At 47.1% G+C, this 144,179-nt stretch overlaps 1 protein-coding gene across 2 annotated transcripts; it reads right to left on the minus strand.

The window, feature by feature from the left end:
• Nucleotides 1-1,573: 1,573 nt before the first annotated feature.
• Nucleotides 1,574-51,096, minus strand: SPACA1 (sperm acrosome associated 1). Of its 2 annotated transcripts, XM_048508377.1 has the most exons (7): nucleotides 50,916-51,096; nucleotides 47,721-47,777; nucleotides 43,065-43,166; nucleotides 41,596-41,702; nucleotides 40,355-40,490; nucleotides 5,424-5,544; nucleotides 1,574-2,057 (listed from the first exon to the last, which is right to left on the minus strand). In XM_048508377.1, the coding sequence occupies exons 1-7, from the start codon at nucleotides 51,061-51,063 to the stop codon at nucleotides 1,856-1,858; spliced, it is 873 nt and encodes a 290-aa protein (XP_048364334.1). In that variant the 5' UTR covers nucleotides 51,064-51,096; the 3' UTR covers nucleotides 1,574-1,855. The 2 variants fall into 2 exon arrangements, with proteins under 2 accessions (XP_048364334.1, XP_048364343.1); XM_048508386.1 differs by lacking the exon at nucleotides 5,424-5,544 and having other exon boundaries at nucleotides 1,967-2,057.
• Nucleotides 51,097-144,179: the final 93,083 nt, after the last annotated feature.

The raw sequence follows: 144,179 nt of genomic DNA on the forward strand, positions 1-144,179 counted from the left end.
TGAGACACCTCCTTGTGGGCTAATGGCCTTCCCCCCACAAACTAGGCCAAGTCTAATGCATGGCAGAAGGACTATATCCACCCTGCTTGAGTTCTATACAGTGTGGTGGAAGTGACACTCAAGCCCATATGAGGTAAGGCAAGGTGGTGCCTGGATCACTCCATCCCCATGTGATGGAAGGAGTGAGAATGCCTGGCTTGCCCAAACCCCATGTAAAGTGAGGCAAGGAAGATGCCCGGCCCAGTCAAGCTCTGCACAAAGCTAAAGTGAGATGAGGAAGGCATCCAGACCACCCAAGCCCTGCGAGAGGTGAGGTGCCTGGCCCAGTCCTATGCAAGATGAGGTGGTACCTGGCCTGAGCTCATCCAAGGTGAGGTAGCTGGATCACCCTGACTTCATCATAGGTGAGGGAAGTGGCACCTGGCATGGGCAGGAAAACTGCTTTTATCTCCCCCTCTGTCTTTTTGGGGAGTTGGGACTGGACTGGGATGGGACCCTTTTTCAGGGACATTTTTCAATCCCAGTTTACCCCCGCCTCCTCCCTCACAGCCAAAACAGCACTGGAAGGGCCCTGCCCCCTTCCTTTACAGAAACCAGGGCTGGAAGGGTGGCTGGCAATACTGCATGATTGGCTAGCCATGGCTACTGAGGGGACTTGTTTCTAAAGCTACGGGTACCGCTTTATTTGGGGGGAGTTTACCCATAATGTATGTTTGGCTTTTGTTAGTTTTGTAGAAAGATTTGTCCTGTCTATTCATGATCCACCCACCAGATTTAATTATCCACAGATCTGAGCGTGTTGAGAATTAGATAAGCGGATAAGTTCTTTGGATTTCTTTTTTTAAAAAAATACACAAACACTTAATGATGAATGTTTATGGCTACTGAGAAACAAGTTTAGCCACACTTTTGTTAATTTGGCATGAGGTTTTTTTTAAAATAAAATTTTCTAATAAATCTGTTAATGCTAGCATTACTTCAAATCCCTTTCATCTTTAATAGCTCCTACTTTTACAGCCTAACGTTTTTCAAATGTTCTGCCTTAAGAATTAAAATGTTTATAGTTTAATAGCATTCATTATTCTGGGAGACAAAAATTCAGCTATAAGGAAGGGACATTTATTCAACAAAATTGGGCACCCAAGCAAGGAAAAATGCCTACTTATCACATAAATACCAACATTCTCAGGTACATCTTTTTGTGACTGAAGACCAACTGAGTTGTTATTTACTGGAAGGAAAAAAATTCTTTGTTCATCGCAGCACCTTACCTATAAGTGAGTAAGTTACCCTGATGTTACATCACTTTGGTTTCAGTGAGGAAGACAAATGAAAGTTGAACTATGCAAAAATATATATATTTGTCATGCAGAACTCAAACATTCATGCCTACCTCCAATGCAAAGTTAAGTCTACAAGGCAACTGATTTCTAACAGACTTGGGATGTATAGCTGTGTGTTCTGAGGTTCATTTACACCAGCGTGACCATTCTGGGATGCTGCATGTCTTTACCACCACCACCACAATCTCATAAAGCATGAAATACCTCACAGACAGAGAAATGCTAGGAACCAGAGTGCCATTATATTTATTTGGTGAGTTTGGTGAACACCTCATGACAAATTTCGCTTCTTGTTTTCAAGAGCATGCAGAGGAAGAGTTTAGCTGTGGACCACAACAACACCAGCTGAAATCAATCTTTAAATATGGTTGGTGCAGTTTTACACCATTGCAACATTCATAAACGAGATTTCACCAGATTAGCAAAAACACTTCTCAGAACTGATATTCTTAATATTTTGGGCATACTTTTAATATAATCCCCTTTTAAAAAATAATCTCTTTTTTTTCCTTCTAATTTTCTCCTTCTTCTGCAGCCCACTCCTGGTAGGAACCCTGCTCCTGACCGCCACTTCCTTGTTGCGATATCTGAGAATTATCGGCTGTAGGCACTTGCCCGAAGTCGTCTGTGGTTCTCATTGAAGCGTATGAGCTGTGTACTACTTCTTCTTTGCTCTTCCAAACTTTTGTTTGCCAGAAGGTTTTTACAGCTTCCCTGCAGAGTCAAATCAGAACCAAATCAGTACAAAAATATGGGATGATTTTTACTAGTGCTGGAGCCAAAAAATACCTTAGAAGAGAGCTGCAAGAGAGGTATCCCCTCTCATTTCATCCAGGACCAGGATTTATATCTTCATTATCTAACTATTCTAAATGTTTCACACACACACTGAATGAACTGATTGCTCTTTGTACTAAATCTTGTTTTGTAACACCCAGCTCTATTTTTGTTGTTGTGTACATACATCGGGACCAATAAATTTATAGTGCTGTGGGTGATTTCCCACTTGCGATTAATCCTGGGATAGTCACCAGAAAAATCCAGGTTTCCTCGCAATCTCCCCACTGCCAAACCGCGGAACACAGATCAATCCCGTTTCTGGCACTCCCCCCCTTTACCACGGGATTTTCCCGGACCTGCTTGTATATGTGCCTTTTTGGAAAAAACACTCTAATGGGAGCTAATAGGAGATGGGGGCTACACATTTGAGGGTCCATAACGTTGGCGCCCACGAATCAAACTTCATCAAACCTGGGTGGTATCATCAGCAGAGTCTCCTACTGAAACCATCCAGGTTTTGTGAAGTTTGGTCCAGGGGATCCAAAGCTATGGACTCCCAAAGGGGGTGCCGCCATCCCCCATTGTTTCCAATGGGAGCTAATAGGAGATGGGGGCTACACATTTGAGGTGAAAAGCCAGTAGATTTCCTTCGACCTAACATGTATTTCCTGTATTGTATATGCTTTTTAATCCATTTTTTATTATTGTTGTACTGTTGTCTATGCCAATAAAGGCTTGCTTCTTCTGCTTCTTCTTCTTCTACACATTTGAGGGTTCATAAGTTTGGCCCCCATGAACCAAACTTCACCAAACCTGGGTGGTATCATCAGGAGGGTCTCGTAAAGAGACTCTGAAATTTTGGTGCTGCTAGCTTAACAATTGCATCCCTGACAGCAGGCACCCCCAAGGGGTAGGCCTAGACGTCTTCACTAAAAACATGTTGCAGTGAGGATGTTGGAACCTGGATGAAAAGGTGCCGATTCTTTTGAAACTTGGTTGTATCTAGATTAAATTTGCAGTGGGAATTCGGCCTATGTATCTGATGAAGTGAGCTATATAACTTATGCTGGAATAAATATTGCTGTTCTACAAAGAGGCATTTCATTTTATTGATACAGAGTAAGAGTGCAACCTTGCAGCGCAGGGGGCTGAAACCACCTTGGAAATAGCAAAAGCCCTATACCTACGTCTGTGCCCACTGTGCTATACAAAGAGGCATGGATGCTGGCATTGGATCACTTATCTTGGCGTTAGGTTACTATGCAGATGCATGGCAGCCCAACCTGGAAGATGGCAGCTGTGGCGGCAGGCCTCCGCTACACTGTGTTTGTGTGTGTGTGTGTGCGGGGGGGGGGGGTGTTCTGGGAGGCAGAGTGAACATTAGTCAACTCCCAGTGCTCTTTCAAGCTGGGAACCCCCCTCCCAGCAGAACAGACTTACACCAACTGAAAAGTGGGGGAGTAAGAAGAAGAAGAGTTTGGATTTATATCCCCCCTCCTCTCCTTTAAGGAGACTCAAAGGGGCTTACAATCTCCTTTCCCTTCCCCCACCCAACAAACACCCTGTGAGGTGGTTGGGGCTGAGAGAGCTCCGAAGAACTGTAACTAGCCTAAGGTCACCCAGCTGGCATTTGTTGGAGTGCACAAGCTAATCTGGTTCATCAGATAAGCCTCCACAGTTCAAGTGGCAGAGCTGGAATCAAACCCGGTTCTCCAGATTAGAGTGCACCTGCTCTTAACCACTTTACCACACTGGTTTTCCTCTTCTCTCCTGGCCCCCATGCCACTGATTGCCTCCTACAGTTATCCATCTGGAATTTTCTCCTACAGTAGACCCTTATAGAAGTTCCATTCCTGGGATCACCATGAATGGTGAAATCCATGAATACTGGTTGAGACAGACTGGGAGGCCAAATGGCCGACCATTCCCCTGCACATTTCATCTCTCTAGCTCCCTCTCCCAATGGAAGGAGCTCCAGTCAAGTTGTGTGTGCTGCCTGGTTTTGCTGCAACCTTGTCACTGGGCTGGCTGGATACGTGAGGTAGTGAAACATACAACTACCTGGCACTAGAATTAGGCCTGGATGAATTGCACAGTAATGGCAACTGAAGCTTGCCCCAGATTATTTGTGCAGCTGCTGCTGCCCTCACCACCATACCCAGACAAACTGAACAATAGCTACTACCACACCCTGCATTGGCAGCCACCAGACAAGCAACATGGCGGCAGCCACCAGACAAGCTGTCCAGGTCTAGTGGCCTTGAAAGTCTTCTGGCTTAGACCTAACAGTGCAACTGGCCCACACTAGTCACCTGGCAATGCTTGCTCAAGCTAAGGGGATCATGAACAGGTAGGGGGACATTCGTACCCCCTTGTCATCCCTGTGTGTTGACTGAGTTCACAGATGGGAAGGGATTGGGTGATCAGGGTTAACAACATCACATTGTTTTAATGCAGACCACAAATAAGTGAAAGTGGTGAATCTGTGAACTGAAAGGGTCTGATACAGTCCTGTGAGGCCATGCAGTTCCCTGTGCTTAGAACTGCTGTCTTCCCTTAACTTTTCAGTGCGTCATCACACTACTTCCTCTCCTTTATAGCTTCACTCCAATTGTCTTTTAAAGCCTTCTCTAGACCTCATAGATTCAGGACACCTTTATTGCCTGTCAATAGTTAAATAATCTCTGTCCACATCTTAAAACCCAGAGCCATCCTTGACCAAGAAATGATGTGAAGCACTTATTTTGAATGACATATTCTAGAGAGGAAACCTCTTCCTGCATGAGTCATTCAAATGGTAACCAAAGGTTCATGTGTTTCATTTTGACTTCTCACCTCAAGTGAGAAAATGTCTATGACTGGCACTTTTAAATATCCTGTTCTCACCCTTCACTTTTAGAGACCATCTGTGCTAGCAACCCCCTCCGTTATCTTTGCACTTGGACATACCAATGAAGTATTTTGACTTGTCTTGCTACCATTCTGGTGTTTATTAAAATATAAAATTCCTTATTTTTAATACTAACATAATTGATGTTATGTTTATGATTATAAGGTACTGTTTCTCTCAGCAGCCTCATGCAGGTCTCTGGAGAGGCAGCATATACATTCTCTGAACAAGCAAACAAATGAAAAGGTAAATGTTAAGACCTTCCAGTTGGGTAACATGATTAACATAGTTGGATGTGAGGGAGATCTGGCCGCGACATCTGTCACTCCCTTGATTGCCAGGGTTGATTTGGCTCATCTGGCTGGCTAGGCAGGATTAACATAGTTTATACTTTGATGCTGTCTACGTACCAGTTAAGAATGATGAACACTATGGCAAAGAGCACACCAACACAAACAATAACTCCAGTTATGAGTACAAACACCAGTACTATATCTGTGGCTGGCTTCTTTAACCTTCTTGTTTCCAGTTCTAAAGAAAAATAACAATAATAAATAGTTTTAATGACATTCTTACTATCCTTTTATAATTTATATAGCTATATTAAAGATCCCTCATTTGAATGCATACTTTAACATGGTGAGGGAGTTTGTTGTGTCTGCGAACTTGGGAGCAATACTTAAGGGGTCTAGACTCTGACAAGAGGCTAAACTCGTAGAACAGTCACTCAAGACAGTGGTCACAACTTAGACACCAGACTAAGATATGTCCAACTCCCTTCAGGGATCAATGGCCAAATCAGCAGAAGGAAACTGACAAGTTACAATGGTGATGGGGACTACTGAACAGAAGCAGTAGTGGAAGGTATCGCTGGAAGAAGATAATTTGTAGACTACAGCAGTGCCACTATAGCTAAATCTGGTTAGTACTGTGCAGAAAAAGGCAATGGTAAACCAAGTCTTACATCAAAAACCTTGTGATAAGACAATCCAACATGAAAGAAGATATAGTGCTGGAAGATGGTACCCCCAAGTTGGTTTTTTATACCCCACTCTATGATTAAGGAGTCTCAAAGTAGCTTACAATGATCTCCCCTCCCCCCACACACATATACTAGGCACCTTGTGTGATAGGCAGGACCGAGAGAGTTCTGAGAGAACTGTGACTAGTCCAAGGTCACCCAGCTGGCTTCAAGTGTGGGAGTGGGGAAACAAATCCGATTCACCAGATTGGAGTTCACCACTTATGTGGAGGAGTGGGGAATTAAACCCAGTTTTCGAGATGAGAGACCCCACACAAAGAACAGATCTGCATTATTAAATGCAAGAGAATGTAAACCAGAAGAATTATGGGTTGAAACTAGAGATATTATCAGGGAATAATAAGCTAAGACTATTCCTGTAGCCAAAAGAAATTAAAAGCCTCAATGGATGACTGAGGAAACTCTTAAAATTGCTACAGATAGGTGAGAAGCAAATGAAAAAGGGTGACAGAAACAGAATCAAAAGTCTAAATGTAGCATTCCAGCAACTCATGCACAAAGACAAAAGAGAATTATTATAATAACTAGTGTAAATAAATAGAAGAGAACAACAAAAAACAAATAACAAGAGATCAGTTCCACAAGATCCAAGAAATCAAAAGGAAATTTAAAGCACAGTTGGGCATGCTGAAAAATCAACAAAATGCATAAACTGAACATGACAAAATGACAGAAATGGTAGAAACAATACACTGAAGAACTATACAAAAGAGACAAAAGTATAACAGATTCCTTCTAAGAAGAATCTTTTAAAGAAGAACCTACTATTTTAGAAAGTGAAGTGAAAGGTGCACTCAGAGCAGTTGGGAGAAATAAATCACCAGGAGTAGATGGAATCTCAATCGAGCTATTTCAAGCCATAGAAATGGAATCCATCAAAATCTTGAAAAGAATATGCCTACAAATACAGAAAATAAAACAATTGCTCACAGACTGAAAACAGTCAAGTTACATTCCAGTTCCCAAAAGGGAAACATCAAAGTCTGCAAGAACTATTGCATATTTGCATCAATTTCTCATGCAAATAAAATGGTGCTCAAAATCTTACAATAAAAACTGCTATGCTATATGGAATGAGAGATGCCTGATGTTCAAGCTGAATTCAGAAAAGGAAGAGGCACTGGAGATCATATTGAAAATTTATATTAGTTACTAGGGCATATGAGAGAATTTCAGAAGAAAACCAGCTTTTGTTTCATAGATTACAGCAAAGCTTTTGACTGTGTGGTACATGACAAGTGAGACAGACCCCTCCCCCACCTTCTATACTTCTTCAAGCAGGGAAACCACTCACTCAGGTTTTCCCCACCTTTTTCCCTTCAGGGACTGAGGTTGCCTCTAATAATGGTAGCATAAGGTAGAAGGCACTTCCCCTCAGTCCTATTATACTTCCCAGAAGGTGGAGGATGCCCACTGACTTTTCTTTTCCTTTTCCACAGGCACTCCCCTCACAAAGGCACAAATAAAATAAAGACATGAGGTAGATATAACTTAAACAGAATTATTTAACAGACAGGAGATAAAGAGAGAATAACAACTGGGAGATGGATGTGGATGAGTTAAACTAGGCAGGATAAAGGTATATGCACTATTCACAAGAGAGCTTGGCACAGAGACTTATAGTTTTTTGGGTTTCTTCAATACAGCATTTAAAATCATTTAGTTCAATTTAGACAGATGTTAGTTTCATAGATGGTTCACAGTCTGTACAGTTTCTTTGCTTAGATGTTCTAGCTAGCTTTTGGCTATTTGCATACAAGATCCTGGCTTGGTACTTTTTCACTGTACCCTCATACAGCCCTCACAGTTAGGAAAAACTGTCAAAATAAAACATAAACTCTTTACTGAGGTAAACTTAAAGCAAATCCCTATACCGCAAACCCACTGATGCATTAGAACTCTCCTCTCTTTAGAAGCAATTCTTATCCTGGTTTGTGTAGCCTTCAACTTGGCTCTCATAATAAACTTAACCACATCAGTATACAGCTTCTGTGCATGGTTGCTTTCACAGAGCACTCAGATTGATAACCCGTAGAATCAATCACTCTCTTTGGCTGAACTATTCCCCTCAGAGTTTAGTTTTCCCTCAGTTAAGGCAGCCAGCACTTAACAGCCGCAACATTTCAGACCAAAAGCCTTTCACAAGGGGGATATCCTTCTCCCACCTCTGCATCACCCTGTACTTGCCCAGAGTGCAGGAGGCCACAGCCAATCAGGTGGCTTCTTCTATTCCTAGGTTTCCTGTGCCACACTCTGAAGGTAAACAACAACAGCTGCAGACAGAACTACAGTCCGTCACAACATGCTATGCCTGGTTTTAAAAGAAATGGGTGTGTCACAGCACCTGATTGTTTTGATGCACAACCTGTACTCTGAACAAGAAGCTACTTTTAGGACAGAATATGGAAAAACAGAATGGTTTCCAATTGGCAAAAATGTTAGACAAGAATGTATTTTTATCTCCCAATCTCTTCAATCTGTATGCCGAAAATATCATAAGGAAAGCTGAATTTGATTTAGATGGTGGAGGGGAAATTGGGGGGAAAGAGAACATTAGTAATCTGAGAGATGCCAGTGATACTACAATACTGGCAGAAAATAGCAAAGACTTGAAACAACTACTTTTGAAAATTAAAGAAGTGCCAAAGCAGGGCTACAGCTGAACAGCAAGACAACAAAAGTAATGACCATTGCAAAATAACTTAGCTTTAGGGTGGACAATGAGGAAACTGAAATTGTTGAAGGCTTTCTATTCCTTATCTCTATCATCAACCAAAAGGGAGAACACAACCAAGAGATCAAATTAATTCACACAATAGTTTTCCCTATTACTAAGTATGGCCATGAAATCTGGACAATGGAGGGAGCTGAAAGGAAGACATTTTGTTGGTATTTGCAAGTGTCTGTCACAACCAGTCATGAAAGTGTAAACTATCTGTTTGATTGTAAACGAGATGTTGAGGTCATGTTCTAACGAGCTGACCTATTGGCCAGTCAAACAGCCATTACTTACATGTCTGTGAGAATGTATTCCTGAAGATATAAAGTTAACTTGCTTTCTAGGAGTGATTCCCCACAGTAGATTCAGTTGAGCTCGACTTGAGTTGGCCAGAATTTCTCATTATGAATTCGACTCACTGTTGTTCCGCACAGCAGCAAAGCTTGATCCTCCTTAGCCGAGCTCAGAGACCGGGATGTGCTGGGCACACCTCCTCTTGCTTCGCATTCTATTGGCTGCCGCGAAAAGTTGGCACATGAGTTTGATTCGCCGTTAATCCGCACAATCCTGGGCTCGGCTCTCCTTACCAGAGCTCAGTGGGCAGGCTCGACTCTGTGCGTCATCCACCCATCTGCCCTGATTGGTTCCCTTTCCCATGGCTGGAGACGTGAAATTCCGATTGTTTATGAGCATGTTGCAAAGTCGGAGGAACTGTGCAACACCATCGCAAAGTTAAGACTTTACGTCCTTCCACAGAAACATCCTGGTGAACCGTCATGGATCCTGATTTTGAGGAGCTGTTTGCCACCATTCTGGAAGTGCTTGCACATTTGAGCAACCTGCTGGAGTCAGCGGGGACGGTTTTCTGCCGCATTGTCAGGCTGCTGAGTCACAGCTACTCTGTTTCTCTTGCCCACTGGATGGCCCTTTCAGTGATTCCCCAGAGTCCAAGTCAATGGGTGTGTAGTAATGCACTGCTGACCCAGCAGCACCGTGGTAGAACGTTGGGACGCCAACGGACCTACGGCCTTCTGTCGCGATCCGCGACTCCCCAATTCTCATCCCCTATGAGTCACGGGTCAAGTGAACTGTCTGGCTCAATCACCGGGCGCAGGGACAATGGTCTTGCCCCCAGGTGAGGATTAGGCTCAGACGCTTACGCTCCTCTCCGCACGTAGCCAGGTGAGATCATGCATCACATGATGATCTCCCGACCTCCCGCCTCCCCTACTCCCCGAACTCCCCCTCATCCTCCCTCCTACACGCACCCGATAGAATAACAATAAAAGGTGCCAGGAACCGGGCATGCGGGAGACTCCGGGCTTAGGAACATCGGACCTCCGGGCTCCCCGGCCTGCTGGCGATTCCCACCAGATGTTATCTCCGCTGCCTTACCTGCCTCTCGCTTCTTTACGCTTGACCGCTGCGGCTTCGCACTACAAGCTGGTGCCGAAACCTCGGGAATCCTCAAACCTCCACCCTGCTCACCGGCCGGCCTGGGGAAGGGCCACGATACCGAAGTCCGGCTGATCGGCGCGATCCAGGGACCACCGTTGGTATCGTGCCTTCTCGTCCCTCTGGATCGGCGTGATCCAGAGACACTGCTGGCCCCAGGGACACTCTCTCTCAGTCCCGGACGGAACACCGGTGGAGGCTGGGAGCTTGCAAAAGCAGGGCTTATGACAAGCACGCTGGATCGAACTGAAAGCTGCTTAGCTTAAAATGCGGCAGGGTCCCCAGAAGAGAAGGGAGCTGGCGCGAAATTGGTTGAGGGAGATTGGAAGCTCAGTGTCCATGGTACCCAGAGGGGGGACATTGAATCTTAATGACTGGGAAAACATCGGGCGACACTCTTTCTTCAGACATTAGAGCCTCGCTACCGGGACCGATGTCGCTGCTACTGGACGTGGAGACAATGTTTTGTCGCCATCAGCCTGCAATGACCCATATGGCTCCCTTTGCTGTAGGTCAGCCTCCTTCTCGACATCTTTCACCCTTCAATTTCAACCTCCCGGAATTTTCTCTATCCACTAAATTGGACGCTCTGTCCCTCCCTTCTGCCCCTTGCCCTTGCTCCTTCTTCACCCATTTCTAAACTCTCCCGCGGCTACAGCCAGTCCTCCTCCTTGCTCCGCCTTCATTTTCCTCGAAGCTAATTGCACCTCCGCCTACGCCATCGGTAATGGCGCTGGTTTCGAAACTCTCGCAGAACGTATTAGCCACGACATCTGCAGAAGAAAGAAACTCCTGACCGGAAGACGGCATGCCGAGATTCTTGCATTATGCGTCCCCGCCAGCCTATTTCACAGATAACTTAAGGGAGGGTGGCGTCATTCGGCGAAGTTGTCGAGTACCGCCCTTTAAACTATAACATCCTCACTGAGTCTCAAGAAAAGCTGCATGCGTAGACGTAGGGAATCACTTCAGCTCCCCTACGTGGAGAGGCATGCTGGAGGCAATCATGCGAGGGAATCACCTAATGGTTCCTGACGCACTGAAAACCACCGCTCGCGATGCTCCTGAGCCCTGCACAATTTGTGATCTGGGAAAGCGAAGTTCCGCCAGCAATGTATCAGTAGGGGAGCCGCCCGGGCGGCGCCTCACAGTCCGCCAGCTTTATCGGTTTCATGCTTTTCGCCAACCCCAACGTATCAGGATTGTCCTGCCTGAGGTACAACCCTTACGGTCGCTTCTGGAGTGCTTCTATAAGGCATTTGTCAAAGTCCCCAACGCCGCCAGCCAACCCAGAGTTTTCTCTACCATCCTGCAAAAACCTCCAAGAGCTCCTAAGTGCCGCATTTTGTGAACAACAGGCTCCAGGGAAGCGCTCAAGAGGCAGGTAGATAGCTTAAGAGGCCCAAAACGAAGCTCCTCATGCGCCTCAAGTAAAAGAGAACGCTTCCACGGAGTGCCGCAGGGCAAATCACGGGCTCTGGGTAAAAAAATCCTGGAACTGGCCGACATGCTTAAGGCTTCTGCTAGGACATCGGACTCTCCTCCGCCCACCAAGCTAGCCTCCCCTCGGCCAGCAGCACTTCCACCGGGCGGAAGGCAGTCTCAGGATGACTGCTTTAACTGCGGCAGATCCGACACTTCCTCGGGCGGGAGTGTAGGTAGCCCGGTGGGGGGGCCTACAACCCCGCTGGGATGGAGGGGAGGGTCCTCCCCCAAGAGGAGAAGGCCACCTAAAACCCGTGCCCACGCTGCTGTAGAAAGGCTTCCACTGAGAAACGACTGTCCCGCCGGGAAACTCCCGCCTGGGCGCCTCCCCAGCCCAGGACCAAGTGAGGAGAGAGTACTCAGAGCAGACCCAAACACCAAGGCTCCCTGCCAAAACCACCACCCCTCTCGTGGGCATCTCGCCGGGCATGCACCCAGCCCATCTCTCCCTTTAAGTTCCCCCACGAGGTTCTTGTCGCCCCAACCCAGTATGATTCGAGCCCTATCCCTCACTGGACTATTGGGCTGGTAAGCTGCCAAAGGCCTCCTGTCAGCTGCACACAGGGACTGTTCATCGTCCCCGGAGTGATCGACTCCACGCACCAAGGACCCATCCATTCTCCCCAAGTCTGGACAAACATCCCACAGGAGTTGCTCTGCCGGAGCCAGCTGCGCCAGTTGGGATTCTCTTGCCCCATGCGCTTGCCCGGGCCAAGCTTCTGACCCAATAGCAAGGCTACAAGCTCCCAGCAGCCAACATGGCAAGCAGCTCTACACTCACTGCCGTCGAAAGCGGTGGAGACGCTTCTTATCGGGAGCTCCTCACTTCATACCTGGAGCTCGGCCATAGAAGGGGATGTAAGTTCAAGGGGGTCGCTGGTGGGACACGGGCGCTGATGTTACCGGGCCATCAGGAGCAGCCGAAAGTGGCCCGGCCCCAGTGGCTTCGACCGAGGCTTGCCCGCACATCTGGGGTGGAGATAAACCGCTGTAGACGGGAGCATCCGGGCCTGGCCACGTTAACAGCTCCAGGGCTCGAAAGCGGCAGCTCACAGTCCGGCCTACCCATCAAGCTTTAGACATCCATGTCAACCTCTGGGGAAGGGGACCTCATGAGTCAGGTTAAAACGACTCTGGTCTGGGATGGGTAAAGCTGCCACAGATCATTGATCCCAATTGTGCCTCCTAAAATTACTTTCTAATTTCCGTAAGAAAAAACTGTTTCCCTCTCTCCCTCTCTCTTCTCCTCCTCTTCTGTTTTTTCGACTCAGTAGAGGCGGGAGGGCCACTGGCTGGGACTGGCTCCTCCCTGGATTAGGGGTACCCTGGGTCTGCCCTGATACCGCAGCACTGCCAGGACAGGCTCCCCAGTTTAAAAAAGGGAGGCTGCCACACCAAACTCACCCACAGTAAACCAGTTTGGGCTTCCAGTGGTGATGGCATTATAGCACTAATATCACTTCTAAGATGCTTTGGCCGAAAGTGGTTTCGGGCGGGCGGCATCTCCCAAAGATAATTCGATCACAAAATTCTTAGCACCATCCAGCTTCCTGCATTAGCCACCAAGGTCACGGTAAGTGCAACTCCCCTTGCAGAGAACCCCCTCCTTTCTCCTTTTGTGTGTGCGAGGAATCTGCCTCTAATCGCCTGATTGCTTCATTCCCCGATGCACTCCATCCCCCCAAAAGGCGCTTCCAAAGCCCCCTTTGTAAGCTAAGGTTGCTGCTGGATTAAGCATGCATACTCCACAATCTCCCCCAGGACCCGCCTCTGTTCCTCTCTCTCTCTCTCGAGGCTCGGACCCTCGCCTTGGACGCACTCCTGATGACGCTTCTCTGAAGCTAATTTCCCACCCAGGGGTCGCTTCTACCTCCTGCCTCCTCCCCTGTCAAACAACTAAAGAAAGAGGAGTAGGCGTGCCCCCAGGAGGTAGGCGGCCCCTCTGTGGAGGATTGCATTAAATTGTGCAACCTTCTACAGGCTGCAAAACAAGCCTCTTATATTAAATTCTAAACTTCTAAACTGATCCCGATTCTCCCCGCCATCCTTCTGGTACGAACTGGAGCCTGGCGGGACTCCGGGCCCCTAACCTTGGGAAAGGGGGTGTGTTTCAGTCCCTCTTCCTACAGGTCCCTGTGGGACTCCGGGAGCCTCACATGACAGGCCAACCCATGGAAATTGGCATGCCAGGAGGAAACCAACCTCTATCCCGGGAGATGGAACATTATCTCTCTAAAGGATCCGCCCAGCGGTTCCTCAACAGGAACGCCGTCGCCAACGCCCAAAGACCCGAATGACCTGGGGAGACGCCAAGGCCACCACCAGCCAAGCCTCCTAGAGAGTCACAAGCGCCTAGCAAGACCACCCCGAGACACCCAGAACCTTCTGTGCCGCCTTCTTTGATATCATCACCGCCAACCTCGGGCGGCCACCATCCTTTGCCTGCTCTGCTGCCTCCCGCCGGCGATGGCGATCGCCACCCCTGACGGTAGCCACCAGACCAACATCTGGGAGCAGTTTGCTGCCGCTGCCAACGCTCTCATCCTTCTGCTCTGGGCCAGTACTCTAGGAGTCGGGAGCCTGCTAAGCTCCTGCCTGCTCCCCGCCTGCGTAGCACCCGGAGACTTCCTAGCTGAGTCTGGGCTAAGCCCCTTCTATGAATGCCTCTCATCCATCAGATACTCTATGAGCCACTGGGGAACCCGCTGCCCAAACCCTCCCGGCTGGGCGCTTCTCCCTTGTCACTCAAGACTGTCGCTAACCACGACTCTAACACTCTGCGCTCAAGAGATCACCGGCACAGCCAAACGGGAACCGGCCCGGGCTCCATTTGTCGCTCGCCAATTGGAACTGCACATGGAGTGACATTCCCCCCGTGGTTCGAAACATCCTGCTCCCCTGTGGGGTTGGTCTCCTGGACCCAAGCGGGAGTAGAACATATCAACTACATTCCCGCCCGACTCCCTCGCCGGAACTCTTTTGTTGCTCTCAGTCGCCTCTCACCATCGGGCTCCTACCCTCAGGCTCCACCCCTGGAGCCCGACGCCAGCCGGGCCAAGGCTCCGGCCTGCCTCGACCCTTCCTGTCGAGCGGACGCTGTCGCCCTCTCCTGAAGCGGAGTTCGCCTCCCTCTAACTTCCCTAGTGGGAGTCCCCGGACCTCGCCTCTTACAATGCTAAGACTATTGGCCGGCTGGCCTGTGCCCCATGCTAAGTCCATCAACTCTGCCTCCACCGGGCTCTGGATGCCCTGGCCTCCCGAGCAGCAGGAACTTCGTTTAGCCACCCTAGACAATCGTAAGCCGCTTATTGATTACTTATTGTTATTACATCACCAAGGGTTGTGAGAATGTACATAATATGTGTTGTTTTTAATCTTCTGATAATTCCCAAATTGATTCTATAATGAAAGTAATGCGGAGCTGCAAGAAGTTGTATCTAATCTGAAGTATGATGTTTTGCCTCATTGGTGGTCAGCCTCTGAGCTGGCTGGCCGGGAGGATGGTTGAGTGCTATTGTACAGCTCTGCATTGGTTTTAATTGTGTGCCTCGCTATCGGATCTTGTTTCTCTGCTTCAATGTGTGTCTAATATTGCCTGTAACGCAGTGCAAGAAGCTCCTCGAATTTCCCTTACCCCGCAGACCAAGTTCGAATGTTACACAAGCAGCTCGGCTTCAGCTTGACCAGACGAAGCGGAGGAGACAAGCCGCCCTTTAAATCGGGCCTCTTAGCATTTCTCTCGCCCCCCTTTTCTGGGTAAAATGTAAAGCGAGGAGATGTAGTAATGCACTGCTGACCCAGCAGCACCGTCCCCCCCACCCCCCCCCCCCCCACCACCCCCACCACCCCCCCCACCCCCCCCCCCACCACCCCCCCCCCCCCCCCCCCCACCCCCCCCCACCCCCCCCCCCCCCCCCCCCCCCCCCCCCCCACCCCCCCCCCCCCCCACCCCCCCCCACCCCCACCCCCCCCCCCCCCCACCCCCCCCCCCCCCCACCCCCCCCCCCCCCCACCCCCCCCCCCCCCCACCCCCCCCCCCCCCCACCCCCCCCCCCCCCCACCCCCCCCCCCCCCCACCCCCCCCCCCCCCCACCCCCCCCCCCCCCCACCCCCCCCCCCCCCCACCCCCCCCCCCCCCCACCCCCCCCCCCCCCCACCCCCCCCCCCCCCCACCCCCCCCCCCCCCCACCCCCCCCCCCCCCCACCCCCCCCCCCCCCCACCCCCCCCCCCCCCCACCCCCCCCCCCCCCCACCCCCCCCCCCCCCCACCCCCCCCCCCCCCCACCCCCCCCCCCCCCCACCCCCCCCCCCCCCCACCCCCCCCCCCCCCCACCCCCCCCCCCCCCCACCCCCCCCCCCCCCCACCCCCCCCCCCCCCCACCCCCCCCCCCCCCCACCCCCCCCCCCCCCCACCCCCCCCCCCCCCCACCCCCCCCCCCCCCCACCCCCCCCCCCCCCCACCCCCCCCCCCCCCCACCCCCCCCCCCCCCCACCCCCCCCCCCCCCCACCCCCCCCCCCCCCCACCCCCCCCCCCCCCCACCCCCCCCCCCCCCCACCCCCCCCCCCCCCCACCCCCCCCCCCCCCCACCCCCCCCCCCCCCCACCCCCCCCCCCCCCCACCCCCCCCCCCCCCCACCCCCCCCCCCCCCCACCCCCCCCCCCCCCCACCCCCCCCCCCCCCCACCCCCCCCCCCCCCCACCCCCCCCCCCCCCCACCCCCCCCCCCCCCCACCCCCCCCCCCCCCCACCCCCCCCCCCCCCCACCCCCCCCCCCCCCCACCCCCCCCCCCCCCCACCCCCCCCCCCCCCCACCCCCCCCCCCCCCCACCCCCCCCCCCCCCCACCCCCCCCCCCCCCCACCCCCCCCCCCCCCCACCCCCCCCCCCCCCCACCCCCCCCCCCCCCCACCCCCCCCCCCCCCCACCCCCCCCCCCCCCCACCCCCCCCCCCCCCCACCCCCCCCCCCCCCCACCCCCCCCCCCCCCCACCCCCCCCCCCCCCCACCCCCCCCCCCCCCCACCCCCCCCCCCCCCCACCCCCCCCCCCCCCCACCCCCCCCCCCCCCCACCCCCCCCCCCCCCCACCCCCCCCCCCCCCCACCCCCCCCCCCCCCCACCCCCCCCCCCCCCCACCCCCCCCCCCCCCCACCCCCCCCCCCCCCCACCCCCCCCCCCCCCCACCCCCCCCCCCCCCCACCCCCCCCCCCCCCCACCCCCCCCCCCCCCCACCCCCCCCCCCCCCCACCCCCCCCCCCCCCCACCCCCCCCCCCCCCCACCCCCCCCCCCCCCCACCCCCCCCCCCCCCCACCCCCCCCCCCCCCCACCCCCCCCCCCCCCCACCCCCCCCCCCCCCCACCCCCCCCCCCCCCCACCCCCCCCCCCCCCCACCCCCCCCCCCCCCCACCCCCCCCCCCCCCCACCCCCCCCCCCCCCCACCCCCCCCCCCCCCCACCCCCCCCCCCCCCCACCCCCCCCCCCCCCCACCCCCCCCCCCCCCCACCCCCCCCCCCCCCCACCCCCCCCCCCCCCCACCCCCCCCCCCCCCCACCCCCCCCCCCCCCCACCCCCCCCCCCCCCCACCCCCCCCCCCCCCCACCCCCCCCCCCCCCCACCCCCCCCCCCCCCCACCCCCCCCCCCCCCCACCCCCCCCCCCCCCCACCCCCCCCCCCCCCCACCCCCCCCCCCCCCCACCCCCCCCCCCCCCCACCCCCCCCCCCCCCCACCCCCCCCCCCCCCCACCCCCCCCCCCCCCCACCCCCCCCCCCCCCCACCCCCCCCCCCCCCCACCCCCCCCCCCCCCCACCCCCCCCCCCCCCCACCCCCCCCCCCCCCCACCCCCCCCCCCCCCCACCCCCCCCCCCCCCCACCCCCCCCCCCCCCCACCCCCCCCCCCCCCCACCCCCCCCCCCCCCCACCCCCCCCCCCCCCCACCCCCCCCCCCCCCCACCCCCCCCCCCCCCCACCCCCCCCCCCCCCCACCCCCCCCCCCCCCCACCCCCCCCCCCCCCCACCCCCCCCCCCCCCCACCCCCCCCCCCCCCCACCCCCCCCCCCCCCCACCCCCCCCCCCCCCCACCCCCCCCCCCCCCCACCCCCCCCCCCCCCCACCCCCCCCCCCCCCCACCCCCCCCCCCCCCCACCCCCCCCCCCCCCCACCCCCCCCCCCCCCCACCCCCCCCCCCCCCCACCCCCCCCCCCCCCCACCCCCCCCCCCCCCCACCCCCCCCCCCCCCCACCCCCCCCCCCCCCCACCCCCCCCCCCCCCCACCCCCCCCCCCCCCCACCCCCCCCCCCCCCCACCCCCCCCCCCCCCCACCCCCCCCCCCCCCCACCCCCCCCCCCCCCCACCCCCCCCCCCCCCCACCCCCCCCCCCCCCCACCCCCCCCCCCCCCCACCCCCCCCCCCCCCCACCCCCCCCCCCCCCCACCCCCCCCCCCCCCCACCCCCCCCCCCCCCCACCCCCCCCCCCCCCCACCCCCCCCCCCCCCCACCCCCCCCCCCCCCCACCCCCCCCCCCCCCCACCCCCCCCCCCCCCCACCCCCCCCCCCCCCCACCCCCCCCCCCCCCCACCCCCCCCCCCCCCCACCCCCCCCCCCCCCCACCCCCCCCCCCCCCCACCCCCCCCCCCCCCCACCCCCCCCCCCCCCCACCCCCCCCCCCCCCCACCCCCCCCCCCCCCCACCCCCCCCCCCCCCCACCCCCCCCCCCCCCCACCCCCCCCCCCCCCCACCCCCCCCCCCCCCCACCCCCCCCCCCCCCCACCCCCCCCCCCCCCCACCCCCCCCCCCCCCCACCCCCCCCCCCCCCCACCCCCCCCCCCCCCCACCCCCCCCCCCCCCCACCCCCCCCCCCCCCCACCCCCCCCCCCCCCCACCCCCCCCCCCCCCCACCCCCCCCCCCCCCCACCCCCCCCCCCCCCCACCCCCCCCCCCCCCCACCCCCCCCCCCCCCCACCCCCCCCCCCCCCCACCCCCCCCCCCCCCCACCCCCCCCCCCCCCCACCCCCCCCCCCCCCCACCCCCCCCCCCCCCCACCCCCCCCCCCCCCCACCCCCCCCCCCCCCCACCCCCCCCCCCCCCCACCCCCCCCCCCCCCCACCCCCCCCCCCCCCCACCCCCCCCCCCCCCCACCCCCCCCCCCCCCCACCCCCCCCCCCCCCCACCCCCCCCCCCCCCCACCCCCCCCCCCCCCCACCCCCCCCCCCCCCCACCCCCCCCCCCCCCCACCCCCCCCCCCCCCCACCCCCCCCCCCCCCCACCCCCCCCCCCCCCCACCCCCCCCCCCCCCCACCCCCCCCCCCCCCCACCCCCCCCCCCCCCCACCCCCCCCCCCCCCCACCCCCCCCCCCCCCCACCCCCCCCCCCCCCCACCCCCCCCCCCCCCCACCCCCCCCCCCCCCCACCCCCCCCCCCCCCCACCCCCCCCCCCCCCCACCCCCCCCCCCCCCCACCCCCCCCCCCCCCCACCCCCCCCCCCCCCCACCCCCCCCCCCCCCCACCCCCCCCCCCCCCCACCCCCCCCCCCCCCCACCCCCCCCCCCCCCCACCCCCCCCCCCCCCCACCCCCCCCCCCCCCCACCCCCCCCCCCCCCCACCCCCCCCCCCCCCCACCCCCCCCCCCCCCCACCCCCCCCCCCCCCCACCCCCCCCCCCCCCCACCCCCCCCCCCCCCCACCCCCCCCCCCCCCCACCCCCCCCCCCCCCCACCCCCCCCCCCCCCCACCCCCCCCCCCCCCCACCCCCCCCCCCCCCCACCCCCCCCCCCCCCCACCCCCCCCCCCCCCCACCCCCCCCCCCCCCCACCCCCCCCCCCCCCCACCCCCCCCCCCCCCCACCCCCCCCCCCCCCCACCCCCCCCCCCCCCCACCCCCCCCCCCCCCCACCCCCCCCCCCCCCCACCCCCCCCCCCCCCCACCCCCCCCCCCCCCCACCCCCCCCCCCCCCCACCCCCCCCCCCCCCCACCCCCCCCCCCCCCCACCCCCCCCCCCCCCCACCCCCCCCCCCCCCCACCCCCCCCCCCCCCCACCCCCCCCCCCCCCCACCCCCCCCCCCCCCCACCCCCCCCCCCCCCCACCCCCCCCCCCCCCCACCCCCCCCCCCCCCCACCCCCCCCCCCCCCCACCCCCCCCCCCCCCCACCCCCCCCCCCCCCCACCCCCCCCCCCCCCCACCCCCCCCCCCCCCCACCCCCCCCCCCCCCCACCCCCCCCCCCCCCCACCCCCCCCCCCCCCCACCCCCCCCCCCCCCCACCCCCCCCCCCCCCCACCCCCCCCCCCCCCCACCCCCCCCCCCCCCCACCCCCCCCCCCCCCCACCCCCCCCCCCCCCCACCCCCCCCCCCCCCCACCCCCCCCCCCCCCCACCCCCCCCCCCCCCCACCCCCCCCCCCCCCCACCCCCCCCCCCCCCCACCCCCCCCCCCCCCCACCCCCCCCCCCCCCCACCCCCCCCCCCCCCCACCCCCCCCCCCCCCCACCCCCCCCCCCCCCCACCCCCCCCCCCCCCCACCCCCCCCCCCCCCCACCCCCCCCCCCCCCCACCCCCCCCCCCCCCCACCCCCCCCCCCCCCCACCCCCCCCCCCCCCCACCCCCCCCCCCCCCCACCCCCCCCCCCCCCCACCCCCCCCCCCCCCCACCCCCCCCCCCCCCCACCCCCCCCCCCCCCCACCCCCCCCCCCCCCCACCCCCCCCCCCCCCCACCCCCCCCCCCCCCCACCCCCCCCCCCCCCCACCCCCCCCCCCCCCCACCCCCCCCCCCCCCCACCCCCCCCCCCCCCCACCCCCCCCCCCCCCCACCCCCCCCCCCCCCCACCCCCCCCCCCCCCCACCCCCCCCCCCCCCCACCCCCCCCCCCCCCCACCCCCCCCCCCCCCCACCCCCCCCCCCCCCCACCCCCCCCCCCCCCCACCCCCCCCCCCCCCCACCCCCCCCCCCCCCCACCCCCCCCCCCCCCCACCCCCCCCCCCCCCCACCCCCCCCCCCCCCCACCCCCCCCCCCCCCCACCCCCCCCCCCCCCCACCCCCCCCCCCCCCCACCCCCCCCCCCCCCCACCCCCCCCCCCCCCCACCCCCCCCCCCCCCCACCCCCCCCCCCCCCCACCCCCCCCCCCCCCCACCCCCCCCCCCCCCCACCCCCCCCCCCCCCCACCCCCCCCCCCCCCCACCCCCCCCCCCCCCCACCCCCCCCCCCCCCCACCCCCCCCCCCCCCCACCCCCCCCCCCCCCCACCCCCCCCCCCCCCCACCCCCCCCCCCCCCCACCCCCCCCCCCCCCCACCCCCCCCCCCCCCCACCCCCCCCCCCCCCCACCCCCCCCCCCCCCCACCCCCCCCCCCCCCCACCCCCCCCCCCCCCCACCCCCCCCCCCCCCCACCCCCCCCCCCCCCCACCCCCCCCCCCCCCCACCCCCCCCCCCCCCCACCCCCCCCCCCCCCCACCCCCCCCCCCCCCCACCCCCCCCCCCCCCCACCCCCCCCCCCCCCCACCCCCCCCCCCCCCCACCCCCCCCCCCCCCCACCCCCCCCCCCCCCCACCCCCCCCCCCCCCCACCCCCCCCCCCCCCCACCCCCCCCCCCCCCCACCCCCCCCCCCCCCCACCCCCCCCCCCCCCCACCCCCCCCCCCCCCCACCCCCCCCCCCCCCCACCCCCCCCCCCCCCCACCCCCCCCCCCCCCCACCCCCCCCCCCCCCCACCCCCCCCCCCCCCCACCCCCCCCCCCCCCCACCCCCCCCCCCCCCCACCCCCCCCCCCCCCCACCCCCCCCCCCCCCCACCCCCCCCCCCCCCCACCCCCCCCCCCCCCCACCCCCCCCCCCCCCCACCCCCCCCCCCCCCCACCCCCCCCCCCCCCCACCCCCCCCCCCCCCCACCCCCCCCCCCCCCCACCCCCCCCCCCCCCCACCCCCCCCCCCCCCCACCCCCCCCCCCCCCCACCCCCCCCCCCCCCCACCCCCCCCCCCCCCCACCCCCCCCCCCCCCCACCCCCCCCCCCCCCCACCCCCCCCCCCCCCCACCCCCCCCCCCCCCCACCCCCCCCCCCCCCCACCCCCCCCCCCCCCCACCCCCCCCCCCCCCCACCCCCCCCCCCCCCCACCCCCCCCCCCCCCCACCCCCCCCCCCCCCCACCCCCCCCCCCCCCCACCCCCCCCCCCCCCCACCCCCCCCCCCCCCCACCCCCCCCCCCCCCCACCCCCCCCCCCCCCCACCCCCCCCCCCCCCCACCCCCCCCCCCCCCCACCCCCCCCCCCCCCCACCCCCCCCCCCCCCCACCCCCCCCCCCCCCCACCCCCCCCCCCCCCCACCCCCCCCCCCCCCCACCCCCCCCCCCCCCCACCCCCCCCCCCCCCCACCCCCCCCCCCCCCCACCCCCCCCCCCCCCCACCCCCCCCCCCCCCCACCCCCCCCCCCCCCCACCCCCCCCCCCCCCCACCCCCCCCCCCCCCCACCCCCCCCCCCCCCCACCCCCCCCCCCCCCCACCCCCCCCCCCCCCCACCCCCCCCCCCCCCCACCCCCCCCCCCCCCCACCCCCCCCCCCCCCCACCCCCCCCCCCCCCCACCCCCCCCCCCCCCCACCCCCCCCCCCCCCCACCCCCCCCCCCCCCCACCCCCCCCCCCCCCCACCCCCCCCCCCCCCCACCCCCCCCCCCCCCCACCCCCCCCCCCCCCCACCCCCCCCCCCCCCCACCCCCCCCCCCCCCCACCCCCCCCCCCCCCCACCCCCCCCCCCCCCCACCCCCCCCCCCCCCCACCCCCCCCCCCCCCCACCCCCCCCCCCCCCCACCCCCCCCCCCCCCCACCCCCCCCCCCCCCCACCCCCCCCCCCCCCCACCCCCCCCCCCCCCCACCCCCCCCCCCCCCCACCCCCCCCCCCCCCCACCCCCCCCCCCCCCCACCCCCCCCCCCCCCCACCCCCCCCCCCCCCCACCCCCCCCCCCCCCCACCCCCCCCCCCCCCCACCCCCCCCCCCCCCCACCCCCCCCCCCCCCCACCCCCCCCCCCCCCCACCCCCCCCCCCCCCCACCCCCCCCCCCCCCCACCCCCCCCCCCCCCCACCCCCCCCCCCCCCCACCCCCCCCCCCCCCCACCCCCCCCCCCCCCCACCCCCCCCCCCCCCCACCCCCCCCCCCCCCCACCCCCCCCCCCCCCCACCCCCCCCCCCCCCCACCCCCCCCCCCCCCCACCCCCCCCCCCCCCCACCCCCCCCCCCCCCCACCCCCCCCCCCCCCCACCCCCCCCCCCCCCCACCCCCCCCCCCCCCCACCCCCCCCCCCCCCCACCCCCCCCCCCCCCCACCCCCCCCCCCCCCCACCCCCCCCCCCCCCCACCCCCCCCCCCCCCCACCCCCCCCCCCCCCCACCCCCCCCCCCCCCCACCCCCCCCCCCCCCCACCCCCCCCCCCCCCCACCCCCCCCCCCCCCCACCCCCCCCCCCCCCCACCCCCCCCCCCCCCCACCCCCCCCCCCCCCCACCCCCCCCCCCCCCCACCCCCCCCCCCCCCCACCCCCCCCCCCCCCCACCCCCCCCCCCCCCCACCCCCCCCCCCCCCCACCCCCCCCCCCCCCCACCCCCCCCCCCCCCCACCCCCCCCCCCCCCCACCCCCCCCCCCCCCCACCCCCCCCCCCCCCCACCCCCCCCCCCCCCCACCCCCCCCCCCCCCCACCCCCCCCCCCCCCCACCCCCCCCCCCCCCCACCCCCCCCCCCCCCCACCCCCCCCCCCCCCCACCCCCCCCCCCCCCCACCCCCCCCCCCCCCCACCCCCCCCCCCCCCCACCCCCCCCCCCCCCCACCCCCCCCCCCCCCCACCCCCCCCCCCCCCCACCCCCCCCCCCCCCCACCCCCCCCCCCCCCCACCCCCCCCCCCCCCCACCCCCCCCCCCCCCCACCCCCCCCCCCCCCCACCCCCCCCCCCCCCCACCCCCCCCCCCCCCCACCCCCCCCCCCCCCCACCCCCCCCCCCCCCCACCCCCCCCCCCCCCCACCCCCCCCCCCCCCCACCCCCCCCCCCCCCCACCCCCCCCCCCCCCCACCCCCCCCCCCCCCCACCCCCCCCCCCCCCCACCCCCCCCCCCCCCCACCCCCCCCCCCCCCCACCCCCCCCCCCCCCCACCCCCCCCCCCCCCCACCCCCCCCCCCCCCCACCCCCCCCCCCCCCCACCCCCCCCCCCCCCCACCCCCCCCCCCCCCCACCCCCCCCCCCCCCCACCCCCCCCCCCCCCCACCCCCCCCCCCCCCCACCCCCCCCCCCCCCCACCCCCCCCCCCCCCCACCCCCCCCCCCCCCCACCCCCCCCCCCCCCCACCCCCCCCCCCCCCCACCCCCCCCCCCCCCCACCCCCCCCCCCCCCCACCCCCCCCCCCCCCCACCCCCCCCCCCCCCCACCCCCCCCCCCCCCCACCCCCCCCCCCCCCCACCCCCCCCCCCCCCCACCCCCCCCCCCCCCCACCCCCCCCCCCCCCCACCCCCCCCCCCCCCCACCCCCCCCCCCCCCCACCCCCCCCCCCCCCCACCCCCCCCCCCCCCCACCCCCCCCCCCCCCCACCCCCCCCCCCCCCCACCCCCCCCCCCCCCCACCCCCCCCCCCCCCCACCCCCCCCCCCCCCCACCCCCCCCCCCCCCCACCCCCCCCCCCCCCCACCCCCCCCCCCCCCCACCCCCCCCCCCCCCCACCCCCCCCCCCCCCCACCCCCCCCCCCCCCCACCCCCCCCCCCCCCCACCCCCCCCCCCCCCCACCCCCCCCCCCCCCCACCCCCCCCCCCCCCCACCCCCCCCCCCCCCCACCCCCCCCCCCCCCCACCCCCCCCCCCCCCCACCCCCCCCCCCCCCCACCCCCCCCCCCCCCCACCCCCCCCCCCCCCCACCCCCCCCCCCCCCCACCCCCCCCCCCCCCCACCCCCCCCCCCCCCCACCCCCCCCCCCCCCCACCCCCCCCCCCCCCCACCCCCCCCCCCCCCCACCCCCCCCCCCCCCCACCCCCCCCCCCCCCCACCCCCCCCCCCCCCCACCCCCCCCCCCCCCCACCCCCCCCCCCCCCCACCCCCCCCCCCCCCCACCCCCCCCCCCCCCCACCCCCCCCCCCCCCCACCCCCCCCCCCCCCCACCCCCCCCCCCCCCCACCCCCCCCCCCCCCCACCCCCCCCCCCCCCCACCCCCCCCCCCCCCCACCCCCCCCCCCCCCCACCCCCCCCCCCCCCCACCCCCCCCCCCCCCCACCCCCCCCCCCCCCCACCCCCCCCCCCCCCCACCCCCCCCCCCCCCCACCCCCCCCCCCCCCCACCCCCCCCCCCCCCCACCCCCCCCCCCCCCCACCCCCCCCCCCCCCCACCCCCCCCCCCCCCCACCCCCCCCCCCCCCCACCCCCCCCCCCCCCCACCCCCCCCCCCCCCCACCCCCCCCCCCCCCCACCCCCCCCCCCCCCCACCCCCCCCCCCCCCCACCCCCCCCCCCCCCCACCCCCCCCCCCCCCCACCCCCCCCCCCCCCCACCCCCCCCCCCCCCCACCCCCCCCCCCCCCCACCCCCCCCCCCCCCCACCCCCCCCCCCCCCCACCCCCCCCCCCCCCCACCCCCCCCCCCCCCCACCCCCCCCCCCCCCCACCCCCCCCCCCCCCCACCCCCCCCCCCCCCCACCCCCCCCCCCCCCCACCCCCCCCCCCCCCCACCCCCCCCCCCCCCCACCCCCCCCCCCCCCCACCCCCCCCCCCCCCCACCCCCCCCCCCCCCCACCCCCCCCCCCCCCCACCCCCCCCCCCCCCCACCCCCCCCCCCCCCCACCCCCCCCCCCCCCCACCCCCCCCCCCCCCCACCCCCCCACTGGCATCTTCAGAGGATAAGCCCTGCATCTGTGGCTGGCATCTTCAGATCCTCTGAAGATGCCAGCCACAGATGCAGGCGAAACGTCAGGAGAGAATGCTGCTAGAACACGGCCATACAGCCCGGAAACTACACAGTTTCCAGCAAAAGGGATTCCTCGACGCCGTGAAAGCCTTCGACAATACATTATTTGTTTTATTTTGTTAAATAGTCCTGGAATACCATCTCTAATAATCTCTGACTCAGTTTTTTAGACATGCTTCCCTGTGGTCTTGGGATATCCCCCACATTTTCCATACTGAAAACAGATGCCAAAAAAATCACTCAGTTCTCTGGCATTTCCCCATCCTCTTTAAGCAATCATTTTAGTACTTTGTCATTCAATGGCCTAACTGCCTTTTGGGCAGATTTCTTACTCTTGATAAAGTTGAAGAAATACTTATTATATGCCTTGAAGTTTTTAGCAATCCATTCACACATTATTTTTCATCAAATTGTTAACTTGCATTTCTTTTGCTACATCTTGGGTTCTGTTCTGTTCATATCATTCAGGCAAACCTACTCCTTTCCAAATGAAACCTTTTTGCCTCTTATAAATTAACCATGCAGGCATCCTTTTAGACTTGGTGTTACCTTTCCTAACCTAATTTGGGCCTCCACTTATGTGGTTTTAAATAGCTTCAGAGCATCCCAAAGGGATCTGACTCTCTTGATTTTCTTGTTGAACTTGCTTCCCACAACTAGTGCCCTCATTCTTGTAAAGTTGCCTCTTTTAAAATAAATGTGTTTATTTTGGACTTTGGAGACAACTTCCCATTGACATGAATGTTGAACTCAATATTATTGTGCTCCCTTTTCCTCAGTTCTATGACATCTATATCTGATTTTAGTTCTCATGCCCCACTCAGAACCTATCACCCCTCTCTTAGCTCTGGGACTAACTGTTCCAATGCATCAGAATTTATAATATCTAGGAACCTTACTTCTCCAACATGACTGGAACACTCATAAGCCTTGTCAAGGTGAGAATAGTTGAAGTCACCCAGTATTACAACATTCAAGCAACTTCCTTATTTCCTCTTCCATCTAAACAGTAGCCCCATGGTTTTGATCAGACAGGTGTCAGTTCACCCCCCCCCCCATTTTTTAGTAACCCTTAGGACCCGAAATCTAAAACTGTAGTGATTCTGTGGAGGAGCTCATTCCCCTAATCCTTTCTAGCTTATTTGAGTCTATGCTTCCTTTGTTCTACAAAGCAACTACTCGACATGTCCCTCCATGTATCCCTTACCGTATCCCACTGAGTTCCCCAAAGTTTTAAATTTCCTTCTCTATCCATCATTTATCACCAAGCACTCTTGGCTCAGATGCTTCTAGTATTGTATACAGTCACCTGAACCATCTTTTCCACATCAAGTACCCTTGCCTTCATTCCTTCAGTTTCCTCCAGTGGCGTAGCACCCAGGGGACGGGGGCGACGTCTTGCACTGGGCGCACACTGGTGCAGGGGCATAGCATGGCAGGGCAGTGGCACAGGGCACACACGTGCCCTGGGCACAGTTCCCCCTCGCTGCGGCTCTGGTCTCCTCACATGGCCTCCTCACATCCCCCTACAGCCCGCTTCCACCAATAGTATCATGAACATTTACCAAACCATCCCTTTGGGACAAATCAACCTGGAGACTCCAAAGCTCTGGTCAGCTTTTCCACAAGAGTTAGTTTAAATGGGACACTCTCTGAAGCTGCAGTTTTTCCAAGGGAATTGATATCTATACAGTGGAACTTTGGTTTTTCATTGCCTTCCGTTTTCATCGGTTTCGGTTTTCATCGATTTTTTTCGTGAAAAATTTATCTTGGTTTTCATCGATTTGCTTCGGTTTTCATCGATTTTCAGTAAGGTGCAGGGGTTTGTGGAGAAAAATCACCCGGACAAAGCTGTTGCAGGCCGTGTCTGCAAATTGTTTAACGACAATGTCTTCCCCCATTTCAGACAAATCTTAAAGAGGCATCAGAGACAGACCTCTTTGGACAGCTTTCTGTTGCGACATTGGGCCACTGGCTCTGAAGCTGGTCCTAGTGTTACTGTTTGTTACTGTTCTCAGCATTAAATACTTGGTTTATTCACTAAAAATGTGTTTTTGGTATGTTGTTTGGAGTGCCTAAAACGGATTAATTGGATTTACATTGATTCCTATGGAAAAGTTTGCCTCAGTTTTCATCGGGTTCTGTTTTCATAGATTCTTTTCGGACAGATTACCAACGAAAACCGAGATTCCACTGTAGGTTGGAGATCAGTTATAATTCTAAAAGAACTCCAAGCCCCACCTTGAAGCAACCCTGCTGACTAGTGAGACAAATTTACTAGCAACCTGACAACTGTATAGTCTACATAAGTTGGACTATAAATGGCAGCTTTTATTCCCTAAGCAGATGCAATTTTTGTGTACACTTCATAGTGTCACATCAGCTTAATTAATCAATATCACTGGCTTCACCATCAGGAACATAAAACAATATAGATAAATCAACTACTTGTTCGTTGAAGTCTCTCTAAAGGCAGAGTCAAAAATTTAGCATTCCATTCTATGAACACAACTTCATGCCTATAGATAGTGAAGCTGCCTGGTGCTACCGAAGCAATTAAAAATGCTATAGTGGGACATTTTCAAAGATGATGCAGAAATTACTAAAGTAAAGTAAAGTTTCCCCTTCAGTCGTGTCCGACCCTGGGGTACCACTGCAAGCAGTGATTTCATAGGCAAGCCGTTTTTGTGGGGTAGTTTGCCATTGCTTTCCCCGGCTATTCTTTACCCCCTAGCTATGTGCTAGGTACTCATTTACCGACCAAGGAATGGATGGATGGCTGTTTACTACTAAATTACTACTACTAAATTACTACTGCACATCAATTATGTCCACATTATGAATAGACACCCCTGCACTGTTTCCCCACTTTGAACTGAGCATTTTCCATCACTACACCTGCAAGCTAGGAAAAGGTTCGCTGCCTACTAATTAAAACAAACCCTACAAGAAAAGCGTACAAGATGGATAGAAGTTTCTTAAAAGTGAGATCTTGAAGGCACAATTTTAAATGGTTCCAATGAGGAAGAAAAATGGGAGGTGTCTAAGGAAACCAGCATGGATGTCTAAAGAACTTTCAACTGAACTGAGATTTAAAAGGAACATGTACAAGAAATGGGAAAGGGTGAAATCACCAAAGAGGAATTCAAACAAATAGTCAGAATGTTTAGGGAGAAAGTCAGAAAAGCTAAAGTTCAGAATGAGCTCAGGCTTGCCAGAGAGGTTAAAAACAATAAACAAGGCTTTCTTGGTTATACCCATAGCAAAAGGAAGAAAAGGGATACAATAGGATCACTGGATGGAGACGATGGCAAAATGCTAACAGGGGAAAGAAGAAAGGCAGAACTACTCAACACCTTCTTTGCCTTGGTTTTTTCCCAAAAGGAAAACAGTGCCCAACTGGGGGAAATGGAACAGAAATTCAGCACAGAATAAAGTAGTGGAAATTCAGCACAGAATAAAGAGGTAGTACAGGAATAGCTGGCTACTTTAAATGAATTCAAATTTCCAGGGCCTGATGAACTACATTTCAGGTTATTAGAAGATCTGGCAGAAGTAATCTCAAAAGCACTTGCAATAGTCTTTGAAAATTCCTGGAGAAGTCCCAGTGGACCGGAGGAGGGCTAATACTGTCCCGCATCTTCAAAAAGAGGGAAAAAGAGGAACCAAACAATTACTGCCCAGTCAGCCTGACATCACTTCCAGGAAAGTTTCTAGAGCAGATAATTAAACAGGCAGTCTGTAAGCACTTAGAAGGGAATACTGTAATCACTAAAAGTCAACATAGCTTTCTTTAAAATGAGCCATGCCAGATTAATGCTATATCTTTTTTAAATAGGGTGACAAGCTTGGTAAATGAGGGAGATGCTGTGGATGTAGAATACCTCAATTTTAGTAAGGCCTTTGACAATGTCCCCCATGACATTCTTGCAAGCAAGCTAGTAAAATGTGGACCAGACAATGCTACTGTTAGATAGATTTGTAATTGGTTGACTGACCAAACTCAAAGGGTCCTCACCAGTAGCTCATCTTCATCCTGGAGAGAAGTGACTAGTGGGGTGCCGAAGGGTTCTGTCCTGGGCCCAGTGCTATTCAATATTTTTTTATCAGTGACTTGGATGATGAAATAGAGGGCAAGTTAATCAAATCTGCAGATGACGCCAAATTAGGAGGGGTAGCTAATACCCCAGATGACAGGGTCAGAATTCAAATGACCTGGACAGATTAGAGAGCTGGACCAAAACTAACAAAATGAATATCAACCAAGATAAATGTAAGATACTCCACTTAGGCAGAAAAAATTGAAATGCACAGATATAGGATGGGTGACATCTGGCTTGACAACACTACATGTGAAAGGGATCTGGGAATCCTGGTAGATCACGAACTGAACATGAGTCACCAGTGTGATGCAGCAGTCAAGAAAGTCAATGAAATCCTGGGCTGTATCAAGAGGAGTATGGTGTCTAGATAGAGGGATGTAATAGTACCGCTCTATTCTGCATTGGTCAGACCTCACCTGGAATACTGTGTCCAGTTCTGGGCACCACAATTCAAGAAGGATATTGACAAGCTGGAACAGATCCAGAAGAGTGCAATCCAAATCGTAAAAGGTATGGAATCTGTGTCCTATGTAGGGGAGACTTAGTGAGAAGGATATGTTTAGTCTGAAGAAGAGAAGGTTAAGTGGTGACCATGATAACCATGTCGAAATATTATGTCATATTGAAGAGGGAGCAAGCTTGTTTTCTGCTGCTTCAGAGACAAGGAATAATGGATTCAAGGTACAGGAAAAGAGATTTCACCTAAACAGGAAAAACTTCCTGACAGTAAGGGCTGTTTGACAGTGGAATACGCTTCTTTAGAGGTTTTTAAACAGAGGCTGGAAGACCATCTGGCAGGGGTGTTTTGATTATGTATTCCAGCATGGCAGGGGATTGGAGTTGATGGCCATTGTGGTCTCTTCCAACTCTATGATTCTATGAAGAGAAAATCAGGCAATTCTTTGTCAGACATATATACTTGAGTATGAATTTTTCATATACAAGATGAGAACTGAAGTTTAGAAGGACATCAATTAGCCTGCAGCTGCACAGCAGGCCCATGGTCACAGCAATCTAAGGGCACATACTTCTTTTGTTTCTAACCAGTAAGGCAGTAACTAATGACAATTGTTATGAAGTACTCTATTCTATTAGTGAGGAAAAATATCTCATTTGTATTTATCTCACAGTTCACCTGGCTTCAAACAGTTGAAATGCTGCTCAGAAACCAGCAAATGGTCAAAATACAAATTTGTTCTGCAGCTTGAGTTGTCTTCAAGTTAATAACATACCTCTTCAATAAAGGCAGACTGCAAACGCAAAAAGGATATGAACAATTTTACTTTAGAGAACAAGATACAAGAAAATAGTGAAAAGGAATCCTCTGCTTACCACTTAAAGAAAGCTTTCATTATAATCTGTAGGAGTTTTGCCTCAATGATTAATAAAGGATCTGGCACAATCCACTTTCTGAGTCACCAAGTGATCAAGCAGTTGTGGGGGGGGGGGGTCTACATCTGAATTATTTACAAGAAAAGACAGAATGTTCTGGAATAGGCCATTGTTTTGCAGGATGCCAGACACCTTTATAGTTGCCCATAATATACTAATACTTAGCAGCACGTCCACAGTGAATTCTTCAAAACTTGCTTCTTTTGAAAATAACTTCTATCCACTTTATGTTTTATAAAGATGAAATGGTGATTGGGGTTTTAAAGTACTGTGAAGCAATAGCGATTAAATTTCCCAAAGTGAACCAACCAGGGTAAAGTGTTCCTGCTGGGGTTTCTCACTGCTAGGGAAAATCAGGTGCTACTAACACCCAGACTAAGTCATTAGATCTCCAAAATGGTGTGGGATCCTATAGCAGAAAGGAGAAAGTATCTCAACAGCAAATAAAGCCTAGAGCGGAATTGCCAATAGATACCAAGTTCTTCTGTTCCCTTGCTTTGCAAATAATACTGTTTCAAGAAAAATTGCTGTCAGCAGTCACTTTATCACTCCAAAAGAGACCACAACTTGAAATATTTACATGTTCAGTAAGTGGAGAACAGCAATTATATACCAGATGGATTACAACAGAAACCCCTGTTCCTTCCAACATAGATTCAATAAAAGTTCATACTCTTACAAATTCAGGGATAACAGCTACATTGTATCACAACCTCATTATTTCAGCTGAGCGCTGAGGCCAAGCTTTACTATACTATGTCTCACCAAAAGAAAATACCAAAATTGTAACTTCATTCACCATGTGCTGAACCACTTTTCTTTTAGAACGCTCTGTTTGGGTCCTGGTGCCTACCTAACAGAACTAGGTAGGCGCTAGGACTCAAGTGGAGCATTCTAAAACAAGGACAGTCTGGTACGTGGTAAATGATGTTACAATTTCGTTGTTTTTTTTTTGGTGAGACAGAGTATAGTTTACTACGACTGTTTCACAAAAAGTTTCAAGAACTCTCTCCTATGCGGCTTCCGCATGGGCCAAAAACAGTGGTGTGAAAACAGTGTGAAACGGTAAAAGGATTTACACTGTTTTCACACCGTTTTCACACTGCTGTTTTTGCCCATGCGGAATCCGCCCTACTCAATCTTTCATGGTGAATACAACATAACATAACAACCAAACACATAACATACATACATAACAAATACTGCAACATGCATATGATATCAAGATATCCCTAGAAAGTAGAATAAAGACAAAAGATATACAGATGTTTCAAGTGAAATTTAGTGAATTGCATCCAAAATCATGATGTAGTGAGGTTCAAAAGAGACAATACAGCAAAATATATCCTACACAGAACATATCTTAGATGATAGCAATGGAAAATTTGGAATGTTGAATTGCCAGTACAATTGCCCTCCAAAACTATTGAACAAAGATGCATTGTGCTCCACTCCCTTTCACGAAAAAATATACCGGTTCCCAGTTTGCGGAAGTTTGGTTCCCTGTAAGCTGCACGTGTGTGCAGCTGGATGTTGTGCAGATAAGGGGCCACTGGGGGCACTCTCCTGGGCAGCTTAGTTTCATGCAGTGTTTTCGGACTGCAACGAAGAACTGGGTAACACTTAGAGGGACCATTGCTTTGTACCAATTGGTTTTATACCAGTTTCTAATTTTACTTTGTTTCTTTATTTATTAGCACTTTAAAAATATTGATGCCCTGTCTTTCCTCATGACCTTACAGTTTTAATCGGCGTTTACATGTTAAAGGTGAGCTCTGATGGATCAGAGCAGTGGACCATCTAGTCTAGCTTCCTGTCTCACACAATGGTCAACCTATTACTCAATAGAGCCAAAAACAGCCTAGAAAACAAGGCCTTTTCCAGATGTTGCATCCTGGCATTGGTAATTAAGGATTTACTGCCCCAAAATTCCCTTTAGTCGCCACTTCTAGTAGCTATTCATAGATCTATCCTCCATGGATCTCTCTAATCACCTTTTAAGCCACCTATGCTCATGACCATCACTACATCCTCAGGCAGCAAACTCGACATTTTAGTCACTTATTGAATAAAGAAATATTTCCTTTCATCCATTCCTTTCATCCATTCTTAGTCTCAGCAAATTCAGACTTTATTAACGTATACTTAAAGCTAGAGGTATCTGTTACAGTATATACCACCTTGCATTTACCTAAATTATACTTTACTTGCCATACTGCTGTTTACTCACCCAATCTGTGAAGATCCTCCTGGAGCCCTTCATAGTTGGCCCTGGTCTTCACCATCCTGAATATTTTGTGTCATCTGCAGATTTGGCCACTACACTGCTTATTCCCATTTAGTTTCTCCACTATTTCTCAATTTTTTTTAGCCATCATTTTATTCCTTTGTCATCCAAAAGCCCAACTGCCTCTCTGGTGTGTTTCCTGTTTTGATTGTTTTTCATTTTGTATTGCTTAGAGCTGCCTTCAGGCCAATGCTAAGAATGCACAGTTTGAATAGCCTGAATAAATATGTTAAAAACCAAAATTCTCCTTCTTACTGTACTTTTGAAATAACCATTTATGGAGGATAGCCACTTCATAGGATGCATGAAGTGGGCCTTCAATTGGGAGATATAAGGGGAACAGGTTGGGCTAACGCAATGATGTGTAAAATGTGTTTCTGTGACCTATATATGCAAGTTTCCATTGTATACAAGAAAAACATAGCAGAATTTCACAACAGCAACAATAAGTTTTAATGCAAACTTTCTAGACTAGCTAAGTTAATTAAATACATGTAGTGGGATAGCAACCATTGCCCTTCTTGAAGTCTGGGAAGACAGAATTAATCTAGAAACTTGACACTAATTGAACAGTTTCATGCTAGAGTCTACCTTTGAAGTTCCTTTGTTGAAGAATGATGACTGACCTGAACGGTACCATTTTTCAACAAAAGAACTTCAAAGGGAAGCTTCAGCATGAAACTGCTCTATTAGAAATCATCAGGGAGCATGGAACGATCTCATCAGGACTCAATAAAGACAATGATTTCCTATCAAACTACAGGTATCAAATTCACTTAGTGTATCCAGGAATGTTAGCACCTAGCTTAGCTGTACTGTCACTGTGCTTCCTTTTTATATAACTGAGACCTACATAAAAATGTCACAGTCAGTTTTAATACTGTCCAAAAGTTAAAGTCTGGGGAGAGTGAATGTGCTTAAGGGGAGAGTGGATTTGCACTAGCTAGCCTCATTCTTACTTCCGCACGCATTCTTGTAATTTGTCAAGGAGAGGTTGTACATGTAGGTTATGTGTACCCTCATGATACCAATGACTCTAAATAAATAAATAACTCTGGAGTCCTAGCAGATGCATGGTCCTGATCATATCATTTTGAATAGGTCTAGAGAGATGGCATACAAAGTTTCTAGATAAATACATACATGCATATACAGATCATACAGGCACCAAAACTCTTATAGTTCTAATATCAGTTTTTTCATTGTCTTTGACCGCACTGTGTACAATTGGTCTCTACAACCATTTATATGCAAGTTTGCCAATTGTGAATGCACTGTATATATCTGATAACATAGGACTCATCTGTGAAAGCTTAGCCACAACACAAGGAGCTACAAGACTTTTTTTTCTGAAGCAGACTAGTAAGTTCCCCCCCTCCCCCAGAATTTGACACACGAGGTAACACTGCTTCCCTCTGGAGTTTGTCAGGCTATTTACCAATTACAAACATGGGAGAAAAACACTGATCTGCTGTTGCACTGATCAGTGATAAGCAGCACAGCATATCGAATTCCCATCCCCATTGCAGGATCACTATTGACAGATTTTGGATTACCAGTGGCATCTCTCCTCACAACTTCTTGCCTATGACAGTGGGCAATGACTGATAATCTAGAATTAATCAGCGGAAAGGGTGATTGTTACTGCCAGCTCAATGACTGACCTCCTCATGTTTACTGGAATGTATGTACATTTTCCATAAGTGTACAGATAGTCACTTGTCCAGGTAAGGCTCCATGAATACGTTCTAATAGAGGGAAGTCAAGAATGAAGTTTGCTGTTATGACCCCACTTCTCCCCACATGCATCCCTTACATATGGTTAGAACATCCAAACGCAGCTGGTGGAGGAATTTTTGGCACTTGCAGGAAAAGCCAATGTTGACTAGTTCCTGGTCCAACTAAAGGAGGCTATGTGCCAGGCCTCAGGGCCTTTTGCTTTCCTCCTCCATAGGTAAAAGAGAAGTCTGTCTCTGTGCCAGGGATCCTTGGGAAGGCAGTAAGCCGTGGGAGTGCTAAATCTCTCCTCATCAACAGCTGAGTGGATGAATACTCCGTGCTCTGAAAATCAATCATTGCCACTGATATTCCTAATTTCCACACCAGGCAGTGAAAACAGCTAATGTGTCACATGCACTTTACAGGGAAACATGTTGCAACGCAATAGTCTCTGCCTACATAGGAAATGAACTGAATTAATGAAATCTCCACTGCAGTATTGCCTCAGCCCAGCCAGCTGTATAATATTCATGGGAGTGATGCTGCCATTTCTGAAGACTGGCCTGCTGCTGCCTCCACCTCCTCCCTTGTAGTTGCCAACACACTCTCACTCATCCGGGTGACAGAGCAAGGAGCACACGCAGGATCTTGTCTGGCTCTCTCCTCTAATGGCAAGAGGAGAAGAATCATCCCTTTCCCTTACAACACACTCCTTCCCCCGCAGAAATATTATCAGAAAACATGAATAAACTGCCTTATGTCACTGGGTTTGTCAAAAGCAAGTTAAAAAAACATAATAGGCTGGAGTATGGAATGGAGCTGTGATGCACTAGAAATGGCAGATGTAGAATACAATTATTCATGAGTGGGAAATTTTCCTTCCAGTGACCAGAAATTTGTTGAAGAGAAAGGAGGGAGATGTGTTTTAAATTTCTACTCAGGAGACTCAACAAAGAGAGCTTTCGGTTTGCAAGACCTCAGCAATGCTGTTAACAGAGGGGCATTTTGGAGGTCTTTAAGTCACAGGGAGCCAGGACGGTGTAGTGGTTAAGGTACCAGAGTAGGATCTGGAAAACTCAGGTTCAAATCTCCACAAGCACTATGGAAACCTTGGGCCAGTCATATACTCCAGGCCCAATTCTGGTGAGTATTTGGATGTGAGACCTCAAGGAATGCTAGGTCATGAGGCAAAGGCAGGCAATGGCAAACTACTTTAAGTTAACTGTGACTTGACAGCAAAAAAGAATCCAAAGGCTCGATAGGAAGAAAGTTAACAGCAGACATACACACATAGGAAAAGCAAGACCTACTTGTTGAAAAGTCAAATTAAAAAATCTAATTTGTAGGAAGTTTGTATTCATTTGTTTATTCTTATTTATGTCCCGCTTTTTTTCTTTTTCCATTTTATCCTCACAATCCTGTGAGATAGATTAGGCTGAAAGTGACTGGCCCCAGTTTACCGGGCAAGTCTGCATTAAAGAGTGGATTTAGACTGACTCTCCCAGAGTCTAATTTAGCACCCCAGCCTCTATGTTGTGAGAAAGACAGGTTCTTAACTGCACTTCAGGACTCAAAAAGGGGCTGAGACTCTCTTGCAAGTGGGCTGCAAGGCTAGGGAGGAGCAGAAAAACAGGGTGAGATCTAGGAGGCTCAATGGCACTTCTGTATCTGCCTCTGCCTAAAGATATGAAATGCTTATCAAAAACAGGCTATTATTCACTAATGCTATCTATTTGTATATACTAAACATGAAATATAACTTGTTCAGTGTCTGACTGAAAATTTTATGTCAGTGAAGGGGGAGGCAGGATAAAATCATCTCCTCAACTGTAGAGAAGTTTTGACAATTGGTCCACCTTCAAGACGTTTGCCATTAGTATAAGTAAATAGAATATTAGACAAGAAAATGATGAATACTGTGCAAAATATTTCCTATGGATACCTTTTAGTTAACACTGCCCTACCATCCACCTGGAAATCAGGGGAAAATACTCATGTCGATCAGTTTCTACTCTTTTGAAACTTACATGCTTCTTATGTTCTCATTCTCCCATCAACTCATCCCTATAAGCGAATAACTGCTGCAGTGAAGCATTATTTTTGCAGGAATAAAGCTTTATCTAGTGAGAATAATATTGTTACATACAACCTCATGAAGCAATTCCATTACCTCTCTAGCAGGCCTATTATTTCTTCTTCCTTTACTACTACTACTATTACTACCCTGTTTCCCCGAAAATAAGACGAAGTAGAGGTTTTGCTGAAGTGCTAAATATAAAGCACCCCCCGAAAGTAAGATGTACCAAAGTTTTTGTTTGGAAGCATGCCCGTTGACCAGAGCATGCAGCTGTGGAGCGGAAAAATAAGACATCCCCTGAAAATAAGACATAGTGCATCTTTGGGAGCAAAAATTAATATAAGACACTGTCTTATTTTCAGGGAAACATGCTGCTGCTGTTACTACTACTACTACTACTACTACTACTACTACTACTACTACTACTACTACTACTACTACTACTACTACTACTACTACTCCTCGACTTGATAGACCACTCTACCCCCAAAGGGCTCAGAGTGGTTTACAACGCACAAACAGACAATAAACAACAGATTACAAAAGGACAAATCGAATAATTCAGTTAAAAATCAATAGAATCAGTAGCAACAATAAAACCCATCCACAAGTTATGGATGGTGTCTAATCCTGCCCCCCGGGAGGAGACCAAAAAGTCAGAACTAGGGCAGATGATACACTGGATGTCAAATTAGGGTTAGGGTTTTAATATAATATGACTCTCAACTGAGCTCATGATGATAATACCATTTATACCATGGTTTTTCAGTCTTTGGACCATTTCACACTTATTATTTTCTATGATCCTTCTTACAGCCCTGTAAAGTAGGACCAGTATTATTATTCACATACTGCATATGGGTGGAGAGGAATCTAAGACAACAAATTGCAGTTTTTTCCAGCTGAAGAAATTCTGCCTATACCCTAAGTCACAAGCATACCCAGATTGACCCCTTATATTTCCAAATAGCACAAGGTTTGTTGGTAAGTTGAAAAGTACCATCATAGTGTGAGAACCTAGAGAAGAGGGAATTGCTGATATACAGTTTTCTTCTACTGTCTTTCTCCACAAATAATTTCATTTCAAGAAAATATTCTCAACACACACTGTATTACCCAAAACAGGTAGGATAATGCTGCTGCAGTCATCTTGTTTGTAGAATTCCTAGAAGAATCTGGTTGTTCACTTTGTGAAAAAAGAATGAATGGCTTGGTGGGCCTTAGTTTGATCCAGCATGGCTTTTATGTTCTCACCCTAATCTCACAAGCAGATGAACTAATGCAATGGTATAAGACTTGGTTGTTAGTAAATGCATACAAAGATCACAAGATACCAAACAGCACTTTTCATCCATTGAAAGTTTACCTCGCATCCAAAAGAAAGCAACAGTCAGTGAATCTGAGCAAAAATAAAGCATTCTGCTTCTTCCTGGGTTTTGTGTTTTGCTCAACAAAATAAAAAGCGAAAATATAGAATTCCTAGGCCAGACTGCTAATTCAAGTTGCCCAAAATGTAGTTTCTTGATGGCAGCCATTTATCTAATAGCATCAGAAGCCATTCCTTGCACCTAAGTCTTAGTTATCATCAAGAAAATGAACAGGAAAATTCATGACAACTTATCTTGCAGTTGATATTCTGCACCTTTTTAGTAATGGGAAAATGTTATGTTTGTGCCTGAGACTTGAAAAAGGAAAAAAAGATCCAATTCAATTTCACTAAAATCAATGGAACAGGAAAAACACCTACAGTAAGGACAATGCATTATGATAGAGAAATATTTCCATTCCTCATCTATCTGGCCATATCTGCTTCAGCTTTTACGTCTTTGATCCAAAAAGTGGAAATCTCCTCCCCACCACCAACAAATTCTTATAGAGAAAAAGCAGGAGTTTGCAAAAAACTTGTGGGTCATGAATGGCCCCTCCCCACTTTAGTTCCAGTGCTGCATTCTTTGCTATCCCTGATATTCCCTCAACCCTTGGAAGTGGTAATAAAATAGAAATGAAATCCTGTAACAGAAACACAATAGCTGTAACAAAAACACTATTATTTATATTTAATCAATCAATACCTCTTCTCAAAGAAAATGCTTCATTATTTTAAGCTCTGGATTAGTCCTCCCAGGGTTATTTCCAACCATGCAATTTTCATTTATGGGTATATTCCCTTAAGGCTGACTCACACATTCTAAAATCCACATGGCTATCATGACCCAAGGACTTTGGGTCAGACATACTCCTAGACTTTTATGCTAGGAACTCAGTTCCCAGGCATGTGAAGATCTGGTTTGGACTGGGATCATGATACTCAGCCTTGCCCCCTTGGTGAAACTGACATGTAGCTATCAGTACCTACAAGTTTCCCCTGTGGGTCAGTAGCGTAGCGCCAAGGGGGCTGGGGAAGTGCAGAAAATTTATGCAGGGGACATGTGCCACTTCAGGTGTGGTTCAGTGCAATATCTTCATGTCATTCTTGCAGACAGTTCTCTAAAGCTTCTCCAGGATGTTAAGATTTTAAGCACGAGGGAGCTCTCTTATGACTTCTGCTGCCTCAGCAACATGATAACCAACAGCATCATAATTGCAACACAACAGGGAGGACAACTGCTGCATGAGTGGGGGTGGGGGGGAACATGTTTTTATTTTGATTTCAAGCTTGTTTTGAAGTCTTGAAAATGGGTATCTGCTCTAAGTAGCAACATTCAAGGTGACAGCTGCAAGCAGTACATCAGTGAAATACTTACTACACAGCACGGCAAGATTATAACAGAGGGCCCAGGGAGAACTGAACAAGGTGTCAACAGCTGCTTCTGTTAAACTACCTGATCTTCTTGTCTTTCAATATCAGTGATAGGGGGGAAATGCTAAAGATATGTAAATTGAGCCAGGGCAGAAACCAATTAACAGATAAAGAAGAAATGTCATTTAATTTAATGTTTCTATGTGTGTGTGTTTCGAATGGAAAATTTGCTCAGTTGCCTAGCAGATCCAATAGGGCTTTGCCTTATTGAAATGCAGTCCTCCAAATGCTAGTGCTGAGCATTATCCATTGGTTCCTTTTAATGAAATCTTCACAAGAGCATCCCCACCCACAGAGGAGGAGCAAATGTAGTTTCTAATGGCTTGCTCTGCCTGTCGCTTATTGATGAAGTCTCTATGAACTTACCAGCTGTTGTATACACTGTATATTTTACAGATGCAATCAGTTGATCATTTTCGTTTGTATCACACTCGAAGGCAACTGGATGTGTATCTCTGTGAACCTCCAGAATAGCTGAATCATTAGGAAGTATCAGTGATTGCTATAAATTCAAAAGTGATCAAAAGAAAACTCTCACAAAGAAGAATGCACTAAATCAAAATGATAATTTTAAAAACATTTCTACTTGCAGCATTCTCTTATTGTGTTCTGTACCAATAATTCTCTGAAACCTTCCTTATTGGAATAAAATTAAAAACTAATAATTCATCAGCTGTTCTGTGAATAAGAAAAGTAAAATGAACCACAGACTTCAGACAACCATTCCAAATTGTATCCTTCAGAATTCACATTCTATTCAAATAAGTTCAAATGTTATAGAAAGCCTATTTGCAAATCATTGTCTGTTTTAATTGAAGAAGGTAGACTATGAATCTGAACACATAAGAAGCAACCACCAAGTTATTTTAAGAAACTGACAGAAATCAATTGCCATTTTTAAAAGTTTTTTAAAAAAAACAAACATTTCTACTCCCTTTCTGCCTTCCTTGGTTAATTCATTATGAATAGTCCTAATGTTAGTTTAAAGGAGGAGGAACCAATCAATGTTCCTCCAGCATGACGATGCCCCCATCGTCTCCAAGAGGACATTCTCGTGGTGTGGGGGGCAAAAAACACAAAGTAATTCATATGACTTACATCAGTCCATGGGGGGTATAAATCTGAGCGCCCGGGTGCCACACTCCCAACCCTAAACCCCTGGATATGCTCCCAGTCCCCCCCCCCCCACACACTCACACACATACACTGCTGGCATCCAATCGTGACCCCAGAGCTGCCCTGCCACGGTCTAGACTTCCAAGATTTGCCGCAGCGGAGCTGAGTGGGGGGCAGCCATCAGCACGTCTGCCTCCTCCACTGCAGTAGTGCCCCAGGAAGGGCAATCACTCCATCGAAAGGCTATGTCACTCCCCCAAGCCCTTTCAGTCCCCGTTCTGAATGAGGCTGTAAGAAGGGCAAGGAACAAAGACTGTGGAGAATGGTTTTATTTTGTTTCATTTTACTTTCACACATACTTTGAATCACATTTGGGGTTATAGGAGCAAATTGCATAGGTCTAATTGGTGTTACTAACCCAAACCGTAGTCTTTTTTTCTTCCTTCTCTGACTATGAATAAACATACACAAAATGAAGCACAGTTACCTACCTGGTCTGGAATCAACATTTTCCAAGTGTATGTAAATCGATCTTCTGGAGGTACAAAAATGCAAGGTATCTTCACACTAGTAAGACTTTCAGAAATTGGTTTTCCCCCTGAAGAAGACAATGTAAATCGTAATTTCATATCACAGTTTTTTAAATTACAGTACACCTCACAATGTTGTGAACTATCCCAACTGCAGACCAGAGTCCATAATGCACGGATACAGTCCTGGCTTCAGTCCTTTTGCTTCAGATCAGATTTTTAATGACGCAACAGCTTCCATATAAGATTTGGGTTCGATGATTTTCCCAGCTGCTCTGAAGTGGCCGTGCTTTTTCAAGGGGAAGCCCTGCATATTCTAGAAGCAGGGAAAACTCGACCTTTTTTCCCACTTCACAGGGGAGAAGCAAATATGTGTGCCATGCCGGCTTCAGGTTTTTTCCTCCCACCCCTCTCCTCCTTTTCCCCATACTTGTAGGAAGGCTCCTACCCTCCTCCCACTTTTCCGGCCAGCCCGCTCCTCATCCCCGGCAGTCTCCATTTCTGTTCTGCTCTCTGGTTGAGTGGCTGCCGGTGGACTTTATTTTATCATTACTTTTTCTTATTTTATTTTACAATACATCAATGCATCAGTGTATTAATAAAATGAATAACGTGCCAAATGTCTATGCACTACAGCCATGCTGGCTTCTGCTTTAGAAAGATTGTTGCTTGCCATGTCTGTGCCAATGGGGGGGGGGGGATCCCACAAATCCCACCTTGAAACCCCATGTTCAACTAGCAACTATCAGTGGATCACTACTTAAATTCTACATGAATATTTATTTTGTGAAATCTACTTTGATTGGGAATTTTTGCTGCCCCCAGTTGGAAGAGACCCCAAGAGTTGGAAGAGACCCCAAGGGCCATCAAGTCCAACCCACTGCAATACATAATCAAAGCACTCCTGACAGATGGCCATCCAGCCTCTCTTTAAAAACCTTCAAAGAAGGAGATTCCACCATACTCCGAGGTAGTGCATTCCACTGTTAAACAGGCCTTACTGTAAAGAAGTTTTTCCTGATATTTAGGTAAAATCTCTTTTCCTGTACCTTGACCCCATTACTCCAGGTCCTAATCTCTGGAGCAGCAGAAAACAAGCTTGCTCCCTCACCAACATGACATCCCTTCAAGTATCTAAACATGGCTATCATATCACCTCTTAACCTTCTCTTCACCAAACTAAACATACTCAGCATAACTGGCCTATGACCTTGGAAATTATGACTCAAATCAGAATAAGTACAAAATGCATCCTTGTTTAGTATTTAAAAATCATAAAAGGCACATCTAAAAAGTAGGACAGGAGCTTGTCCCTTCTAGCCTATGTCATAAGTACAAATGCCATCATGGCAATTACAGATGAATTGTAAGTTTGCTATCTACTCAGGGTAACTGAGTCACACTCTGTATCTTTATCAGGTTCTACTTACAGCCACAGTCTGTTGGTCCTCTGCATTCCTCAACACGAACAATACATTTTGATTCACCCCCAGGGCATCCACTGGTTAATATAACTTCTCGGATGCCAATTCCTTTAATACAAATATAAAAAGTACAAGCATTTTTCAAATTTCTGGGTAATATTCTTCTACATCATCAACAGGGTAAAATCATTCTTAATGCTTTCCTTTTGGATGAGCTCGATATGCGTTTTCGTTTTTCGCTCTGCTAAAAACAAACAAGTTAATTAAAATTTAAATATCAACACTAGTTTTGAAGCCTTGGTGAACCTGGCCTTTCAAAGCCTCCACCATCTGGTGCCAGGAGCATTTTTGCTCTGATGAGCTCATTACAATCAGGTGCTGAGGATCCTTTACTCCTTATCGATACTAATGGAAAATTACAGTGCTGAACATCTCCCAGAATTCAGGAATTTCCAGAAGAAGGTAACTACACATAGGTGAACAAAGACATCTCCGGAAGTCAAGTTGAACATACCTTTTAAGCAACCCACATTAAATAAACTCTTCTACAGATTATTTCTACCTTGGTATGCACCTTGAAAACATACTGCCATGTTTCTTCTCATTTTGGGGAGGTGCCATGTACGCGAACAGGTTCCTGATCCAAAATCCAAGTACTAAGTCAATCAAAGTACTGACTACAAAACCTCTTTTTCACACATTGGAAAAAGATGTGCAAACTGCTTTTCTGAGAAATGAAATCAGCCTTTATCATGGGAATTTCATTTAAAATGTATTCCTGACTAGGATTGCCATTTTTAAAAGATGCATTTTTAAAAAAAGATCCTGGAAGGCACTACTGACAAACTCTCGTGAATTCTAGAATCTTCTTTTTCCATAGCAGCCATCATTGATGCCTGACATGCACCAATGGAGGTTCTTGAGCAAGGTGCAATGCTCCATAAAAGATGCAGCTGAAAGAAGGAAGTACTAGAAAGAAACCCATACCACTGAATCACTTTTATCCAAATTCAATAATAATTTTGAGGCTATTTTGATTCTGGTGTGTTACTGTAAACTAGCCTCATGGCAATGATACCCACAACTGAAGTTTAACCAAGCCTTAAGTTATCCAGTGTTGTTAATGTGTTCCAAACCATGAGACTAAAAGATACTGTGCTGCACAATTCTTTCATACTCTGAGCTGCACATTTGCTTAGAAGCAAGTCCCACTGAGTTCAATCATACCTCCTCCCTAATAAATGCACTGAGGATTGCAGTCAGAAGAAAACAGAGCTAGGATGTATAATTCAAATTAGATAACAGTACTGAGTTTCAGACACAAGAAATCTCATGCCATTTTCAAAAACATAAACATATTCAACACAACTGCTGTGTTTCTTTTGCTTTTCTCTTTTTCTTCTGCCAAACACTGTGTACTCAGTTCGTTCAAATGGCATAGGATGCGAGGGAGGAGAGAATAGCATGTTTAGTCCCAGTAAACACTGGATAGATTGCCATCCGTTATAGAAATATTTTTGTTTTGCTGAACAGTAGAGAAATGGAGAAAAGAGTTCAGAAAAAAAACCTTCATGTCACCCAGAGATAAACACGACAAAGCCCATTGAATATTAAATCCTACGCATATGAAAAACTGCACGTATTTTGTATCTTTAAATGCCTATAATGCAAACTAATGGATTGTTAAGTATTTTTTCAGTGACATATAACAAGGGAAACATTACTTTAAGTTACAGAGGTAAGCAGCAACACTTGCTGGATCTGTCATAAAACAAGGATCATGCTCTACTGCTGAGAATGTCTCATTTCAAAGACGAAGAAAACAGAGGTCTATAAGGCAACAAACTGACACTTTTATTAAAGACATTCCTCTTGTTTTGGAGGTTGAGAATTTTTTCAAACAAACATAAAGGGACAGGAAATTTATGATTAAAAAGAGAACAATAAGTACAGAAAAATCAGGGAGTAACATAATACTAATAGCCCAGTCGGCTAAATCTGAAGATACATAAATCCTGTGCTTGTTCTGTAACTGGGCAAGAAGCATGTTTCTATAAACATCAAAAACATGCTAGGTTTGCAGAAAATGTGAAATCTGAAAAAAAAACTTGGAGATTTAAACAATCCTAAAATAATAAAAGAGCAGCTGTTGCTTTAAGAAACAAATTCCCTTATGGCCACTGCTAGGTAACCACACATTCCTGGTTTGGTTCCAACAGTAAAAGACAGAAAGGCAAATTCCGCATGGGCCAAAAACAGTGGTGTGAAAATGGTATGAAAACAGTGTAAAAGCGTCTATGGTTGCCAGCTCCAGGTTGGGAAATTCCTGGAGATTTGTGGTAGAGTTTCAGGAAAGCAGGGTTTGGGGATTAGAGAGGCTTCAGCTGGATATAATACAACAGAGTCCATTATCCAAAGCAGTCATTTTTTCTGGAGGGGCTGAAACAAGGGGAGGGTGGGTTTTGAGGAATGGAGGAATCTCCGAGGGATACAATGCCATAGACTCCACCTCTAAAACAGCCATTTCCTCCAGAGTAACTAGGACTGATCCACTGGAGATCACCCAGAATTACAACTGCTCTCCAGATCGGGTTGCCAACTCTGGGCTGTGGAATACCTGGAAATTTTGATCCATGGTAATCCTGGGCACAGCCTGGGGTGGGAATACAGTCCAAGGTCCACTGCAATCTGGAAATCTGCATAAAATGTTTTGGCTCTCCCTTCAATCCAGTCTGAATTTTTTTTCTTGTTTTAACTTTAAAAAAGAAATTGTGTATATTTATAGTGTTAAAAAATAAAACAGGTTATTATACTAAACTATACATATATTTTACGCAGTACTGAGTTTCAAAACATTTTCTGTGTCGTCTACTGGCCTTCACATGTTGTCTGCAGTTAAAACTGCCCCCCAAAATCCCATTTAATTTCTTATGCTGACCCACGATATATCAAAACCACAATGGGGAAAGTTGTGACGTGGAAGGAATAATTATATAGGAAGGGTTGAATACAGAATAGATTGTTGCAGAGAAGCAGTTTAGCATAGCTAGCAATGGTGGATTCTGCACATCATAAATATAATGTATTGGGATGTTACAAGAAGATCTGTTTAGGCATTTTGTGTTCCCACAGCATGGGAGAACACAAGCGTTGGCTGCCAAAATGGATTTTTTCCCCCAAACTGCTGCATGGAGCTCACTCTTCTCAATTCCATAGTGGGGCCAGCCATTTTGTGTGCTGCAGCAAATTCTCTGTGGAGATTTCCCATGGAGGTTTCCTCTGCTTGCAGCTCATTTGCTATTTCACTGTAAAATGTAGATGAGTAAAGTTTGTTTAACCTAGTGATTCTGTGCACATGTTGTTTTTCCTTTTTTGTTTTGTTTTGAGGGGGTGGTCTGCAAAGCTATGTCAACACAAATATGTGCATATTACAGCTTCTCTAATTGTGTTGCAGTAGCTTTGCAGACAGCCCCCTCAAAACAAAAAAAGGAAAAACAACACTTGCACAGGATCGCTAAGCTAGACAAACTTTATTCATCGACTTTTTACAGGGAAATAGCAGACGGATGAGTGGAAAGGAGAGGAAAACTCTGTGGGGAATCTCCACAGAGAATCTGCTGGAGCACCCAAAATGGCAGGTGTGAGCAGCAGAAATGAAAGAGGCTTGGGCAGGAGAAATAAAGCACTTCCTGCTGGCATTTGCTCAGCATGCAGGAATTGTTCTCAACCCACTTGTGGGGGAAGTTCTTCCCCAAAATGCTATTTATAATTGGTTCTGGTGGGTTTTCTGGGCTGTGTGGCCGTGGTCTGGTGGATCTTGTTCCTAACGTTTCGCCTGCATCTGTGGCTGGCATCTGTGGCTAGCTGGTGTACACCTCTAAAGATGCCAGCCACGGATGCAGGCGAAACATTAGGAACAAGATTCACCAGAGCACGGCCACACAGCCCAGAAAACCCACCAGAACCAGTTGAATCCTGCCGTGAAAGCCTTCAACAATACACTGTTTATAATGTCTTAAAGATGTTATATTTGTGCTGTGCGGAATCCACCAATATTGTGGGAAGACATATGAGATACTTCAGAAAGTTTTTCACCTTCTGGAAGTGTTGCAGATGTTCACAATCAGAGAAAACAAGTTAGGGCCCACAAAACATGCATGGGGGGAATTCCAATCCCCCCCCCCCCCTTGCAGCTCCAATTCTATCTCCTGCTCCCCCTTTCCTTCCCCTACTCATCTTCCAGCCTGGCTGCAGCCACATGGCCCTGCCAGTGGCTCCTAGGTACTGCCACCACCACAGAAAGGCTTGCCAGTGGTGCCAGGGTTCTGCTGCCATAGAGGCAGCTGTGAACAGTGGGTCTTTGTGCAGAAAATGTTTTTTTATAAAGCGAGAACAGCTCAGGAACTAACAAACAAGAAGAGCTGGCTTTCAGGAGCTTACAGGCTGCTTAATAAAATGACGTATCTTATCTAAATTTCTCATGAAAATCAAGGAGATTGTTGTCCTTAATTGTCTTTACTTGCAACTGGAATCAATGAGAGGTAAATCGTGACATACAAATTACAACAGCAGAACTACTAATGTTAGCACATTGTTTCTAAAAGTTTTTTTTTAAACGCACCAAATTATATTAAAGTTTTATTTAGTTGCGTTTCTTCTTACCGCATGTAACTGTGCACGGTCCAAATTCTACCTCCTTGGGTTCTGTTACATTTAAACCTGAAAAAAGAACATTGCCAAAACTAAGCACAAAATGTAAAGCAAGTCAGTTATAACGTAATCAGAGCCTTTCACTTGGAATATAAAACAAAATGTGTAACACTTTCCCACTTAATAGAATAATGTGGATAAAAATGGCCCTTTCCAGAATAATGTCATATTAAAATAAGACCAACATGATGAATCTGATTCTTTTTACATTTAGCGGATTTTCAAAAACACAGTTCACATTTCAGCCTGCACAACAGCTTATTATTTTTATTTAGATCAGTAGGTAAATTTTAAAAGATTCATCTTTATTCTAACAGTTTCTCTGTTAAATAATAAAGCATATTATTATTACAAACATGTAATATGGTTAATTTCCTTCCTGCTCTGCAAAATGGCATTTTTCATATCACCATGTTTTAAGATTCTATTAGCAGGATAAAACTGTTTTCAGAAGCACAAATCAAATACATGATCACTATTATACTTATATGTTTACCCTTTTTCTGGTGCTTAATCTAAATCTAAGACAGATGGTCCAGCAAAAATAAGATAAGTAAAATGAAGTAAGTAAATCAGTGAGTCTGACAATATATCTAAGCCAGGTCAAAGTATAGATGTTTCAACTTTAGCTACTTACATATGCATCTCAACAGTAGAAAATTTTACAGATTCAAAAGACTGTTACCTTGTTAGGTATCTTTTCATTGACTGTGGTTATTAGTGACAGAGCTGCCATATGACCTCCGCTTTAGAGGCAAGAGCTAAAATATGGCTATAAACTAGCAGGGGCACATTTTTTCAAGCTGAGAAATCCTTACACTGTAGCCCTTTTTAATTTAAACCTAATTAACGTTACAATAACTAGAGAGACTGACAGTACCATCCTAAGCAGAGTTACACCATTCTAAGCCCTTGATAACAATGAAAGGAGACAATGAAAGGAGACTACAACTGTTTAGGACTGCACTGTGAATACATAAAACACATGTGCATAGAGCACAGATGAATTATTGTAAATCACCCATACATAGCAGTGGGATTCAGCAGGTTTGTACCAGTTCAGCAGAACCAGGTGTTAAAATGGTGCTTGTAAACAACCAGTTGTTAAATTATTTGAATTCCACCAGCAGAACCGGTGGTTAAATTATTTGAATCCCACCACTGCGGGCCATAACGTACATTAGCTACCTCAGTGTAACATTACAATGAAACCAATGAGTAGAGGCATATTTATTGTTTACACAATAACAGCAAATTGAAGAGTCAGTTGCATTGATAAGGCAGCTCGTTACTAATCTCAGGCACTGGATAGTCTAAGGGCTAATGACATAAGATGACACAGGATGACTGTAATAAACATCTTGTCCAGGTTTTCAGAAGTAAAACCAGCCTCATTGGGCCATAGTTTAGAGTGGGCAGCTAACAGCTAAAGCAGTGGTTCTCAACCTTCCTAATGCTGCGACCCTTTAATACAGTTCCTCATGTTGTGGTGACCCCCAACCCTAAAATTTATCCATGTTACATATGGAGAGCACTGATGCAGAGAGTCTTAGGCGACCCCTGTGAAAGGGACGTTCGACCCCCAAAGGGGTCCCGACCCACAGATTGAGAACCACTGAGCTAAAGGGAGTTTACCCTTATTTCATGTTATTTTCCAGATGGAAATAGCCATCTCAAAACAAAAATAAGAACCATAAAATGAGCCTTGCTGGTTCAGATTAGAGGTTCATCTAGTAAACCATCCTGTCTTGCACAACGGTCAACCAGGTCCTAGGGAGATCCAACAACAGGGCATAGAGACCAAGGCCTCCACCCACCCCAATGTTGCCTCCTGGCACTGCTGTTCAGAGGCTTACTGAATCTGAACATGGAGATTCCCTTTAGTCATAGTAGCCACCCATAGATGTATCATCCTATTTGTTCTGTGAGGCAAACTGTGTACAAACCACATGAGAACTTATATGCACTTTCCTTAACAAACCAAATAGTAACTCTGTTTTATTACTGACAGAAGGATTAAGTTCTCTTCCTTCTATACAATGTCCTCAAAACCAGTTGGACCCACACTGCTCCTCTTTACATTTTGTGAAAAGTGACAAGAGACCAGTGCACACTTCTGCTGCCAAATTCAGTTTGGCCATATAAACCAGTCACCATTTTTGTAGAAATACAAAGGAAAATTACTGAGGACCAGTAATCCTACACTTCAAAAATATCTTATAAAGATGAGCTGTGGTTGTCAGTTTAATAAGGAGAGGAGAATGTTCTTCATCTATCAGACATTTGGAAACCTCTGCCCTAATTACATGTTTGTTAAGATGGCACAGCAACACAGCATCTGAAGAATGTCTCCTGAATTAACAAACAGAATTAAAAAGTATCCAGTACATTTCCTTCGTCCTCAGTTGCCAGCTTTCAGTGATCACTAGTAAACGTGGAGCCTTTCAACATTTCCCCTCTTCAAGAGATCTAAGTTGGCTTCCTTCCCAACCATAGCAAATCAAATTGAGGAGGGCGGATTTTTTTTAAAAAAAGGTTCATTACATCCTGGTGATGATTAACTCTTGCTCAACAGTCACCATTCTTATTCAGTCTTGTAAATATCTGGTCTAACATATGCATTGACCAAACAAGCTTCAGCTTCCAAGTGGAATATTAAGAAAGGACAGTGTGAGTGAGGAAGGATTACCGCAACATGCAAGCAACAGCTGGGCAGTACAACGAAAAATACTGAACATTCATTAGAATTTGGATAAAGGAAGTCCGGGGCGGGGGTGGGGGAGCTCGCAGAAGCCTCATTTCCACCAGGGTGTTTCAAGCAGCCTGCAAATTTCAAACGCGTGAGACCCGTTTGCAAAATAAACGAAGCGAAAAGGTCATGTCTTTTAACGGTTTTGGGTTGTTGTTTTTTTGCTCCAGGTGCTGTGAGCCGCCGTAGCTGAGGAGGTGGGCGGAAGAGCAGTCCTAAACATGTTTACGCCGAAGCACGTCTCATTGAGTTCAATGAAGCCGAAGTGCGTTTAGGACTACTACCCGCAGTGACTGTCGCGGGCCTTGGGCGCTTTGACCCGCCCGTGTTTGACTTTTATGTGCTGCCCGCCCGCCCATTCTTGGATCGTGCACCGCAGCCAGCTTCTAATTCCTCACCCGAGTCCACGAATGTCACCACTGGCTCATGGTCCGCCTCGTCCGCAGAAGTATTCGTGTCGCCTGCGGGCTTCTGGGCCAGCAAGCAGAGGAGGAGCCCCAGGGGCAGGCCGAGTTTCCCCAGACCCGCGGCCTTTCGGAGCCCCATTTCAGCAGCGCCCCGAGGCTGCTGCGGCCTTTTCCTGAGACAAACCAGGGCGGAGACCGCCGCGTGGAACCCGCGGCAACCATTGAGGCGTCACAATGAAGACGGTTCAGTATTCGAAGAAGGGCGGCTGTTGCAAAAAAGCGCCGTTTTCATGGGACCTTCCTTCGTCCAGCGTGCCTCACACCGTTACTTGGGACTCTGGGGGCTGCGAAAACGTGGTCCAAAATCTTCTTCTGGCCTTTCACCGGTCACCTCGATCAGGTTGCTTACAGGATCTCCCAGAACTCTCAACAGAACCATTCTTTCTGTGTCACACCCCAAGTTATCCCTTCTCGACTTAGTCCATAGGTGTTCAGTTGTGCAATATAACTAATGAGACTAGGTTATTGTTCACAGTTGTTAAGAATGACCACTGTGCTACCTGGTATGTTTGTTAAGTTTTACATGGAATTTTCACAAACTAACCCATCCTGTTTTCTTTTCCTTTCCTTTCCAGTTGGTGGCTGGAGATCTCCCAGGATTACAACGGATCTCCAAATGATAGAGATCAGTTCATCTTGAGATAATGGCTGCTTTGGAAGGTGGATTGTATGGCTTTACATCCTGCTGAAATCTCTCCCCTCTCCAGACTGTAGCCCCAACATTTCCAGCAGTTTCCCAGTCCAGAACTGGCAGCCATATTTATGGATAAAAATCTTGATGATTGAGAATTTACTCAATGGATTTTATGACATCCAGCTCAGGACCTTGAAAGCTTATGGCACAGTTGTGTTAGCCTTCAAGGTTCTAAAAGATTGTTTTGTGTTGTTTTTTGCAGTATCTGACCAACACAGCAACCCCACTGGATCTTCAGAAAAGCATTTTGTAATTATCCCACTGTCCCTGTAAGGTTGCATGGATTTTTCTTTAAATGTATTTCCTTTTTTTTTTTAGTGGGCTCTTCAGAGAACCTTTCAGAACCACCCTTCACACCTGAGTAGATTTGTTCTCTGCTCTTTGTTTGGATGTCCAGGAGTCTCTTAATCCATCCAGTGTAGTGTTGTGGTTAAGAATGTCAGGCAAGGATTTGGGAGAACTAGGTTTAAATTCCCACTTTTCTATGGAAGGTAACCTTGGGCCAGTTGCACTCAGTCTAACCAATCTCACAGGGTTTTGAGGAGTGCAAATGATTCCCATTATGGACAAAGCCAGGATATGAATGAAGTAAATAAATAATCCCATGTGCATTATTCTGGAAAAAAAATCCCACTTCTAAAATATTCCTGAAGGTCTCCACATTTTCCTACATGGCTTGACTCCTTATATTGTGCATTGTTATAGTGTATTGGCATAGAGCAGGAGTCACTAAAGAAGGGGATTGTTGTGAATGTCCTGCATTGTTCAAGGGGTTGGACCAGAAGACCCGTAGGGTCCCTTCCAGCTGTCTCTGTGTTTCTATCCAGACGTGGCTGTTCCTTCAGATGGACTCTTCCAGCCTACTTTCACTTGTCATGTGTATAGTAAAGAACCCTCCCCTACTCTGACATATATGTTCTTACAATTGCTTTTCTTTTGAAATGCCCTGTTCTTTTCCTTGTAAGAGTTCAAAAACACCATCCTTTAACTTTTCTCAGTGTCCTAAAACTAATCCTTTACCATATTTTCTATACAACTCAGGCTCAGATCCAGACCAACAACTATTGGATGGAATTATGCTGAGAGTTTTGGGCCTCTCTGTATAACACCATCAGTAACAGCAGCACAGGAGCTGGTTACTCTTTATAGTGAGTTATTTGGACCTTCTAAGCCGGTTGACAGAATCCTAACGTTGGGTCATGGCAAGGACTATAGCAACAGAAGGATGTTTTGAGACTAGGAGTGGAACTGACATTACAGGAACCTCCTTGCAATGTGCATACTGTGAATCAGATCATTCTAAGTATTTCCTTCCTGGAACTGAAGAAAGGTCCACTGCCTGGGCTCACAGTCAGCCATCCCTTAGTGCCCAGATTTATGTTGAATATGGAAGATCTATTTTTTATTGTGATAGCTAATGGTGAATTTTTTGGTGATGATTTTTAAAATCCCTTTAAATGCCACCTCTGGATGTGTCTATTACCACAGGCTGTGGCAATGAACCCCCTGAGGCTGTTTGGGAAAGGGTGGCCTATAAATCAAATTATGACTAAAATAGGTTCATATTCTCCTTTTGTTGATTCTGAAACGTTAGTCACTCTATTTTTATTTTAATTTCTTGCATTTATATCCCACCATATCTCCAAAGACTCAAGGTGGCTTACAGTAAAACATATATCATAAATACGATAAATCTATAAAACATTAAAACATCATCAATATCTAAGTTTCAAAAACAGATACAAACAGATGGCATAAAAAGTCCAACATGGGGGCATAAAAGAAACAGGTGCATACGTCATATCCAAACGAGGACCAGAAGTAATTTAGAAATAAAGTGAATGTCTGGCTGGCTCAACAGAGTGATCCTGTGTTCTAGTATTTTTGGAGAGATTTATTTCCATATTTCCTCCTTCATATCTCAATTGTGCTTTTCTTCAATTATCTTTTACTTCACTTTAATGATGCTTCTCATACAGCCAATTCAGCTCTGAAGAGGGTCACACTGGCAGCCCAATCCATGAGGGCGAGGTTGATGGGCGGTGGGTGGAGATGATGCAGATGTACCATCCTCCACAGAGGTCTTCCCAGCAGCACAGCAAAATTAAAAAAAACTAAACATACCTACCGCACTGAAAGTGGCCTATCCACCGGGCTGCCCTTGCATTTTTGCTGGCATAAGTTGCTGCCAGCAAAAGGGGACATTCCTGGGCTGGAAGACCTGAGGAAGCTGACTACAGTCAGTTTTGCCCCCATTAGCTGGCACAGGGTCCTGCAGCAGAGAAGTGCTGCCACAGTGACATCAGAGACTCCAAGGCAGCATGGAGCTGCAAAGCTCGCTGGCTTAAGTTACCCCCACAGCAGTGAACATAGCATGTGGACTGGCAATTGTGCTGGCACCAGGGTTACACTGGCTCCACAGTCCTTAACCCCCCTTCTGAAAGAAAAAAGGTGAACATATTTAGAGATATATCTGTATAAATAATCAGGAATTAATATTTTTTATCTTAATCAGCTGGGGGGAAAACCTGGCAACTGCTAACATAATTTTAAAATCCACCTTTGCTTAAAAAAAAAAACCCACCACACCCTACCCTTAAATTATCCAATTTGCATCTAGAGTCCCAAATGAAAGGTTGTATATCCATGTATCTCTTGCCACACTAGGCAGGCCCCAATTGAATTGAGAATGTTGAAGGGTATCTGATCAGAACCACATTGACACACTTGCTCAGAATACAGCTCATTTAATAATCACTCAGTAGTTCTGACAGAATGGCATTCAATCTACTCAGCTTATAGACAGTTATTTGTATATAACTTGGAACTATCAGGAAGTCAAAGCATATTGGAAGAGATTTTGGGTTGCATTAAACCTAGATATATACCTAGATGCTCTTGTCATGGTGCTTCTAAAATCCAGATTTTGCAGCAAAAAGTTTCGAGAAAGCGCTGCTAATGATCTTTTAAATCATGGAGACATTTCTAAAATCTCTACAAATTTCAACCAATTTGCTTCATGAGCTCTGAGAAGAATCGGCTTGCAATAGGTATAAGTATCCATTCAGTTCCATGGAGAATAGAATCTTAAGCTAGAATCTAAAAACTGTGGCCCAGCAGGCAAGTGCAAGAAAACTGGCAAGCTGTCCCTTTCCCTACACTCTCTCATTTATACACACACATTCCTACTGCTATTCTACTAGTTGCATATCTGTGGTGTTTAATCATTTTGGACTGAAGTTTTGATCATTACATTAACAAAACAATAGCCTAGCACTTTACTTCTAGAATTAGGCACATTCCTTTATCACAACGAAAAAACAACCAAACATTGCTGTTATTATGTCTGCTTTGTGGATTCGATATTGTTCTTTTGTGTAGCATAATTTACCTTGCCATTGGTACATTTTTCTCTAAACTAGCAAAATTCTTTTTCTTTTGCTTATATGGAAAAAATTGCCCCAATTATATAGAGAGTAATTTTTTGTGCAACTGTATGGTAACAGTTACCACCTAATGCAGTTTAAAGTAATCTCCCTATGGCAACCATAATAACCTGTGAGCTGGTCTAATTCTTCTGTCACCTTAATAATGCACTTGCACTGTAAGTGCTCCCAGTCAAGAAGGTCTATTAGGAAAATGAATGCTGAAATCTTTGGGGGTAGGAGAATAACAATGTACAGTTGAAGTCATAGGAAAAAATAGTCTATAGGGAGTTGGTACAGTCCTTGTGAGGGGACTAATTTGGACTATTGGTGTAAAATTTAGGAATGCTGAAATATGTCCAAGATAATGATGCCCTTGTGTTCCTTTCCACTGTTTTTCTTCTGAATTCAGAATCCAATTCTAAAGTCTCTTGGCCGATAACTCTAAATCCTATGAAGGAATAATCCTTTGCAACTAGAAATCTATAATCTCTTCCAAAAGCCACACCAGGTATTGTCCTCTGACATAGCTAATTATCAACCAATTGAAAGGGATCTCTTAACTGAAAAGGACAGGAGGACATTGACAGAAAGCTGGATCAAGATGAGACAACTCTCTCAGGTGGGAGATGGGACGATACACAGATTTCTCTATAGAATGCAAAGCTAATTTCTTTAACTTAATTTCCTGTCAGTAATTTCTCCCACACAAGAGCAAGCAAAGCTCCCTCTCACTGACATAAACAAACACCTCTGAAAACTGAACATGTTTTTTTCCTGCAGGAAATAAAGAAGAGAACGATTATGGCATATTTAAAAACTCATCAAGAGGTGCTTGAATAGCTAGCGGGAAATGATAAATGTATCTAACAAGAAAACCAGAGCTCTGTTAAGGAAAAAAAAGCTGCATCTTGGAGATAATTGGTTTATTGTGACATGCATTTGCAGGCTGCTGTACATATAATGTGGTGGTTAAGAGCATGAAGCACACTCAGTTCAAAGCTCAGACATGAACTCACCTGTTAAAACAAGATGTTATTCATTAGCATCAGCCTTCCATTTTATAAGAGGTCAATAATACAGGCCTGTCCTATACACTATACACTGTGAAGCACATATGAACTAGAAATACACTTAGATAAAATCCTAAACCAAGCTACACTGATCTAAGCCCATTGATCTCAATAGATTTAGCAGGCTATAACTTTGCTTAGGATGTACTGTTAGAAGAATATAACTCTACTTAGGATGGTATTGGAAGAAGTATTATCCAGTAGAGCTGGAAGTAAAATTTGTTAGAAATGGCTTTCAAATAAATGGGCTTAAGATCGCAATCTTTGTTTTAAGGGTCTTGTTTTACTTTCACAGTAAATTGCATAAAAATTATAATTACGTAGTCTTTTTTGGATATATAAATGCCCTTCCTCTCATAGCACTGCAAAATTTTAATTAATTTATTTATTATTTAAATGTATAGACCGCCCCATCCCCGAGGGATAAAAAGATAGTTACTAAATTACTAAAAAAGATAGTTACTAAAAAGATAGTTACTAAATTAAAACCATGCATTCAAACAAAAACCAGTAGATTACAAGGAGGTTTCTAAAGAAGCAATTAGAAACCATCATTTTACACATTATTTCCAAATAAGGTTCATGAACTTACTGTTTTTGTCAATCTTGCCAACACCAGAACACATACAATTCTATCTTCACTTCTCATAAATTATTTCCTGGATTAGAAATAGATTTCTGGACAGCTGGATCTGCCACATTACTTTGAATTATTTTCTGGCCTATGCTACATCTTGGCAGATAGATTCAGCAAGGAAACATCTTTGGATGACCTCCCAACCAATTTTTCAGGGCTACAGAACAAAAAAATAAATACACTTAGATATTTACCTAGGCACCATACCTATACAATACTCTTATTATCCCTTGCTTGTTAGCAGCAGAGGAAATGGCCATCAATACCATCCATAAATATAAGGAAGAGGTCTGTCAGTGGTCTATTGTATTTTGCTTAAACCTGCTTTTGTGTTGGAAAAAGGCTGCTTCCTAAGTGTACAGTTTATCTCCAGGATGCATCAATCTGTGAACGCTAAATGATGGCAGTATTATTACAATCCTTGTTGAAAATTCATGCCATGTTTCAATCTGATGTTTCAATATTGTCATAATACATCTAATCTAGTTCAAGGCATATTCATATGTCTATTTCCCAACTTTGTCTTAAATCTGCAGATAGGGAACACACTTACCTCAAAGATGTATTCCCCAAATTTGCATAAAAATCTGAAAACTGAGAACAACAATGGGGATTTTAAATCTTCTGCCAGCCTAGCCAGGCATGGATCATCTGCTTCCATTCCCAGCTGGCTCAACAGTGCCTGGAGTAGCTGTCTCTGATTAACTAGGCCTTGCTGCTTGCTGCTGTTCAACAACAGGCACCCTATGAAAGCTAGTGCGGTATAGCAGTTAGAGCTTCAGAGCAGGGTGTGGGAGAACCCTGTTCAAATTCCCATGTTGCTGCTGTGGAAACTCACTGAGTGATTTTGGAGCAGTGACACACTTTCAGTGTGGCCTACTTAACAGGGTTGTTGGAGAGACAAATGGGAGGATAGGAGAAAATGTAAGATGCTTTGGTTCCCACTGTGGAGAAAGATTGTAGTTTTCCAAAGTAGAAGCTATGAGGGGGAAGAGACAGAAAATGTAAAACAGTGGGGCAGATAAAGTTAAGTTAGATGTTGAGTAGGAAGGATATAGGGTTGCCAAATCCAGGTTAGGAAATTCCTGGAGATTTGAGGGGTGGAGTCTGGAGACAGTAGATTTTCAGGAGGGAAGGGACCAAAGAAGGATATGATGTCATAGACTTCACCTTTCCAACAGCTGCTTCTTCTAGGGGAACTAGTTTTGTAAACCTCCAAGTGAGGGCTGGAGACCACCCAGAATTACAACTGATCTCCAGATTACAGAGATCAGTTCTTATGGAAATAATGGATGCTTTGGAGGATAGACTCTATGGCATTATGCTATGCTGAGTTGCTTCCCTCCCTGAGCCACACCCTTCCAAGGCTCCACCCACAAATATCCAGGAATTTCCCAACCTGGAGCTGGCAACCCTTAGGGGAACTGATCTCTGTAGTTGGGAGATCAGTCTTGATTCCAGAAGAACTGTTGCAGCCACTGATGCTCTGGGGGTAAGGAAGCAGTTGAGCGGCTGGGAGTACCAGCCATGCGGCCTTGGAAGGGGGAGAGGAAGTAGGCCAGAAGAGTCAAGGGTGGGATGGCAGAAAGAGAGAGAAAGAATGATGAGATAGGGGGCAGAAAGAGAGAAAAGACAGGCAGGGAGGAGACAGAAAGTAAAACAAAGGGTGGCAAGAGGAAGAAGAAAGGGCAGGGGGGAGAAGCAAAGGTGTTTTCTCCATGGACAAAATATCCTGGGATAAACCTGGGATCATATATCCCAGGGTATTTTTATCCCGGTGTTTCCCTTTTCATGGCTGCCCGTTAGTGCGTTCAGGTCGGGAGGAAAACCCCCAGTGAATTATGCATGAGCCTCCAGAATATTTTCATTTTCCACATGAATGTTTACTTTTACGTTGTTTACATAGTTTCCATACATTTGCATAGTTTACATAGATTCCGTTTTTCCCACGTTCTGATTGGCTGCAGCTAAAGGGAGGGGAGAGCAGGTGGCGAAGCCAGAAAAATAAACCGGTCCATCTCCCACGGTGTTTGCATGGGAGCGGGTTCAGCGCAGGCTTTTTCAAAAGAACCGCCAATTTCATCATTTTTTGACAGCTGCGGGATAAGGGAAATCTCATGGGGCAGCACTGAGTTGGGCCCGGAAGCCATGCCTGAACTGGGATGTTTCACCTCCTTATCCCAGGATATTTTGTCCATGGGGAAAACGCCAAAGACTGGAGAATGGGATAGCTACTCCCACAAGTTTCTTGAAGGTCCTCTCTTGTAATGTATGCATTCTACTTCTATATCCTCAGGTTCATTCATATCTGTTCTTCTCAAGGATCAGTACAGTTAGGCCGTTTCCGCAAGGCCACCTTGCGCCCCCAGCCTGGCAAGAGTTCTGGCGGCGTGGGGGCGGAAGCCCGCCAAGACGCACGCAAAGGCGCGAGGCAGGCCAAGCAGATAAGACGCCCGCAGGAGAGGCGGCTCCCGGCGACGCGAGCCGCATACTCTTCCAGCTCCTCAGATCTGGACTCCGCGATGTCCTCGTTATTGCTCTGCTGGCCATCCAAAGGCCCATACGCTGCCCTCTGACCCCTGGAGGTTGGAGGACGGTGTGGGCGGGCCTGCATCTGGCTCAGCAGGCGTGATTTTAATTTGCTGGACATCGTGAGTCGAAATAATCGTGAGGGAGATAGCGTCTTCCCGCTTGGCGCGGTTTGCACCAGCGCCCGCCGGGAAGAGCAGCTTACTCTCCAACAACCACTAAAGCTGGGGTTGTTGTTTGCAAGAGCTGGCGCCGCCCTGGGGAAGGAAGCGGAGTCGGAGTCGCCCTGCTGCATTGCAACGCAGCAAGCGCTTCCGTATGGCGAACAGCAGCCTGGGGGCGGCGTTTTACCGCCTTCATGAGCCGTCAAGTTTATGGGCTGTGCGGAAACGGCCTTAGAGACAATAATAAAATGTGCATTATTTGATAGTAAGTATTTTAAGGATACAGATCATATTTGATTGGTTCGAATAAAGATAACTGATCTGCTGAGAGTGCATTTGCTGGGAAATTCTATACTCTTGAAAGATCCCTTCTAACAGGCCTTTGCCTTCCAGGATCTGAATAAGGCACTGGCATAATAATATGTGTATGAAATAGGGATAATTTATTCTTTTTTCATTACAAATAAAACTGCAAGTAATGTTTTTAATGTGTCTTAATTTTGGTAGGATACAGGGAACAGGATAAAATGCTATGGAGCGTAGATTTAACTCACATTCACAAGCCATCATCAGATGGACATCCCATCTTAAGATAATTAGACTTTCACCAATGACAATGAGCCACAACTGGATTACATCTGAGTGTTGATTTTACTGGTGTTACCATGACACCTTTCTTTCTTTCTTTCTTTCTTTCTTTCTTTCTTTCTTTCTTTCTTTCTTTCTTTCTTTCTTTCTTTCTTTCTTTCTTTCTTTCTTTCTTTCTTTCTTTCTTTCTTTCTTTCTTTCTTTCTTTCTTTCTTTCTTTCTTTTTCTTTCTTTCTTTCTTTCTTTCTTTCAAAATGAAGCAGGAGAGAGGAAGAGATGATATTAGAGAAATAAATGGGCATATAGGGAACAAAACATGGCCTGTGTTATAGATTTGAATCAATAGGTCCTGAAGCCAGATCAGGCAACTACTCAAGGTGAACAACCCATGATCCCTACCCAGAAAGCCAACTAAAATGGCATTATCTCATGTTGCTGCTTTTAAAAAGATCATTCGGATTCTTTTTAATTAAAAGACTGCCACAAAAAGTGAAGATGAGAATCTTCTTCTGCAGCACAAGAGATTGTAGGTGTACAATTCATCATACCCTACAAATCCTATTGACTACTGTAGAGCTTTCACAGCCATAGGCCTGGGTAGATTGCACCCTACATTACATAAACAATTCCAGTTAATTATCTATCACTCAATTATGAGACTTCTAACAGAGACTTTTGCTTAATTTGATCACTGGCTAATTAGATTGTCTGGTTTATTTGATCAATTCTTTAGTAATCAGATCTCCTGCATTCATATTCTGCTTGGTCTGCTTTTGTTTTACTCACTTTTTCCTATTAAAAAGGTCATTGTCAGGTCAGTTTAAGCATCAAAATCTATGTATTTATACAACCAAAAAAGTGAAGCTGGAAATGTACAGTTATAGTTACATGAGTATCTTCTCAGTTATTTATATAATTAACACCCAAGACTGGTTCACTATGCCTATTTAGTTTATACCTTATATACCATGTTTCTGTCATCACATAAAATTTACAATTTACCAGGGTTCAGGTAAAAGTAGAACTGCCAAAAGCTTTCTGTAGAACCATTTTTGACATATATCCTTATTTAAACGCCACATTCAGTTTCAGTGTAAGCACATCAAGAGGGTCAAATACAGAATTCACTTTTCCACACTGTCTAGTAGTGTATATATTTGTTGTATTCTCATAGGATACCATTATTTTAATGTCCTCCACAGTTGGATCTCTGGGCCTTATCTCCAATTACTTTTAATTAATATGCAGCTACAATATTTGGAAGAGTATTAGAACAATATTTCTGTTGGGACAATTTTTTAAACACTGTTCCAAGTCATTGGCTTTATGTTGATGTACTATTGAAACACATGGGACTAAACACATAGTAAACCCTGGAATTGAAAAACGAATGACATTTCCTTGATCTGTGGCTTATAACACTAAAATGACTATGGCCATTTACTCATGCGTGGTCTCCTTCACTTTGAGCATACACTCCCTTCAGTTTTGATTCTTGGTTATGCACACCAAGAATCAAACCTGACATTTTTTTCCCTCTTCACCCCACTGTCAGAGCAGAGAATCCCCACTGTTTCCAAAAGTATTTTAAGAGTGACTTTTTCTCTCCCTTCACAGGAAAAGAAAAGGAGATCACTGGGTGTTTAGCTTTCCTTGGGTTTTCTCGCTCCTCCCCACTTTCTCAGGCCCAGACCACAGTAGCTTCTTCCACTTTTCGGGCCAGCATTTCAGGAAAATCAGAAGATCTTATCTTTTTTAATTTTAATGGTGAAGGTCTATAGCTGGAGCAGTGAACCTAGTGAAATTTACAAGGTTGGCCAAGTGTTAACTTCCCTAGACCAAACTTGTAAATTACACCGGGCCCGGGATGGGGGGAGGCAGCAGGCAACTTCCGCAAATGGAGGTTGCATGGAAACAACAAGGAAGTGGCTGGGCAGGCAAAATGGCAGCTAAGCTCGGCTAGGGACATTTTGCAGGAGAGTAATTGGCATGCGTAAATGGCCAATGATAATGTAAATATTAATTATTTACAGGAAAATTAATTAGTTTTCCAGTGGTACTTTAAAATTTAAAATTAATTCACATGATATAACTGAAATTAGAAATGTTAATGCTGCCGTGGAATGTGTTCTCATATGAAAATATAATCCATAGATGCACCCTGCAGGAAACCACAATGAAATTTTGTTTACCCAAGACTGATTTCTGGCACAATTAACTTAATACTAATAAACTTTTGAGAAGTACTGTAGTAGACTTTGAGACTGCAGTTGTATTTCAGATTTATTGTGGATTATATAAAACATGCAGCATAAATGGAATTTCATGTGCCAAAGAGTAGGTGTGGAAGTGAAAGAGCAAATAGCAATGACCCTAAGGATATAATGCTATAATTTATTCATCAAAATACATAAATATATCATGAAGATTAAATATAAAATAAACTTCTGCAGGGGAGAATTTGCCTACCTAGTAGAGAAACAAGAAATCGTGACCTTAAGAAGAGCCAGCCTCTTCGGGTCCCAGTCACCTTTATTTTTATAAAATGACAATCAAAATAAATTAGAGACTTCTAGAATTCCTGAACTCATCATATTGTACCTGCCCACGCATACAATAGACCTTAATTTTATTTAATTGTGAGTTTGATTAGAAGAAGATGAAAAAGCTTTGGCTAACTAAAATAATTGCACTAATGCCTCTAAATGTACTATTAAAAGTTACATTGTAATTGAATCTTTTGTTTTCCAGCAAATCAGTTTTTGTAAATAATCAATGTTCCTTAAATTTAATTAGATTGCAGAATACCTACTGAGGTGTATCACTGCATCTTTTAATATTTGTTATTCTTAATATTTGATGGAGTTGTCAAAGTCCTATTTTATATAAAGTTAAAGGAGGAAAGAAAATTATAATGAACTTATGTTTTACACCAATAATCTCCATTGTGTTTAATTTATTTGTTTCCTTTAAAGTTCAAGGTAAGCACAGGATGGGAAGATTGGGGAAAAAACAGCCACCAAAACCCTGCCTCCATTCCTAATAATTTTGTGGATATAATGCAAAAAAAAAAAAGAAGAACTGAGGTGGATGCAACTCTTTAACATACAGAACACAACTAAAACTAATACAATTTGATCTCCTGCATTTTGCTAAAGGAGTATTAGCAGTCCAAGGGACTGCTAAATCAATTTGGGATCATGGTACAGTGGGAGGGGCTTTTCACCCTTTCTCCACACACCATATTTGCAATATAGATCCTAAGGCACCATCCCAAAGCGGCTGTATGTTTAGCAGTTACCAGAGGCGTATCTAGGCAAACTGGAGCCCGGGGACAGAACCTGAGTTTGTCAAAAAAAACCCTGGGCAGCCACCCTCCCCCACCATGACCAAACAATGCACCAGCTCACAAAACACCTCCCACCTCCAGTAAAACATACATGGTTCTCTCCCCACCAACTCTTTCCTAATTTTGTCCTCACACCAACTCTATGAGGTGGGTTGTTAGCCTGAAAAACAGCTCCAAGCCAGTGCAAGTGGATATTAAGCATGTAAATCTCTCACAATTCACCCTCAGCAAAACATTTACCAAACAACATAAGAACATAAGAAAGAGACTGCTGGATCAGACCACAGCCCATCTAGTCCAGCACTCCGCTACTTGCAGTGGCCCACCAGATACCTTTGGGAGCTCACATGCAGGATGTGAAAACAATGGCCTTTTGCTGCTGCTATTCCTGAACAGCTGGTCTGCTAAGGCATTTGCAATCTCAGATCAAGGAGTATCAAGTTTGGTAGCCATATGAGATCAGGGGTAGGGAACCTGCGGCTCTCCAGATGTTCAGGAACTACAATTCCCATCAGCCTCTGTCAGCATGGCCAATTGGCCATGCTGGTAGGGGCTGATGGGAATTGTAGTTCCTGAACATCTGGAGAGCCGCAGGTTCCCTACCCCTGCCATAGATCAACTTCCCCTCCATAAATCTGTCCAAGCCCCTTTAAAGCTATCCAGGTTAGTGAACATCACCACCTCCTGTGGCAACATATTCCAAACACCAATTGCAGACCCCTGCCCTAGGCAGATACCCCACTGGCAGTTACACCTTTCGATACCCGTTTAAGTCAGTGGGCTTAGAAGTATGTAATTCTTCTTAGGATTGCACTGATAGGTATGGGATCATTTAATATAAAGATATTTATAGGTTTTCTCCTTCAGGACTAGTAGCTGTTTGGATAGAGGACAAAATTTGTATTGGGGAAAATGGCATGGGGAGGCAGTAAAATTCCTGGTATCTTTAATAACGTGACCTCCAACTGCTGATCCTGGGAAAGATTATTCTGTACCTAAGACCTTGAGGAGTTGCTGGAAGTCAGACCTAGATGAACCTATAGTCTGGTTATGACATATGTTCCTACCTTCCCCCAGTACCATAATCCCACCCATTCCCTGGCACCTCAGGAAACGCTATTACTGCATGTCACCCCTAAATATGCTGCATGTCACCCCAAAGTTCACAAAGGCTGTAAAGAAGTATGTTGAATGTCACCCCGAAATTCATAGAGAGCCTGTGATAAAGTATGTGTAGCGAAGCACGGGTGCCCTGCTAGTACTTCGTATATACACATACTTCTAGTCTAATGATTGATTTTACCAATTTTAGGAATCTCCTGATCTGAGCTCCCCACTTCAAAATACCTTTCAGTATCTGGGTTGAATTAGGTTCATCATTATGACAAAGAAAAATGTCTATTGTAAAAGAAAAAAACCCTGAAAATAATTAAAGTTAAATATGAATTCCTGCTCCCCCTCCCAGCTAATACTTGCTGAATTATTAGATGCAGCAGATGTATAAACATCACAGACAGCATCACCTCCCAATTAGCTAGATCTGAAAAGATAGCCACAAAGACATTGGTGATGTACCACAGCACAGAATAGAAATCTATACTTCCTGTAGAATTAGCATAGCTTGTGGGACATCAGACTTTCAAACAGCTAGAGTTCTATGCAGGCTGCAAAACCAAATACCATTCTTTTCAAGAGTTGTCAAGATTGTTACTCTGATAATCTAATATAGCATTATTTTAAAAATATTTTACTTTGAAAGAATCTCTCTGCTCATTATATTACTTAAGTTGTACTTTTTAATGATTTACAAAATAATTTGGACTATTCACTGGAAGACATAACAGAATGCTATTACACCTTTTGGAAACTGAAGAATATAAAATTAATGAGATACAGGGTTGTCTTCTACCCAAGATTTTACAGTTTTACAGAAAGAAAGCTGTCAGAGTTAATTGGCTGTATTTTGGAGACAATGTTTACTAATTAGCAGGTTTCAGTGTCCTAAAAGGATAACATTATAGGTCTACTTTCCCAAGCATTTTGCCAAAAAAACACAATTGGAGGTTTTTCCCATGGAAAACAAGTATAGAATTCTGGAGCAGTTCTGTGTCCCAGTTTTTCTGCTTACAAAAACAAGACAAAACAAAAACCCCTTTTAATTCGCTATTTTGATGGGAGTTAAGAATTAATGTGCAGGTGACAATGTCCTAAAAGGATGAAGTTATAGAACCTCTTCTCTCAGCTTTATGACAAAAGAAAGTACAACCCCAGGGTGGTCATTTTATCCTGACTGTCTTTATATCTTAGAAGCAATGGTGCAAATTGGAAAGATGCAATCACTTGCTTTTCTGTTCAGGAAATAATTTGTTGTTTTGATGCATTTAGGACATGGTAAAAAAAGGTTTCTTCCAAAAGGAGGGAAGAAAATCTATTTATTTCTTGGAGCTAGAAGAGGTGAACTGGGTGAGAGTTTTTCTTTCTGATCAGGTAAACTGAGACCCAAGGAAATTGGCATGGCAATCCTGAGGACTGCCAGCTGTGATGTGGCTGGCCATCTGTGTAGCTGAGGGGGTCCTAGTCTGCTCCCTGAAGGACTTTGTCAGGAAGCAGCTGGCAGGAAAAAGAGTTCATAGCTGGGTTTTTGAGCCTGCAGCCACGTCAACAACCCCAGAAACCATGTCATAACATCCCAACCGGGTATTGTGTTGCAGTGGCTGGGCCATGACAGACAGGGCAGATAGAACCAATCAAGGGCCAGCAGGCCGTACGGGCCTGGCCTTGCACCCATCACAGGGAAGGGGCAGGAAAGAGTGTGACCAGGGATGTTAACTCCATGTCTGCAGTATACCCCCCACCCCTTAAAGGGACTAGGTATTGCCATCAGTTCTTGGGCAGTTGACAGAGTTGGCAAGAGCTCTAGCAGTCCACTTCCTTGGAGACCTCAAGCAGGCCCTTGCCTGAAGTGATACAAAGACTGACATAACTCTGAAAGAGGCTTGTCCAGTGACAAGTCTGTCCAGTGACAAGTCCACAGCTTACCAGTGGGTGCACCTTCCAGGAGCCTAGTCATGCTGCTGAGGACCAGCCACACCACCTCCTGACCCGTTCTCCCTGCCAGTGGTGGAGCAGGAGAGAGGACTCAGATGTGAGGATACGAAGGAGCTCTGTTAGTAAAAGTAAAGAAACTGAACCCATGCAAGTCATTTGGCATTCATGACTGCTGATGTCTAATGGGCATTTTCACTTTTCCTATTGTTTCCAATGGACAGTCCTGTCAGTTGTTTTCATACATCCCCTCTCAATGCATTGTCCCCAGTATCCCTTGTGACAGCAGCAGCTACTCCTGATGCCTTCCAGGTGCTGCCACAGATGTAGCCAACCCTCCCATGCTCAGTGAGAAAGCATCGATCCCTCATGGCAAGACTCTGTCCACTCCAGCCCAATTGCCACCCCAGGGTCTCAGCAAGAACTCTAACTCCCCTGCTTAAACATCCAGGACTTGAATCAGCTGCCAGCCTCCCCTACTGGTGTCTTCCCTACCCCCCCCCCCTCCAAAGTCAAGGAGTCTTTGCTGCAGATGGTATGAAAAGAGAATTAACCTCAATATGGCACTTTCCACACAAATCTTCTAAAATGTTGGTAAATAATTTTAACCCCCCCCTTTTGTTCACACTCATTCCCTTGAAATGATTCCTTGCTACCATGTTGTGAGTTTTTTTCTTTTTTTTAGTTCTGTGTTGAATCCATGCTTCAATGCTTCACAGGCTTGCGCTGAATTCTCTACTCCTACACACTTTCCGCACATGTGCAGAAACACACCTCCGCCAGCATGAAGTATGCCAGTGGAGGCTCAGGGACTGTTCGCATGCCTGCAGCCGGAGAGGCACGGAGCCGCCTCTCGGTGGTCCACCTCAACTCACCGTCTTGCGCAGCGTCCCTCTGGAGGACTGCAGAACAGTGGTGGAGAGGCAAATCCACTGGTGCCTGGCCACTGCAACCCGGCTGCAACACCCAGTACTGCACATCCGCTCCCATGCTGAACCTGGCTATGTTGGCATGGTGGGGGCATTCCTGGGGCAGGGCCTACCTTAGTCAGCCTCCAGAGCTAGTCGGCCTCCAGAACCCACTCGGACTTCGTGTATCAGCAGAATCCTCGATAGAGATATGCCATGATTTTCATGGCATAGCTCTAGTCTCGCCTCTGGGGGATTCAAAAGTGTGTGTGTGTGTGGGGGGTAAACTTTCCACACTGCAAGAAAGCCCTTGAGAGTGGGCGGAGCAGCACCAAAGCAGCACCATCGCTGCCCACGACAGCTCTGGACTGAGCATTAAGAAGGGTATGATCAGTGGTGGGATCCAAAAATTTTAGTAACAGGTTCCCATGGTGGTGGGATTCAAACAGTGGCGTAGCACCAATGGGGCTGGGCGGGGCACGACATGGATGTGGCCGGGCATTCTGGGGGCGGGGCATTAATAATTTCTCTGTTACTGTAAAAAACTCTTACTGTAAAAAAAGTTCCTAATTCCCAGCTGGTATCTTTCTGTCCATAATTTAAACTCATTATAGCAAGTCCTATCGTCTACTGCCAACAGAAACAACCACTTCTCCTCTAATTGACTGCCTGTCAAATAGTTAACACTTTCAAATACTTAATTTTGTTTCTAGAAATCAAAAGAAAGATACTTTCCTTAAACAAGGAACTTTACCATATTACTAAAACATGTTTTTAAAACAGCCCAACAGGGAGAATTATCCCATTTTCTACCTTCGCTAACCAGCCACATAGGAAACAACAGGACTTTATGATTTTTGGACTTATTGGAATTTCTAATGCAAAAGCAGACCCAATTAGTAACCCCCTCTCGGCACACACAAATAATTAGTAACCCACTCTCGGGAACTGGTGATTGCTGGATCCCACCTCTGGGTATGACTCTGTCTAGGATGGCACTGTTAATTTCCTAAGCTCTCCAGCTAGTCAAAATGTTCTTTCTATGAAAGTTAAAAAGACAGTTTTTATTAATTCTCCTTTTTTCCCTTCTAACATTATAGAATGGAGGTGTAGTGAGATATTACTAAGCAGATTACTGGGCTGAAAACTTTTGTCCCTCAGAAATTTTCAGGAAAACTACCCTTGTTTAATATTATCATATCAGTAAAAGCAATTGCTGAGAAAGATATGCTGTCTTCTTTATTCTTTTTTATTTCTGTGCATTTAAAAATCAAACGACAGAATGTTAGGCAAAGTCTACTATAGCAACTATATAAAGCACAGGATGACAAGTTATTTGGTGCATTTAACTGATGACTCTCAAGTGGAACAGAGCAGATGATTTCCTGTGGATGTTACGTGCTCAGGATGGATTATCCTGAACAGAAATATCTCAACTTGCACCCAGCAACAAACCAGATTCCAGATTCTGACAACTGAATAGCATTCACAGGTGACTAAAGGAAGGCTTCGTGGAGAGGATGTGACGTAGGATTTGCAATGGTTCATCTGCTATGTGAGTGTTATCTTGAACAGAGTCCAGAAGCCTTTCCGTCAGCTGCATCCATATGCTAGGGCACGTTCATCACTGCTGAGCACATCTTTTAAATTTAGTCCTGGTGGGAGCATGTTCTACACCTTCCTGGTGCTTGGGATGAGGGCTTTTTTTTCCTGCATGTGTTTGAAAATGAATGCACACGTTCACTTCAGAGCATCTCCTGCTCCAGCCTGAAAATTCTCCCACTTTTTAAATCAATAATTAGTAGCCAGTCATACTTGCTGGCTTCCTTAATTATGTGTCCTTGCTATTCAGGGCTCAGTGAAATGGTTTGAGAAATGGGTCCTTTTCAACAACTGTGGTATAAAATTGGGTTTAACGGGCTTTCAGGCAACATGGCTGCCTGCAGTGGCCTTAAAATCCAAGACTGAGTTACAGCCTATGTCACCCAAAGCTCGGGTTGCCAACCTCCAAGTTGTAGTTAAAGGTTGTTTCCCCACTTACCTCGACCACCCTTTGCTGCGCGCCACTCTCAGTGCGCGTCATTTCTGGCATGCTCCTGGGCTTCCCCAAGGCGCCGTTTTGAGGAGCGCCAGGAATGACGCGCGCTGAGGGGGCGCGAGAGTGGCAGCATCGGGGCAGCTGCATTGTTGCCACCCCTGTAGTGGGGAGTGCCGCGGGACCCCACGCTACTTGGGGAGAGTAGCGCGCAGCAGATGGTAAGTGGGGAAACGACCAAAGATTTCCCACTATTACATTTGATCTCCAGGCAATAGAGATAAGTTACCCTGGAGAAATTGTCACTTGGGAAGGTGGACTCTACAGCATTATACCTTACTGAAGTCTTTCTGCTTCCCAAATCCCACCCACATGTTCCACTCCCCAAATATCCAGGTATTTCCAAACCTGAGGCTAGCAAGCCTACCCACAGCTGAAGTTAGCATACCATCATGTGACAGCCTCACACATATTTACAAATAGTATCTTTTTTTTGCCCCCATAACTACAGTATTATAATGAAGGCTTCTCCTCCAAGAGCACATTGTGTTGTTTGAAGCAGAAAATCCAAAACACACACATACCACTTTCCTAGTGGCTAGTTCAGTGCACAATCACATATACACACCATATGTGCTGTTTAAAAGTGCCCAAAATGAGAGCCTTACTCTAATTCATAATATTAATAATTCAGAGTTTTTCGAATTAAATGGAACTGATCTTTGTATGCATCATATTGTTGACCACCCAAACAGTGCATGGTTTTTAATAACATGGGCAGTTCACTAACACAGGCCTACTCTGCATGCGATGCTTACCCTGAGGCAGTTTGCTCTGCAGTGGAGTTTCCCCACGTTTCTCTGTTTACATGCAAGGAAGTGTCCCACTGATTGCTCCAAGCCAAGTCTTCATTTTGCCTGCTCCTGTTTCCAGGTCGCTTCCAGGCCAATAGGTAGAATGCTGCTTTTTTTGCCGCCTTTTTATTGGGGGGTTGGGATGTTTTAATGTTCTATTGCTCCTGCAATAGACTGTGTTTAAAAAATTTTTTTTTAAGAAGGCAGCCCACTGATCTCCCAGAAACGCCTGCTGAGCAGTGGATGGAACTACTCTGGCATGGGCAGAGGAAGGTGGAGAGAAGCAGAAAACATGAAGCAAAGTAAACAGATACTGACTGGTTTTGCTTTCCCTGAACTGGCAGGGAAAACATGGCACTTGCCCGCTTTTGGAAGATGAGGGAATTATTGGATTTGTGGCAGTGAGTTTGGGAGGTGGAAAATGTACATTCAACAAAAATCTGACTTAAACATCCAGGACTTGAATGTACGTGTAACCCCCATGTTAAGAATGAGATAACTCAGGAATGGCTAGAGTCTGAAAAGAAGCAGAAGGCTGCAGAACTCATGAGGTTGGAGGAAGCAAGGCTACCAGGCTAAGACCTTGATTGATTTTTATAAGCCCTTAACACCTTGTTTAAGGTAACTGCAATGTTGTTGGGAACTAGTGGGAAGGGAGTTGTTTATTTTTGCTATATTGTAAATGTTAGAATTTATTGTTTCAGGGTTTTTGTGTATGTAAATGGTGAGAGTTTTTCTGGGGACCTTCATCTTGAATCCAGTTCACCAAGCCTCTGGAGTCTCCATGAGCCCACCACCAGTAGGAAGAATGGACTTGGCATTATCAGACTGTAATTAGAAGGACTTGGAATGAAACTTGAACAGGACCTTGGAGTGTTAAGTTAAATGTTAATGTTTGATAATTGTCATATGGTAAACAAAGAAAACCATTTTGTTTAAAATTTAGTTGTTGCAAACTCCTTCCAAGTTTTGCCCCACAGAACCCACAAGCTGAGGTTACATATGTTCACTGTGGGGAAAGTCACAAGTGCATAATAGGCCATAGCCTTTAACTGTGGATTATGAAGTAAAGCACATTCTTTTTATAATAGGCACACAAATGCATGGGAATTCCATTTCATTATAAAAAGTGTGTGAACAGCCATCTTATTCATAAAATTCAGGCTGAATATATGGGATGGAGACTTTTCTAACCTGCACTCAAGTAGATCTTTTGGTAGTCAACTGTTTTGAAGGGCAACTGCTGGGTTTTAGACATGAAAGAACCATTTACTCCAAGTAAGGGGAATCTAGCAAAGAAAAGAAAGAAAATTACCTAATAGAATGACATTTTAACAAACCTTCAAAACAACATATAATAAATGTCAGGCATTACCTCTGGCCCTACCCCCAGCCTTTTGATTAGAACAGAACATACTGCCCTGGACATGAGAGAGAATTGCAGAGTCAATGCAACTGTGAAAATTAGATTTGATAGTGAGAGGTGTCCAGGCGCAGCACCCGCGCCCAGACTAAAGCCAAAGGAGGAAGAGCCAAGGAGCTGTGGTCTGAAGCCGAAGGAGGAAGAGCTGAAGCCGAAGGAGGAAGAGCCAAGGAGCTGTGGCTCTGGCCGCGCCTGGAGCACAGCTGAGCCTGCTCGGCTTGGAATCAACCGGCTGCAGCTGGGGAGGGGAAGGGTTTTGAAGCAGGCAAAGGGATTTAAGGGAGAGCCAGGGAGAGCTCAGGAGCTGCCGCTGCAGCGGGGTGACTTGGGAGGGGCACGGGCTGGTGAACGTGGGAGTCAGGTCCTGGGGAAGGAGGGCGGGAAGAGGGTGTGGCGAGTCCATCTTCCGCAGTGAAAAAACATGGCAGCCTGCGGCCCAGTGAGTGCAACTCGGAAGCTTGAGGCACTTCAGGGGCTAGGCAGCTCCGGCCGTTAGTGCGGCAACTGCGGTGGGGCTGAGCCTGGCAGATGGTGCCTTAGGGAAAAGGCAACTGGGGAACCAGGGAAGGGCAGCCTCTACCATCAGGCGCCCTGTGGGCAAAAGTGTTTCTTGGCCCCTCGGGCCAATTGGATAAGGACATCTCTGGGGAGGACAACCCCCAGGACAGGGAGGGAGGGAAGGTTCCCACGCCCGAGGGTCCTGCTCAGGGAGGGGACATGCCACAAGAGGTAGGTTTCTCCCCCTGCCAGCAAACACTGAAGATACTGCTAGTTTAGCATTAAAATCTAATACATTTAAATATCCCACCCCCCAAGAAATAATCATAATTCCCAGAAGTATTGGAAAGCATTGTTGAGCCTGAGATTAATACACTGATCTCTAAAGGGACTTCTGTTCTGGCAAAGCATGGTAAAAATAACTATGTATAACTTAACTGGGTAGAAAGCCTTAGCAAAACAGTATGCTTTTAAAAGCATGGTAGTCTGCAAAAATGGGAAATTAATAGTTACATTAAGCAACACTGAAGAACAAGTATTGAAAAAAATTGACAAGATGCTAAAATCTGGAGAAATAGGAATGGTGCAAGATGAAGAAAACTATGGAACTGAAAGTCCTTTGATTGGCTTCCTGAGAAAACAACTATGCATTAGTGATTTTCTGGAAAAACACAATTTTGGATGCCAGCATTCAGTATAAAAGTAAATGTGGCAATATACATCTTGGAAGAGTTCCTGATGCTACTGCTGCTCCACCCAGGCTACCAGAAGTAACAGGATGGGCAGGGCAGGGCATGATATGACACCATAGCCAGGAGAGAACCAAGTTTGTAACTGGTGGTTGTACCTCAGTGTTGGAGCTTAACATAGGCTGGAACCTGACCTGGTCTTGCTGACAGCATAAGCTAACAGCCCCTGGGACCTGAATAGGTTGTAGCGGTCTCCTCATAGGGAAGCAGAGATGGAGTGGAAGCCTTGCAGGCAACAGTCAAGCTCTTGAGCCTTTGCAGGTATGGCAATGGTAAAGCAAGTTCCTCTAGGACAGTGTTCTGTTCCCCAAGTAAAACAATCTTAAGGTGCCCTGTTCTTGGCTGGGACAGAGTGGGAGATACACAAGCAAGGTGTAACAGTTCAAAACGAGGTTTATTGCTTAGAAACCTTAGAAGAACTGAAACCTTAACTCCTCCTCCCAGAGTCTAACTAGGAAAAGGTACTTGCTTGACTGGTGAACAAACTTGAAGCTGTAAACTTTCATTCTTTCTTGGCTCCTTTCAAGAAAGTCCACTTGTCTTACTTCCTTCTGGTTCTTTCAGTCTTTTGTCTGGATTTTATAATAATAATAATAATAATAAGCCTTTATTTGGCATAACAATAATCATAACACAATAAAAAACCTGAGATAAAAGGTATACAAATACAAAGGTTTAAGATAAAAGGTATACAAATACAAGGGTTTAAGATAAAATATAAATTATTGATTGTGCATCACCTCCAGTAAAAATTGTGCAACCAATTCACAAGTTTCATTGTCAGAATTGTCCAGAAGAAAAGGAAGTCTACTTGATTCTTCCATTTCACTAGGTATCCTAGAAAGAATGTTGGAATATTTTGATCTGATATTAGCAGATTTAGGGCAGCAAAGCAGTTGATGTGCCAATGTTTCAATTTGTTGTTCACCACAAGAGCATACCCTTTCGCTCATTTCCAAGTTGTTAAATCTACCACGCAATAAAGCGGAGGGGAAAACATTGAAGGAAAGCAAGTGTGAGGGCTCTTCTGCATAGGATTAGTCAAAAAATACAAATAGGGAGCCATCCTGTTTTGATATAGGGGTATTGAAAGATGTAAGGGTGAACAAGTTTTCATAGCAGCCCTAAATAAATTAATCCATTCGCTTTCCAACAATTTTTGTTTTAACAAGTTGTAGGATTCTGAACTAGATAGCGGGAAAAGCGAGTCGAGAGATATACCAAGTGATTCAATCTTTCTTTCGATCAGAGAGAACCATGGATTAGCCTGAGTATCAGACAAAAGTAGGTGAATCAGCGAGTGCTCATCATGCGAGAAATGCAGGCGAAGCCAAAATTTAAAAGCTCTCAACCAAGCCCTATAAACTAATGAATTTTGGCCCAGTTCTAAACAGAGGGTACACAATTTGGCAGGCCCATAATTTAACGGAAAAATTTGGATTGGACAGTATTCAAGGAGTCGTCAACTGCTTGGAGCCAGATAGGTACTCCATATTGTCTGGATTTTATTTCTGTTGACTCCTTAACTTTCTGTTCTCTAGATTATATATACTTTAGTCTATGCACCATAAATGTAACAGATTTTTTGCAGCCTTCCAACTTCCTAGGCACCTTAAACTGACTGAACTAAACAGGGCATTGCTGGGTAATTAAAGGAAGACTGCCTATAGGAAAATTTCTTAAATGGACAGGGTCTAACTAAAATTCCCTCCCTTAGAAGACTGTACAAGGAACTAAACCCATACTAGCTATAGGGAAACTGATGCTTAGTAAGAAAATAACAAAAGTTTCTGTGGAGGCATGACAGGCAGGCAGGAGCTGGAAACAGGAATGTCCACCCAAACATGGAGTTAGAAGCTGCAGGAGAAGGACGATCTCTTTGCTGGTTATGCACAAGTAATTTACAGGAGGTGTTGAAACAGTAAAGCATTTATCCATTTGCAGATTAATATAGAGACTGGAGGCATATCTAGGCAAACTGGAGCCAGGGGACAAAACCTGAGTTTGACGCCCCTCCCCCCCGTATGGGCGGCCACCCTCCCCCACCACGACCAAACAGTGATTTTTTGCACCAGCTCACAAAACACCTCCTACTCCATGTCTCTCTCCCCACCAACTCTCTTTCCTAATTTTGTCCTCACACCAACCCTACGAGGTAGGTTGTTAGCCTGAGAAACAGCTCCAAGCAAGTGCAAGTGGGTATTAAGCATGTAAATCTCTCACAAATCACATCCAGCAAAACATTTACCAAACAAATGTCAGCATCATCTCTCACAAAACACCTCCAGTGGAATCCACCCCCAAACAGCATCACTTTCAAGGGTGTTTAAACTAGGGAGCCCAGATTCTTCTTTTAAATCCACCAGTTAAAACACCGTTGAAAGTGATGCTGTTTTGGGGTGGATTCTCCCCCACCCTGAAACAGCATCACTTTAAATGTTTAAACTGGGGACCTCACATTCTCCCTTTGAGTCCATGCCAACGCGGGTGGATTTAAAAGGAGAATCTGGGGAAACTTGGGGTGTGCCTGCGTTCAGGAGTGCAATTGTTAAGCTAGCAGTACCATAATGTCAGGGTATCTTTAGGAGACCCTCCTGATGATACCACCCAGGTTTAGTGAAGTTTGGTTCAGGGGGTCCAAAGTTATGGACCCTCAAGGTGTAGCCCCGTCTCCTATTAGCTCTCATTGGAAACAATGGGGGATGGGTTCCCCTTTGGGCGTCCATATCTTTGGACCCCCTGGACCAAACTTCACCCAACCCAGGTTTGGTGACGTTTGGTTCATGGGATCCAAAGTTATGGACCCTCAAATGTGTAGCCCCCATCTCCTATTAGCTCCCATTGGAAACAATGGGAGATGGGGCACTCCTTTTGGGAGTCCATAACTTGGACCCCCTGAACCAAACCTTACCTAACTTGGGTAATATCATCAGGAGGGTCTCCTGAAAAATCCCTGAAATTTTGGTGCTGCTAGCCTAGAAACCGCACCCCCTGCTGGCCCAAAACTGAAAAAACACTAAAAAATACAAAAAACACAAATGAACCTGAAATGTTTGCGTCCTCCACTGGGGGGCACCGGGGGTCATAGTCCCCATGTCCCCTAGGTAAATATGCCACTGGCAACAGAGTCACAACAAATGAGGTGATTGCTTGCAAATGGGGCCATTCCTTGCTTGAAATTGCTTGCAAACCCAAGTACTTGCCCCTGCAATAAACCAATGTTAACTATGTTCCCACATGCACACAGAATGATCCTGGGGGCTAATATGAAAAGCTTATTTTCCTGCAGATACTTAATGGGACATATGCTGTCATGGGCCTTCAGTCATTTTCACAGGCCAAACTAGAGATTTCTTCTATGTGGCAATAAACAGACATATGGAAATGCTCAGTAGCCAGTGAAGGAGCATTTCAACCTCCCCAAACATTTGTTGACAGATTTAAAACTTGCCATACATGTAAAGAAGTAATAAAAGGAAATTCCAATATGAAGACGCTGAGCTGGAATTCATATAGAGATTTGGTACTTTCAGCCTTGGGTTCAAAAAGCTCTAGGAGCAGCTCATTACTCAATGTAATGGTCTTTCCTTACAGCCCTAGGAACACAATTCATTTTTTGTCAATCATGAGCAGTTAGGTTTTTCATCATCTGTACCCTTGGCTCTGGCTTTTAAAAACTTTAAGATGCCACAAGACTCCTTACAATTTTGCTTGAGTGACTTTACTTCATCCAACATTTCAGTGCTTTCAAGGCTTGGGTTTCTGATTACTTTTTTAAAGTTTTTTTTTAGTTACAGTTCTCAGATACTAATTGCCAGACACAGATACCTATTTCCTTTCTATCTAAGAGTGTTATAACACCATTCTTGCATATTTATTACTCTTCTTCTGCCGAGTTGTGCAACAGGAAAACACTTTTCAATTGCCTTTTCATTCTAAGGGATAATTTATATGTTAAAGAAGGATTACCAGATTTGTAAAACTATTGTGTCTCATACAGATAACCCAGGTACTTAAGTCCCATTGTGTCCAGTAAAAGTGCTCAAAGTTGTAGCAGGTTGTACATTCTATCCCCCCCCCCCCGCCCCGAGGCTTTCAAATACCATAATGGAGTTGCCTGCAAATGCACACATTGTTATTATTCTGTGTGCCAGACAAGGGGTCTGGTAAAACATTTGCACTAAAGATGAAAAAAGCACTAAAGTACAATCATAACCAAAACAAATTGTGTGGTAATTATTCTCTCACGCCATTTGTTATTATAACAAAATATTATCTGTATCCAGTAAGACTGTCACACAAGGTTATAATTCAGAGTGTCAGATATGCAAAAGGCCTGTGGCCTGATATGGAATCAAAACACCAGGAGTCAATATGGCCAATGGAGAATTGTGCTCTGATCCTGATCCAACTGATAAGATGGAAGTAGTAAAGAAGAGTGAATGAGGTGAATTTTATAGGCCAATGAAATAAAGCCATTTAAAAGGAAAACAAATATTGGGTCTGCCTCAATCTAAAAGGACACTTGGGTGGTAAATTTGAGAGACATGATATATGGTCACAATATCTCTATTTTATGACAAAGATTTTTATGAGATCTGTATGTAGGTCTCTGAGACAGTAAATATGGCAGTTGCAGCATCTGAGTCCTTAACCAATCTGTTTTGTATCCTTATTACTCCAGCAATATTTGTATCGTGATCTCTACAAAGTAGACACTGCAGCTCTCAAATCCACAGATTTTTTCTGATGTTCAAACCTGCCAGGATAGTGTCTGATAGAAGATATATGTGTTTTTCATGGAAAATAAGGATTTGTGTCACAGCATCCAGAAGGCAATTATATACACACAGAGTTTCATGCAGCTGGTGGTGTAAGATTTTTTCCACAGGGATAACATTAATTTTTTGCTAATTTTTGTGCTTCTCGAGAAGTATCCTGGGGTAAAGTGAATCCTTATAGGCAGGATAGTGTTAAATATGTAGTAGATAGATATAGTAAGGTGTAATTCTTAAATGCTGATATGCAAGCTCTTACATGACTGGATGCACTTGTCCAGGATAGTCTCAGAAACCTCACTCAGCACTGATACTCAGTGTCCATAGATGTTCTACATTTCTGTCCATGCGTACATAACGAGAGTCATGTTGTTGACTCAGCATGGGTACTGAAGTCCACAAATTGGCCCCTTCCGCACATGCAGAGTAATGCACATTCAATCCACTTCCACAATTGTTTGAAAATGGATTTTGCTATTCCGCACAGTAAAATCCAGCTTCAAAGTGCATTGAAAGTAGATTGAAGGTGCATCAAAGAAAAAAAGTGATACTGATGCAGCAAACTCCTTCTATAAGTATTTCTTCCAGTATTTTTGTTTAACACTAAACTCCATACCAGGAATATGGGAAGGGCCCATGAAGCCATGTCTTTATTTGCTAACTTCCAAATTAAAAGAACTACATCAACATCTTCCATTTGTTTGACATCTCCCTAAGCAGCCGTCCCGTAATTATCTGGTGTTAGCTAAATTGATTGTAATTAAACAGAATACTGTCCTGATTAAAGAACAGTAATTATCTCTCTGAGTCATCAGATTAAATCAGTTTAACAAATGTTTTAAGCTCCTGTCTTTAGCTTTGTTCCTAAGAGATAACCCAATAACACAGAATGGATGTCTCAAATCAGTTCCTTCAGGAGGACATGCTTGAACAATACTGTTAAGTAATCTCCACTTCCCTTACCAATGAGAAATGTTAGGGCAGTGCTGAAGCATTTAGATAAGTGAGCAGTGGAGACTTGTGGTATCTATTCAAAATCTGTTTATTTACAAGAATGTCATAGTAAAAGCATTGCAGACATGCTTGCAACAGTCAGCAAAAACCTTGGATCATTCATTAGATCCCTCAAAGTCCTCCCATCACCACAGAACAAAGTTTGAATTCAACAGTGTTCTTCATTAGGCTAGATGTTAAGTACAAAAACAGAGGTGAGGGGGAAAAGGTTGTTTCAGGCATAGTGGAAGAGCCTCCAGGAAGTTCACGGCCGCTTCCTCGCGATCGGTCGCGGAAGCGGCCGGTCGGCGCTTCTTGACGCCGTAATCTCGACGACGCTTGGACTGTCCGGCGACGGACGGTCCTGGAAACATGGCAGCCGTTAGAGTTAATTGCTACCGGTTTATTCTGGTCTCGCTGGGCAGCCGATTATTCTCGGCGCGAAGTCGCTGAGGCCTGGGGACACACCCTGGTCTCTGGCGCTTCGCTCCAGCGGGCGCAGGGTAAGGGGCGTGTCCCCTTAGGCCTCGGCCAGCGCCGAGGCCCAGGGACAGCGTAAGTGCTCGGTGGGGAGGCGCTGCCGCCCGTCGCCGTCGGCTCGCCGGCAGCTGCTTCGGTAGGCGGCTTTTCCCAACAAGAGCGCCCGAAGCGCTCTGGGGAAACGCCGCTTTATGCGGGCGATTAAGCGGCACGAGATGGGCGCTGGGCTGCGATGCAGCTGCGCCTACTTGTGTATTGAGGCCTGGGGACGGGCGCTTTTGCTCGGCCCCAGGTCAGCCATATTCGCACTGCAAGGAAATGGCCTACCACTTATAGCTTTTGTAAGATGAAGACTAGGAAGTGTTATAGACTAATCAGATTTCATGATGATGGGGGCTAAACAGATTTCAATATGCACCGGAATTTTCTAGGATGAAGAAGCGAAAAATGGAATTTCTCCCTTTGGAAATATAAAAGTCAACATAAATCAAGGCCTCTGAGATTCATGTATCAGAGCACAAAAGGTCATTTAGTTAAGCTAACTTGCTTCTCATAGCCACCAGCAGCATAGCTAATCAAATTTCATGTTGGTATCTAATCATGAGTAGCTGTCTCTACTATAACACATATTCATCTTGTGTTACAAATTAGAAAGATCTGGAATTTATTTTATGTATCTCTTCCTTATTTAATGCTGGAAACATTTATGTCTTGCCATTCTCTTCTTCAGTGGTAGGTGGAAAGTGTTGTCAAGTCACAGCTAACTTATGTTGATCCTGTAGGGTTTTCAAGGCAAGAGATGTTCAGAGGTGGTTTGCCATTGCCTCCCTCTACATAGCACCCCTGGACTTCCTTGGTGATCTTTCATTCAAGTACTAACCAGGGCTAAACCTTCTTAGCTTCCAAGATCTGATGAGATCAGGCTACTTGGGGCCATCCAGGTTAGGGCTTCTCTTCTTTAAGATTATGATATTCAGGTAGGGTACTATTAGCAATAGCAATGCCAGTGCTTTAGAACAAATCAAAGCAAAGAAATAATCTTCAGTTTAAAGACACAGGTCATGTGAAAGACACTGCCGAGACCCTGGTGAGTCACTGCCAACAGTACTGATCTTAATAGAACCATTAGCTTCTTCTCTATGAGGCAACTTCATGTGTGTCGAAACTCCCCTGCATAGACAACGAAACTTTTGAAACTTAAAAGTTCAAATATTTTAATGTTGCTTGACAGGACAAGGCAGAAGCCTGCTCTGAGATCATCCCTCAGAACAGCAGATAATATACATCAGTATCTTCCACCCCCCACATGTGAAAGTAACACAGAATACTAGCTCTCCAGAGTGCCAAGGTTACATCAGCAGATCAGCCACCTGTGAACAAAAGACAGAGGAGTAGAAGCAAAGCACAACAGTAGAAAGCATAACTATCCCAGCAGCAGCCCAACTTCCATGCCACCATTCTGACAATGTGTTTATCTATTCCAATCCTGCTCCATGATTGGAGACCCAGTCGTTTCTTATCTGCAAATGTTTAGGAGGAGGAGGAAATGAACAATATTTCAGTTACATTCACATTTGATGCAACCTATTCTATCTATATTTTGCATTTAGAAATTTGTCCCGGAGTACAAAAAGTAATGCAGCTAGTGGCTGAGGATGGAAAATATTATTCCAGGGCCTATTCCTTAGATGTAGTGTTGGCAGTATGGTGGTTATTGCTGTGATCTCAAGCCATATGAGCATCTCTTTGTAGTGTTAGAGATCTGTATGAACAGACATGGTGAATAGTTCAATAACTGAATACTTAAAAGTTTGAAAACATAGGATTTGGGGAAGTTAGCACTGTTTTGTATTGCAGCACTTTTTGTTTGTAAAAAAGCACCACTACTTTGTCACCTTGGTCTTATTTAATGTTGTATCATTTGGAGCTCAGATATGATGCTGAAAAACCACTGAAGGTTGCATCTATGCTGAGTCACATTCACTACCTTAGTTTCGATAAGTAAATGATGGATGCAATAGACACCACAACAACATATTGTCTTCTCAACTAAATACTGTATATCACCCCAAAGCAATGGCCCTTTCCCCACTCACCTTTGCCCGAGGGTTGCTGAGGGCAATTCCCGGCGCGCGCAATTCCTGGCTCGCGCCCCAGCATCCCCACGACCCCACGCTCTGTGCGGGGTCGTCAAAAGGTGCCATTTGAAAAGGCACCAGAAATTCCGAGCGTCGAGGGGGCGCGAGAGAAGCAGTGTCAGGGCGGCTGCGTTCTCGCCGCCCCTGAAGTGGGGAGGGCAGCTGAACCCCGCGCTACTTTAGGAGAGTAGCGCGGGGCTTAAGGAAAGTGGGGAAAGGGCCAATGATGGCAATGGGCCTTGGAAGAAAAATCATGTGTTTATATGCCTCATCTTTTGAAATCGGCTCATAACAGTTGCTTTTTTTTTCATCCCTGGGTTGTTTTCATTTCACATGAATCTTCCTTCATAGGGCTCTTTCTGAAATCAGAGTAGTGGTACCCTGTGTTGTCTTTTCAAGAATGTTACTTCCATATGGTTTTCCCATTTTCAAAGAGCTAGGGACCCTAAGCACTAGAGCATCCCATAGAGGCAGATGAGTCTGTTGCTGCCATGCAGGAACACCACTGCAAAGATAGGAGGAATGCTTTCCCCTAACATAGCACCATCCAGCAGGTATGCCCATTATGCCAGTGTAAGGGGCAAATGCAGCAATGGAGGGGCAAATTACCTGAGTGACCAAGCACTGCATGGCTTTGCAGAGCCTTACATAGAAGTTCCCTCCATCACCCAGGCTCACCAGTGCAAAACACTGCGCCGGCATGGCCAGGGGCATTCTGGGGGTGGGCTGGGGGACAGGGCTGACTTTAGTCAGCCTCCAGAGCCCAATCAATTTCCGTGCACCAGCTCCACCAGCGCCAGAGCTACACCATGATTTGTATGGCATATCTCTGTTTTCCTCTATGTGGGATTATCCAGGGAGTTTTATTTTCTTTTTGTTTATTTTTTGAGGCTTCCTGCATTATGTTATTTTGAAGCAGGCAGGGCAGCATCAGAGCGGCACTGTCCCTGCCCACTAGCTAGCTCTGGATTGCACTATTAGTTATGTGCTTAAAAGATGTCAAACAAAGGTCCAGTTGTCCAGACCAGGGGTCAGCAACCTTTACCACCCAAAGAGCCATTTGGACCCGTTTTCCACAGCCCCGAAGATCTACGGAGCTGCCTCCGGTTTGTCCCCTCCACTCCCCTTTCCTTCCAGCGCTGGGAGGCTGAGGGGCTGGGCAGGGAAACCCCCTCTGCCTGACGGAGCAGGCAGTCACCTGCGCTGTGGGGCACAGGGGGGATGATGTCTGCGGCCTACCCAGTGCCGCTGCCTCTCACGCTGCGGGAGGCAGCGGCACCGGGCAGGGAAACCTCCTTTGCCTGTGGGGAAGAGGGGGGATGGCAGCTGCGGGGATAGCAGAGGGGGGATGGTGGCCACTCTGGAGGGACACGCCCAAGCTACCCTGCGACCTCCTGGGGTCATGTGGGCCTGTCCCTACAGGCCTCCAGAGCAGTGCTGGAAGGAGAGGTGAGTGAAGGGGACGCGAAAAGAGGCACCCTCTCACACAGAGCCACCTCCAGTTTGGCCCCTCGACTCACCTTTCCTTCCAGCGCTGGGCTGGAGGGACACACCCACGCTACCCTTCGACCTCCAGACCACGTGGAGCCGCAGTATAAGGCTGAAAGAGCCGCATGCGGCTCCGGAGCCGCAGGTTGCAGACCCCTGGTCCAGACAAAACTTTCTCAGGGTATTTTATTAGCAGGCTGCAACCACAGAAAGTCTTGCTCTATCTCTCTGTGGTAGATTTTCCACAAGGGCTGCCAGCTGGGCCCTGGCTGGTGGGGCAGGGCCAGGCAGGAGCAACCAAGAGCAGACTCCGCCAGGCCTGGCCCAGTGAGGCCAGCCCAGCAGCGGCTTCTGCCAGGCCTGACGAGGTTGGGCAAGGGGGGAAGGAGGAGGGGTATGGGGGGTGATTTTCTGCCCTCACATGATATTCGGTTGTTTCTAGTAACCATGTGTGAAATTTGTGTACTGACTTTTAAGATTCCAGCTGTTTGGGAACTACCAGTACTAATTTCAGTGTCCCTTTGAGTAAGTGAAGGAATAATGAATGGCATGGCCCAAATAGATAGGGTATAGGATTCTTCTCTGAGAGATCTCATAGAAAGCAATAGGTTTCTGGACTGAAAGCAGAAGACATTATGTGTGGCTAACATCGTTTGAATATATATTCTCTTCTTTCAAAACAATTACCACAAAATGCAGTGAATCTGTATTCAATCCATTTCAACTCACTTTTAAAATGTATGTGTATTCTTGCCCTTGTTAAATGAATTGTCAGTAACACCCACACTATGGAAACACATAAAACAAATTCTTAATACTACCTCTGCCAGCAGAGGTGTGTGTGTGTGAGAGAGAGAGAGAATGAGAGAGAGAGATGGTTCTAATTTTTAACATACAGATGCTCTTATTGGCTAGCAACAGTGGCAAGGCAAGTACTAAACATATAAATAAGTAAATAAACAAGACAGCTTTATTGTATAAAAAATAAAAAGCCGAAGATCACCAGGAAGCCTGGGTGGGAGGGATACCTGTTTTCCTCCTGTTACAAGATTAGCATGAAAGCTAAGTTTGCTGAGTTGGTCTCAGATACAGTTTTCTTAGCTTGTTTAGCAAAAGGCTTTCCCATCTGTCATATTTGCTTCAGTTTTAGTTATGGCGGATTCTTTGGAAGGAGACCCCTCCTCACAAAAATCCTGAATATGCGGGATGAAAACTGAAACCCTTCCTGAAATCTTCCATTTGATTAAATCTCAGAATAAAATGTCCTACTGAAACTTGCATAGTCCAGTATTGCAAAGAATAAGGTTTGTTATCTCCATGACTACTCCAGGGAAGCTTGAAATGCTGTATTCCACCTGTGACAATCCATGCTTATATACAACCAAATTTGCACCAGTGTTCAAAAATGTGTCGCTATTCTCTGGTTGTGTACATGAAGTCTAAGACATTTTTTTTATTTTTGCCTGACAGAAAGTAATGCCTCCCATGGGTCCAGATCAGTCCATGCAGCATTTCTCTGACCAGCAATGAATAAATAAACACACACATATCCTGATTGTGTTAACTATTCCAGGAATCACTTCTGTTCCTTCCCGTGAGAAGAGCTTCTCTAACACTCCACAGAATGGGATCAGAATGTGAGATACGGTGCTGAGTTCACTCAGAATATTCAATTCCAGCTGAAAATGAGAGCTCTAGCTGTGGAGCGGAGCTGGCAGTTCTGCCCCTATAGCAAGCAGAAGCATGCGATTTTCCCAGCAGAGGTATGCTGCGGAATCCCTAATCAATTCCTTGCAAATTTATCATCTGTAAATCAAGGGAAATGTCCAGGGAAAAGATCAACCCTGGGAATTCACCATTTGATCACTGCAGTAGTCATAAACAAAAACTTACATTGGAACTCAGCACTAGTAAGCTGGTTTTATTTACAACCTGTCAGACAAAACTCATACTTTCTCAAATCTTATTTGTCACAAGATTTGTGTCATTTATTTCTCTATGCAGACGTCTATGATTCACCAGTATTGTCAGTCTCTTCTAGGGCTGTGCACCATTTTGGGGGGAGGGGTATTTTTCGGCATCAGGTTTGATAGACCCGGAAATGTTAAAGAAATTTTAAGAAGTTGAATCTCCCAATCCCCTCTCCCAAAATTCCAGCTACTTCTGAACTCCATGTGGGTCTCAAAGGTGGCAAGCAGCGCAGAGCTAAACGCCACCTCTGAGACCCACGTGGACTTTGGAGGTGAGCCCAGAGTTCAGCTCTGCACTGCCTGCCACCTCTGAGACCCAGCCAGGATGTTAGTGAGGAGGAGAGAGAGGGGATTGACCCCAGATTTTTTTAAAATGGCGGTGGGACTGAAAAATACAGCATTTTTCAGGATCTGTTTTTCAGTTCCCTTACACTGCCATGGCGGGGGGGGGGGGAGATAATCCTCCCCTTACACAAATGCTGATAAGGTATTTTCAGGAGGGGTTTTTCAATTCAAGTTTGTACAATGTGTACCCCTAGTCACTTCCATAACAAGTCAGCTGAAATCTGACCCTAGGGTGATTTCCATAGCCATTTTCCATTAATGCATGAAATTTCAGTTTTCTCCTCTCCTTAAGAGAACCTTTTCAATCATTTGCACTATTATTTCCTTCATATTGACTGTTACAAGAGCAGTGATAGAATCTGCAACTTGTTCTCCCAAAACCACTGGACTTCAGGCTAGAATCAAATGAACTATGCGTGGACCCTAAGAGACAGGGATGGAATCTGGTGAGTAAACAGCAGAGCCTTGTACAGGTCCCTCTTGCAAGAGTCAACACTGTCAAAACACATTACAGTTAGAATTCAATGAGAAAGTGTGAGTGCCAAAAAAAATAACTTTTCTCCCAATATCTGTGATACTGGATTTATGTAACATCAACTTTAACATGTTAAAGGTTTGCATTTATTAGAAGTAGGATTTACTGCCAAAACCTAGACCAAGTTTACAGACCATTCCAAAGGTGCTGAATACCAAGGCATAATTTCATCAGTATGTGTCAAATACTGGGAAGTCATTCATTCAAAATGTTCCTAGATTACCTCAAAAAGGTTCATATTTTCTATTCAAAATTATCACAAAGATTAATGATGATCCAATTATGTTAAATTTTGTTGAGACTTATTGTAACAGAAGCTAAAAAAATGACATGAGAAGCAAAAAAGCCTTGACACAAATCTTGCTTCTGCCATGAATACAGCGAAGCAAGTTTTGGAAACTATTTTTTAGTTTTATTCACTTAGTTTGTTGTCTATTTTTCTCCCTTTTTGATGTATAAACAGACAACAAATACACACACACACATATACAAAACATAAACATAATAACATGGAAACAAAAGAATGGAAAAAAGAACACAAGAAAGAAAATAATAATATACCAACAGATAAGATGTATCTGCATTAATTATCAATAAAGCTGAAGGAATTGTAATACTATTTTGATATAAAAGTTGACAAATCTTTTCTACAATCTTATTATAAGTGGAATTAAAATTGCTTATCAATATTAGTAACTAACTGTAAAAAATGACAAAAAGCTTCTTTTTAAAAAAAATTCTTTTCTTTGAAAACAGTTTAGTAATCTTCCAGAATATTTAAAAAAATCATGCTGCAGCTCTGGTGAAGCACAGAAAGCCCAAATTAAGGCCTTATTCCCACTGAAAATTTAATCTAGATACAACCAAGTTTCAAAAGAATCAGCACCTTTTCATCCAGGTTCCAACATCCTCACTGCAGCATGTTTCTAGTGAAGACATCCAGGCCTGCCCCTTGGGGCGGGTGCCTGCTGTCAGGGGTTCAATTGTCAAGCTAGCAGCACCAAAATTTCAGAGTATCTTTAGGAGACCCTCCTGATGATACCACCCAGGTTTTGTGAAGTTTGGTTCATGGGGGCCAAATTTATGGACCCTCAAATGTGTAGCCCCAATCTCCTGTTAGCTCCCATTGGAATCAACGGGGGATGGGGCACCCCTTTTGGGAGTCCATAGCTTTGGATCCCCTGGACCAAACTTCACAAAACCTGGGTGGTATCAGTGGGAGACTCTCCTGATGATATCACCAGGTTTGGTGAAGTTTGGTTAATGGGGTTTCAAGTTATTGACCCTCAAATGTGTAGCCCCCATCTCCTATTAGCTCCCATTGGAGTGTTTTTTTCAAAAAGGCACATATACAAGCAGGTCCAGGAAAACCCTGTGATGTGGGGGGGGGGGGCGCCAGAAACAGGACTGATCTGTGTTCCGCGGTTCGGTTGTGAGGAGATCTTGAGGGAACCTGGATATTTCGGGTTACTATCCCAGGATTAATTGCCAGTGAGGATATCACCAAAGAAAGCACCCAGAAAAAGTGAAAAACAGAGGAGTGAAAAAATAGAAGTCAGCTTGTGAGCCTGACGCATGCATTACTGATCCTGGGTCATATCAGAGCTGGTGGGTTAAAAGGAAAAGAAAAGAAAAGACCCAAACTGGTTCATATGTCAAAGTGAAGGTCTCCAAAAAGTTGTTGGAGAGGCTAGGACCAGAGTCTGTCTGCCCTAAAGCCAGCAATTGTCTAGCAATCACTCCTTTCAGCAAAGTGTAGCAGAGAGCTCCCAAAGCCTCATCTGTTCAAAGCGCCATCTTCCTGGAACAGCCAATACTTTTTCTGACTCAAGGCAGATTAACAGTATCAGTCAATGCAATCAATAGGGTGTGGCATCTATTAAGCAAACTAATCAGATAAAGAGAAATTGTAAACCAAGAAGAAAGTGTTAGACATGATATATTAAGCAATGCAGAAATTGGCATTAAATAAGCCTGTGGAAGTCCTGAACAGCTGTCTGGGATGAATAAGGGCCAATAAACTACTGAAGAACTGCCTTCTTCCACATTATCCAGCACACCAATAAAGGATTAATTATGCCATCTTTCTGGATTTATATTTTTATTGTTTGGATTTGCCATGGCATTTTGATTGTTTCCCATTTAGCAGCCATTTTGAGACATTTTACACAGAAAAGTGGCACTGAAATTCTTTGAAAAATATCATTATTAGATTGAAATTTTATTAATAAATGTAAAGGAAAAGAGCCATAAGTAAAATAAATGTTAATAAACTCTATAATAAATAGAAAAGTGACCTAACATTAGAGATTTAACAAAGCAAATGTCAAATCAGTAATGCATTAAATCTGTCTGTCTGTTCGTCTGTCTGTCCATCTATCTAATATTCATTTAATGTACTTCATTTATACTCACTGGGGACCAAAGCAGGTTATGTGATTCTCCTCATCTCCATTTTATTCTCACAGCAACCCTGTGACAGGCTCATGGTCACTTAGCAAACTTCCATTGCAGAGTGCAGATTCAGACCTGGGTTTCCTACATCTTAGCCCAACATCCTAGCCGCTACACCATGATGGCTAATCATTGCTAAAACTATTACTAGTTCTACTGCTGCTACTACTAACAACTACTGCTACTACTGCTGCTGCTACTTCAACAACTACTAATAATGATAGTAATAAAGGGGGGGGAGGAAGAGAAATAAAAAGAGGAGGATCATATGGTGTCTTTGCTGCAGCTAAACTGATCTGGCCTTGGTCAATGTCCAGACTGGAGTTCCACTTTGAGTTTGCTCATAGAAAAAAGCCAGGGCATAAGAGTAATTAATACAGTTTAAAGATTATTTTACAGTTCAGAATTCCACTAAAGTCTTGTTCAGTCAATTCAACTGTTGTCATTTGCTAGTGGTGAGGGGGGGAGTACGTGGGGGGAGTACTCTGAGAACGGCGCTTTCTATAGGCAACAACTGCAGGTTTTCATTTTCTGTGCAACCCAGCCGTGGCACACAATCTATACCTTTCCATTTTGATCTTAAGTTGTGCTAAAATTGTCTGGTAGGCCTGCAATGCTGAGATACCATCCTAACATCATGAGGCAATGGCTTTACTTGAAAATAAATCAGAGGAAACTGATCTTTAGAAGCAGTTAATGTATAAATAGCTAATGGACTTTGCTGCATGCAGGGCCAGAAATTGGCATAGCATAAAATCTAAGTTGTTCAGAGCCTCAAGTAATTCAGAGAAACTCATCTATAAACTTGCTGAATTGATTTTGTTGGCAATATTTCTATTGATTTCAGTGGGATTCGTATTGCAGGTGTTACTCTTACGTAGCCAACAATCATTTTTTGCCTTTTGAACTGGATTGTTTAGGAGGATTTGGCAACATTAAGTCACAGCATATTGATCCAGGTCCTGGCTGGCTGGATCAATTTTTCTCACAAGGCTGGAAGATTTAGGAGAAGTCACTTTTAGAGCAATGCTACTGTATGATCTGAAGCCATCAGGGACCTATTAAGCAGTATCTTGGCGATTCACTCTGCTATATAGTCATTTGTCACTCCCTCATATATCCAGGGGTTTAAGATGATAGCTTATTAATTATAACTGACATTTTTGGCAAAAAAAAATCCAGACTTTCTGGTTCAGGCAATGACAGATTTGCCATTAGTGTAGAGCTGGTGCCAACCTCGCCTTGCCTTCTGAACATTTGAAAAACATTGTGAGTGCTCCACTTTTTCTGACTTTTTTTTTTAAAAAACCTCAATAATTAAAACTAATGGCTTCATTCTCAAGTGTCAGCCTTGACACAAATACTAAATTTAGGCTTCGCTGATAAATGCTTACCCTACAACATTTGCAACTCGTAATTTTTCAAGTAAAGATGTAATTGAATTACATCTGTGTGGGGGCATGAAACAATAACTAATTAACATTTAGCTTTCTCCTAGCTAATTAACATTTACATTTTCTACATAGCAAGACTTGATCTATAGACAAGCAGGAAAGTACCTAGTAACATGACTTTTTGAACACCTAGATCTCTGCATGGTGAGGTTTAGTTTTCTAGAGCTCCAATAGAGAGCTCATTAAAAGAGTCCATCAGCTACAGATGAATCCAAATGGCTTCCTGGTGGCTTTGGGGAGTTTACATCTGATATGGCTGGCTGCCTTTTCAAAGACTTAGCCACTGGAACATAGTGACAACCTGGCCAGTGGACATGGGTGCTCCCAAACTCCCTCTCAGGATTCGATCTGAGGGATTTGAGCAGCAGGTGTATGTGTGGGGGGGGGGGGCGCAGTGGCAGAAACGGGCGGAGTCCTAATTGCCCATAAGTGATATCTCATTCTGCAAAGTACATGCCACATTTCCTCAATTAGGATGCTGCTAGGTGGTGGGGAAGGCTCAATTGCCCAGCAGAGAAGGCTCGTTCTGCAGTGCTCATGTCCCATTTCCTTGATTAGGCTGCTGCTAGGTGGGGGAGTCTGAATTTCTTTGCAGACATGGCTTGTTCTGCAGTGCTCATGTCCCATTTCCTTGATTAGGCTGCTGCTAGGTGGGGGAGTCTAAATTTCTTTGCAGACATGGCTCGTTCTGTAGTGCACATGCCCCATTCCTTCCATTAGGATGCTGCTAGGTGGTGAGGGAGGCTCAACTGCAAGGAAAAGATGGCTCATTCCGCAGTGTGCGTGTCCCATTCCCCTGATTAATGAAAACATGACTAACAGAAATAGCTGTGTAAGCTGAGAAATTTATAAGGTAAAAAGCTTTCAAAAGCATTCAGACCAAGATCCAGAAATTATTTGGTGTCATATAATTTATTTACAAACATATGTACAGACACTTAAAAAAGCAGAAGTGCTGCATGGTAATCATATACTTTCATGCAATCAGTTCAAAGAACTCAATAAACTCTAGAAACATCTCAATGAAAATCCCTCATTAAGGATTGTTTTCTCTTTACAGATGAGCACCCACTAAACCTAGCCAGTGCCTAGATATGATCTGACTTCGTGCAAGACTTCAAAGGCTAATGGTATGTGTCATTATTGTCCAAATTTAATGTCAGCACTATTAAGAGTTGTTCCACAAATGAGATGGATTCAACCCAAGCAACTGTGCTAGTGTGAGCTGACTGGCCATGATAGGCTTTGGGCAAGTGAGAGTTCTGAAGGGGGACTTAGGATACCTTCACAGGGGGAGAAACAGCTGGAGACTGTTAATGGTTTTGAATGCCTGATGTGCCCCCTTTTTCCCTGCCTTGTGCTGTGCTGAGACACTGCAAACCCTGAAGCGACCTGTAGTCAAATGGGGTGAAAGGAAATAGAACAAGCTCTTCTCTTGTCCCTACTTTCCCCCCTCCCCTGCCCACTTCAAAATGGGAGTTATGTTATGCTTGGCTTTGCTGAACGCCATCAGTAGCCCTGTCACCTTGTCTGACAAGCTTGGCCTTCCCCAAAGAGCCTGAATTTACAACTTGGGAAAAGGGGGCGGGTTGGCAGAATAAGAACCTGTTTACATGCATTATGTAACCAAACAAACCTGAAATATTAGGCTATCATAAAGTATATTATGTTAGAAATAAATACTGCACCCTATATACAAAATATACAGTTAGTAAATATATTCAAAAATAGGACGTGTTTTAAAGACAATTCACAAAGCCCATAGAAGAGTATGATATACAACATAAAAAGCCAAATACTTCTTTATAAATAAGTAAACTGATACACATATCAGCTCTAATGACATGTTGACTTATTTATCTAGTTAGAAACATCAGCAAATACAGCATTATTCTTTAGAACCTTTTTAACTATATGCTAAGGAGCTCTCGGTATTCAGTGTCCATTTTGTGCTTGCACTTTATCAGAACCAGTTCAAAACATAACTCTATTTTTTATTAAAATTCTGTATTAAACTGTATTAAAATTCCTTATCACTTCAATCCTGTATTGTGCAAACCATTTGATCTGTTGCTAACTTCAATTTCCAGCCTGCTACATCACTCTAATGCACTGTGTGCCATCAAGTCACTTCTGACTTATAAATCAATGACCTCCAAAATGTCTTCTGGTTAACAGCCTTGCTCAGGTCAAGCAAACTGAGGGTCGTGGCTTCCTTTATTGAGTCAATCCATCTCATTGTGGGTCTTCCTATTTTCCAATTGTCTTCAGTATTTCCTAGCAGGATTATCTTTTCCAGTAAGTTGTTTCCAGTAACTATAGTACAGTAAAGTACAGTAAGTACAGTGATTAAAGTACAATAAAGTTATAGTGACGTTAAAGTACAGTAAAGTACATTTTATCTTTTAGCAGCATAATTACCAAATAAAATTTTTCTTGCGTTGTACATTATCAGGCTGTAAGGTATGTTTGATGTTTCCCATGACATAATTATGTGCGCTGTATCTTAATAACTGTCTGGGAAAAGGCTAGGCTAAAAACTTTCTCTTGGGTTGTGTTTTTATGTGTGCAGAGGGGTTGAGAGAGTATTCAAAATTATATAGATAGATAAAATAATGTAAAGGAGTAAGTATCCAAAAATAGCCCATAGAAGTCAACATAATTTATTCTATCATGTGAAAGTTGTTGATTGTGTATGTATATATAAAGAAAAATATGTATATAATGTATGGGAAGCATCATTTTGTACTTTTGCCCCCCTTCCATAAAAAGTGTAGATCTAGCCCTGCTCCCTCTCCCACCAGTGAGCTCTCCTGTGCCCCACTGGAGAATACAGAGCAAGGAAACTGCAGGGATGACAGCTTAAGCAGACAGAGGCTGTTTCTGCACAGCCAGCGAGTGGGGGTGCATCGGCATAAATTATGCCGATGCACCCCCACGGAACCGTTCACATAGATGGTCCCGGTAGGGGCGCAGGCAACGGCACAGCCTTTGCACAGGCTGCGCCGTCCCTGACCGGCTTATCTGCTCCTGCTGGCTTCCGTCACTTTGCGGAGGCCAAGGGACACACACCCCTGGCCAGAGCGACGGCTCTGGAGACGGAGGCCAAGAGGCGTGTCCCCTGGCCTCCACAACGCGATGGAAGCCAGCAGGAGCAGGTAAGCCGGTCGGGGAAGGCGGGAGGGAAACGCCGCCTTCCCCCCACTGCCATTCGCACGGCATGGCAGCAGGTGGAAGGTGCCACTTTTGAAAAACCTCGCTTGTAGAGCAAGGTTCAAAAGTGTTTGTGTGGAGCTGGTTGACCATAGACAAAAGAAACACAGGATGACTATAGACAAAAGAAACAAAGGCCAGGATACTTCTATTCAGATGCTCCCACCAGTGACCTTGCTATCTCCATTGTTACTCCCATGCTATAGTCTTCATTGTTACTCATACTTCTATTCAGATTCCCTCAACTATTGACCTGGTTGCCTTCTTTGTTACTCACAGACAATGTTTCTCCACCCACCCTGGACACTCCAACAGATATATATACTCCACTTGCTTTTCCAACATCAGATCCTCTGAAGATGCCAGCCACAGATGCAGGCAAAACGTCAAGAGAGAATGCTGCTAGAACACGGCCATACAGCCTGGAAACCACACAGCACCCAAGTGATTCCGGCCGTGAAAGCCTTCGACAATACATCAGTATAACCAGTTTGCAAAGCACTCTGTGGATAACCATCAATTGTATCTCAGCTTATACAGACTTTTGCTTCATGACAGTTCAACTACTGATTGTACCTGAGGCTTTGACATGTCATGTTCAGATGGATGCCTTTCGGTTTGTTCAGCCTATAAACAGAATCCTTGGGAGGTGATGGCCAACTTCGGTGTTCTTAAGCCCTTGCACTGCTTGGCTAATTGGCAGGCAGCAGCTGACTCAGTAGATGAGGCTGATAATTAACAACCTATTTCAAGAGGGGCCTTTTTCTATACATGGTGAAGGAAACTGTCATAAAACCTTCACCAACAAAGCTGTCAGTCTTTCAGTTTTGAACAACTTTAGCTCTGTGATAAATCTACCTTTTCTGGGTAAGGTGCTCAAGCGACTGCAGGCATTTCTGGGTTATATGGATTAATGAAACCGTTTTCCATCTGTCTTCTTACCCACTTATGTAAGCAACTTTACTAGATGACCTCCACAAGGTTGCTGTCAGACAAGGAATGTGTCTTTGTTAGTTCTCCTAGATCTCGTATCAGCTTTCAGCACCATCAACCATGGTATCATTCTGGATGTGACTGGGAGGGGACTAGAGGTAAGAGGTACTGTTTTATTGTAACTCCAAACATTAAAAAATACTGCAGCTTTCTTGCTTTCTTTCCTCCCTCATCATTGGATTCTAATATGATGGTAGATACCATTTGGTTAAAAAAACCCACTATATCGGCTGTACTGATTACTGTTTGATTCCAAGCCCTATTTAATTGTTGATACTGACTTTTAAAATCCTAAAATAGTTTAAGGTAAGCAGGAGTGTATCTACAGAAAATGGCACCTGGGTCAATGTGGAAACTGCACTGCCCCCAACACCCATCTTTTAGAGGTGCAGGCCTGGATTGCATGGCTGGCTGAGTCAGAAGGTTCATTAGGGAGGAAAGAAACCAGACAGATGTTTCAGCTGTCCTCCCATCTGGTAGATGTTAGCAACTTACCTTTTCTATCAAATGCAGCTTCCAAAACTTCATGTGAAATAGGAGGTCACTGATGACACTGGCCTGTCTCGCAGGAGTATTGGGAGGATTCCTGAGATAATTTTTCTGAAACTGTAACAGGATAGGTTCTCTGTTGGTATTGGTTTTCCAGTACTGAACTGAATATTGCTAGTTGTCCCATCCCTCAGCCCCCCCCCCCCCAACTTTCTCTCTATCCAATCGGCCACATTTCCTGGATGCCTTTAAGTTTTCAGAGTTGTCTGGGTAAGACTTGCGCTGGGTCACAACTAAACTCTGCTATTTCTGGTGCAAATTGTGAAAAGTTGGAGGGGGGAAGAGGGGAAGGGATGAAGTGGTAGATTAAGAAAGAGAAAAAGTGAAAGGAACAAAGGTGGAAAAGAGGGAGGGAGGGAGAAAGTGAAAGGAGGGAGGAAAATAAGGAGAGAGGAAGTTGAATGAGGGAGGGAAAGTGAAAGAAAAGAAGTAAAGGAAATAGAACGAGTGGAAGAAAGGAAAGGAAAAGGAAAAAAGAGAAAGCAAACAGTGGGGTTACCTGTTGCTGGCAATCACCACCACCACCCCAGCCCCTCCCAAGAGACCCACTGTTCTTGAAGGCTGGGGAGCCCTTGTAGTCTGAGATGAGCTGTTGGGGGGTGGGTTGCACTGCTTGTGGTGAGACATGGCTGCCAGGGGGAGCACAGTGGGGGGGGGACCCCAAGAGTCGCCTTTGGCAGGGAGACAGTGAGCTCTGGGTCCCTTTTCCGTTGGACTGGGATGCCTCCTGCAGGTCCCCCTCCCACAGCCCTCTGTGCTTTCACACTCACATACTCTGGGGGCTCACCTCTCCTGGGACCTAAGAGCAAACAGCCCCATTTCCCTGTAGGAGCCCATGTAGAGCTGCCAGATTGCAAGTACAGGATGCTTGGAAAGACTTCCCATGTTCAGAGAGAAGGAAGAAAGGAAGCAAAGACAAGGGAGCAGACTGAGCCTTTCCACCCTGCAGTCCTCGTGTTCTGTTGGCAGAGAGTTTTTAATGGGACGGGGCCTCCTGCAGCCAGGCGTGCCTTTCTCAGCTTAAAAAAATCCCCCCAAACTCCGAGGCTGGAGGCTGCAGCGCCCCTCTCCCTCTCAGAAGGTCCCTCTCAGAGGGACAGTGGCGCTCCAGCTTCCTCTGCCCATGGATCCTATGATCCATGGGCAGAGCAAGCGCTCTCAGCCCCCACCGCAGCCCCAGCAAGCTTGCTCTGCCCATGGATCATGGCTCTCAGACATCGTGACATTCCATTGCCTGGGAGGCTTGTCTTATTTCCTCACTTTGGGCATTTTGTTCTGGAAGACTTTTTTCCAAAAAAATATTATTATTATTATTTGCCTTGCTTTAGAATTGCCAGCTTAAGGTTGGGAAAATTCCTGGAGATTTGGGAGTGAAGTCTGGCAAGCGCAAGGTTTGAGGAAGGGAGGAAACCCAGGAGGGGAATGGATATGTTGTTATTGGGGGTGGGGGGTGGGGGGAGAAACAGCTGGCTGGTACTTTTGCAAGAAATCAAACAAGTTGAGACATTTCAGATCTTGAATTGGCATCTCTGTCTTGCATAGAAAGATCATTTAATTCTTCCTCCTTAATGATTTCTCATATCTCATCTGGATTTGAGTTGCATATTTTTACAATTGGGGCAGGAATTTCTTATCTTTACTTTTTCTCCTTGGGGAGAGGGGGTGCTTGAAGCGAAAGATGGGAGACAAACACCATGCCAGAGTATTAGCAACACTCTGTACCAGACTTACCGCCCTACTTCCACCCCTGATTGTCAGGCTCTGTCTTTACTCTGCCCCACCCCCCATTTCTGTATCACCACCTGCCTGCCTGCTGTTTAATACAAGCAAACTATTGACCACTGTTATTTCTTGTAATGAATTCCTATTATTGGATGGAGGGGAAACTGGAGCTTCTGTCTCTATCCCCATCTAGTCTAGTTTCTTGCATATCTCAGCGTGCCAGATAGCAGGTGCAAGCACCAAAGAACAAAAACACAGGTATTCTGACTACATAGAATCAGACAGAAAGACTTCTACCTGAGACTGTGTTGTATTTTGAAATGCAGCACACTGAAACAATAACTGGGACCCTCTTGTTCAACTTAGACATTGGTTAAATGATAATATCTCTGTCATGGAAATATCTGCTGATTCTCTCCATGTTCCCTTTCCCCAGTCTCACGCCTCTTGGATTTGAAACAGAAGCAGCAGCATTCAGGAATGAAGCAGAATCTTTCTTTATGAACAGCCTTGGGAACTTTGGCCTCTCCCATTCTTGGGCAACATGTAGTGGCAACAGATTAGAAGAGCACCCCACATCCCAGAAGAGGCAGAGCTGGTTTAATCCCAAATCTAACTCTGTGAACTGGAATGCCCCTTTTTTTGTGTGTGCCACAAGAGAAATTCAGTATTCTGTTTTTGACATGATTTCTTTCAAGGTGTTTTCTTTCCAGGGATACAATAGGTTCCATTTCTTTTCACACCCCTTCTGGAAAACTCGTTAAGATGTTTATTGCTTATTCTTTATGATGGAAGCTCTCCATTGCTTGGACTGCCATTTTTGCCAGTCTGCTACAACAATGAATGCTTCAGTTTTAAAATGTGAAACAAAGAAAATGTGCCACTGGGGAAATGAGGCACTGACATACAAGACTGAAAGATGTAGGTTATCACTTTCCATTCTATTAGGAGGCAAGGCACAAAAACTGTACCCTATTTTTTTTCTCACATATTGTCATCACAGAAGCAGAATTACTTTCTCTTTTTATGGAGAAACAGATGACAACTCAGAATTTCTCACTTGTTAGGGATCCAGCCAGAAAGAATAATTACAGTGTGCTCCATTTTGCATCTCTATGCCTTTCCACTTTGTATGCTGCACAGGCTGCTTAACAACCTTTAGTGAGCCAGGGTACTTCACACTCTGAAAGGCTGAAGAGTGTCAAGGTGGTCCATTGTGTTTTCTGCACAAAAAGTTCAACATAGTACTACCTGACCTTAATGGAAATTGAATTCCATTTTCTGTATTCAATAATCTTCCTCTAAACTGAATAATAGCTGCAGCAGTAATAGCTCCAATTCAGAGTGCCTTGTGTGCAACTGGAGCTGTGCTCATACTGATGCAAGCAAAGATTTTTCTAGCAAGCACAAAAGAACATAAGTAGAGTCCTGCAGGATCAAACCAGTGGTCCATCTAGTCCAGCATCCTGTTTCACACAGTGACCAAACAATTGCACTGGAGGCCCTACTAACAAAGAATCGAGGCCAAGGCCTACCCCAATGTTGCTTCTTAGAACTATATTCAGAGATTTGCTGCATCTGAATATGGAAGTTCCATATGCAGGCTTTTAACATGCCGACTTGTGTGGAGGCCTTGACAAACGCAAAGAGACAGCGGCTTCCCCAGGCCAGGCTCCTCCCAAATGCGACAAGGTGTCTAGATCTTACAGGCAAAGCGTACTCTGCCTACTGGCTCAAACGAAAGGGCCCATCACAACTAGCAGGAAGAACAGTGCTATGAACAGCAAGTTCCACTCCAGATCAATTGGCTGAAGGCATCCAAAGAAGAAAACTGTGTGAAACATCCAGTCACGGTCTCCAAGACGATGACCAAGTAGCGAAGAAGGGCAGGATGAGGCACATCGGCTGTCTCCTCGGCAGCTGTGGTTTGTAGCTTTTGTCGTTAAACTCTGTAGTCTATCCCTTTTGAAAATTGTGTACTTTTTCTAGCTTAGGTAGCAGTTAGTTTTTCGGCTTAGAGTAGGTGTTCTGATTTTTGTAGCCTTTAGTAGTTAGCTGCCCTTAGATGATCTGTTGTGCATCCCATAGGGCACAGTGTTGTTTTTTGCTTGAGCTAGTAGGTGAGTTAGTGGGGACGGGGTGTGTGTGTGTGGTGGTGGTGGTGGTTATGATGTTATATTGTTACGTTGTTATGTTTAAGATGTTATGATCTGTTTTGATACTTGATGTTTGAGACTTATGTTTACTGATGCTGTTGTTTTGCTGTTTGATATTAGTTGTTTGATATTTGCTGCTGACATTTGATTAGTTTTTGACGTTATTGACTTGTTTGCCGCCCTGAGCCCTACGAGGGAGGGCGGGGTATAAATCAAATAAATGAAATGAAATATGTCTAGTAGCCACTGTTGAACCTATCCTCCATGAATATGTCTATCGCCCATGTAAAGTTATCCATGATCATTACTCTGTCCTTAGTGAACAAAGAAGTATTTCCTCTTGTCTGTTAACAAGAAAGCCTTGATCTTGCTTGTTGTCCAGCACTATCTCCAGCAGATGATCAAAGCCAGGGGGCATCCATTGAAAATGCTGGGGGGAAGAATTAGAACTAATAAAAGGAAACACTTCTTCACGCAACGTGTGATTGGTGTTTGGAATATGCTGCCACTGGAGGTGGTGATGGCTACTAACCTGGATAGCTTTAAAAGGGGCTTGGACAGATTTATGGAGGAGAAGTCGATTTATGGCTACCAATCTTGATCCTCCTTGATCTGAGATTGCAAATGCCTTAACAGACCGGGTGATCGGGAGCAACAGCCGCAGAAGTCCATTGCGTTCACATCCTACATGTGAGCTCCCAAAGGCACCTGGTGGGCCACTGCGAGTAGCAGAGAGCTGGACTAGATGGACTTTGGTCTGATCCAGCTGGCTTGTTCTTATGTTCTTATGTTCTAAAGCAAACATTGAAGATCCTCTGTGTGACACCTACCCCCTCCTGACCTCAGATTGTAACCCCTATGTTAAGAATGGGATGACCCCGGAAAGGGGTGGAGACTGAAAGAAGCAGAAGGCTGCAGAACTTATGAAGTTGGAGGAAGCAAGGCTACTGGGCTGGGACCTTGATAGATTATTATTAAGCTCTTAACACCTTGTTTAAGGTAACTGCAATGTTGTTGGGAACTAGTGGGAAGGGAGATGTTTATTTTTGCTATATTGTAAATGTTAGAATTTATTGTTTCGGGGCTTTGTGTGTGTGATTAGTGAGAGTTCGTTTGGGAAATGTCATAATCTCAAATCTAGTACACCAAGCATCTACAGACGATCAGCACAGGAACTGGGGACCAACAGGGATGCATGTGGTTTTAATTCAAATCATCAATTACTTCAATTCTATACAGGGACGTACCTAGGCGAACTTGAGCCCTGGGCAAAACCTGAGTTTGATGCCCCCCCCCCCCATGGGTGGCCACCCTCCCCCACCATGACCAAACAATGATTTTTTTCCACCAGGTCGTTTCAAAGTCACCATCACATTATAGAACATCTCCCAACTCACAAATCTGAACATAGCAATGGGCCATGCCACACAGCTGAAATAATATTTGGAAAACATTTTCAAAATGCTTTCAAAATGTTTTATTACTGCTATGAAAACATTTTATGGTGTTGTATCCAGTCCCCCCAATTGGGGAAACAGTATCACTTTCAATGTTATTTAAACTGGGGGGGGGGGCAGATTCTCCCTTTAAGGTGGATTTAAAAGGAGAATCTTGGCTCCCTAGTTTAAACAAGTGATGCTGGAATCCACCCCCAAACAGCATCATTTAAAATGGTGCTTAAACTGAGGAGACCTCAGATTCCTCCCTTTTAAATCCCATGCCGAAGGGAGTAGGATTTAATAAATGCAAATAAACAACAACAACAACAACCTTTATTAGGCACTGAGAGAATAAAAGAAAGAAAGAAAACAAGCATTGGTGGGAAGGGAGTGAATTTAAAAAGAATCTGGGGAAATTTAGGGGGTGCCTGTTGTCAGGGGTGCAATTATTATAGATAGCAGCACCAAAGGGAATTTTCAAGAAGTATCTTCGTGAGACCCTACTGATGATACCACTCAGATTTGGTGAAGTCTGGTTCAGGGGGTCCAAAGTTATGGACCCTCAAAGGTGTAGCCCCCATCTCCTATTAGCTCCCATTGGAAACAATGGGGGGATGGGGGCACTCCCTTTGGGAGTCCATAACTTTGGACTCCCTAAACCAAACCTCACCAAACCTGGGTGATATCATCAGGAGAGTCTCCCCAAAAATCCCTGAAATTTTGGTGCTGCTAGCCTAAAATCTGCGCCCCCTGCAGGCCAAAAACGGAAAAACACTGAAAATACAAAATCCCTCACAAACCTGCAATTTTGTCGCCCACCACAAGGTGGCGCCCAGGGCAGCTGCCCACTTTGCCCAATGGGAGGTACGCCTCTGATTCTATCCCCCACCCCACCCCATCCCAAAAAGTTATGCCATGTGGTCTCTGTTCAGCACTGCACACATGATACTAAAGGACTGGATGCGAGGTCTTTTGAATTCCATTTATCACTTTATACCTACAGAAGTCTACCTTTATCTAACATATGCAATCTTTCTTGAGGAACTCAAACAGATAGGCAAAATTCAATGAATAGCTAATTCTGTGCTTCCTGATAACACAGTCTGAACTCCTTAGAGCAGTCATAATTTTTCCTTCTTTCATTTTAAATTCAGATTTACAAGTTCTTCACACCCATCAATAAGCTGATGAAATCCAAGATCAGAGCATTGCCTTTTACACTGATTTGATGCCTTTATCATATTTATCTATATGGTCCCGTATTACTCTAAATGCTGAAGGATTTACCTCAACAGAACCAGAGGCCTTTAACATGCACTAAACCATTTCAAAGTAGAAACAACAGATGTCAAAAAAATGAATATAGGAATACATGATCTGGCAAGAGACAACCTTCAGACATCTTAGAGAAACTCCATTGCAAAGCATAAATTACTTTTGCTTCTGTTGTCTGTCATTTCTCTGCCCCTGAGTATCTTAGATCAGTTCAAATGAAATGTGAAACCATTATTCATCTTGGCTATGATTACTTTGTGAAACCAGGATTTGTTTAGAATCTGATCACTCAAATCTTTGTTTGCTTGAAAAAAAATGCTGTTTCAATCACCTTCAATTCCCCCCCCCACACACACACACACACACAGTTCCTCTCCAGCAGAGAACTAGCTGGCATCCCAGTCTGCATTACAGCAAGAGTGACACCAGAGAACAGGCTAGGGTGTCCATGTTGTTGCATCACACAAAGCTAGTGTTGCCAGCCTCCATGTGGGGCCTGGAAAACTCTTGGAACTAGAGCTGGTTTCCAAATGACAAGCACCAGTTCTTCTGGATCAAATGGTAGCCTTGGAAGGTGGTTTGTATAGTATTATACTACACAAAGGTCTCTCCACTTCCCAAACCCCACCCTCCTTGGGCTGTATCCCCAAATCTCCATGCATTTCCCAACTTATCATTATTTATTTTAAGTAGGTGTACATGTTTCAATAGTTTGCCAGCTTGAGAACTCTAACAGAGTGGCAAGGGAGGGCTAGAAATGTTTAAAATAAATAAATAGTTAAGACTAACAGTGGTTAATAAACCAACTTCAGACCAAGGTTTCAGCTCCTTGTCTGATATATATGCTAGCTGACAGTTGCTAGTGGAGTAGCCCATACACAGGCAATCATACTACCCATAGCTATTATTGATAGATACTCTGTTGGGGAGGGGGTTGAGGAACTGCTTTTGAGTTAGAGCAGGGGTCGGCAACCTTTAACACCCAAAGAGTCATTTGGACCCATTTTCCACGGAAAAGAAAACACTTGGAGCCGCAAATACTTTTTGACATCTAAAATGAAGATAACACTGTATATATTCTCATACAAGGAGAAGTTCCCTTCTTTGGAGCCCATTTTTACCCATCAAAGGGGGGGGGGTAAAAAGCCTGTTGTTTTGTACATGGCTCAAATGACCAGCAATAGAGCCCCTATTTCACACATTTCTCTTTTCTTGTGTTGAAAGACACTGATTATGCTCCCCCAAAAGAACCCCCTGAAATTCCACTTGGATGGTGAATCAAAATTGGTGCCTTTAATGAGGTTGTCAACTTCCGGGGGGGGGGGGGCTGAACTTCTCGTCCCCTGAGGAAATGTCTACCATGGAGGGTGAACTTGACAGCCATATTCCTCACTGAGCATGACCCCTGCCCTGGTCCCAAAAGCTGCAGCTTCTGAGAATCTACCCCCAAATGTCCTGGGATTTGCCCATCAGGAGTTGGCAACCCGCAACAATCATGGCTGAGGATGATCCCGGCCTTCCTCCCTTCCACAGTCTACAAGCTTACCCTCCACTGGCTTACTCTGAAGTAAACCTTCCAAGATCCATGTGCAAGGCTTTCCCCATGCGCTCCTGCCCTCCTTGGCAATGCAGAAGCAAACAATTCCCACCCACACCTGCCTCCCCATCAAACAGCTCCGACGAGTGCAACCTTGCAGGTTGACTCCTTTAAAACCTGGCATTGTCTTTCTCACCTGGACTCAGCCACGCTGCCATCCTCCAGGAAAGTCCCTGGAGCTCAGTGGGGCTGCTGGGGGTCTGCAACCCAAGGTGGTGGTGCTGGGGTCCCCCACGTGGTCCCACCCCCCAAGAAGGACCCAGGGACGGGAAATGAGACCACCCAAAGCAGGGTCGACCCCTGACACCTCACCATGCAGAGATCTAGGTGTTCAAACAGTCATGTTACTAGGTACCTTCCTGCTTGTCTATAGATCAAGTCTTGCTATGTAGAACATGTAAATGTTAATTAGCTAGGAGAAAGCAAAAACACACCCAGTTAAAGATCTAGCTTTCAAGATGACCCCCCCAAAAAATAGAACTCTCCTTTTGTTCTCTGTTCATCTGCCTTCTGCTCCTTTCCACTGCCTCTCAGAGTAACACCTAGCAGACAGCTGAAAGCCTACTTGTGTCCTCATTAATTCAGTGTTGTTTTATACAGACAACTTGGTAGGGTTACCAAACTCCAAGTGGGATCTAGAGATCTCCCAGAACTACAAGTGATCTCCAGGCTACAAAAATCAGTTCCTTGGAGAAAACAGATGCTTTGGAAGTTGAATCCTATGGACTTATACCCTGCTGAGGTCCTTTTCCTCCCCCAACCCTGCCCTCCCCAGGTTCCACCCCAAATTCCCAGGAACTTCTCAACCTGAAGTAGGCAACCCTGCTAAATGATTCCCACTCCACCTCCCACACCCAATAGATTTGTCTTCTTCTTAAGCAAATATTTCAATGAATTCTTCTCATTACCAATCAGCAACTAATCAAAACTGAAAAGAAAGCAATTAGAAATATGAACAAAACTGGAGCAAGGTTGAAAGAGTTAAAAAGGAGTCAGAGAAGACCTATGAGGAGATAGGTCAGTGAAGGCCAACTCTCTCACCTTCATCACATTGTTGCACCGCTTCAGAATCAAGGAGTAATTGAAAGACTGGAGACCTGTACCTTGAAGCCAAGGACTATACCGTAGTTACAAGTTAGGCAGAGAGGGGCTGAAGATTTATTGAGGTCTCAATATAAGTCCGAGGGAGAAGTATAATGCAGTAGCATAGATCACAGTTATTGCAGGAAAGGTGGCTGTTCAAAACCTTCTTGGTAATAGCCTTCTATTTAATTGCATATATCATTTACTTTTGTTTCTTTCTACTTTTGTTAAATAAATCCTATTCCCTTAGCTATGTGACATAAAGTGACAGAGAGGGATGTACAGTATTTGTTTGAAAGGCAGCCATAGGGAACATAAAGTGTAAGAATGGCAGGTAATTTGTACACATGCAAAAATTAACCAGGCAGATATGATGGAATAGAGGCTCATATTCATCCGCCAAGCCACAAAATTTTATTTTCATGGCTGGAGTTTCATCCCTGGTCTCTTGGAAGGATAGGAGAATCCATAGCCAGAAAAAGGCAATATTTCATGCTTTCCTCATTTGGCATTAAAGACACTCTTCAGGAGACAATCTGCACATTGGCCCTGCATAGGTCACACACAATGACACACATGAGGTTGCCTTCCAAGTCCCCAGGTTTCATTGCCTCCTATTGTTAGGAATGCTGGCAGGAGAAAATTTAAAAATAAAAATAAGGCTTATATAGTAACTGGAAGTACTTACCATAGGGTTTTCAGATGCTCCTAAAGTATCCAGAAGCAATGAAGCTCTAGGAATCAGGGGTAACTCTATGGTAAGAACTTCCTGTAAGTAGATGAGACCTCCACAACCTTCCTGCTGCTTGCCTGGCTACGCTAACTTAATCAGGCCACTGGTCCATGAAGGTCAGTGTTGTCTATTCAAACCAGCAACAGCTCTCCGGGTTCTTATGTAGCGGGCTTTCACATCACCTCCTGTCTTTATAACTAGAAATGTGAAGCAGAGACTCTTCCATTGAGCCAGAGCCCCTCCCCATATTAGTAAGGCTCGTTTTTTAAAAAAGAAGAGTACAGATGGTCAAAGGCTTTTTTTTCAGAAACAAACTAAAGCTTTCATTTCTGGGGCAAGAGATTGAACATTCACAAAGGCAGATAAAAATCCCTGCATTTTGAAAACAAACCTTGACTGAGTGAGTGAGTGATAGTGTCTCATATCAGGTTTCCTTGTGAGTTGATGGCTTAAGTGCACCTAACACCTGAAAAGTCAGAATTGTCCCTAGGGAGAAAAAGCATACATTGTCCACTGGAACATTTATATGTTCTCACTACACACTGTACAAACTATACTTATTCAACCAGCCTCTGTGGTCTTGGAGAGGATATCCCAGCACTCATGCACCATTTTCCAGTTAAGGCCTGGAGTTCTCCTGCAATTACAAATTATCTCCAGACCACAGAGATAATTTCTCTTGCAGGAAACAGCTGCTTTGGAGAGTAGACTCTATGGCATTGCATCCTGTTTTGAAGTCCTTCTCCTCCCCAAATTTCCAGGAATGTTCTGAGCCACAGTTGGCAACCCTAGCTGCACAAATATATTGCACAAAACACTGGGTCAGATCCTATCACTCCATTCTATTAATTTAGGTAGCCTATGACTTTCTTCTGTTGTTTTGGAGAAAAAAATATTTCATTGTGGAAGGAGGAAATCTTTTTTTCTACTGGAGCAAGACTTGGTGGAAGGAAGTCATAGGATCCAATCCAGATGTGCCTAGTGGTTTTCATTTTATAGGTATGTGACTCAAGGATATTGGAAGATGAAGATGGAGCACATTTGTTGAGATTCATTGGCAAGGTGTTTAAAGCTTCCACCTCTATTCACTAATTATTCACTAGAAAAATCCAGTAATGTTTAATACCACGAAACCCCCCAAGCACACACCATGATTCTGAAATTAGAAAACAGCTCAGCTGGGGGAAAAATGGATTCAGGAAGGGGGTTCAGAGAGGGTCAATCAATAAGTACAAGAAGGGTTAAATCAACCTATTGCCTGCCCTAAACTAAAGCTAAGTTTAGATGGAATCTTAGGCCGTTTCCGCACGGCCCATTAACGACGGCCTGGGGGCGTTAAAAACGCCGCCCCCAGGCCGCTGTTCGCACAGGCGCCGCTGCTGCAACGCAGCAGCGGCGACCTGACTCCGCTTCCCTCCCCCCAGGGTGGCGTCAGGCCGCCCTAAACAACAACCCTTTAAAGGGTTGTTGTTGGGGCTATGCAGCGCGCTGGAAAGAATCTGTCTCCCGATCTCGCCCAAGGGCTCCGGTGTCCTTGTTCCGCCGCCTGCCAGCAGCGTCGACCTTCAACACACTGTCCTCCGACCTCCAGGGGTCGGAGGGCAGCGTCGTGCGAGGCCGCACACCAACGGCGTAACACCCGCTGAGTGGCGGGAAGAGGCGGCTCCATGCGGAGCCGCCTGCCGTCTGCCGGCCTCCGCTTCACCTGCTTGCACGCTTGCGTGCGAACAGGCTTGCGCCCCCACGCCGCCAGAACTCTTGGCGGCGTGGGGGCGACTGGAGGCCATGCAGAAACGGCCTTAGTATACGTGTAGTTAGCCCATAAAGTTAACAAAGTTAGGCATTCTAAGTGTTATACCAGATGAACATGTAGCACTCACTCAAGAAGTTTCACTACAAAAAGGACAGGCTTCACTTCTTAATCCTTCCTCTGTTATTTATGCAATTTATTTTAAATAATGTAGCACGAAATAACATCTGCTGCTGTTTCTTGCAACTCTGTTAATCTTTCTTTAAGCCTTTCATACTTATAAATAATATTTTGAATGTAGCAATCGAACTGAAGGAAGTGTAAAGCATAGAATCAGTCAAAATCTAATATAATTGGTTTTCTGCCTTACAAACCTCCATTCCATGCTCTTCCTTTAAATTCTGCAAAAAACTATTAGGTCTATCAATCCATTAACAGCTTGACTTTTTGTGCATGTAAAAGATCAATTCATTGATTTCATTTATATAAAAAGTATAGAGGCTCCTGAGGAGAAAAGATTGGCTTTTAACTTTAGATATGCTGTTAGCCTTTAATGACAACTAAAAAAAAGTTCTGTTCAGAATCCCATTCAAGTCTATTCAATGGGACTTACTTGCAGGAAAATGTTCTTAGGATGGCATTGTAATCTGGACAGGGCCAGTGGACTGGGATATCATACTCTGGTGCAGCCCCACCCACTTTACAGGGCTTTCCTGGGGTGTGGGAAGCCCGAAAAAGTAAAAAGGAAAGAAAGAAAATGAGCCAAAATCCACCATAGGGAGATAGGGGGAAATAGAGATACACCACAAAAATTGGGGCATATATCCATGGGTGGCTCTGCCAGCACACAGCCAGTGGAGGTAGACTAAGGTTGGCCCTGCCCTCTGGCCTGCCCACACCCAGCATTTTGAGTCAACAGGCCTAGGCCAGGACCGAGGTTTTCAGGTTGGGCACCACGCAGCTGCCTGGGGAAGTTGCCCCTCTGCCAGTACATTTGCCCTTTGCACCAGCAGAATGGGCACCCAGGCTGGCACAGGGCTGCCCCGGTTCCAGAGTGGGGTCAACCCAGTGGTGGGATCCAAAAATTTTAGTAACAGGTTCCCATGGTGGTGGGATTCAAACAGTGGCATAGCTCCAATGGGGTGGGGCACGATGGGGCGTGGCCAGGCACAACGGGGGCGGGGCATTAATAATTTCTCTGCTACTGCAAAAACCTCTTACTGTAAAAAAAAGTTCCTAATTTCCAGCTGGTATCTTTCTGTCCATAATTTAAACTCATTATAGCAAGTCCTATCGTCTACTGCCAACAGAAACAACTACTTCTCCTCTAATTGACTGCCTGTCAAATACTTAATACTTTCAAATACTTAATTTTGTTTCTAGAAATCAAAAGAAGGATACTTTTCTTAAACAAGGAACTTTAACATATTTCTAAAACATGTTTTTAAAACAGCCCAACAGGGAGAATTATTCCATTTTCTACCTTCGCTAACCAGCCACATAGGAAACAACAGGACTTTATGCCACCTGTGAAATCATGAGTGGTCACTACAGTTTAGTGAAGATTCACCATCACCACTGTTTGTTAACTATATTCTGAAGGGCTAATACATTCAATACTCAAAATAATTTGCACTTTAGATTAAGACACAAATTCATTAAAACATGGATCCGATGGACCATTCCTACTGCATAGGCTTATTCAAGAGCTAGATATCAAGGCTACACAGGTCATGACATTTTAAAAAATTGAGTAAGCATTAGTAGTTAGTACCTTTAACCTTTCACTTATACAAAATGCTTTGTAATCCTTTAGCCCCATAAATACCTAAAATCAGTCATGAACACTCCCTTTTTATTCCTGGGTGACCTTGGGCTAGTCACAGCTTTCAGCCCCACCCACCTCACAGGGTGTTTGTTGTGAGGGGGGAAGGGCAAGGAGATTGTAAGCCCCTTTGAGTCTCCTGCAGGAGAGAAAGGGGGGGATATAAATCCAAAGTCTTCTTTTTCTTCTGTTTAAAGTAAAAAATAAACCAGAACAACATCCATTGTGTACTAGAATTTGCAATCCATACTGTATATTCTGCAAATATTTCACATTAATTAATCCAGGATTAGAGACACAGATTAGCATAACATTCTCACATACAGGAATACAGAGCTTTTAAGTGGCCAAGCATCATGGTAAATCACAATTTATCATAAAATGAACAGACAGAGTGCCAAAATAAATATTCTACCAAGCAAGTAAAGATTCCCCTGGACCCAACTGTAGTTAAAGGGTCCCTCCTCTTACTAGCCGGCAAGCTCCGGGCTACGAGAAAGAAGAGAAAGGGAGGCGAGGGCGTGGAGATGGAAAAGCGGACCCAATTAGTAACCCCCTCTCGGCACACACAAATAATTAGTAACTCTCGGGAATTGGTGAGAACCTGCTGGATCCCACCTCTGGGTCAACCCCTCCCTCACACTGGATTGGGCTGCCCATGTCTTGTTCTTACAGTCTGGAGTTGGGTGAATGAAGCTAGTGGATTTTTGCTGGTTAATTAGCCAGAGCTCTTCAAAGAAGCCCAGTTATATTTTAATTACTGAGAAACCTAAATGTTTAATGAGGCTGATGATTACATATATTGAAAATATTGTTTTTTAATATTGCTCCTTGAAAATTGTCTCACCTTTCCTAACCAGTGTCCTTCTAAGCCAATTGATTTCAGGGTGTGACTCTGTTTAAGGTGACACTATTAAACTATCAAATTGCAATAATGCTTCCTAAGAGGAAAGGAAACGGTACAGATGTGAAAAGAACATAGCCAAATGATAATGTCTTGTCTTTAGGCAAAAAAGTGACAGTTTGAACTCTGGGAAATTTCATTTAAAGCTAAATAAACAGCACATTAATATCTGAAAACAACAGCCACCTTCAGATCACTTTCCTGAATACTAAAACTACTTTAATTCTAACCTCCAGGTATAACTAATCCCTCAACAAAACAGAAAATGTAGAAAAATGCAAATCACTGCAGTTATCTAGTCGTCCAGATAAAAGAGAAAAATATAGGAGAGGAGCAGTACGGTACTCTGTATTTCAGCTAGCTACAGTGCAATCAGAAAAAGAAAGACCATAAACATAGGCTTACTGATATATGGCTGGAGACTTAATTTTGGTTGTGAAGGCAAATGTTAAAGTATTTGTTTCTGCTTAAGAAGTTAAGCCCCCCTCCTTGCCCACATTCCCCATCCATGTGGCTATACTCTTATTCTACACAGTACCTCAGTTCTACCAGCACACATCACAGAGTTTCGAGCTTTGCTTACACTGATACATCACTTTCATAGCTAGGATAATAGAAAAAGAAATCCCCAGCATTTTATTTCAACAGAGTCCAGAATCTGTTTCAACAGCCAAATTGGGTTCCATCACTGACAGCTGGAAATAAACTGCCTTCTTTGTAACTGAAAGTTGACCTTAAGCACATCTGGTATACCTCACCATTAAGAGAGAAGTAAACATTTCAGAAAACATGGACCTGTTGCTGCCCCAAACCATGAACCCCACTTTGTAAGATCTGGTATAATATAAAGATGGCAGGACATGGAGTGAGTTGTAGTGAAGGGCGGAGACACTCAACATCAGGGCTGCCATTTTGAGCAACAGATCCTTGTCTCATATAATGCTTGTATAATGCTCAAATCTGCCCTCAGGAGTTTTCTGCATACCTCAGTCTAGAGAAAAGACTTGACAAGGTGACTGAAACCCTCTGCAGATATTGTGTTGGATTCAGGGTATTGTGTAAACTGGGCAATGACCAGCAGGCTCACATACTATATGAACAGAACACAGTAAAATAATTTCAGGGGGCTTGACCCTTCACATTCCTTGCATGCTGTGAAACAAGGTATATTCAGTGGTAGGATTCAAATAATTTAACAACCGGTTCCAGTGGTAGGATTCAAATACCTAACACCTGGTTGTTTACAAGCACCATTTTAACAACCAGTTCTGCAGAAGTGGTGCGAACCTGCTGAATCCCACCACTGGCTGGAGGTGAAGCAGAGCTCCACAGCTCTCCTGCACTTTTTTCATTTATCAGACATATACATCCTTTGCTTTGATAACAACCAGGCAAGTCATAATCCATTTTACAATGTACCCTGAGATCCATTGGACTTCTGCCCTCTCTTCCTGAGTACGTTGGCTGCGCAACTGGAGGAGAAAAGTCTGCTGTAGATGAGAGTGGTTTGGGAAGACTCTTGATGCACATATTTTTCTATGGCCTGGCTCCTAAGTAGGCAAAGGATGTGGGGGAGGGGGCCCCCAAGGTAAACAATAGTGCATCTGTGCTGAAGCCCTGAACCTCTCTTCTCATCTGCCTTAAATGGGGCTGGGGCATGATGTCAGCTCTTATGTGCACTAAAAGGGAATGTACTCAGACGCTTTAGAGGGAACCAACTTGCTAAATGAACTGGCTTGCAGCTCTAGATGAAATGGGTTCATTTGGAAGCATAATATGCTCAGAGATGATTAAAACAAGGGGACGCTAATGATATGGAGATGATTAAAACAAGGGGACTCTAATTCTTATTAATTTTGACCCCGCCTGCCTTGTCTTGATAGAAATGTTCTGTAATGGCAAATGCAACAGTAATGATCATTATGTCCTTCAAATGTATGCTAAACACTACCACAGATCCACAGGTAGGGAGGGGTGGCAAATGATTCTTCATGCATTATGTGCTTTTCACATCTTAATTCAGCCAGCCAATTACCTCTCCTTTTTATCTGTACTTTGTGGACTTAATTCCTTTGGCTGATATTCCCATCCTACTCACTGAGAGACAATCAATATTACATCATTTGGCTAGCTGCAGTGCCTCATACATACGCTGGAGCAAATTCCTGTGGGACTTGTTCCCTCCTCCCTCAAATCAGTAAGGAAATGAGAAGCTATGATTGGAGCATCACCCAGACAGCATTATCACAGGGTTTTAACCTTCCTTTATGGGAACCAATGTCTGCAAGAAATCCATATGCTGCCATTTGTGCTTCCAGCCAAGATTTAATACACAATCAATGAGACAGACACAGAGAATATAATGAATTAGTTCGGCCCATGCAGGAATTTAAAGATCTCCATTTGGACACCCTCTGACATTCAGGGATACAGTATGTTAAAGGATACATGATATTATGAAGGATTACTATTTTGTTATACAAAGTGAAAACATTCCCTTCTCTCCAGGGTTTTGTTTAACTGGATAACTACAGATGTTTGCTTAATGAACATAGATGGCCAGTTGATGTTTCTGTCATTGCATATCCTTGCTAGTACACTGAGACTCATATGCTCAGTGTGACTGTGTTAGTATGAGAGAGAAGGTTGTTGGAACTGAGCCACAGTAAGAAAAATAATTTTTGCAAGTGGCCTGCAAGAAGCAGGTTGATGCTGTGTTGGGGGACTGGCTTTGCTCTAAACATTAGTTCTGCTTCTCTGCCCTTCTGAGCTTGTATACTAAAAGAAGGAAAAAAGAAAAGAAAAGAAAAAACTGACTACGTTGTACATCTCCATGCATTCTCTTGTCAGGAAACATATCCTGTGACAGTTGCTCTAGATACTTTGTACTGCTTTGGGGAGTAGGGATGCTGCTGTTTATGCAGTTCAAACTTTGATATGAGAACAGAGAACTGAAGAGAGAAAGAAAATTAATGGGGCCAATATGTACATGTAATGCATGATGCTTCAGAAGATAGAGGAACCAACACTGTCATTTGATCCCTGCTAGCCAAGGTTCCAAGGACAATGCTAAGAATTTAATTTTCTTTGAATAAGACAGCACTGGAGACTTGTGGTTAGCAATATTTGCTTTTATTTACTAGGAGAGAACAGTGGAAGTGAGGAGACATTTCTTCAGCAGTCAGCAGGTCCCCACAGAGTGCTATTATTTCCCCCTCCAAGACCAGATCTCACTTGTAAACCAGAAAACTCTGAGTTGTCTTATTTTCTCCTGTTCAGAAACTGACAACTGCTGTTTCTCATAGGTACATGTGGTGAGTGCTTATTAGCCCCCCACAAGCCTCAATTCCTGCAGGTGAATCCACCATTCAGGAAGCATTCAGATTAAGGTTCTTTTGTCAGATCCCAGTCGCCCATCAGGTGTCACTTCAGGCAAAACCCATAATGATGATTCTTAGGAATCAGGAGGTCAAGCAAAATACTGTGAGTAGGAGAGTTGATTCAGTAAAAGGACACAACAGGCCTAGCTTTGATCTTCATCACACATATTAATGTAAATTATCCTTTTAGTTTAATTTTGGTTTAAATATGTGTCCCTAGAACTGGAAAATGATCACACATAATAGATTTCCAAGACAAAGATAATATTGATTTTCAAGCAAAGGCTTACAATAGCCTCCAATATGGCAGCAGTAATAAATGTAGAAGTGAATTGGAGGGGAGGGGAGGGACCACTCATCTGGGTCACTTTGGGGGGGGGTTGCATTTGGCTACCTGCTCCCTCCTTCCTCCCAACCAGGAAGGCACCCAAGATTCTTCTGAAGAGAGTTTGTGAACCCAACATGGTCAGTCTACCCAGCTCTCTTACAGCTCTGTATTCCCTGGAAGAAGACCTTCTTCCTGCTTCTGCAGCTGCTCTCATTTTACCCACCCGCTGGTAGTACCCAAAACATTGGATGGCCTGGACCTCAGGACTACTCTGTAAAAATGCACCCAACCACAGCAGCTGCTTCTGAACTGCAGCTGAAGCAGTGAGGAGATGAGGAAAAACTTTAAAATGTTTAACTTATACAGGAGAGAATAGGTGAGTGTCACAGGCTGGCAGCAAAGAAGGCACAAGACAGATCGTAGCTAATACTAACAGCTTTACTTAAGGCTTGGTCAAAATACAATCGAAGAGGACTAGTGAAAACTCACCAATATGTTGGTTCAGCACAAGAGCAAAAAGCAAGTCCGAGGGCGGAGTCCAGGGTCGTTATCCAGAAGTCAAACACAGCTGAGGGTGAACTCTGGGCCTGTTCTGAGGGTGACTCCTGGGACTGACTGGATGATTCTAGCTCTTTAAGGCCGTCCGAGGCCGTTGTGCCAGCAGCTGATTCATCTTCCTCTGATGAATCACTGCTGTCAGTTCTCAACTCCTGGGTCACTCCTTCGTTGGGAAAGTCAACAGAATGGTGTGATGGGCTGTCGTCCTCACTATCAGACACAGAGGGGGAACAGACCCTGACAGTAAGACCTAGAAATTGGGAGGAAATGGTTTCAAGCTGCTCCGCCTCCCTTCTTCTACTCTTCCCCCCCCCCCCGCAACCCACCTCTTCCCTGGGCTCAGAGGCACCCTGACTCCCACATCCATCTGCCAAGGTCCATGGCAAGGCAGCATCCCTGCTTGCAGCTGCCCTGCACTTTCCCCCCACCCCTCCACAGGGACACAATTTTGGGGCGCACAATTTTTAGGGGGCACCATTTTCTGTATGTGCACCCCTGAATTACTGCCTGGCTTGCTTTATAGATTCATGTTGTTCTAGTCATGCTGTTGTCACAGATCTGTGACAAAACCAAAAAGGAATAATGTGGTACTTTCAAGATTAAAAGACTGAAGTTACATCCATCTAAGTCTGTTGAAGTCAATGGATTTAGAAGGGCAACTGTTTAGGATCACACTAAAATGATAGTTTAAGCTTTGATAAATTAAATCCCACCATCTGATGTCACAGCATAAATCTACACTTGATATAGGTAACTTGCATTTCCTTGGAGTTTTTCCTGACTAAGCAAAAATCTGCTCCTTTGGCAGTGTAACCACATCATATGCTCTCAGGCCACTCTCTGATCATCTTATAACTAGCAAATTCTTCATTCTCTTGAGGTATGTAACAGCAACAGAAAATCTTTTGATATTAAAAATTTTCATGCTACATCAGCAATTTGGGAGTGGTTCCACACAGAAGCCTTGTATAGCCTAGCAGAATTTTTCACTGTCATATGAAACTTTATGTACTGAGTCAGACTACTTATTTATCTAGCTCAATGCTCACAAATGTATGAAAGGCCTGGTATAATTCACCAATCTAGATATCTCAGCTCTGTTTAACTGTTCTATAACAGGCCCTCAAGAGACTTGAATGTGTGTGCTGATATACCAGGAAGAGTAGAATTTCCCACAACTGGAAAATGGAGGCCTTTTCCATGAGTTGTTTACAGTATATGTTGCTGCCAAATGCTATTTTTTCTTTTAATTCTGCATGTTTTTTTCATGCACTTGGTTCTAGAAACATTTTTCTTTCATTCATCCTCTGTTATTTTCCTGAGCACCTTTACCATGGTTTTAAAGTCCATTTGTAAGCCTGCTTATCTTCAGTGTGTGATCATGTTGAAACAGTTATATTTCTCTGCTCCGCAAAACACCTGGCCCTTATCCACGCCCCTTTAGCAATTTTATCCTTCCTCTAATCCTCTGTTTTTGAAAGAAATTTTATTATTTTCTTTGTCATATCACACTAATGATGAAACATTAAACAAGCCAGGTCAGCTGCCAGTGGAGCTCACTTCCACGTCAGCGTGAAGAACGAGACTTGAGACGCGAGATAACATCTGAGTGGAGATCGCCAGCAGCGGAGACCGGGAGGTCCGTGTTCCCTAAGCTTAATCTCCCGTCTGCCGGTTCCTGGCACCTTTTATTGTTACTCTATCGGGGGCGTGTAGGAGGGAGGACTGGGGGGGAGTTCCGGGAGAGCGGGAGGCCGGGAGATCATCATGTGATGCATGATCTCATCTGGCTACGTCGGAGAGTGAGCGACGCAGCGTCTGAGCCTAATCCTCACCTGGGGGCAAGACCATTGTCCCTTATACCGGTGATTGAGCCAGACAGATTCATGACCCGCGACTCATGGGGGGGATGAGGAGTGGGGGTGCGATGCATCGGTAAGGCCGCGAGGGTCCGTCATGCGTCCCAACGTTCTACCTACGGCACTGCTGGGTCGGCGCACTACTACATCTTCCTCCTTTTACATTTTAGAAAAAAACGGGGGCTCGAAAGCATCTAAGGGGCATGCATTTAAAGGACAGCTTTGTTCTCCACTGGCTATCGTTTGGTCAAACTGACTAGCCGCCAGTAAATATTAGAACTTGGTTAGCGGGGTAAAGGGAAATGCGAAGCCATACACGTTACAGGGTAAGTAAATATTAGACACGCATTGAACTAAACAAGATCCGATAATAAGGCACACAATTAAGACAACGCAGAGCCGTACCAATAGCACTCAACCATCTCTCCGGCAGCCAGCTCCAGAGGGCTGACCACCAGCACGGGCCAAAACATCACACTTCAGATTAGATACAATTTCTTGCAGCTCAATGAAACGAATTGGGAATCATCAGGAAGATTAAAACAACACATATTATGTACACTCTCACGCTTTGGTGATTCAGCTAATGGCTGACGCGCCGATTATCTAGACGCTAACGGTTCTTGCTGCTCCCGAGGAGGCCAGGGCATCCAGGCAGTGAAAGCGAGCTGCGGACTTCATTGGACCCGAGGTCAGCTGGTCCAGCTGGCTAATAGGTACAGGAAATAAGTCCGGGGGAGCTCCCACAAGGAGTCAGCGAGGGAGGCAGACTTCCCGCTTGGCGGAGAGGACGATCGCGATCCGATCCGGCTGGTGAGGGATTGAAAGGCGGAGTGGAGGCGATGGCGGCAAAACCGGGGCTCCTGGGGAGGTGGAGCCTGGGGTAGGGGTGAACGGCGCAGGGCGGTGGGCAGGGAAGTCCCGCAGATAGCAGGCAGGAGATGCAGTAATAACGAACAACATAACTTCAAAACTGGCGGCGCGATAGAATTCTAAAACAATAAAGACACGGTTACCAGCTATAAGTTCGTGACTTTCTCTGCGCAGCAAGGATTCGCGGGAAGAAGGCGTGTTCCGATAACATGCAAGTGGCTGAGGGCAGCCGGAGAGTTCCAAGAGTTAACCTATCGGGGATGTTCCCGGCCAGAAAGTTCACCGCCGGGGCGCTGGGGAGGGAAGGAGGGATGGCGGCCGTAGATGAGGATCCTGCAGGGGGTGACCGACTGTCACCGATTGGGGGGTGAAAGTTGCATTAGTAGCCGCTGATGGCTGTAAAATCCACAGTGATAGCCGCAGTAAAAGGCTGCAGCTTTGGGATTCTTTTGCGTCCAGAGGCTGGTCGGCTGCCGCGGAGTCTCGTTGGGCTGATCTCGAATTACGCCCGATGCTGGGATTGTAGAGTCTGCTGAGGCTGTGGGATGGGGGTGCTCCGGGGAGGCCTGTTCCGCTTCGCGGTGCGGTTTGGCCGTTCATGGCATCGCTCCTCGAGCCGGCTTCCAGGATTACGTCGGGCTGGAATCCATAGAGGGACCTGTAGGGAGAAGGACTCAAGCATACCCCTTCCCCAGAGTTATGAGGGGGCCGGTCCTCGCCAGGTTCGATCTGGGGAGTTGGCCCGGTGTAGACCTTGGCGTGGGGAGGGTCCCACTGCCTGGAAGTGGCTCTTTCTATGGGGGTGACTTGTTGTCCTGATGGTAAAGTGGAGTAAATTCTAGATGATTAATGGTGCGTACTTTGAGACTGGTTTTCGGTTTATAGCCTAAATGGGGCTACCTCCCTTCTTTAGTTTGTCTGGCTAAGATCTCTTTGAAGTTGCGATTTGCTCCTTCAACGCATTGCTTGCCCGGTGCTGTTGTAGGGAATCCCGCAGCAACACGATTCCCCAGTTGGTGCAGAACTGGAGCATGGCTCGCTGAAGAATAAGGCGCTGGTCCGGTAAACGAGGGGCGCCCATGACGTTATGCACGCTAAAGAGGTGCCGGATGATCGATTGGTGGTCTCACCGGAGTGGTGTAGCCCAGACGCACTCAGTGCATCTATGCTTTACGCGGTAGGTGTGCTTCCAGGGGGGCCAGGGCAGGACCAGGGTTACGCCCATTTGCCACTTCGCCAAGTCATTTGCCAGGGCCCCCCCCTCGGTTTACCTCCCCGGGTCTGGCACGAGGGCCGGTGGGCGCGGAGCATTGAGCGCAGGGATTTTAACGATGCTGACTGCTCTTGGTTGAGGGATGCTGCAGGATCGGGCGAAGCTTTTGCCCTGCAGAAATCGCAAGGACCGGAAGGGTCGGAAAAGAGGTGGAGATGTGCAGCGCTGGTTCCGCGCGTTGGTTTCCCTCGCTGAGGGGCCTGGGAGCGCGGTGGCCGCGATATGGCCTACAAAGTACCGGGGAGGTTCTGGATGCTAGAAGGTTCCAGAGCCGTGAAGAGACCCGCGAGGTTTGGGTCGACCCGGGGCCAATGAGGCCCTCGGTAGGCGGGCAACACGCGCTACTAACGACAGAATCCACTGAAGGCTGGAAGCGCTGTGAAAGTTTGAAAGGCCAGAATGGCCGCGCGAAGCCCGGCCCGTTGAGCCGGAGGCTTGGGGGCGGTGTGGCCGGGTTCGCTACTGACCATCTCTGAAATGCAATGGCGCCGACGCTTGCCCCCGGCCGCTAAGATGGGGCGCCTTGGAGTGGGGCAGGGCCGCTAAAGGCCTAATGGGACAGGGGTAGAGTGGAGGAGAGTGAGGCGCAGGGTCTGGGGAGGTGGAAGAGGATCTCCCCACGGCCTTAGGGCCAGCCGGGAGGGGGTGAGGAGCATTCAAGAGGTGTTGAACTCTGTTCTGTTTAGAGGCATGACGATGCCGGGGTCCCATCCCACCATTACTAGAGTGCGCTTGACGCCCTTGGTTGATGAGATCTGGCGTAAAGCTGGGTCTCGGGGTGAGAGATTTTCGCGGGGCAATACGAGGCAAGGTAAAGCCATCTCTAACTGCTAGGCTGTTTGTGGCGCCGCGGTGTTCTGTGACCCCGGTAGGGAGAGGGGGTGTTCAAGAGGAAGAGTGAGAGAGGTTGATCTTTGAGGGGGGGATTCCTCGATCCACCCATCGGGCGCGTGGCTAGGACCTCCTTTACTGCTCGAAGGTGTCCTTGTGCTTCGGGTGAAGTTGACCTTTGTCCCCTGGATTTTGGCAGCCGAGAAGCAAAACAGGGGCCGGTTGCCGCGGGTGAGACAAGAAGGACGGACCCAGTTGAGGGTTCCAAGCAGCTGCTGCAGCTGGAGGAGCGCGGAGCGTTGTCTGGGATTTGAATCTCCTCATGACAGGGGCGAGTAGAGTGGAGGAGCCATGCCCGATAATAAAAAAAATGGCTCGCACTTTCGAGCCGCATGTATAGGCCCGACTGTTTTAGCGTCGCTAGGCAGCGGCCAACACCGCGGGATGGTCGGTGCGGTTATTTAGGATAATATCCATGTAATGGATGATCATAGCTCCGGCTTTTGGCTAAATAAGCCGGGCATGATGGACTAAGAATTGACAAGGTGGGGGGCTGTTGAGCATCCTCGCGCGACCTTCCATTGGTATTCGGCCGCGGGCTGCTGATGATTAAGTACCGCACCGCGGAAAGTTTAAATGTACTGGCTCAGGGAGAGGGGATACAAAAGAAACAATCCTTCAGGTCAAATAAATCCAGGACCTGGTAGTCTGAGGATAAGGTTGCTGGGTAAACCGTACTGAAGAGGGCCCATGGGCTGGATGCAGGCACTACTGCCTTGATCCTGTAGTAATCGGCCACCGCCACTCTTCTTTTATTACCATAAAGACAGGTGTTCCATGGCGCTGGAGACCCTCAATGTGGCTCCGCGTCAGCTGCTCCCTCCACGCAGCTGGTGCATGGCAATCAATTTCTTCGGGCAGCGCCACTGTTCCTACCCATATTGGGTCTTCGTATCCACGTGAGGGGAGTGGGCAGTGGGCGCCGGCTTGCCTCTGGAAGTTTCCATGACTCATGGGAGGGTTGCTGAGTTGTCCCGGATTTCAGTTTCTGGTGCGGCCTGGCTCCTTTCCTCCCCCCCCGGTTCAAATGTCCCAGCTGCCACTGATCAGGCCACCGACACTTCTCGCTGGTCGATGGCCGCTGGGGCTCCCCGCACCCTGGGGTTCACCTGGCCTCCGGAAGCTGTGGAGTGGGCGGCGGGATGCTCTTGGGGCGAGCTCCGAGACGGGCGGCTGCCCGCGGGAGGCCGTTTCAGAGGATGCCCGCCACATTGGGTGTGTGCGCGGCTCCGAGCGAAGCGCAGGTCCGCGCCCCTGTAAATAAGCGGGGATAGTTTTGCTTAAGGGTGGAGAAGGCTCGGGATCGGCCACCTCCTGGAGGGTCTTCCCTTTGGGAGACCCTTCGTATCGTGAGTCTCCTACCGGGCAGCTCTGCAATCTTTACGGAAGTGTCCGACTGGTGGCAATTAAAACACCTGCCTCGGGCTGTTTCTGGCGATGGAAAGGGCGGGTCAGGAGGTCCGCTGGTGGTGGGCGGCGATCTGACATCCTGGCAAGCCTTTGGGCCATGTCGCCAGTTCAGGTCCTTGCTCAAGTTTCGTGATTGCTCTTCTATGGTGATTCAGCGGAGGCGCTTTGGCCAGACGCCATGAGTTCGCCTCTGAGCCTCGTCAACCTGCCTTCTGAGAGCCCTCCGGAGTCTGTCACAAACCTCAGCGAGGGTTCTGGGGTTTTGCCGGATGGCAGAGAAGCTCTGTGTGGGCTGGCTTGCACTGGGGACCCGACAAACGCCTTTGTAAGCGCGACCTACAGAGGCTGCAATCGCATGGGTGGCTTCAGGTAGGACAATCTGATTGTTGGGGTTACTGAAGGCATCGGCTGTGAAGTTGCGCGGGCGGTGTAGGCGTCACGAGGCGGTTGCCCTGCTAAGGCATTGTTGGCGGAACTCGCCTCCCAGATCGCGAAATTGTGCGGGGCTCAGGAGTTACGCGGAAGGCGGTCTTCCAGTCGTCCGACCATTGCGGCTCGCATCAGCCGAAAGCATGCTTCTCACATAGGGTGGTGACTCCACGGCCCCGCGACCGCTTTGCGGAGCCCGGTGAGGATTTTATAGCTCAGGGCGTACTGACAACCTGGCCAACCATGCCATCCTCCCCCATCGTATCTGTGGAGGACGGGCACAATGCAAGCAATTCGGTATCGCTCTTCCGCCAGGGTTTTCTTCTGCAGATCGCGGGCTACTGCCTGCAAGAGTTTTGAAACCCGCATTACGTACGCCGACGGTGCAGTAAGCTCGAAAATGAAGGATGGAGCAGGGGAGGGGCGCCGAGCTGCTGGAGAGTTTGAATTGGGCTGGCTACGAACGAGGAGGGCAGAAGGAGGACAGGCCCACCTAGTGGATAGAGAAAATTCGGGAAGTTGAAATTGAAGGTGAAAGATCGAAGGAGGGCGCTCTACAGCAAGGGGAGCCATAGGTTCGCAGGTGGCCGATGGCTTTTACAAAACATTGTTCCCCATCGCCAGTAGCAGCCGGTATTACCCCGGGCGCTGCCGAGGCTCTGTGCTAAGAGTTTCATGCTCTTTCCCAGTCCTTAAGATTCACCGTCCCCCGCTGGGTACTATGGACACTGAGCTCAATCTCTCAACCAATTTGCGCAGCTCCTTCTTTACGGGACTCCTGCTGCATTTCGCTAACGCTTCTTAGTTCGCTGCAACGGCTTAATATAAGCTCCTTGGTCTCATACTCACCGGGTGTTCCGCCGGACGAGTGTCCCAGACGCTGTTCTGGATGCTACCGGATCTGAGGACAGGCGAGCACCAAACGGGTGGTCTCCTGATGCTTCTCATCCAGCGATTCTCGCACAAGCGCCCTTCCCCAGGCGACGGTGAGCAGGGTGGAGGTTCGGTGATTCGGTTTCGCAATTCAGCTTGTAGTCGCATTCACGCCGTCAGCGAAGAACGACGAGACGCCGGAGATAACATCTGGTGGAGATCGCCAGCAGCGGAGACCGAGGTCCGCGGTTCCTAGCTAATCTCCCGGCTCTGCCGGGTTCCTGGCACCTTTTATTGTTACTCTATCGGGGCGCAGGGAGGGAGGACTGGGGGGGACCTCGAGCTGGAGGCCGGGAGATCATCATGTGATGCATGATCTCATCTGGCTACGTGCGGAGAGGAGCGTACGCGTCTGAGCCTAATCCTCACCTGGGGGCAAGACCATTGTCCCTGCGCCCGGTGATTGAGCCAGACAGTTCATGACCCGTGACTCATGGGGATGAGGAGTGGGGTATATGCAATCGCAAGGTCAAGAGGTCCGGCGCAGGCCCTTAACGTCGGCCGCTGCACTGCTGGGTCGGCGGTGCACTACTACAGTCAGTTTTGTCAATTTCATCTTGAATTATTGATGTAACCTTAAGTCAAAGATATGCTGTGTCTGCAGTTAGGGGAAGTGAAATAGATAAGGGAAGTTATATTTGCAGGAGGAAATTGAATATGTGGGATTGCCACAGTAACAATCATGTGTTACTGCAGCTTTAATTTGGCTGGAAAATGTGGTTCTTTGTGTGTAGGGTGTGGGGGGGTAGGCTACATGTTTCTGTTTCTTCAGGTAAGGGCACTGCTCCATTTTCTTTTGGCTTCCATTTTGTGCAAACTCCTTGCCCTTATTCATGCCCTATGTCTGTGGTGGCGAACCTATGGCACTCCAGATGTTCATGGACTACAATTCCCACCAGCCCCTGCCATCATGGCCAATTGACCATGCTAGCAGGGGCTGATGGGAATTGTAGTTCATGAACATCTGGAGTGCCACAGGTTCACCGCCACTGCCCTATGTAGTTGCCCAGCCCAGAGGCGTATTGGGGGAAATAGTGCCCAGGGCAGCACCTGCTCCAGGTGTCCCTCCTGTGGCCCACTTACCTTTGCAAGTCTGCAGGGAGGCCAGGGGTGGGGTGGACTCAGGAGGCAGCGAGCGGCTCAGCAGGTGCCTGACATCGGCTCTTGCACTCTCCAACCTCCTTGCTGATAGGCTGGCCTCTGATAGGCAGGCTTCGGTGTGTGGGGGGCGATTTTGTGCCCCCCACATGACCTGATGGGTGGTGGTCGAGATACCCACTGTCCCTCTGGCAGGTATGCCCCTGGCCCAACCTCCCCTTCAACCATTTTCTCTTCCTCTTCTTTCTGTTTTCAAAAGGATTTAATTTTTTTCTTTTTTCTCATATCTTACTAATGGTGCAATGTTGCAACAGAGATGCAAACTAACGTGGTCAATTGGATCAGCTTTGTCAATTTTATATCAATCTATCAATGTAATGTTAGGGCAGAAAGTGATTTTGAAGCTGGGGGTAATTGCATCAGCAATAGAACTCCAAGACAATAAGGTAACTGAAAGGAGTACTAGGAATAATTTCTACTTGTAACTGGAAACTGCTACAGTTACAAGTATGCATTACTACAGTTCCAATTTGGCCAATGGCACATGTTCCAGGAGTAGTTTTGGCTTCCATTTTAGGTTGGTAGTTATCAATAGTAGAAATGGAGACTGAGACATTTTTGAATTGCTGCTTCAGAATGTAACTGCACAGTAACACTGAAACACCAGTGCAAACATAGCTCTCATGTTTCTCTGTTTACACACAAGGAGGCACTCACTCCTGCCATGGATTTGTGCCAAATGTGTTCATTTTCATTTCTAAATATCCCAACAGATTTGTTTAAAAAACAGGAAAATATGAGATTCTCTCCATTATTTCACATACTACAGTATAAAAACAGGAGAGCTCAGATAATTTCAAAGGCAACTGCAAACTGAGGCAAGGTAATAATTTCACACATCACATATCTGTCTATGGAAGTAATTATAAGATCTTTCTGAAGATGAGAGTTGAACAAGCTTAAAAATTAGGCCTTTGGTTAGCTGAAAAAGTTCATCACATGGTAAAGAAATAATTCCCTTTGAAAGAACATGTTACCTTGGGAGAACACTCTAACTCCTAATTTAAATGCAAGTGCAGGTAACAAAAAGTTTAAGACTGATAGGACTAATCTGCAGCCTTTTATACAATAGATCATAACATCTTGTTAAAGTGCTTAGAGGAAGAAGTAGGTTATCAGGGGATTGCTTTGTAAGACCAGATGTCATCAGTGTGGAACCTATCCTATAGATGTAATCCTATCCCCTATGCTTTTCAATCTCTATGTTAACTACTTAGAACAAGTTTTTCATAGCTTTGGAGTTGGATGTCATCAATATGCAGATGACTCCCGGCTGGATATGTTCATATCAAATCCCCTGGTGATACAGTAGAGGTCCTGATTAACTGCTGAGCTTCTGTGGTATGTTGGCTAAGCATAAACCAGTTGAAACAAAACCTTGAAAAGACAGAAGCCAGTTGGGAAGGCAGTGATCTTGAAGGACATTGTGCTCCTCATTTTTGACAGATTTCAGTTGACCCTTGTTGGCTCAATTAAGAGCCTTGGGGTTATTCTGGGCCCAATTTTATTACCTGAGAAGCAAGTTCTAAAAAGGCTCTCTTCCAACTCAGCCCAGCCTGAAAGATGGCCCTTTAACTTGATACATCTAATCTGGCTAGCTGGATGAATGCCATAGTAGCATTGAGACTAGACTATTACAATGCACTGTACAGTGGTCTCCCCTCAAAATCAATTTGAAAACTTCAGATGATGCAGAATGGTGCAACTCAGCTATTACAAGGAACTTGATCAAACATGCATATTGCTCCCAACTTGCAGGCACTTCACTCGCCGCCCAGCAGTTACCAGGCTCAATGTAAGGTATTAGCTATCATACAAAACCCTTCATTGGCCTTGGGCCCTCATATCTGCAAAACTGTCTCTCCCGCTGTGCTCTGCTATGACAACTTCACTCATGGGAAGAGAGTCTTCTGCAGGTACCAACCTGCAAATGCGCAAAATCTACAACTGCCCATGCATTTGTCTTCTAAGCTTGAGCAATATTGAAAAGAATCGGGAAAATTCAAATTCGGCTTCATTTGGCTGTAAAATTATTGGTGTAGCTGAATTAGCCGAATCCCCGATTTGGTATATCCGAATATATTCAGATATACCAAAAGATTCGGGTTAGTTAGCATTTTTAGCATTTTTAGCATTTTTCCTTTTTCAGCACCAAAATTTCAGAGTATCTTCAGGAGATCCTTCTGATGATCTCACGCAGGTTTGGTGAATATTGGTTCAAGGGGTCCAAGGTTATGGACCCCATAAGGGGGTGCCCCATCCTCCATTGTTTCCAATGGGAGCTAATAGAAGATGGGGGCTACCCCTTTAGGGGTCCATAACTTTGGACCCCATGAACCAAATCTCACTAAACCTGGATGGTATTATCAGGAGAGTCTCCTGAAGCTATCCTGAAACTGTGGTGCCTCTAACTTTAAAAATGTGCACCTCACAGACACCCCTACAAAATACCCCAATGGCTGCAATGGAGCCACTGTAGAGCAGAGAATCTCCCAGATCTTCAGCAAGTTCTATGGTGGGAAAAAATAATTGTTTTTTCTCAGCATTGACTTCAATGGGGCTTGCTATTATGCCCAGCTGGCTCTGTGCTGGAGATTTTGTTGGGGGCTCTGGTGGGGGTTTTGTTCTGGTTGGGTCACCAAATTTCCTGCATGGCTGCTGATGAGTCTTCTCAAAGGAACCAACCAACTTTATTGAAGTTTGGATGTCTGGGCACTCATTCTGTGGGAATCAGCTTCACCTTCAATTGGGTGCCCTCAGCATTTGCCCCTCCCACGCAAACTTCAGCAAAGTTGGCTGGTTTTTCTCAGGAGACACACCAGCAGACCTGTGGAAAAGACCCCCAGCAGAGCCCTCCCATTGAAATCTCTACCACAGAGCCTGCTGGACATCAGCAAGCCTCACACCATCCCACACCTCCCACTGCTTTTTTGTGCCACTGCAGTGGCACAGAGAATGGGATGCATGATTGTTGTGTTCAGACATGTAGCCAGGGGCATAAGCTGTGATGTGATAGTGATTTTGGGGTGACCAAGTGGAAAAATCAGGAGGATCCATAAGGATCTGTGCTTTTTTACCACATTTTGTGCCAATGCAGCACCTCGGAGTGTAGGATGTATGATTGTTATGTTCAGACATGTGGCTAAGGGCTCGGGCTGTAATGTGATGGTGATTTTGGGGTGGCCAAGTGGAAAAAAATCATGAGGATCCATGAGGATCTGTTCTTTTCAAGCAAGTTTCTCCAGCTTCCCAAATGCCCACGAGGACCCCCTTTCTGCCAGGATTTCAGAGTCCCAGACCCTCCCTTTATTAAGTTTTGCCTCAATCCCACTTGCTATTGGGTTCCTCCTCTAACACCCCACTGGTCCACTGTCCATTGTTATTTCAAGTGCCTTCTTTTCAGGGGGGATGTGGCAAGCAGGGGAAGGGGAGGGAGGGGAAGGGGGAGAAAGCAGCGTTGAAAGCAGTGTTGTTTTGTTTGCCTAAATTCGGTGTGGATTGGGGGAATTTAAAGGGAGAGTTCCCTTTAAATCTCACACACACACACAATCCACGTGGAATGTAGGCAGAGAGATGGTATGGTAGTAATTGCACCCTGTACTGATGGATACACACAATAGGCGGAATTGTGATGATACCAATGTGGCCCTTTGTAGTTACCTTTTAAAACTGACTTTCAGAGGGTAGCAGGCCACAGAAATATAGCATTTGTGGTCATAGAATCTGGCTAACTTTTACAGGTTAGTACTGAATTTTTTAATAGAGATTGACCTTATTCTTTACAGTTCTTCACATGGTCTCAAAGTAGGCAATTTGAAACTGCTTGTCATTTGCTTGCATTGGGACACCACTTTTCTGGAGAATTATCCAACCAGCTTTGAGCTGAAAATCAGTGGGAGTGTCTCACATGAGTTGAAGCTCTCTGATCCCTAAATCTTAGTGTGGATGTGTTTAAGTGGTAGGAACTGCTGGTAGAAATTATTATACAGCTTCTGCTTTTCTAGTCATCCACTTCTTAAGTCACTGAAAGGAAAAGAAATTTTCCCTATAGCATTTCCAGACTCTTTTGCTTCATCCATTTCCCCAACATCCATTCTGCTTTGCTGGTACCAGCTTTCCATGAGCTGCTTTGAACATTAGGAAGCTGCTTTTCACAGTGAGTGAAGCCAAGGCTATTCCAGCTCAGTATCATCCTCTGTAACTGGCAACTGGTTGCCAAGCTCTCACGTGGTGATATTTCCCAACGCTGCCACATGAGAACCTTCCAAATCAGAATCTGAACCACTGAGAATTTTTACACAAATGCTATGGACCCCTCCCTACAAGGCAGCACTGTTGTTGACGAAATCCACTTAAATATATCAGCACCTTCCTGTGGCTGCTATAATAACTGCAAAAAACTCACCATATAGACCTGCCCTGTCTCATGGAACATCTCCAAGAAAGAACAGCCCTGGCATGGATGCTTTCTATGCAACTGGACAGATTTGTGAGCTGAATACATAAATCACAGCATCTGTATGGTGCTCCGGCCATGCAATGACATGCCTGGCAGCAGCTACCCTGCCCATATGGAATGGGCCTGGATCAGTGATTATCCTCTTAACAGAGTAAGCTGGAAAAGGTGACCCGAAAGCAGAAAAACCCCATAGCATTAGTTTCTTGGAAGAGACTTGGAAGTTATAAGGAATTCAAAGCAAATACTTCATATTCAGACAGCCTTTCATTGCCATGAGGACCTTTAGGAGAATCTTAAAATGGTTCATTAACACTACTGCACTGGTTGTCATTCTCAATGTCCACACAGAAATATGACTGTAGTTAAGTTAGTTAAACTGGGTGCTATATATGGGAAGCTGGGATGTGTGTCTTTGACTGTAACCTAATTTTTCCCTTGTGTACTATTGAGTTCATGCTAACCTTTCTCGAACTCATTCTGCAGCTGCATATTACAATGAACAGTGAAGTTTAATACTGAAAGCCTGTCTTAAATATGGTAGCATTAAATATTAAACAAATGCAATAATGAACAAATGTGAAATGTTCCATCTGTTCTGTCTTGGGGACTGGTCTGAAGCAGTCTGAGGCCTGTGATTGCAACACAGTGATTTCAAACTCAGAGACCAAATAATTTTCTTTTGGCTGCCTCTTTCCTCCTTGCTACGTAGGTTTTTAATGTGGTTGCCAACTCTGCTTTGGGAAATACCTGGAGACTTTGGGGAGGGCAGGGTTTGGGGAGGAGAAGGGGAGGAGAAGGTATAATACAATGGAGTCCACCCTCCAAAGCAGCCATTTTCTTCAGAGGAACTGATCTTGGTCATCTGAATTCTAATAGTGGGAGATCTCCGAGTGCCACCTGGAGATTGACATTCCTGGATTTTAATGTTTTTAAGCTGGGAGATCTCTGAGTACTACCTGGACATTGGCATCCCTAGATTTTAATGTTTCTAAGCTGGATGTGAAGTAATATTCCCCTTGTTGCTTTCAAAAGGATTATAAAGTGAGTAAACTGGTGTGAGAGGAGAGTTTATCTGTTTTCAGGAATTCTAAGGTCCTAACTATACCATACATCCAAATCCATGTGACAAAATCCCAGTATCTTTTTAAAAAATAAAGGCTATTTAAAAATAAAGGCTATTGGGGGGTGGGGCTATTGATAATAGTTGGGAAAGAAAAGCAACAGGGAAAAGGGGGGAGAGTATCTGTGTGCTCCACTACATTCCAGCAGCATTAGCCCTAGCTATTTCTCCAGACAGGTTTGCAAACTCAGGAACAAGAGTGGAGGTGGTGGGTGGGGAAAAGACTAAGTGCCTTTTTGCCACTCCAAACTAGCCTCTCCTAAAACTGCTTTTCCTTTGAAAAACAAGTTACACACATATGTATGTACTGGTGGCTACATCACAGTATAAACCTCACAAACTCAGTTCCCATTTTCAGGCTGGCTTTCTGATTCATCTTTTGCCAATACAGTTTTGCTAGCCACGCTTGAAAGATGCATTTCCATTAAACTGCTGAAATCCCACATCCATTATTGATTGGGATAGGTTTCAGGGACATAAACCATTCTAGTGCCTTTGCAATAGTTTACATTGTTTGGCTTTCCAAACATCTCAGTGCAGTAAAACCTATATGAAGACAGGTTTATGATCTTAATGGACCAACACATAGTTTTAAATCACCTTTCACATGTTTCTAATATAAATATTATCTGATAGCAAAAACACTTGAGTATAGCTGGGTCTCAGTACTGAAGGCAAATTCAGTGAAGATTCCCTGATGCAACCTTTGCATTCTAATAAATGTTATTTAGTAACACTGACCAAAATAAAGTGCAAAAGAATCCATTGGGCTTCACTACTTTCCTCGTGTTCTCTGTGTATGAAGACAAAAAAATTGCAGTAATGGGTCACCTCAGTCTCTATCCCACACAAGAAATCTGACCACCAGGTGAGTATGGAATCATTAAGACAAGAACTTCTGCTTGGTGGAATGGCTGCAACTGTAGACCCAAACTAGCCAAGGAGGGCTTCACTGGAGACATCATATATGCATTAAAAAACAGTAGAACATTGCCCCCACCTTGAAAGGCTGCAGCAATTGCAGAATTGGCTATGAATGCAGAGGGAGAAGAGAACGGGAAGGAAATCTGGAATGATTGGAAGCACTTGGAAGGCCAGGACTCGTAGAGAGCACTTGGTCTTAATTCTCTGGGTTTTTGGGGTAGCATGGGATGCAGAGGGAGGAGTCCCTAGCAGCCTATCTTGGTCCATCCCTCCTGAGGAATTTAATATGATGAGATGTGGATGCAGATATTCCACATCTTCTCTGGTTGGGGTTGTGAGGCTCCTTCTGGCCACCAGTGGGGGATGGGGAAAGGGTTGGGATTCAGGTTGGGAAATTTGGGGATGAAGCCTGAGGAGGACAGGGACCTCAATGGGGTACAATGCCATAGATTTAACCAAAGCATCCATTTTGTCCAGGGGAACTGATATCTGTAGACTGGAGATGAGCTGTAGTTCCCGGGGATTTCCAGGTCCCACCTGGAGGCTGTCATCCCAATTTCTTGTTGGTGACCTCCTCTTCCTTTCGTATCCTCCTCCAAAACATGTAATGATAATAATATTTTACATAGTGTCTTTTAGCATCCATTTTGTCCAGGGGAACTGATATTTATTTATTTATTTATTTATTTTCAATTTTTTATACCGCCCCATCCCCGAGGGGCTCTGGGCGGTGTACAACATCGTAACTAGCAAATGTAAAATAAACAACTAAAACTGTTAAAACTATTAAAAGCAGCGATACAATAGGACACTAAACATAGTGAAGTGATTTAAAGGATGGCGTCCGACAATTCCATTTTAAACTCTCTTTCAAGAGGGAAGAGCCACCAGTCCCCAGAGATGGCAAAAGGCGTAGATGTAAAAGCTTCAGCACCATCAACTGCTGGAGTTCCTCCAGGCCCTCGCGAACAGCCCTCGCCTTTACAGGCTCCGCGGACTCAAGGTCCCAAGAGGGCCCGACCGCTGGCGAAGAGTCGCTCTATCAGGCTGGGCCAGAGCCGTGAAGGCTCTGGCCCGCGGGAGGCTAGCCGATCATCGAGGGCCAGGGACCACTGTAGTGTTGGCCTGAACGGAGAGGCCGTGACAGGACATGTGGGGTGATGTTCAAGATACGAAGGTCCCAGGTCAGCAGTAAGGCCTAGCTAACACCAACATTTGAAGATGATTCGAATTTACTGGGAGCTAATGCAGTTGGTGCAACACAGGCTGGATATGATCCCAGATGGTAACTGCTCTGTGAGCAAACGTAGCTGCATTTTGGACCAGTTTTAACTTCCGAATCAGACGCAAGGGGCCAGCGCAGGGCATATAATAGTCTAACCTGGGAGATGACCGCTGCATGGACTACCGTGGCCAGGTCGGTCTGGGAGAGAAGTACAACCGGGCCTGACGGTATGATGGAAAAGTAACTCCGGGCGTTATATGGGCCACCTGGGTTCTGATGATAGAGAGATCGAATCCAGGTGGACCCCCCCAGGTTAAGGCATCGAGGGGGTCGCGCCACCGTACCCTCCCACACCGGCTGAAACATCCCGCTTCCAGTTGCGGATCTCCGCTCGATGGATTCAGCTTTAACCTGCTCTGTCGTTAGTTCAACCAGCCGCATCGCTTCCAAACAATGCTTTCGTAGAGCCGCAGGGCGGCGCCGCTCCTCCATCAACAGAATGAGCTTCGGGTACATCCGTGATACTGATGACAAGACAGCCCAAAACCTGCATCAGCCGGAGCAAGGGGTCGTGATATAGATATTAAATAACAGTGGGGATAATAGCGCCTCTCTCGGGTACACCGGCAATGAAGCTGGCACTTCCGGGAGGCCTCATCCCCACACCTCACTTGCTGACTCCGACCTCGGAGAAACGAGGCAATCCATTGAAGGACAGTGCCCCGCACTCCAGAGGCCAGGCGGTAACAGCATTGCGATCAATCTACATCAAACGCCGCGTAAGATCTAACAACACCAGCAGCCGATCCGCCGGTCAAGCTGAATACGGAGTGTGTCTGTGACGGCGACAAGAACAGTCTCCGTCCCATGCCCAGCACGGAAGCCGGACTGGAAGGGGTCAAAATATCTGTAGACTGGAGATGAGCTGTAGTTCCTGGGGATTTCCAGGTCCCACCTGGAGGCTGTCATCCCAATTTCTTGTTGGTGACCTCCTCTTCCTTTCGTATCCTCCTCCAAAACATGTAATGATAATAATATTTTACATAGTGTCTTTTAGCATCCATTTTGTCCAGGGGAACTGATATCTGTAGACTGGAGATGAGCTGTAGTTCCTGGGGATTTCCAGGTCCCACCTGGAGGCTGTCATCCCAATTTCTTGTTGGTGACCTCCTCTTCCTTTCGTATCCTCCTCCAAAACATGTAATGATAATAATATTTTACATAGTGTCTTTTCCAAATAATCAAGTCATTTTACATACATTATCTCGGTAAGATGTGCAACATTCATATAATGTAAAAATTGTCCTGTTACAAATGGCAGGTTGAAATTGAAAGTCTGTGATTTGCTCAGGGCCACCCAGGGCAGGCATGGCTGTGGTGACATTTGAACTGGAGACCTTTTTAAAAAGAGTGCATACTCCTTGTTTCAAAGGAACTTACCTCTTCGAAGAAGTGGTGAAAATCTCAGGCTTGAGCTGCCCTTCTGCATTCTCTGTTTCTGTTGTGAGATGTTTTGTCATTTTACAGCCTTTCCCCTCACTTGTTTGGTTGGATTTCTGTTCATGTGCTCACCTGAATCATTCCCACATGGGCATGGGCCACTTATCCATGAGTGAATCAAGGATTTGGCTTCCTGTGCTGTGAACCAGATTTCAATATGGTCATTTGAAAGAGCCATAAGCCAAACTTCTATTATGGGATGCACTGCATGAACACATAAGGTCATGAACAATGAAAATCTAGTTTCTTAACCTTCCAAGAAACAATATGAGGTTGTAACAAATTGGGGGTGGGGATGGTTATACAAGCAATTGGTAGATGACTAATGGTTAGCAAAACAGATAGAAGTCTGTTCTAATCTTATCAGCTGTCAGCACATTCTCAAAGCTCCATCAGTTCTCCACATCACATAGGTTTCTGTAGTTGTTCAATCTCTGTGACAATGAATAAAATTACTGGTTCAGGTGGCATGGTAACCACCTTGGATTAATGGTGAATGAAGCAACAAGGCAGAGGTCACATCTAGCTTTGCTGTAGGCTGCTGCTATGCTGTTATATGCAACTATAGCCAATGTGATATAGCGCACATAGTGTTAGCCTTCAACCAGAGAGAGATACATTTGGAATCCTACTGAGCCATACAGTTCATTAGGTAACAAAGAGGCAGTCTTAGCCAAAATTCACTGGGCCTTTCCCCACTTACCTCTTTTTGGTTGCCAAAGGGCATCTACCCTGCGTTTGTTGCACTCCGCAGCTTTTGAGCACAGAGAAATTGTTCCCCACTTCATTTGCTATTCACAAAATAAAGCGGGGTCAGAATTGCAGTGTTCCCCAAGAGCACATGTCCCGCGGCGGCAATTGCGGCCAGCAGAGGGCGGGTCTCTATTTTGATTGGCTGGCATGTGTACCGCGTCCTTCGACTTGTCTCGCATTCGCGTCCAGCGTGTGAGGGTGGGTGTCTTTTTTGATTGGCTGTCACTTGTACACGTGTACACATCATCGACACGTGTACTTGTGTACACGTCATCAAAACGTTTCATTTTCCACCGCCTATGTTCCCTGCAACCCAGTTTTCACTTTAAAAGCCAAGCCCGCACGCTCAGCGGCACTCTGCTGTGAATGGCTGGTGCAAAGCTGTGGAGCTCAAGCAGTAAAAGCAATGTTGGAACGTCGCCCTGTGCACACGTCTCAACTTCCTTAAAAAATGGAGAAGCCTGTTGCCTGATTGGTCGGAAGGCTGCACGTCACAGAATCAACTTCGTGCAAACATGCCAAAGTTCCCTACCACCCCACGGCAAGTGCGGCGTTTTGAGAAAAGCTGCTGTTTTAAGAGGAGCTAATTTGGTGCGCTCTAAGGAGGTGGGAGAGCAGCAGATTCGGGGCGGCTGCACTGTGGCCGCTGGTGCGGTGGGGAGCGCGGAGGATCCCCGGGTCTTTTCACGAGGTTAGCCCACAGCATATGGTGAGTGGGGAAAGGCCCACTGTCAGGGTTGTTAGCAATCTTATTGAGGTCTTTTGTCCTGAGTGTCGTGCCCCTGGAACTGTTCAATCATGAGACTCTACATTCAGATGATTTTTTTTATTATGAAACATTATCAAGAAAAAGCATTTATATGTCTATTGCCAGAACTAAAGTTTACACACCAAAGCATTATACCCCTCATCATCCCTCTGCCCATCACACACTGCCACCCTTGAACCCCGGTTCCCAGGGGAGTTTGGTATTCACTTAGATCAAAACAACCCACATTCTCTAGCACTGAACAGAGCAATGGCTAGCAGGTGTCTAACAAGCTGATCAGGTACTGTCAGAATCAAATGAAACTACAGCAACAGCAGTTAGATAAAAGGGAGAGGGGAAAGGATCCCGTGTCCCAGCCAAAATACATGGCAGGATCAAGCCAGATCTGTGCAGATCATGACACTGAGTAAGGTAAAGACCTAAATGTAGCTAATACATAGTCTCAAAAGCAGATTGTTTTCCTGTTTCCCAGCTAGAATTGGGCCCAGAAACTCTAATTGAATACCAATATTTGCCTCTTGATAAAACTAAAGCTGTACTTACAGCTTCAAAAAGTTTCAGAGAAAATGTGGTTATTTTACCACACGAAGATCCTGATTTTAATTCACGGGACAGGATGTATTTTAACAGCTAGGGTGCTGAGGTGATCTAGGGTGCTGAGGTGAGACAAATGCCCTAGGCAGCAGGCAGATAGGGACCAGCAGCAGGAGATTTGACAGGCTCTATTGCCTGGCAGAGATGGCTCATTCTGCAATGTGTACACCCTGCAGTGTGTACAACCCTGATAAGGCTGCTGCTAGGAGGTTGGGGAGGCACAAGTGCCTAGCAGAGCTGGCTCATTCTGCAGCATGTATGCCCCCTTCCCCTGAATAGGCTTCTGCTGGAAGGTGAAGGAGGCTCAATTACATGAAAGAGATGTCTAGTTCTGCAGTACATCTGCCCCTTTCTCCTTATTAGGCTGCCGACAGTAGGTAAGAGAGGCTCAGTTGACTGGAAGAGATGGCTCATTCTGCAGAAGAGAGGGAGGGAAAGGCAGAGAGCAAGGGAGATTAGATAGATGAAAACTGTCACTGCTCTGAACCATAGACCTTATTGAACAGTCTTGTAGGCTCTAAAAAATGTATCAAATATCACAGGGCCCAGCAGGCCAGGGCCAGGGCTGAGAAGGCCCTGGCTATGGTCAAGGACTGCCAGATACTCTTTGGGCCCGAGACCACCACTAAGTTGTTTCCAGTGAAGCAAAGCACTTCTTAGGGAGCAGAATAACTTTGGGAAATGTGGTCCTGCAGATACAAATTTAAAGCAGTGGTTCTCAACCTTCCTAATGCCACGGCCCTTTAATACAGTTCCTCATGTTGTGGTGACCCCCAACCCTAACATTTATCCATTTTACAGATGGAGAACACTGATGCAGAGAGTTTTAGGTGACCCCTGTGAAAGGGTTGTTTGACCCCTAAAGGGGTCCCGACTCCCAGGTTGAGAACCACTGATTTAGGGCTTTAAAGGCTAGAACCAGAACATTGAACATGATTCTATATTACACCTGGAGCCAGTGTAGCTGGTGGAGCACTGGTTGAATATGTGCTGTCCATAGGGTCCCTGTATATGAAAGGTACTATTTTGCTCTTTTGCTGCCCTTGAAAAAAATGTGGGTCAGGCCCTGTTAATAGCCTTGATACCTAAGCTGCTCAAAGAAGATCCCCCCAAAAAAGCAAACTTTGAGGCACTATTGTGTTTGCATGCTAAGTTTCTGGGGAAGGGGAATCTTCTGATATTTAGCTTTTAATATATGTTCATGCCAAATTAATGAAGCTACTGTTTCCATAATCATTTTTTCATTTCTTTTTTTTTTTAACATTCCCTGGAAATTGAATGCTGGCTCATGAATAGGCAATTCAATATTTCCTCCTTCCAGACTGCAAAGAAGGAGGGATGATTTCTAGAAGAGCTGGGTTTGTAAATGAGATTATACTTTTCATCCTTAAATAAATAAGAAAGAGCTTGAAAAACAAGATAATATTAATTTTTAATGTAGGGTAACAGTTGTATTTTTATTAGTGCATAATTCACCAGATCTTATTAAAACTTGTTACTGAGCTGGAGAAAAATGTGAGCAGACCAATGCCCTGAAACTGTCTGCCTATGCATTGAAGCAAAGGAGAGAAGGATCTAAATTTGATCGTCCCCATCTGGAAGATTCTCATTGAGCATAATATGAATGTCTGGGTAGCATCTCGCTGGAGTCTACAATCTACATGAACCTCAAGGAGCTGATGGTGATTAGTGCAGTAGAAATTCTGACAGATGGAGAGATCAATAAAACAGCAGCAAAATGCAGTTGAAAACAGTTCTATTCAATAATATCTTATTGGTTTGGCAAACTGCACAAGAGATCTGTGTGTGTGTCTGTTTGAGAAAGATGTGTCAGGTACTTTTAGGGGAACAATTTGTTGTAAAGGAAAATCTGTACACTCCAGTGTTGTTGCCTAAGAAAAAAAGATAAGCAACAGTGGGAAGGTGAAAAATCTTTAACAAATGTAACAAGCACTATGTTCAAATCTGCATAAGGCCATGAGAGTACTTGTAGATTTTGTCTAATCAATATATCTAATCATCAATATGACCCCATTTGCAGATACTTTAATCCATGGTCATGTCACAAGAGAAAAATCTCTCTAAACTTGACAGGAGATCCAGGTTTGCAGAAAAATCCTAAAAGTAAAGGGGGCTACAAAAGGCAAATGAAGTTGTCTGCACAACTGAACACAATTGTCTCAGATGAAGAGGTAGTGGGAGGAGGTAGAAGGTAGAGCAGAAACAGCAGAAGCTGTTGTCATCTGCCCTTTCAGCCACTGAAGTGGTGTATACACCTGCTGCTTGCTGTATATGGTTCACACCATATCAGTGCTGCAGGCAGGTCCCCCCACCAGACAGGGGCAGTTCAATGATTCTAGTGCGCTGGGCCAAGGTCAAGGGTGCCTCCACACCTCTCCTTTATTCTCACCCAACTCACTGATTTTAACCTACCTCATAGTGTTATTGTGAAAATAAACTGGGTTAGATGAGACTGTTGAAAGCTATGTTGGGTCCCAATTAGTGAGAAAGTTGGGGTATAAATGAAGTAAATCAATAGTTACACCATTAAGACACATGCCAAAGTGACCCCCCCCCCTCCATCCCCCCTCACTGCCTGTCAGGGTGGGGGGAGGCTTCAGGGGGAAAGCTGCTAGTGCGGATTGCCAAGAGAGGGAAGAAGGCAAGGGGAGGAATGGGTTTCAGTTTTTAAAAAATGATAATAGCTGGGCAATTTTTGAATGGCCTAGGCTGGAATAAATCTTCAGCCATCAGAAGATGACACCCTTCAGGCAGAGGGAGAAGCGGATAAACAGCATGAAGCCTTTTTTTCAGTTTGAATTTTAACTGAGACAAGCAGGTGGGAGGGAAAAGAGTTTTACCTGAAAACCAGAGTACAGTGATTAGCTCTGTAGGAATCTGATGAGGACTCAGTGGTTTTGTTATTTTAAGGGAGAAGTTTCATGCTTCGTGTCAGTATACTTGTATTAAATCCCCTCTTTTTAAACAGACACTCTACATCTCCAGTGCTTTCTCATTGATCCAAATTGACTAAAGCCTGATACAAATGACAAGTCCACATGTTCACTGAATGCTCAGAAAGTGAGAGTGGGAATAAGTATGCTGCCCCACCCCCTGCCTCCATGCGATCACTTGGTCATCTGCAGAGTGCAACTGCATGAAAGAAATTGCTGCATCTATTACCCCTCCCCATGACCAGCAATGCTGCTTTTTGAATGTTGTAAACCACAGGGTGGTACAGTTTGTGCAACCATTTGTCACCCCACAATAGTAGTGGTTTAGGTTCATTCACACTCCAAGTATCCATTTTTACCAGAATTGTTTTCCCACAACTCTGGACCTCCAAGCCTACAGTCATGCTCAGGCAACAAATGCATTTTTCTCCCTGTCTTTTTTGAATCATCTCTTTTTATCTCTGCCACCTTTTTGTCTCCAACTTTCCTTGCCCAAGCCCAACTTCCTGCCTCTCCTTAACCCCTCTTCCAAGAATCGCTCAGCAAAACCTCAGCAAACCTCAACCCACCTCTCCATTTTTACTTGCAATACCGTCCTTCTCCCTTCCCTCTCCCCCATCTCTATCCTTCATCTCCTTTTCCTTAGGAACACAGTACAAATATCCCTCGTAAGATGGACCCATGGGTCCATCTAGTGTAAACAGGATGACTTCCACTAGTGGCCGTGGTGGCCAATTGGCCAGTGCTGGCAGGGGCTGATTGGAATTGTAGTCCATGAACATCTGGAGTGCCATAGGTTCGCCACCACTGCACTGGGGATTGTTTGCATTGCCCACTGATATTTATTACCCGGTTGCCATGATTTGTGTTGGTAACTTATTAGCTGGTGCAATTTTCTAGTCGTATTACATTGCCTTTTCCACTTGCCTTTTTGCTTGTCCTTGTCCTTGCCTTCTTGCTTGTCCAATTGGCCAGTGCTGGCAGGGGCTGATTGGAATTGTAGTCCATGAACATCTGGAGTGCCATAGGTTTGCCACCACTGCACTAGGGATTGTTTGCATTGCCCACTGATATTTATTACCCGGTTGCCATGATTTGTTTTGGTATCTTATTAGCTGGTGCAATTTTCTAGTCATATTACATTGCCTTTTCCACTTGCCTTCTTGCTTGTCCTTTCTGTTTATCTGCTGTCAATTCAATTGTAAACTTAGTTCAACTCAGCTTTCCTGGTGGAATGGCATTTCACTTTGGTTGAGCATCTGACTACTGCAAAACTACACAAAGATGATAGGGTGATAACCAGTGGAGGGATTCAGCAGGTTCACACCACTTCGGCAGAACTGGTTGTTAAAATGATGCTTGTAAACAACCAGTTGTTAAATTATTTGAAACACATCACCGGAACCGGTTGCTAAATTATTTGAAACCCACCCCTGCCTCCAGCATCTGGGTTTCTAACACTAGCTTCTTGCTGTGAGGATGAGACATATTCATACCCATTCACAGATCACTTATGTGAGTTAGGTCTACATACTTTATGATGTAATGCACCAAGCCAAACCCAGTGTGCCAGCAATGTACAGCAACCCATATGGAGCTCAGTAAATCTGCTTTTGCTGCCTACCTTGGGCTGCAACAACAGGGAGGCCGTGTCAAGCACCTCACAGACCATAGTTTCATGGTGGATGGGCTGTTTTTTGGCTTGGTCATGAGATATTCAGCTCTGGTTTTAGTGAAAAAGGTGTACTTTGGTATAAATCTGACAATAATGTTGCTACTGTTTTCTCATTGCCAGCCCATACTAGCAGACTAGAGCTCTAGTGCAATCGTTGATGCCAGCTGGACTCCCACATCCATGGTCAGATTCCATTTCCTATCCTAGTCACTATGAATGTTGTACTAATGCCTACAGTGGTCTTGACTCATCTCCTGTTCAAGCTGCCACTCCTCATTGCAAGTTGCCTTATGTGAGAGTTAATACTAGAACTTGTGGGCATCCAATGAAGATGATAGGCAGTAGATAGAGTCTGGAGGGACAAAAGGAAATACTTCTTTACACAATGGGTGATTAAAATTTGGAATTTACTGCTAGATGGTCACAGGCATATGAACAGATCCACCAGAGGCTACCAGTTATTTTAACTAAAGAGAACCTCAGCAGTGAACATCTGAATGCCAGTGACAGGGGGCAACTTCAGTTCTGTTGTTGACTCTTCAGAGTAACTGGTTGTCTACTGTGTGTGACAGGATGTTGGACTAGATAGATCACTGGTTTGATGCAGCAGGGCTCTTCTTAAATTCTTATGGAGTGGACCCAGTGAGAGAAACTTGAGACAAATTTTCCCCTCCCCAGGAGTGATTCTGACATACTCTAAAGCCCCTTCAGATGTTCATGGACTACGATTCTTATCAACCCCTGCCAACATTATGCTGGTAGAGACTAATGAGAATCGTAGTCCATGAATATCTAGAGAGCCAGAGTTGAACACCCCTGCGCTAAAGGTATCCTGAATCCTGTGGAAGCATCCTGTCAAGTGTCCACTTAATCAACGACATGTTTCTTGAGAGATTTTAGGCACCACTCCAATGTGTGCTCTGAAATGTGTAGCCTGGGATCTTCAGATTACACAAACATCTGCCATCTCCTAGGCATTATTTGTATAAAATGGCTATTAACAGCTGAAGCAGGAATTTCATGTTAGATACTGTTCTACAGCAGTGTAACCTTACATAAATAAAACCAGCATCCCATGCTAGGAGTTTTCATGTATTTATATGTGTGAATCTTTTTTCCTTTCAATTTGTTAAAAACATAATAATAGTTATACTTTTATTGAAGTAGCTGATGATTTTGCAAAGATCTTACTCCCATTATGCAAAGAGAATGCAAAATGATACCTTAATATCAGGGTTAGAACTCCCGTTATTGTTAGGGGATCAGGCCCGGAGCAGCAGTGGTGTAATGGTTAAGAGCAGGTGTATTCTAATCTGGAGGAACCGGGTTTGTTTCCCCGCTCTGCCACCTGAGCTGTGGAGGCTTATCTGGGGGATTCAGATTAGCCTGTGCACTCCCACACACGCCAGCTGGGTGACCTTGGGCTAGTCACAGCAGCCCCACCCACCTCACAGGGTGTTTGTTGTGAGGGGGGAAGGGCAAGGAGATTGTAAGCCCCTTTGAGTCTCCTACAGGAGAGAAAGGGGGGATATAAATCCAAACTCCTCCTCCTCCTCCTCCTTTTCTTCTTCTTCTCAAAGGATTTTCCTTAAGAAATCAAATTATCTATGGAATGCAAGATAAGGGTTGTATTGAAATATAAAATCATGTTTCATGTAGATACAACAGAGTTCTTAGCAAAAAGCAGCAGCAAAAAATACAGTACGCACAGCATGGTGTTCTACACATTTTTCTATTTTAAAATGTAGAGACAGTTTGCTCCTAATATTTGCCCCTCAACCTGCCAGTCTTGTCCAAATAATAGATCAATGGGAGTTCATTAGGGAACACTTTATACCCTTTTGTGGAAAAGTGCATTTTTGAGAGGTTGTTCTTGGATATCAATATAACTGCGTTTAGAAACAGAAATGTTGCCAAGAAAATCTTTGGGGACCAGTTGGTAGCTTCCTCTATTGAACATGTTTGTTTGTGAACAGCAATTTATGATTTGAAATGAACTGAATTTTAAGATATTCTCAAGCTATTCTGAAAATGTTGTCTTCTCCCACCTAACCATTTTCAAAGGCATATCCATTTGGTATTATGATATATATTATGAGCATCCAAACAACTCAAGCTGAAATCATGTTATATTTGGCCTCAGAGACAGCACATTCTTACAGAAACAGAATTGAAAAAAGTCATTGTGTACAGAGAAGCACTTTTTTTTCTGGCTGAATTTAATATTGCAAAGATTTAGTGTCACAAAGCAACCAAAGGTAAAAGATTTAAAGAACTATCTTAGTTTTGAGAAGTTTTTTTCAAGAAGAGGAGTAGGTTGCTGGGGAATGTTGCCGGCTAGTGTTTACTCAGTGAGATTCATGTTTGAGGGGATAAGTGAACTCAGGGCCTCTGAAACCCAAGGAATAATGCCATTGATTTCAGTTACTATGCACAAAAGTTATGTGCCAGCTTTCCTTAATATAAGAATCAAATTGATCAACTATGCCTCATCTCCTACAGTCTGTGTTATTTCTTACAATATTCTTTGCGTGCTTCTACCAGCACAGAACAGAGCCAATGCCAAGGCAAACCCTAAGACAGTCAAGAGCTGCTTTTCAGTGTAATTCTAACCAGAGTTACATCCTTCCAAGCCTATTATGGGCTTAGAAAAGCATAATTCCATGGCCGCCTTATCCATTAGGCATTTTAGGAACAGAGCCTAGGACCTATAAAAATGATAGGGCCTACAAAAACAGGTTTAACAAAAAAAATTACAGGAATTGGGAAAAAACAAAAATTCAAAAGAAAGATATTTATTTTTTCATTTCATTATTATTATTTTTTGCTTTGCACCCTTCTCCACCTTACCACATCCCACAATAAAATATGAAGTGGGGAAAATGTGCAAGGGCTAAGGAATTTTTTTTAAAAAAATTTGACCTCCAATCTTTAACAGATATGCACATTTTGAGGTCCATAGAAGCTGAAAGGGCAGTTTTTGGAATGATGCCTGTTTGCCCCTAATGGTATGTTGAGGCAAGCCAGGGAGTTGAATACAAGAATGCCTAGGGCCTACAAAAACTTTAATGAGGGCCTGCCTAATGCTGCTTTGGATTATACTATAAGGTTGCAATCCTAAGGACGCTTGCTAGGGCATGTCCCACTGAACTTTGAGTTAACATTAGGATCATGCTGTACCACTCCAACTTCATCAGGACACTGTTTCATGCCATGTTGCCCTGTTGCACTGATCTCAATGTCATTTCTTACACTGGTGTGTAACTTTTTAAAGAATTTCAGTACAGATATAATGGTGGGGGAATAGAATCACAGTGGCAAGTTCTGCCCCCAGCCAACACACATTTACAGAGTAGATGGGCTTTGGTTTGATCCAGCAAGGAAATGTTGCATTAAATTTTTAAATAAAGACTCCTGCAGAAGGCCAATGCATTCTTTTTTGAAAGAACTGTTCAAAAATGGGGGAAGGGAAGGAACAAAGTAGAAAAGATTTACAGCAGGATGGAAGTTTTACCTGGTGCAACAGCTTTTTTATCTTTTTCCCAAAAGAATCAGGCTCAGTGCACTCTTTTATATGGGATTAAGGGAACAAAATGGTCCTGATACGGCTAGTCCTTGAAAATCAGTCTGCTAATTTTAAAAGGCCATTCTGCAACAACTTTCACTTAAGACAGTGGTTCTCAACCTGGGGGTCGGGACCCCTTTGGGGGTCAAACGACCCTTTCACAGGGGTCGCCTAAGACTCTCTGCATTAGTGTTCTCCATCTGTAAAATGGATAAATGTTAGGGTTGGGGGATCACCACAACATGAGGAAATGTATTAAAGGGTCATGGCATTAGGAAGGTTGAGAACCACTGACTTAAGAAGCGTGAAACGTCTCTTGGATCACATTAAAAGTACACTTCTAAGGCAAATTTTATTGCTATTTTGCTAAAAAAAACTATGGAACAACAGGAGCATCACTGAATAAAACTTTTAATAAAACTTTTAATAAAATAATAATAAATGCTGAAAAAAACCTCTCCCTTATCTGGTTTCTTACTTGAACACAGACGTCAAAGAAACAATTTGCATTCAGACTTCAGTGCTAGTATACTTTATTTACAGTTGTAGACCAGACAATAGTCCAAGTTAAAATACACATCAGTTATTGTAACTTAACATCTAAAAAGATTTAAAACAAATACCACATAATTTGAAAACAATTTTATAGCTCAAAATAAAGATTCTATCATATGCCTTTTATAATATCTCCAGGCAAATTCGGCTACATTTTTTGTGATCCCCTCTTCTATACCATCAACCAAGGTTGAAATAAGGGTTTTCTTATCCAGGGAATTTATTTAAAACAGGATTAATAAGGTTTTTCCTTCCGGCATCAAGAGTTTTACAGTCAAAAATAAGATGCTCTATTGTTTCTATTGTATCCTCAGAACATGAACATTTACATTCCTCAAATGTTTTTCCCTGATATTTGCCTGTTAGGACTGAGGTTGGTAGAGCATTATGTCTTATCAAAATGAAACATTTCCTATCAAGCCCATATCTAATCTAATGACAGTGTTTGAAATGTATGGAGGTGCTTGAAAAATAGCCCTGAGAAATTTTGCTTGGACTTTTTCAGCAGTCCTTTTGTTACATCCCACGCAGAACATTGTACCATATAACGATTGGGCCAAGGGTTTTGCTTTGTATAATCTTAAGGCCTCCGTATGGCGCGCAACCTTCTTTTAATTGTATCATTTGATGGCATCAGCAGTCATCTCAGTTTTATTGGTTCCATTTGCCAAATGTAGATTATTCATTCCATTATTTTGGAAAATGACCCTGAGGTACCGATATGAACGAACCTGCTCTAATTTTATAGAATTTAGCTGCCATAAATGAAGGCCCTTATCATCTCCACAAGCCATGATTTTAGTTTTGCCGTAGTTTATTTCCAAAACGTTTTCTTGGCAATAATTAGCAAATGCATATGGGGCTCTTTTTAATCCTATGGGGGTACGTGACAGTAAGACTGCATCATTGTAATATTGTGATGATTGAAATGATATCATTGGAATCATGTCATTTATGTCTACATTAAATAATAAAGGGGCTAGAATGCCACCTTGTTTGACACCTTTCCTAGTACTAATTGATTCTATTAAAATGGCCTTTGGAGTTACATCTCACTTTTATACAGGCATTCTACAGGGCCCTTATTAGGCATAGAAGTCTTCTATCCATATTTGTTACGGCCAGTATGTTCCAAAGTTTGGTTCTGGAAATCTTGTCAAAAGCGGATTTGAGATCAACAAATGCTAAATATAGGGATGTACAGTCTTTTTTTTTACATTTAGAAATCAGATAATTCAGTATCATACAGTGATCAAGGCAACTACGCCCTTCTCTGAATCTAATTTGTTCTTTTTCCAGGATTTCTTCCTGGAGCAGCCAATCATTTAATCTCCCTTGTAAGTGTCTGGCATATAATTTGCCTACTATACTTAAAAGGCTTATCAGTCTGTAATCACAGGGTTCATCTATTTTACCCTTTTTAAAGATGGGTGCAATAACTGCCAAATTTCAGTCTTTTGGGGATTATATGAGATCTACCCACGGCAGTAAATAGCGCAGCAAGTATTGGTGACCACTGGTTCATAAAGTTTTTAAAGTGCTCAGTGGGTATTAAATCAGGTTGCAGGGTCTTCCCGTTTTTTAATGAGGTGGTTAGCCTGCTTACTTCATTTACCGAGACTGGTTGCCAGAAGGGTGTCTCATTTAGTTCTTTTCAATCAAGGGTTCCTTCTTTGTGTTTCAAAATAAAGAATGAAAATATTCTTCCCATAAAGCTGGAGTGATAAATTTGCTCATGCACATGGGAGAGTTTGTGGTGACATTCGATGTTAACCTCCAGAATAATGCGTAGTTCTTATCTTTAATTGCCTGATTTAACTGGTCCCAATCTTTTCTCAAGGACTCTCTCTTTTTGATTTGTATTAAAGCCTTATAGTTCTTTTTACATGACTTTAGTTGATCAAGTGTTCTCATTGTGGGATTATTTTTTAAAAGTTACATATGCTTTTTTAAGAGTCTACTTTGCAGTTAAGCAGTTCCCTATCAAACCACGATTTGGAATGCATGACCAATTTGTTATGGTCTTTGTTTCCATCTGAGAGATTGCTTAACATAGTTTGTTTCAGCTCATTGGTGAGTAATTCATGGGCTATTATAAAGGACCTTTCATCCTCACCATTATTTATCTGACTGATTAGATCTTTTCCAAAAGCCGTGTTCATCTG

This window comes from Sphaerodactylus townsendi, linkage group LG01, assembly GCF_021028975.2.
Source record: "Sphaerodactylus townsendi isolate TG3544 linkage group LG01, MPM_Stown_v2.3, whole genome shotgun sequence".
NCBI lineage: Eukaryota > Metazoa > Chordata > Lepidosauria > Squamata > Sphaerodactylidae > Sphaerodactylus > Sphaerodactylus townsendi.

Excerpts from the sequence above, each read along its gene's own strand:
- SPACA1 (XM_048508377.1), bottom strand. The coding sequence starts at position 51,063 with ATGGGGCTCCGAAAGGCCGCGGGTCTGGGGAAACTCGGCCTGCCCCTG. Across the intron at positions 41,703-43,064 it reads AGGACCAACAGACTGTGGCT|GGGGAAAACCAATTTCTGAA; the intron begins GTAAGTAGAACC and ends TGTCTTCTTCAG. Across the intron at positions 2,058-5,423 it reads GTGTTCATCATTCTTAACTG|GGAAGCTGTAAAAACCTTCT; the intron begins GTACGTAGACAG and ends TTGACTCTGCAG.